This window comes from Bombina bombina, chromosome 3, assembly GCF_027579735.1.
Source record: "Bombina bombina isolate aBomBom1 chromosome 3, aBomBom1.pri, whole genome shotgun sequence".
In the NCBI taxonomy this organism is placed as follows: Eukaryota; Metazoa; Chordata; class Amphibia; order Anura; family Bombinatoridae; genus Bombina; species Bombina bombina.
Window position 1 is genome coordinate 254,269,769 of NC_069501.1, and position 144,179 is coordinate 254,413,947.

The following is a 144,179-nucleotide window of genomic DNA, read 5'->3' on the forward strand; positions in this document are numbered from 1 at the left end:
TACTAAATCAATAGATAGATATATACTGTAGATATAGATAAAATATAAATATTAATATAAAAATAAAAACTTAAGATTATAATATTAATATAAAAATATTATATTATAATATTAATATAAAAGTTGCGAAATCGTATTTCACAATGTCACAATTGCGCATTCCCAATATAATGTAAATATGAATATTGGGAATGCGCAATTACAATTTTAAAATAAGTAAAAATACACGCATAAGGAAACAATAGAAGATTAGTACAATCATGATTACAGTTAAAATACATATTGTAACTTTATACTATACAATACAGGGCTCCATGTACTAAGCTGTCTGCGAGGTCTTCGTCACTATTTCCGTCTAAATTTCTGCGTGCGGATCAATAACCGTATGTCAATCCATTGAAAACCTTATATTAACAAACGTCGAGCGAACTTGCCCGCAAATCTTGAATTCTCGTCTTTTTTGTAGCTAGAAAATACTCGCTCGACATAAATCTCGCACAAAACAGTAATTACTAAATTATCTATTTATACGCTCGTGAATTTATCCGCACCTACCTCGTTAAAAATCCCTCGCCAGCTAATAGGTGGCGAGCACCATAATAAACAATAGGGTCTATCAGATCAGATCAACGCCTACAACTGATTTAAAAGAGGTGTACAATTGAATGGTTACTCACTTTTGATCCTGTTAGCCATTATGGAGACACTTCTTCAACTTTATATTATTCGTCTGATGCAAATGAGGGGTAGAAGGCAAATTCGTCAACCTGATGCCCCAAATCCGGGGCGATTACGAGTACAGCGGGTATTCCTTCCTCGGGTTCCTTTAGATGCCCTTTCCGATTGAGAGGTTATTCAAAGGTTCCGTCTGGATCGACATTCAATATTGTCTTTATATGCTCAAATAGCACATTTTCTAGAGCCTGTGACGGCTCGTTCAAGGGCCATTCCCGGAATACTCAAGTTTCTTGCTGCCTTGCACTTTTTTGCCACCGGATCATTTCAGGCAGTGTCCAGCGTCATCATTGGTTTCAGTCAGTCTGCCTATTCTCGTCATCTTTCCAAAGTTATCGATGCACTCATGCATATATTCCCCGAATATGTTTGTCTACCATCTACCACAGAAGAGTGGCAATCGATAAAGTCGCAATTCTACAGTGTGGCTGGAATGCCAAATGTTCTTGGGGCAATAGACTGTACCCATATTGCAGTTCGACTGCCACGGTTACGGGAGGAGATTTACCGCAACCGAAAGTCCTGCCATTCCTTGAATGTACAGATGGTTTGTGACCCCAAAATGAGAATAATCAGCGTGAGATCAAATTACCCTGGCTCCTGCCATGACGCTTATATCCTGCGGCAGACTGGACTGTACCAAAAATTCGAGAATGGAGAAATGCCAGAGGGATGGTTATTAGGTAAGCTTGAATTGAACTAAAAAAAAAATGTTTAAGGATTTTTTAAAGAGCATGTAATTTTAAACGACTTTCAAATTGACTTTTTATTCTTTTTATATCACTTGCTGAAAATCATATCTAGATATATGCTCAATAGCTGCTGATTGGTTGCTGCACCTAGAGGCCTTGTGTGATTGGCACACACATGTGCATTGCTATTTTTTCAACAAAGGATATATAAATAAATTTAAAAAAAAACACATTATATAATTAAATTTTTAATTTGTTACTATAAATTTATACTAATTTGACGCTAGCCTCAATAACTAATAAAAATTATTTTGTCTTTTTGGAATGACTTACATCAATATTTTTTTTTTTTTAATTACAGGGGATGCCGGTTACCCTTGCTATGAATGGCTTCTGACACCCTATAATAACCCCCAACTCCGGAAACATATTCGTTTTAATGAAGCACACAAGAGCACAAGGGGTGTCATTGAAAGGACTTATGGATTGTTGAAAATGAGGTTCCGATGTCTGGACAGATCTGGCGGTGCAATGCAGTATTCTACAGAAAAAGTAGCAAGAATCATCTTAGTTTGCTGTGTCTTGCATAATATTGCCACCAAAAGAGGATGCCCCATTGATGACGATATTGCCATGCCTTTTAATGACTTTCCAGAAGAAATTTTCAGAGAAAACACAAATAGACGTGGCATGGCCACAAGGGATATGGTTTCTAACCAATATTTTGACGATTGATCTTTCTCGACCAATTTTTTCCTCTTGTATGTAAATTGTGTTCTGCAGTTATGTGTTATTTTTTTTTCAAATAAAATTTGTGTGCAACATCATCATATTGTTATTTCTTTGTAGCCCTTTTTCTAAACAAACCTTATTTGCATTGGTCACACCCAAAAAATACATGAAACAGAATTTTTTTTTTAATGAAAATAATATAACAATTTATTTTAAGTTCAAAAGGCAACAAGAATAAGAATTATAACTATTTCTATCCTAATACAACTAATATATTTACATAACTAAAAAAGTACAACATTTATCTATTCAAAAGGTTACATATTAGACTTACTATTCTACATTTAACCAGTGATTTTGTTACATAGTAATTGTATCAAATATAAATGAATCACAAAATTTGAGAATATATATATTAGTAGTGTTATCTGTGGTCAATAACCTAGGATATAGTGATGTACTAAAAAACCAATTATCCATGACGATATATTTATATCGTCATTGTTCATTCCTCATGCAAAATGTATCGTTCCAACAGAAATTTAATATAATTCTTGTTATTAATGGTTAGTCGGATCAACAATATTATTCATGTTACATTGTATTAGAAAAATAAAGATTCAGGGGGCGGAGCCAACTGCCAAAGGAGAAAGACGTTCCATAGCAGTGCTCCTGGAGCTTAACCGATAAAACTTTAATATATGGAACTCTAGGAACCTATATCTTTGTCATACTTTGCATGTGAGATGGAAAACTCTACTAAGTACCTTTACTCTCTGCTGTCAGGCTTGCTGGACAGAGCTGATAGCCATTTTAACAGCTTGCGGTCCACTATCACAGAGCTGCGCAGCCAAGATGGCGTTTCGCGCCTACCCAATTGTGATATGTACATGGCGGACCGGGCGGAAGATTCACTATCCCCTCACCCTTGCCCTGCACAACTACAGGAGGAGCAACCCGGAGTAGACCAGACCTGCATATTATTTGGTCCCATACAGGACAACCCGGCGCAATTAAACATAGATGCAACTCTCAACAAAAAAGCTGTCATGCCGGGATTGACAGGACTCCCCCAGATTAAGGCTATACTACACCCGATGCCTGTCATATTGCCTAACCGAGATCCGCAATTATACCTGAGCCCTAACACTCTTATCACATCAAGCGGCGTAGCAGATCCCTCTGTACACTTCACGAAGCAACTGCACAGGCCGCTTATAACTCTCACTGCGGTAAATACTGTTGGGGCAGGAAGGAAAATGCACGGACACGTACATGCAGGGAATTTAACTTCAAACAAAGGGGACCTGATTAATCAGACTGCCCAGCACCATGATCCTCAGTTGCGAAAGTATCTGGATGCATCCCGACTTAAGTCTCACCTCCAGCGCTCAAGCCCCCCTGCATGGAGATCATACTACCTCTCTTACTCCTCTCCTGGCCAGGCTAGACTCTTGGTGCGGCTCTGGTATCGGGCAGATGTCCATCTCATCTACCCATGGTACCGGGTATTGGGGAGCGGATCCTTTCTTGGTGCCCGGCTGGGCATTGGCTGATTTGCTGTTCTTAGCTTTAGTTGGGCATGAGACCAGACTTACATAGGATATGCTCCTGCCCAAGCTCCTTTGCCGATAAACTTTGGACACAGTCTCTTATCCATCCTAGATTTATCACTGAGGTGGGACAAACACAAAATTACAGTTGGAGCCATGTCATTTACTCCGGACTACATTTCCTCCTCTTCCCGGTCCTGGACTGGTTCATGAACTCTAACTATCCCAGGGGTTTCACCCACGCACTTAAATAGCATTAAGATCTGCTGCAATTTCTGGACTGTTCCTTCCAAAATGTAACCACACTACATGAACAAAGATCGTTAATATCTTTGATTGTTTTGTTCCTAGTCCACAAAAGTTTTAATGAGTTATATATTCACTTAGGATACCTATGTAATTCTCCAGTAACTACTAGCTCTTCTTTTAGCTACCCATTTGTTTGGCCATCTATGGCGCTATTCAATTAATATGCTCTGGGTCTCACATCCCTAATTGTCCTCTTTGTGTATGGAAGATGTACAATGCCAAGATAGGGTCAGTTCGCTCTCAACATGGCCTAGAATTAACCCTAACTAATGCTGTACTGTAATGCCCCACTAAGGTTAGGGGTTAACACTTTGTGTTACCTTGACTAACTGCTAGAGTTACCGTCTTTATGAGGTTTGGTAGTATTCTTGTCATTACTAATACTAATGTATGCAGATGCATCAGGGAATATCTCTCTTATAATTCCACCCACTAAATAATTTAATAACAGATATGTTACATAGTTTTACCCTTTTTCCTACAGGAGCAGAGAGGGGCCCTTTATGTTTTATACCTTTTACCTACCTCTATATTTAATACCTCAATCTTCATAAGGTCCTAGAGAGGGTTATATATTGAAGAATAGGGAACTTATTTTTACAAACTTTAACTACTTCATCCCATTTTGTTAGCTTATCCGTAATATGCATACTACTTGCCCTTATAGGCTTATATGGGTTTAAAAGTGACCATTTATTTTAGTGAGGATCCTTATTAGTCTCCTACTTTATTTTGAAGGTATAAGAAAGACTCGAACCATATCAAGAGGTGTTGCGTTAATGTAAACTCTAGCTTAATATCTACCTATGATGGCTTATATTATTGGTTTGTTAATACAACTGTGTGTTTGTTTGTCTGCAATTAGCCTAGACATGTTGAGTATGATAGTTATCTAGAACCCCAACCTATTTAATGCTCATGGGAATTCAATGCAAATTATAACGACAAAATACTAACTGTAATTTTTATGCTCCTAGGCCTTTGTATGTTTCTACTGTTTCTAAGATCCCTTAACAATCGCAGGCCCTAATATTTTACGTATAGAAGTACTTACTTATGGCGTAGGCCTCAGAGGGATACATGTTCACTACCTCAAGCACCATAATTATGAGGGTATCACAGTTGCTAACTTGCAATATAATCTGTTTCTGATATCTCTTCTGCTCCTAAGCCTAATCACCATGTTTGATGATATGGGGTGGTTAGATATAATGTTTGCATGTTGGTGTATGTTTATATTAGTGTAGTAATGTTGCAATTTATTCTTGAAACAGCGATTTTCACTTACACTGATGTGGACTTTACTGAAGTGCAGGATGCTGAGAATTGATTAGATATATGGAAACTATTTTTTCTTGTACTGTCTTGCCCTCCCCATGCCATATTCATAGGTATTGTTACTTTCCTCTACAAGTGCTAGGATAATAGCGAGGGTAACATGTAGGCCCCAACACCTTTTTTGACTTTTTTCTATTTATTTATCTCCTTTTTCTCTACTTCAGCCTGTTTCATGTTCTTGCTCCTAGCCAGAGATTGAGCTCTGCAACCAACCATATAAGCTCAGCAAGCTAGCTTTCACTCTCATGCTAGTGGAGTATACCTCTCTGACTCAATTTAGCAGCCCTCACGTAAAACATAAATTACAACGGCCCTACAAGTTTACGTTTATAAATCCATAAGTATACAACATATCTTATATTCCCTACTTTATCCCAGTATCACTCCCTTAACTGTACTGTGCTTTGGAAATCAACTAGTCATCCTATCCCTCTGCGTAGCACAACACTATATAATCCTTATGTTCCTGACATGCCCACAAAGATTACCGTGCCATTCCAAGTGTCTCATCACCTAACTCAACTGAGGGCTAACCCTGCTACGGGTAAAGATTTTCCTTTATACCTAAAAGACTATACTCTATGTTTGATCTGCTCCATGTAGGTTTGTTATAATATAACCTACCTAGAAGGTTCTCTCGATTGCATATACCAACACTAGCAAATTTAACATTTTCTGCAACTTTAACATACTTAATAGCCATCCCTAAAGGCTCCGCCCCCCCTTATTATTATCCCCTTCCTTATATCGAGCGGCTCTTGCCCGCTGAATCTCCCCATATACACACTGGCCCAAGAAAGGTAAAACAAAAGCTAACTCCCTACACCATATCATTATTAGTTTATTGAGTACTCTTTCCTCCAGGGTAGGGATCAGTAGATATATTATATAAAAAACTGAGGTTTTCTCGTTATGTGTTCCAGACACCCTTGTTTACCATAACCCATCTAGTATTTTTTTTTGCTCTTGGATTCAGGATTACTCTTCTAACTCATGTAAGTAGCTATTATGTGTTTATTGAACCTGATGTATCATTTAATAATGGCTCTCATCTATATACATCTGGCACTGCTCATGTTTGAGTATAGTGACATTAATGAGTGTAATACTAGCACCTTAATGCCTTAGTTTCATTTTAACTCCTATATGTGAAATGTTTGACTACTATCCATGTTTATGATTCGTGCCTGGACACATTTTCTGTTTTGTGATTACTTTTTATTACCTCAATAAAAAATATTTAAAAAAAAATAAATAAAAAAAAATAAAGATTCAACAAAAAATAATGCTACATTGTAAAAATAGTCATGCGTCAATTTGATTGACAAGTATAGTTGTGACGTCAGATACTAACATGTCGCTAACGGAGCCTTTCAGAGCTGGAGAAATAGTCATTCTGGTATATGCAATGGAACGATATTTTCCTCATTGTATGGGAGGAGTTCGATTGGTAAAGCAGGACAGTCGTGATCATATTATATACGAAATGATAAGAAGGATGTATAGAGTATCAAAGATAAAAAGGACAAGATGTCAATGCCTAAGAAAGTACAGCGATTTGAGGTGTAGGGAAACTAAGTATTACAATTCAATTAAACGACTAATAAGAAACTGTAAGTATAAATGTTTAGTGTTACTGATAGTAAGTTTCAATTGTAAACGTTATTGATAGTAAGTCCAATAACTGCATCATCTTTTACCTTTCACCATTGATTTATTTGCAATAATAGTAGGAACAAGGGACAACACATTTGACTTTCAGTATTCTGTTAAAACTTTTCCATCTGAACATTGAAAGACAAAAATTATGTTCATTGTTCCTTTAGCTTTAATAGACTGTTATTTAATTTTTCGCACCTTGTTTATAGTATCTTATTTTTTTTCTAAAGGTATTCAACTTTAAGTAAGCTATATACTTGTTGATTAAACTAGAATGTACTGTCTAATAAGCATTAAATTAATAATATTGACATCAAGATATCTCAAAATCCAATTTTACATTGATAATAGCATTCGATAATCGATTTAATCATATATTTTTAGTATTATTAATCAAGAAAATGTTTGTTTTTAGTATACCTTCAACTTGCATATATGAAATGAAAATTAACATCTATTAATCATTACAACTATAAAAATAAAGTCAATTTTTACAAACAGATATGAAAAAATCAAAATCAAAAACTAAAAAAATTCCACGTTATTTACGAGAAATAAGGATTGAAACGCCAAATACTGGGATCACTTCACCACCCCTTCCTTTGACACTTATGGACATACCAATGACTCCCAAAAATAACAGAGCAGTGAAAAAAATGGCTGTCAACACTCAAAAAGGTACATAACGATAGAACAGGGTTAACAAGGTTTTATAAATTGTAAATAAAATAACTAATAATTAAAAAAAAATTATGTTTAATAATCTAATGCACATTTAGATATCCCTGGATGTGCTTATGAAGAAATTCCATCCGTTGAAAAAGAACATAATTATTATTTTGATCTTGAGGTCGATGAGCCATGCCCAAAAGATGATGATACTAATCTTGGAAGAGGTATTAGAATCTTTGTTTTTTAGGGAAGTGAAATATTGAAAAAAGAATGTAATATTAAATTTCATTTTTTATATATTTATAAAAAGGTCAATCTTTGGACAAAGCGGTACAAGTGGAAATAGAATTGGATGGCATGGTATACCCAACAAGTAATGATATTGGACAAAACATGGTTCCTCCTAAAAAAAATCTGATAGACAAAGGTATTTTATTTAGTTACCTTTGGCAAAAATCGAATAATTGTAAAAACAATAAATTAAAAAGTTAAAATTTTATTTATTTATTTTACTTTAGCCTCTGGTTCAAGCGATATTTACACATTAGAGGAAAAAATTGTGCAGACAGAAAATGATATGGATATCATACCTCCCAAAGAAAATGAAGGTATATACAGATATCAATATATTATTTCTATTTTGTTATGTGATTAATATGTAAATTTAATTTATTTTTATTTATTTTAAGGTATAGAAGTTTTTGAAGAAAAAATCGATGAAAGCACACAAACTTTTTTGGATTACTTCAAAATTAAATTGGCAAAAATTAGGTCTACAATGGGAATGTTGATGGAGCAAGTTGATTTTTTGTACAAGAAATATGGCATTTAGTTTTTTTTTTTAAATAAATCTTTTAAAGCACTTTCTATATTTTGTTTTGAAATTTTTTTTTACACATTTTGAAACATCCAAAAAATAAGGGATGATGATTGTTTGGTATAAAAATCGAATTTTTTTTTGTTTTTTTACCATTTCATATAAAAAAAAAATATTGTAAGCAATAAAAAAAATTTTCAATGAAAAAAAAATTTGATTCATTCTTTTTATTTAAATTTTAATAAAACACCAAAAATTATTTGTAAAAATATTAGTGGAACTCGAAAATAGAAATATATTTTGAACAAAAATATAAAATAAATTAAAAAGTGCAACATCAAAAACAGTATAAACTTAAGTTATTAATACAATTAATAAAGATGTCTATCACTACTGTCCTGGCCTATTGGGTTCAGAAGGACCCTGTCTTTCTCGAATAATGGACAGGAGAGAATTCATTGTTTGTTCTGCGAGGCGTAATGAACGGTTTATCTGTTCGTTGTGCTCCTCGTCCATTCGCCTCTGCCAATCAAACCTCTCTCTGTCTAACTGCAATTGTCTTTCTGCTAATGATGCACTTCGGTCCAGGTGTGCGATTATAACATTCTGTAACTCTCTATGATCCTCCCTATATTGTCTAGCAAGAGAGATCATTTCATTGAGACAGACATCATCCACTTCTTCAATTTCATTGTTGCCAGGTACCACTGGTCTTTCATTAGATTGTGGTTCTGCTGGCTGTACATTTCCTTGAATTGTTGGTTCTTGTACTTCGGATTCATCAGGGACAGGTTGATGGATCTCCATTGGTTGTGCATCCATGATATCATCCAAAAATTCTGGGGTCTCACTTCCATGATCCCTGGATTGAAGTTCCTCCTCCTCAGGTCTTTCTGGTTGTACAGCAACCAGGTTTAAGATTACCTCCCTCGATGACTCTTCTGTATCTGTGATAATTAAAAACAAAAAAATAAATATATATGAATATATTAAGATATTAATATATATATAAATATAATGTATATATATATAAATATATATTAAAAAAAAAATAACCAAAAAAATATATATATTTATATATATATATATATATATATATATATATATATATATATATATATATATCAATAAACAATATTTTAAATTTCTTTTTTAACGATTTTTGTTCATAAAAAACTAAACTACTAAATAAATATTTAGTAGCAGCTGTCAGGATGTACTATGGAAAAAAAGGCAGCACTCACTGGTCATTTGTAACTAAAATTCAGCTGTTCATAACACAAAATTAAATAATCTTTCATGTTTTTTTTTTTAGAAAATTAAATGAAGCTTTTGTATTATTAAATGCTCATTTTAATTTCAAATGACGAGTGATTGATGCCTTTTTATGATCTAAAATTGTAAATATATCTATCTATATATATAAATGTGTATATATATATATATACATATATATATATATATATATATAGATAGATAGCGATATATATATTTTAATTTATATAAATATATATCTTTATATCTCAAAAAATTAAAATATATTTGAAGATGTTGCTATCTTGATATTTATGTATAAGAAGAAAAAAAAAAAAAAAGTAATGTATTAATAGTACAGATTCTCACCATCAAACAACCGTGGAGAACTTCCCGTCATGGTCCGAAAAAGATGTCCAAGGTCAGCTATGATAAAAAAATATATATATATATATATTAACATAAAATTTCTTTAGTGAAAAATCCAAAATAAAAAAATAAAAATAAATCAATGTTATCTATATGGCCTAAGTGAGCAAACACTACCACGCTTTTAAAAGAAAACAAAAAAAAATGGAATTCAAGTAATTAGATTTTTTGAGAGAAAGCGAATTTCGGTTAGCTTTGACCAGTATGACCAGTGGAGAATGGAAAAAATGAAAATATATTGTTTACCTGTACCTCTACCAACACTTGTTTCAGGGGTGCTGGTCCTGATATCTGGAAGTGTATCAGCTGATAAAAAGGTATGGCTAGCAGATGATGTGCTTCGTATCGATTGTCCAGTAAGGACACCACCACTTGTCATCGACGTCCCAGAGGAGGTTGATGGAATGGCTGAAGCAGGGTCATCACCACCCCTAGCTATCACGGATTGTGGTCGAGCTGTTAAGAGATAAATAAAATTAATCGTTATTCATGTTTAGATCCATAGAAGATTAATAAACAACTGATATTTTAAATTTTAAATAGTGGTTATTGAAAGGGACAGTGTAGCACACATAATAGTATCCAGGTTGAACAATTTGAATGTAAAAATTAAAAAAGTAAATATCTACAGACTAACCAATGTTTAATATTAAACAAACATTAATTCAAATTTGATTCAAGGACATTAAAAATTTTTGTAGACACTCAAGGTTGCTTGTATTGAAACGGTTTTGTAAAGCTTGTTTCTATTATTTAAAAATTGTTGAGTACTTTGTTTGACATAAAACAATAGTCCTGTGTTTATGTAATCTTTCATTCTATTCATTATTCATTCTATTCTATTCATTAATTCTATTCATTCATTGTATTATGTATCAACAAGCTGTTATAACTGTTATTTGAACTTGTCATTTAATTACCTTGTTAACAATTAACTGTAAACGAAAAAGAGTCGTCTGCTCATTTGCTAATTAAATGACAAGTTCAAAGACTACTTATAACAGCTTGTTGATACATAATAAAATAGTTGAATGAATGAATAGAATGAATAGAATGAAAGAATAATGAATAGAATGAAAGATTACATAAACACAGGACTATTGTTTTATGTGAAACCAACTATTCAAGATTTTTAAAATAATAGCATTTAAACACTCATTAATCCGCTGAAAAAACAATATCTTGATAATATTGTTATCTATGTACGACCCACAGAAAAAGTGGGTGTGTATATTCATTTATAAGTGTATTTTAGAAGTCAGTGTTTCTACATGTATAATTTTAAGCTAATAATTGTGAGTATCTGCATGTATAACAGTGTATCTTCATTTATTGAGAACATCGGCATGTATACAGGGAGTGCAGAATTATTAGGCAAGTTGTATTTTTGAGGATTAATTTTATTATTGAACAACAACCATGTTCTCAATGAACCCAAAAAACTCATTAATATCAAAGCTGAATAGTTTTGGAAGTAGTTTTTAGTTTGTTTTTAGTTATAGCTATTTTAGGGGGATATATGTGTGTGCAGGTGACTATTACTGTGCATAATTATTAGGCAACTTAACAAAAAACAAATATATACCCATTTCAATTATTTATTTTTACCAGTGAAACCAATATAACATCTCAACATTCACAAATATACATTTCTGACATTCAAAAACAAAACAAAAACAAATCACTGACCAATATAGCCACCTTTCTTTGCAAGGACACTCAAAAGCCTGCCATCCATGGATTCTGTCAGTGTTTTGATCTGTTCACCATCAACATTGCGTGCAGCAGCAACCACAGCCTCCCAGACACTGTTCAGAGAGGTGTACTGTTTTCCCTCCTTGTAAATCTCACATTTGATGATGGACCACAGGTTCTCAATGGGGTTCAGATCAGGTGAACAAGGAGGCCATGTCATTAGATTTTCTTCTTTTATACCCTTTCTTGCCAGCCACGCTGTGGAGTACTTGGACGCGTGTGATGGAGCATTGTCCTGCATGAAAATCATGTTTTTCTTGAAGGATGCAGACTTCTTCCTGTACCACTGCTTGAAGAAGGTGTCTTCCAGAAACTGGCAGTAGGACTTGGAGTTGAGCTTGACTCCATCCTCAACCCGAAAAGGCCCCACAAGCTCATCTTTGATGATACCAGCCCAAACCAGTACTCCACCTCCACCTTGCTGGCGTCTGAGTCGGACTGGAGCTCTCTGCCCTTTACCAATCCAGCCACGGGCCCATCCATCTGGCCCATCAAGACTCACTCTCATTTCATCAGTCCATAAAACCTTAGAAAAATCAGTCTTGAGATATTTCTTGGCCCAGTCTTGACGTTTCAGCTTGTGTGTCTTGTTCAGTGGTGGTCGTCTTTCAGCCTTTCTTACCTTGGCCATGTCTCTGAGTATTGCACACCTTGTGCTTTTGGGCACTCCAGTGATGTTGCAGCTCTGAAATATGGCCAAACTGGTGGCAAGTGGCATCTTGGCAGTTGCACGCTTGACTTTTCTCAGTTCATGGGCAGTTATTTTGCGCCTTGGTTTTTCCACACGCTTCTTGCGACCCTGTTGACTATTTTGAATGAAACGCTTGATTGTTCGATGATCACGCTTCAGAAGCTTTGCAATTTTAAGAGTGCTGCATCCCTCTGCAAGATATCTCACTATTTTTTACTTTTCTGAGCCTGTCAAGTCCTTCTTTTGACCCATTTTGCCAAAGGAAAGGAAGTTGCCTAATAATTATGCACACCTGATATAGGGTGTTGATGTCATTAGACCACACCCCTTCTCATTACAGAGATGCACATCACCTAATATGCTTAATTGGTAGTAGGCTTTCAAGCCTATACAGCTTGGAGTAAGACAACATGCATAAAGAGGATGATGTGGTCAAAATACTCATTTGCCTAATAATTCTGCACACAGTGTAGTGTGTGTGTGTATATGCATGAAATAAATATACACTAATGTTGGTAGTGTGTATCTGCATGTGTAAGTGTATAATATTAGTGTGTGTGTGTATCTGCATGTATAAGTGTATATGTTTTTGTCTGTATACATGCTTGTCTAATGTATACTGTAACGTTTGTTTTTGGGAATTTGTAGGTTTATACTATGCAGGTGTATATGCATTTTATTATCATTTAAAAAAATATATTATTAAAACTAAAATTTGTCTACAAAAATATAGCACTGTATTTGCAAACGATCGTTGAATACAGAGCTCAAATAGCAATAACATTGTTTGGCGCAGCTTTTGATTTGATGAATAGGGACATTAAACCACAAAAGATTTGTTCATCAGTCAGAAAGAAAATAAGATTTTAAAATAGATCGAAATTTACTTCCATTAAAGGCGTCTATTTTCAATTAGCTAGTAAGCAGTTCTAAATATGCTTTTCATCAAAGGATATCAAGATAATGAAGTAAATGAAATAAGAATTGTTATTTTTAAAGCGATACAAAAATAAAGCAGTAATAGGACTATATTCTGCATAATCAAAATTGGCGCCAATAAATATTGATTTTCCAAAATATAATTAAATGTTAAATATTTTTATAAACCGACTCCACTGGAAAATTACAATATGATCATCAGTCAATTTAAAAAATAGTAATTATATTAATGTTTTACATCTTCGGTCGCTATCACAATCATCTGTGATCATGAATATTACATTACATACGTTATTGGTTAAGCTATACAAAAATCTAGCAGTAATCTGCATTGATTTAACGTAATCAAAATTGACGCACCAAAAAATTGATTTGAAAAAATATCTTTACAAGATAGATATTTGGATAAACCAACTCTAATGGATAATTACAATATGATCATCATTCAATTTAAATAATAGTAATTCGATAAATGATTTACATCTTCGGTCGCTATCACAATCATCTGTGATCATGAATATTACATTACATACGTTATTGGTTAAGCTATACAAAAATCTAGCAGTAATCTGCATTGATTTAACGTAATCAAAATTGACGCACCAAAAAATTGATTTGACAAAATATCTTTACAAGATAGATATTTGTATAAACCAACTCTAATGGATAATTACAATATGATCAACATTCAATTTAAATAATAGTAATTCGATAAATGTTTTACCTCTTAGGTCGCTATCACAATCATCTGTGATCCCGACGATTACTTCTGGGCCTAGACGCTGCACCAGTCTCTGCTCGTAATCATTAAGATCAGCGACATAAGCTGTTCCACCTCCGGTAGCACGAGTTGAATTTTTTTATTTTGCCAATTTGGCTTTTGCAAATCGTTTGATGTCGTTGTACCGTTTTTTTATTTGGTCAACGTCCTTTTTCCCAGGTCCCTGAGCACTGACAGCATCACTTATCCGGGTCCATATACTTTTTTTACGGATACTAGAAGTTTGCTTCGCACGACAACCAAATAAATAGTCATACGAGTCTAGCACCATATCGACAAGAACCAGGTTCTGCTGATGTGAAAAGTGGGGATTCTTCGATTTGGACTGTGAATCAGATCGAGAAGTAGCCATACTTAATTTATCGATAAGAATAACAGTCAGTAAAGCTTCAAGTTCTTGAAATATGCAGTCTGAAAAACTTTATCGAGTTTATATAGTGCTGCAATATGTTCCCGCGACAAAGCTGACATTTCTGACACCTTGCAGTCACGTGGGACAAACATGACTGACAGGTTGTAAGCGATTAATAGTACATTCGCAAATAGCGAGGCGTCATATGTATGAATCATTCGCCAGTGCTCGATGCGGATTAGACGCGCCTTTTTTTTGGATAGTTTTTAGTACATATGGCGGGCGGGCAACATCTCGCTAGCTGCAAGTTAGAGCGAGTCGAGAAGACACGTTGTCGGCGAAAAAATTGATGCTTTAGTACATGGAGCCCATGTACATTAAACAATGCATACACATATATCATATACCCACAATCCAGCTATATTATTGATATGTTTAATTCACTATTTTATTGCATCAACAGGAGCTGATTTTCTGTTGACACATGTAAATTGTATTGTCATACATTACTTTATAAGTGGATTGTTTACATTACACCTTCAATATGGGTGGGGATGCTGCTTTGAATATATCTCCAGTATCAGGGAAGCATTGCCACCCACTGCTACATCATTTATTTCTTGTCATTGGCTCACCAGATTTTCCAGCTAGCTCCTAGTAGTGCATTCCTCTTCTGGAGCTGACCTCTTTGGAGGGGTCAAAAACACAGTTATATGAAAGTAATAAGGCAATAATAAAAATGCTCTAACATATAAGAGCATTTTCTTTTTGCACTTTTATATCACATTAAGGGCTAGATTACCAGTGGAGCACTAATTTATTGGTGGCCTGCAAACGGGCAAATTTGCCCATTTACGGGAGTGCAATAAATAACCAGCCATTACAAGTAGCGCTAAAAAAAACCTCTGGTTAAGTTGGCAAGTGTTACAAAAAACGCACTGAAAAGTGCCTTTACATTGTGGTCTATTGTGTTCCCTGTAGATATATATGTATATGCTTATATACATATATTTATCTATATTTATGTGTTAATATGTGAATATACACATATTAACACATAAAGAAATATGTATATATTCATATACATATATATTTGAATTCGCTGCCCATTGCGGTGCGACTTGCCCCCCCTTCCCTGTGCTAGGTTCTCATGCCGTGTCTGATGCATGAGAACGAGGCTCCCATTGGAGTCTATGGAAGTGCACTCTTGTGAGCACAATGCTTCCGTGCAATGTGGTTGCGAGGTTGCATTCGCATTGCACTTAACTTGTATTACAAAGTGGAGCGCAAAAAATCGGCCTTGCGAAAGCGATATTTTGCACTCCACTTATAATCTGGCCCTTAAAAGGACACAAAACCCAAATTTTTTCTTTCATGATTCAGATAGAGCGTGCAATTTGAACACCTTTCTAATTTACTTCTATTATCAATTTGTTTACTCTCTTGGTATCTCTATTTTAAAATCAAGAATGTAAGCTTAGGAACCGGACCATTTTTGGTTCAGCACTAAATGTAGCCACCAATCAGCAAGCGCTACCCAAGAACCAAAAATGGCCTCGCTTCTAATTCCTGCTTTTTTATTTAAGATAGCAAGAGAATGTAAAAAATTGCATGTTCTATCTAAATCATGAAAGAAAAAAATAGGTTTTGTGTCCCTTTAATGAAAATCTTTATTTTCAGTTTCTGTTTAAAGCTGCCTTTTGAGATTTTATGAGTTCTTTAGAGAGAACATTTCCATTTGTTCCCTTGATGATCTAATCTTTTGTGAGTACAAGGAAACAGCTCATTTAAATGTTGTTTTGACATAATCAGGTCATGCTGCAGTTTCTTTGAAAGTCAGTATACATATTTGTTTTCATTTCAGTATTGTATTCATAGACTTTGTACATTTCAAATTACACAAATAACTAATTGTAATTTATACCTCAACAATGTAAAGAAGGAAGTTTTTAGCTTTGTAAAATAGGTGGTAAAGGTCCTATTGATTCAGTTTTACTTTCCAGTAAATTGACAACAAAATCTGATCCATAATAGCACTGTGTGCATTTTTGAAAACTTCCTTGTGCTATTAGCTTTGCTAAACAAGGAAGTTATTTATTTCAATAGACTTACAAATGTAACCAGTAACAGGGTATTTTACCCCAGAAAAATGAAACAATATATCACAGTTAAAGGAACATCAGTGTCATACATTAACTTGACTGTATCATCTATTAAGAGGTTAGAGTGATGCAGGCTATATTAACTTCGAGTACTACCAGGAAAAGCTTCTTGATTAATAAATACAAAGTTTTTTGGTCTGATACCTTAAATTCAATAAAGTAAAAATTAAACTTTCGTGATTGAGATAGAACATGACATTTTAATGCAGTTTTAAATTCCCTCCTTTTATCAAATTTACTTTGTTCTCTTATTATTTTGTGTTTGAAAGAATATGTACATATACTCAGCAGCAATGCAGTACTGCGAGCTAGCTGGTGATTGGTAGTTACACATATTTGTCTCATGTCATCAGGGCTGTTTCTAGAGAATTTGGCTCCCAGGTCAAAAATCCAAAATGTGTCCCTGGCCCCTGAAATTCTAAAGTGCAACTTCTCTGCCCTGATTCTAAAAATCTCCCTGGGCTGTTGAGATTCTATAAGAATGCTCCCCAGTCCTTCTATTTCCCTGGTGGAATTCTATAAAGCTACTTTTTTGTCTCACTAAGGGGCGTATGCTACATTTTCGTATGGGGAGGAGATGCGTACATTACAAAAGTGCACAAAATAAATCCTATTTTAAAAATACAATACAAATTATTGAACCATTCACACAAAAATACGCAGGAACAAATTGTATTGTTAAGATGCATCAAAAATCGTAACCAAATTGTTCACTAAAAATCGTATTTTATAAAAAAAAACAAAAAACATTTGTATGTAAATTACACAGGAATAAATTATATTAAATATTCACAGTGTAAATTGTAATTTAAGTACACTGGGTGTGTTAAAGCGTAATTGTTGTTTTTTTTCGTAAAATGGGCTGAACATGAGCGTTCCATTGGCATATATGAAATTTTCTATCAAATCCCAGCGTAATTCTATTGACATTTTTGCATTACAGTTCTCACTATTTTTTCTCATCAATTAAAAAGTGTTGAATTTTCACCAAAATAATTATTCTGAAAGGAAAACCTATGCATACGAAAATAACAGCGAATTTAAGGTACAGTACACTGAAAACAGCGTAATTTGATTTGCAGTAAGTGTATTATTACACTTCACTCTCCATTACAACTTTTACATAGCAGAGCGCTCTCATTATTTCTATGGGAAGCATCTTGCCACTTGCACGGACGCATACTTTTTATAGAATTCCATGAGGGCTACCCCTGTGAGTGTTGGCCTGGAAAACCACGTCTTGACCGGCACATTTTTTAGAATCCGGGCCTAAGTGGAGGATGAGAAACGTAATATTTAAAGATGCGAACAACACATTTCAAAATTATCCTTTGTCAGTCGGACTTCAACATTAATTAGTGGGCTCAAACACCAGTGTGAGAGATGTGCATGGTAAATATTTTCATTTAGTCTGAAATTTTCTTTTCGGTAAATTTACATTTGTTTTAGTTGATCTACATTTATGGCTGTACTCATTTCAAACTAATTTTGTTTGAAATTTTAATTTTGAAGTAAAATATTAGTTTTGAGCTAAAGTGCAGATTCTTGCAATTTTTCTTTATCTGTAATCAGCTATATTAGCTTTACTTTTGTAATTCTTAAACTAATTCTTTCATTTATACATCTAATATTTGTGCACTGCATTTCTGGTAAAACTAAAAAGTTTACTTAAAGGTACAGTAACTATACTAACTATAGTAAGTATATTCTTAAAGGGACATGAAAGACATTTTTTTCATTCTTGACTCAGATAGAGCATGCACTTTACATTTTACTTATTGTATCTAATTTGCTTCTTTTTTCTTGGTATCATTTGTTGAAAAGCATACCTACAGGTAGGCTGAGGTTCAGAAGCAGGAAGGAAGCTAGCTGATGAATGGTGGCTGCACAAACAGCATATGCTTTGTTTCATTGGCTTTTAACAATGTGGTCAGCTAGCTCCCTCCAAGTAGTGCATTGCTGCACCTTCAACAAAGGATACAAACATAATGAAGCAAAATTGATAATAGAATTAAAATGAAAAGTTGCTTACAAATGTATGTTCTGGCTGCATTTCTCATGGCCTTCTCCGCTTGGATGGTTATGTTTTGTTAAAGGGACATGAAAAATGCTTTTTTCATGATTCAGAAAGAGCAGCATGTAATTTTAAACAATTTTCCAAATTACTTATATTATTTAATTTGCTTAGTTCTCTTGGTATCTGTTGTCGAAAAGCATATCTAAATATGCTCAGGAGCAGGGATCTAGCTGCTGATTGGTGGCTGCACATACGTGCCTCTTTTCAATGGATTATCAGGGTGTTCAGGTAGCTCTGAGCAGTTAATTGCTGCACCTTCAATAAAGGATACCAAAAGAATGAAGCAAAGTTGATCATTTAAGTACATTTGAAAGTGGTTTAAACATGTATGTTCTATCTGAATCATGAAAGAAAAAGTAGATGTTCCATGTCCCTTTAATAATTACTTTCTATGTAGGTTACACATGATTAAAACAAAGAACAAATACAACACGGTACACAGTCACATACATACATATTACACACATTACACACTAATTTTCCATACCACACATACTTGTCGGTTGAATTATTGCAGTGTCAGTAACACCATGTTATTGCGTCAAGTATTTTACTGTGTTTACAAAATCCAATTGCACATATACTTGTCATCAGTTGAATTAGCGCAATAGTTTTACACTTGAAGTGTCAGTAACACTATGGTATTGGGTCAACCAACAACCATTTTTACTCACCGCACACACACTCTCACATGCCCACTTTAATTTTAAAAATTAATTAACCCTTTTATTGCATAACTAAGTGGCTGCTGGCTTTGCATTATAATATGTTTTATTTTGTATTGTACTTCTAGTTGTTTACTGAGTCTGTTTGCTCTGAAGCTGCACTCAGTGTTTGTAGTTAGTTAGTAAAGTTAGTAAAGGGTCTATGATCAGTAGTACACTACAGTATGCAGTTTGAATACATGTACCCAGAGATAAGTTCTCCACTGCTCACTTTACATTTTTCTTTTATTGTTTCATCACAGAATTCTAAGTCTGCCAAACATAACATAACAAAGAGTCTAATACCCAATTACTCAGTGTAATGAAATAGGTGTTTACAGAGTCTGTGAAAAATGGTATCAGTCCAGGCCCAGACTGCTCACTGTAGTAGGGTAAGGTTAATTTCCCAAAGACAGCAATCTGTAAGTGACAAGCAGAAACAGGGGCAACACATGGCCAAGAACAGTATGATCAGATTTGGTAGATAATATAAAATCAGTGAATGCACTCACATGTTCAGTTACACTGAGTAAACGGTGCAAATCAGGCAGGCTGGAATCACACAGTCACCCAGCGGACTGGTCTCCCGCAGCACACCAACAGCGTAATCTGCAATCCTACAACAAACTTGGATATGTGGGGGTCGATCCGATAAAAATCGTCTCCCCCAATCAGCCAATCGGATTGAACTTGAATCTGATTGGCTGATTCAATCAGCCAATCAGATTTTTCTACCTTAATTCTGATTGGCTGATAGAATCCTATCAGCCAATCGGAATTCGACGGACGCCATCTTGGATGACGTCATTTAAAGGAACCTCATTCGTCGGGAAGTCGTCGTGCCGGATGGATGCTCCGCGGCGGAGGAGCGAAGAAAGAAGATTGAAGATGCCGATTTGCTTGAAGACATCGCCGATGGAAGAAGACTCTCTGCCGCTTGCTGGAACACATCGCCCGGATGGAAGAAGACTTCACTGCTGCTTGCTGGAACACATCGCCCGGATCGGATGAGGAGTTCGGCCCGGCGTGGTGAAGATAAGGTAGGGAGATCTTCAGGGGGGTAGTGTTAGGTTTATTTAAGGGGGGTTTGGGTTAGATTAGGGGTATGTGGGTGGTGGGTTGTAATGTTGGGGGGTGGTATTGTGGTTTTTTTTGCAGGCAAAAGAGCAGTTTTCTTTGGGGCATGCCCCACAAAAGGCCCTTTTAAGGGCTGGTAAGGTAAAAGAGCTTTGAACTTTTTTTAATTTAGAATAGGGCACGGAATTTTTTTATTTTGGGGGGCTTTATTATTTTATTAGGGGGCTTAGAATAGGTGTAATTAGCTTAAAAATCTTGTAATCTTTTTTTTATTTTTTCTAATTTAGTGTTTGTTTTTTTTTGTAATTTAGTTTAGTTTATTTAATTGTATTTTTAGATAGATATTTGTAGTTTCTTTAATTTATTTGTAACTTAGGTTAGGATTTATTTTACAGGTAATTGGGTAATTATTTTAACTAGGTAGCTATTAAATAGTTAATAACTATTTAATAGCTATTATACCTTGTTAAAATAATTAACAATTTACCTGTAAAATAAATATAAACCCTAACATAGCTATAATGTAATTATTAATTATATTGTAGCTATCTTAGGGTTTATTTTATAGGTAAGTATTTAGATTTAAATAGGAATATTTTAGTTTATAATATGAATTAGATTTATTTAATAAGAATTTAGTTAGGGGTGTTAGGGTTAGATAGAGTTAATATAGTTAATATAAATACTATAGTAACTATATTAACTATATTAACCCTAATATAATTATGGTTAATATAGTTAATATATATAATGTAATAACTATATTAACTATATTAACCCTAATATAATTAGGGTTAATATAGTTAATATAGCTGGCGGCGGTATAGGGGATTAGATTAGGGGTTAATAATTTTACAATAGATAGCGGCGGGGTAGGGGCTCACTTTAGGGGGTAGGTAAGGTAGATGGCGGCGGTGTTAGGGGCTCACTTTAGGGGGGTTATAGATTTAATATAGCTGGCGGCGGTTTAGGGGTTAATAATTTTATTAGGTTGCGGCGGGCTCCGGGAGCGGCGGTTTAGGGGTTAATACATATTTTATTGTTAGGATAGTGAGGGGGGATAGCGGATAGAGGGTTATACGTGTCGGGCTATGTTAGGGAGGCGTGTTAGACAGTGCGGGTGATTTAGACTTTAGTCAGGTTTTGTAGGCGCCGGCAGTTTCTAACGTGCTGTAAGTCACTGGCGACGCCAGAAATTTGTACTTGCACAGATTTCTGGACATCGCTGGTTTATCTGACTTACGGCACTTTAGCATCTGACGGCGCAGTATATGGGATAGCTCGAGTTGCGAGCTAAAATTGCGGGCGACGCGGGTTCCCTTGCTTGCGCCGCAAACTACGATCTATATCGGATCGCGCCCGTGATGAGGGAAAACAATGAGCATATAGCAGGTCTTAAAATCGAACTTAAATTTATTGAAAACAATAAGGTAAATACAAGTAGCACGTTTCTCACCGTGATTTATCTGTAAGATTAGGATCAGGAGTTATTTTATGTACGTTTCAAGTGCATTTCTATTTAGTGTTGAATCTAAGTGTTTGTTTTTCTAGAATAAAATGAGTACATCCGTAAGCTATTTTTATTAATTTAATTGTTAGAGAATGATGAGACATCCTTTCAATGTTTCATAAATAATGATACTTTAGACAGGGAATGAAATCCATTAGATATTATATATTACTAAAGATAAATATATATATATACATATATATATCTTTGGGGATTTCCATAATGATGTTTTCTTTTTAGGATAGGTCAGCAAGGTCTTACTGAGTAAATTATTAATTCAGCATCTGAGACAGTCAATCTTGGTATTTATTTCCTTTATAGAACTGTTATTTTTCCCTTTGTTTTTTTTTTTATCCTCATAAATAAATCCAGTTCCCCAAACCAATAAAACAAGTGTTTTACTATTATAACTTTTAGATTTAGAACATTACTCATAAGTGTAGAGCATTACCCCTCCCACAGTAAAATAAACAAAGGAACAAAACAAAGGTAAAGATCAAGTGTAAGTCACTATTGACCTTATCAGAGCCTTGGCACAGTAAAAGAGTAAAAGAGTTAGCTTTATTATTAACAGGGACATATCCGTAATCAAACTCCTGGTACCAATTAATTTAACACCACCCAACTAAAATAATAAGCATAAGCTATTCATTTCAATTGGTGCCACTGAGCATCCTATGAATCCTTTAAATAATACACAATCTCTACTAAATCTGTCGCTATTACATTTAAAAAAACGTTATTTAAATTTTATAAATGCAACAGCTAAAGGACACCTTATTAAATAATAGTTCTCTCTCTCTCTCTCTCTCTCTCTCTCTCTCTCTGTATATATATATATATATATATATATATATATATATATATATATATATATATATATATAATAAATGCTGTTAAAATAAGTAATATTTCAAAATAAATACAAACATATACTTTTTTCTTAAAGTTATATACTAATGTTAATTTATGTTTAAATATTACAATAACAAAATAGCTATATCACATAAAAATGCGGATAAACCCCTAGGGGGCACATTTGTACCGGGAAATAAAATAGAATTATATCCTGAAAACTACTGTCTCTTGTAATATGATTCAATGGACACACAAAAAAAAAAGGAAATGTTCTAAATGTTTTAGATCATTTTATTATAACACTGTTGCTTGAATATTACTATGTACTTAAAGGGACAGTATACTGTAAAATAGTTTTTCCCTTAATGTGTTTACAATTGCTTTTTTAACCAACTGCAGAGTAAAAAATGTATGAAAATTAGCTTTTTAATGTTTATTTCTGTATATTAAAGCTCTGATTTTGTGTTTTGAAGCCACAGCCTAATAAAATAGGTTGAGCTTGTAGGTATAATCAGATCTCATTACTGTATCACATTGTGCACATATACCTGCTTCTTTATCTTATATCTGTCCTTAAAACAATCACCAATGCTTTGAGAGAACAATGGAAAATCAACATTTTATTACCTTATCTCTGCTTTATCACACTAGGAGTGTAATTTCTTCTGCTGGCTGCGTTTACAAAGCTTATCTATAGCTGGTACGCGCGGCCACAAACTTTCAGAATAGGTGGGGATACCACATGCTAAATTAACAATTTCAAATGCCAATATAAGGGTAAAAGAGCTACTTGTAAACAATGTAATACACTCCAGCAGGTAAAGTGGATCATTGGGAACAAATTAAAGGGGAGAACATTTTTGAGTAAACTGTCCCTTTAACTCCTGCAAAGGGGTTAAACACATAGTTAAACTCATCTACAAAGCAGCAATACACTACTGGGAGCTAGCTGAACCAGACTGTGGAACAAATGACAAGAAGCATATTGCCACCAATCACAAGCTAGCATCCAGTAGTACATTGCTACTCCTGAGCCAATCTAGGTTTCATTTCAACAAATGATACAAAAAGAACTATGTAAATTTTACTGTATAAGTAAATTGAAAAGTACAATAAAAATGTATATCTCAGGGCTCTTCAAACCACGGTTCGAGGTCCATTACTGGGTTGCAACACCATGTTTACTGGGTCGCATAGGCATGCTTCTACATATTGCTCAGTTTGCCATTTACTTATTTAGATAGGTGTCTTGTAAAAAAGCAATGAACAGTTTGGGTCTGCCTTCTCCAACCTACAGGGTAAGTATTGTAGCAGTTACAAACGGGTGGCACCAAGACCCTGTATGTATATCACACAGCACAATGCAAATGCCGTCTGTGCTCCATGCTAAAGGCTAGTGTACAGTGTCAGCAAGTGTCAGACATAACAAAAGCTCTCACAACACAAATTAATGCACATAATGCTATTTGTAACAACTTACTATTGCACGTTTGGTAAGAGAAAGATGGAACCTCTGACCCACCTAATAACCAATCAGATAATTTCAGGAGGAAAAGGGCTTAGGGGGTTTGCTAAGAAGAAGACCCAAATGGTAAGCTGCAGTCTCAAACTACTTAAAGTTCCTGGACCTTAGCACAGCTAATTTATTTATTTATTTTTTCTCATAGCTGGCTGCACAATCAAGTCTGGAATCACTTCTCTGCACAGAGAAGAACAGCACATGCATAACTCATTATTATTGGCAGCCCCCTCCCTCTCTCTCTCTTAGTTCCTTTTTAACCAGACAGTGTATTCACTGGCACTAGTTATATTAGATCTCTGTATAAACTGCTGTGTTGGAGATGAGTTAATATTACTAACGATTCACTGTATATATAATTTTTTGCTTTTGTATGGTGTACCGATTGGATCATGTATGTCCGCGATCATAAGTGCTGTCTATTGTGCGGCATTAATGTAATGACATTGTGTTATCCTGTTGGCATGACGATGGTCACTGATGATGACATCATCATCTTGGGACATAGGCACACGGAGCTCAGATTGAGAGTGTGCATTTGCTGTTTGTCATGCTGAGACGCGTTTTAATGGCGACGGACACACAATTAGGACATATATGTACCTTGGTGAGACACAGCTGTTTGTTATGGAACATTGCATTTGTGGGCTCATGAGACAAAGCAGGTAATATTTAGGGGTATTTTTTAAGACTCACTGGGGGTATGTTGTACATATGTTTTTTGCTTCCATGTGAACAAGGCCTCTGTGTGGGGCTGAAACGTTATGGAGTCATAGCATTTGGGTATGCAATAAAAGTTGTTGGATCCTTTCTCTGAGTGCCTACTTTTATTTGAGAATCCATAGGGATTTACACCAGATCCGAATTTTCAGATGCCATACATATTATATACAGTATATAATATTATTATTATCATTTATTTGTATAGCGCCACCAAATTCTGTAGCGCTGGGTACAATGATAAGGGTATACAATTACAAAGATTTGTGATACAATACAAAACATTACAAGACTAAACAAATCTAGCACAGGAGGAAGAGGGCCCTGCTCCGGAGAGCTCACAGTCGATAGGTTTAGGGTGCAGAGACATAAGGTTGGGGTAGCTTATTACATCGGTTGTATTTGCAGCAGTGAGTCAGGCAGTTTATGTACATGTATTAGCTTGGTTCGGATGCGGGATGGAGGAGAGATGGTAAGCCTCTCTGAATAGGTGGGTTTTCAAGGATCTTCTGAAGCTATACAAGGTTGGAGACAGTCTGATGGATTGGGGTAGAGAGTTCCAGAGCACAGGAGCAGCACGTGCAAAGTCTTGGAGGGGGGAGTGGGATGTAGAGATAACAGGAGTGTAGAGACGTAGGTCAGAGGTTGATCGAAGAGGACGGGATGGGGAGTATTTCACGATGAGAGAGGAAATATAGTTGGGAGTTAGACTGTTGAGTGCTTTGTAGGTTAGGGCTAATACTTTAAATTGTATTCTGGAGTGTATGGGGAGCCAGTGTAGAGACTGGCAGAGCGGAGCAGCTGATGTAGATCGTCGACTTAGGTGGATGAGTCTAGCAGAAGCATTCATAATAGATTGGAGGGAGGAGAGGTGGTGTTTTGGAAGGCCATTTAAGAGTAGATTGCAATAATCAATGCGTGACAGGATGAGGGAATGAATAAGTATTTTTGTAGTATTTTGAGTAAGGAAGGGACGAATTCTGGAAATGTTGCGTAGGTGTGAACGGCAGGATTTGGTAAGCGTTTGTATATGTGGGTTGAATGTGAGTTCTGAGTCTAGTGTGACCCCAAGGCAGCGGACCTGGGGTGAGGTGTTGAGAATATAGTCTCCAACCATCAGAGAAATGTCAGGTGTCGGATGTCTCAAAGAGGGTGGAATAAGAAGCAGCTCAGTTTTGGACAGATTGAGTTGGAGGTAGTGTGAAGACATCCAAGAGAAAATTGCAGAGAGGCAGTCAGAAATCTGGTTGAGTAAAGAGGGAGAGCTATCAGGAAAGGAAAGATAGATTTGGGTATCATCAGCATATAGGTGGTACTGGAATCCAAAGGAGGCTATAAGTTTTCCAAGGCAGGATGTATAAAGAGAGAAAAGCAAGGGACCCAAGACAGAGCCTTGCGGTACTCCAACTGAGAGAGGCATAGGATCACAAGATATGTTGTTAAAGGAAATTGAAAACGAGCGGTTTGAAAGATATGATGCAAACCAGGAGAGGGCTGTGTCTCGGATGCCAAATGAATGTAGTATTTTTAGGAGGAGAGGATGGTCAACTGTGTCAAAAGCTGCGGACAGGTCAAGAAGAATTAGTAATGAGTAATGGCCTTTTGCTTTGGCTGATAACAGGTCATTTGTTACTTTAGCAAGAGCGGTTTCTGTTGAGTGTTTAGGGCGGAAACCAGATTGTAGCGGATCAAGTAAGGAGTTAGTTGCGAGAAATTGAGTTAGCCGATTATAGACTAGTCGTTCCAATAATTTTGAAGCAAAGAGAAGTAAGGAGACCGGTCGATAATTAGAAGGCGTGGAGAGGTCAAGCAAGAGCTTTTTTAGGATTGGTATGATTGACGCATGCTTGAAAGTGTCAGGAAATGTGCCAGCAGTGAGGGATTGGTTAAAGAGATGAGTTAGGGTAGGGGTTAGTGAAGCAGAGAGAGGGGGAATAAGCTGTGAAGGAATAGGGTCAAGTGGGCAGGTTGTGAGATGAGCCGAGGATAGGAGTTCAAAGACTTCTTCCTCTGTTACAGGAGGGAAATAGCATAGATTTTTGTTAATAGAAGGGGTGGGTAGGATCGCTGGGTTTGCGGGGTGCGAGGTGCAGATCTCTTTTCTAATGGTGTCAATTTTATTTTTGAAGTGATCAGCAATAATTTGAGCAGTGAGGTTGGTAGTGGGCGGGGAGGCAGGCGGACGTAGAAGGGAGTTAAAGGTTGAGAACAGTTTTCGGGGGTTGGATGCGTGAGATGACACGAGGGAGGAGAAATAGACTTGTTTTGCCAGGCTGAGCGCAGAGTTGTAGGACTTAAGGGTGAATTTATAATGTTGGAAATCAGCAAAGGTGCGTGATTTCCTCCACTGCCGTTCAGCAGCCCGTGAGCATCGCTGAAGATATCTGGTCTGTTTAGTGTGCCACGGTTGCCGTCGAGTGATTGATGTACGTCGAAGAGTGGAGAGTGCAGTTTTGTCAAGTGTTGATTTTAGTACCGAATTATACTGTAGAGTCACGAGGGTTGGACAAGAGAGGGATAAAATGTCAGAGAGCAGAGGACTCAGTTGAGTGGAAAAGTCTGTGAGATCCAAGTAATTTAAATTCTTGTGAGGTAGCAGTTTTTTGGGGGCTTGCAAAGATGTAGCAGGTAGAGTGAGAGAGAACGTTAATAGATGGTGGTCAGAGAGAGGAAAGGGGAAGTTAAGGGAGTTGGAAACAGCATAGAGATTTGTGAAGACCAGGTCTATGGAGTTGCCTTCACAGTGTGTTGGAGATGTTGTCCACTGGGACAGGCCTAAAGAGGTGGTAAGGGATAGAAGTTTAGAGGCAGCAGGCGTGTTAGGCTTATCAAGGGGTATGTTGAAGCCCCCTAAGATGAGAGAAGGGACATTAGAAGAGAGAAAAAGTGGAAGTCAGGCTTCAAAGTGATCCAGAAATTGTGATGCTGGGCCAGGGGGCCGATAGATAACTGCAAAACAAAGAGCTAGAGGGGAGAAGAGACGGATAGCGTGAACTTCAAAAGATGAGAAGGAAAGAGAGGGGGGTGAAGGAATGCAGTGAAAGGTACTGTGTGGAGACAGGAGAATTCCTCCTCCTCCTCCTTGTTTGTCTCCAGGCCTGGGAGTGTGACTGAAGTGCAGGCCGCCATAGGACAGAGAGGCTACAGCAGTTGTGTTAGAGGAAGAGAGCCAAGTTTCAGTGAGGGCTAACAGGTTAAGTGAACGTGAAATAAATAGGTTGTGAATAGATGTAAGCTTATTGCATACCGAGCGTGCATTCCAAAGGGCACACGAGAATTGGGTTGTACTAATAGAGGTGCAGTTAATGAGGTTTAGAGGGTTACGTGTGCAAGGTGTATGAGGTGTCATTTGGGGTAGTGATCTGAGGGAAGCAGAGAGTGGACCTGGGTTTTGGGAGACATCCCCAGCTGCAAGAAGAAGAAAGATGGTGAGTGAAAGGAGATGAGAATGTGTCTTATGTGAGTGTTTAAGTTTAGGATCAGTAAAGCATGGCTGGCTGAGGGATGTGAGATAGGAATAAAGTTCATGTGTGTTGTAGAGGGGGGAAGGTAGAAGGGAAGGAGAAATATGAATGTTCTGAGTGCTGTTTGAGAATGGAAGAGCTGTGACTTTAAAGAGAAGGGAGGAAAAGGTTAAAGCAGACATTAGAAAGTGTAGCATGCTTGCATTTAATTGTTGGAATTTGAAAGTACTTGTTTCTGTTGTCCACTCATTTGTCTAACTCCGTTGCTATAACTCTCTCTACACTTATGAACTAGCACACTTAGGGAACTACACACAGTGCTGCTATGATCTAACAAGCTAAGCTTGATGTAACAAGCTGGGGATATTCAATTTAAAGGTAATAACAGCCACATGATCCTAATTAGCATAGGTCATAAATTAGAGCAGGATCAAACAAGGCCTAAACAAACATTGCAAATGGCACCTTTCTTATCAAAATGGAAGACACAGAAAAGAAAGCTTTTTTTTAAGGTAATACAGACATACCAGAGAGATATAAAGTTTGGTGGGGGAAATATGCAGTTCTAATATGTGTTGCAAGGTTAAAATGGAGTCCTTAAGCACATACCAGAGAGACATAAAGTTTGGTGGGGGAAATATGCAGTTCTAATATGTGTTGCAGGGTTAAAATGGAGTCCTTAATCACATACCTGATGAGAGAGGAGAGACAGCAGTGTAAGCAGGATTAAAAGTTCCAATTATGTTCCAATTAAATACCAGTCGCTGTTCTATATTGTTAATATCCATATATAATATATATAATAACTCCGTTGTTATAACTCTCTCTACACTTATGAACTAGCACACTTAGGGAACACAATGCTGCTATGATCTATATATATATATATGAGAGAGATATGTGAGATATATAAATTTATGTGAGATATATAAATATATGTTATATATACAGTATATATATATATATATATATATATATATATATATATATATATACATATATATGTATATATGTATATACAGTATCTCACAAATGTGAGTACACTCCTCACATTTTTTGTAAAACCTTGTATTATATCTTTTCATGTGACAACACTGAAGAAATTACACTTTGCTACAAGTAGTGAGTGTACATTTGCTGTCCCCCCCAAAATAACAACACACAGCCATTAATGTCTAAACCGTTGGCAACAAAAGTGAGTACATCCCTAAGTGAAAATGTCCAAATTTGGCCCAAAGTGTCAATATTTTGTGAGGCCACCATTATTTTCCAGCACTGTCTTAACATTCTTGGACATGGAGTTCACCAGAGCTTCACAGGTTGCCACTGGAGTCCTCTTCCACTCCTCCATGACGACATCACAGAGCTGGTGAATGTTAGAGACCTTGCACTCCCCCACCTTCTGTTTGAGGATGCCCCACAGATGCTCAATAGGGTTTAGGTCTAGAGACATGCTTGGCCAGTCCATCACCTTTATCCTCAGCTTCTTTAGCAAGGCAGTGGTCGTCTTGGAGGTGTGTTTGGGGTCTTTATCATGTTGGAATACTGCCCTGCGGCCCAGTATCCGAAGGGAAGGGATCATGCTCTGCTTCAGTATGTCACAGTACATGTTGGTATTCATGGTTCCCTCAATGAACTCTAGCTCTCCAGTGCTGGCAGCACTCATGCAGGCCCAGACCATGATACTCCCACCACCATGCTTGACTGTAGGCAAGACACACTTGTCTTTGTACTCCTTACCTGGTTGCCGCCACACATGCTTGACACCATCTGAACCAAATAAGTCGATCTTGGTCTCATCGGACCACAGGACTCATAGCTGGCTGCACAATCAAGTCTGGGATCACTTTTCTGTACAGAGAAGAACAGCACATGCATAACTCATTGTTACTGGCAGTCCTACCCCCCCCCCCCCCCACTCTCTCTCTCTTTGTTCCTTGTTAACCAGACAGCCTGAAATGACAAATCCACCTCACTGACTTCTACCCCCTGATTTTAATAGTAGAAAATAAACACCAGTAACTCTCACAGGCTTTAAATTTCCTTAACCCCTTCATTAGCTAAACTTCATTGCAACTTTCCTATGCTTTTCTTAGAAGATCTTTCTCAGATGTTGTGACACACACACACAGAAGCACTAATATATATATATATATATATATATATATATATATATATATATATATATATATATATATATATATATATATATATTTATGAGAGATATGTGAGATAAATAAGTATATATAATGTACAGTATATATATATATATGTATATGTATATATATATATATATATATATATATGTAAAAGGGTCGCAAAGATATGTGGTATCATTGTACTGGGTCTTAGGAAAAAAAGTTTGAAGAACCCTGCTTTATTTGAACCATGCAATATTTATTTTTACTTAGTCCCCCTTTAAAGTGATAGGAAGTTCAAAAATAAAATGTGCATAGGTGCATTTCAATTTGAAATAGAAGCCTTTTTGCAATATACTTCAATTAGTAAAATGCTTCTCATAAAACTATTACTATTTTTCTGCGCCAAATCTTGTGAGGTCATGTTCAAACACCAAACCTTCTCAGAAGGTCAGCATTAGCTTGTATGACACAAATGACATATTCAGAAGTAATACACACAGGTCATGCTATTTCTTCTATGAGGACTATATTGATTGATCATATCCAGAGGTAAAGACGTGGTGATGACAGAGCCAGAGCCTCATTATATATATATATATATATATATATATATATATATATATATATATATATATATGAGAGAGATATGTGAGATATATAAATATATGTGAGATATATATATATATATATATGTGTGAGATATATATATATAATAGGCTGAAATGTATGTCTTGGGTTTTGCCGTTTCTCTCGTTCAGAGAAGGATTGCCTGGTATTTCTGGGCTGGACTGTACTGTTAAGTCAGGATCAGACTGATATGCTACAGGAAAGTTCTTCTCTGTGAAAGGCACATGTTGAGAAAAAGAGGCTGTTTCTTGGGTGGTAACTAGCCATAGAACAAGCTATTATGCTATTGTTCGTTCCCAGGTTGAGCGCTTCTCTCTTTTTATTTATGCAAATTATGACACTTAGGGAAGTCTCCCTAAGTGTGATGTGGGAATCCAGACATGGACCCATTGCTCACTGTGTCTAGAGGTATATGGTTGCACCTCACTGACAAGGCTCATACTAGGCCAACACGTACATCTGGAGTTTTGCTGTTTCTCGCGTTCACAGAGGGATTGCCTGGTATTTCGGGGCTGGACTGTACTGTTAAGTCAGGATCAGACTGATATGCTACAGGAAAGTTATTCTCTGTGAAAGGCACATGTTAAGCAAAAGAGGCTGTTTCTTGGGTGGTAACTAGTCATAGAACAAGCTATTATGCTATTGTTCGTTCCCAGGTTGAGCACTTCTCTCTTTTTATTTATTACAGTTATGTCCTTTGCAGCATTTATAAAATTGCCTCGACGGCCTCAGCTTAAAAAGGTTACGACACAAGTTTGCAATCCTGGAGCCCGTATTGACTGTGCCGGGAAATTTCTTGCTAGCAGTGAGTACAAGCAGAAAAATTTCACTATGTGGGTACATGTAATCAGAGGGCAATGTGTTAATAACCTTTTGATTCGGAAGGCAGCCTGTAGCCTTGGCCTTGTTGCGAGAGTGAATGAGATCACGGAAGACAGGCCTGCTGAACTGTGAGCCAGTTTGAATATCACTTAAAGTTGATGCAGTCCCATACATTATCACCACTTCTCATAGAATTCCATTCCCACTTAGGTCACAGGTGGAAGCGGAATTTCTGAGGATGAAGAGTATGCGGGTTATTAAAGAAATCGTGGAGGCAACCAACTGCTGTGCCGGTTGCCAAGAAAAATGTGAAGGTACGGATGGATGATGAAAAGAAATGCAAGACACCGGCCACAGTAATAGGGTGCTCCCTAGAGCCAAGGTCATATGTAATCTTTACAGAAGGGCGGACTGTCGCCCACTGAAACAGGAGACACCTACAGACAGTACCTGAGGGGTTAGGAGCTGAAGTTTTGGGACCACAGTCAGTGGGATCCCCAGTCATAAGAGGTATACCCTCTCCACAACAAGATTCTAGTGGGGATACCCCCTTACCCCTAATGGACACTAAATTACCTGCCACAGCATTGGAAGACAACTCTTGCAAAACAAAATCTAGTGGAAGAGTTGTTAAACTTCCAGCTTGCTATCAAGATTAATACTGTAGTTAAAACAGTGACCAGAAGAATGGGTAGAATAATGGTCACTGTGGACTAGGGTAGTCTTCCCCGATGTCCAAGACAGACTTGTATTTTCATTTCACATACTGTATGTGTTTATATATATATATATATCTTTTGTTATCTGTTATATTCTAAAAAAAAATAAAAAACGTACACCTAGATTACAAGTTATGCACGCTATAGGGAAATAATTAACGAACGCAACAAAACTTGCGTTATTTAACCCTCTATAGCGCACCCATTACAAGTTTTCAAACAGCCGGCTTGTGTGTGCGATATGGTGCTTTTAAGCTCCATACCGCACAAAATACAAACACTGTTTTTTTTTTGTTTTTTTTTAAATAATAAAACAGTTTTATTTGTCACAAAGTTCATTGAACATGTTTAAATTTAATATTTTATTGTAATATTTTTTTTTTATATTATAAATCTTTTTATTGAGGGTTATGCATCACAACAAAGATTACATCATAAATGCTCAGTAATTTCACTTGTATACATACAGTATTTTGTTGCATCAGTATAGTGAATATATACATTAGTGGTATCACAAGGCATCTGGAATGAGCATATCGGAAATAAATAAAATATCAACTACATAAACCTCATTTTCTGTTATTGTGAACAAACCTGAATATAGGGACTAGGGTAATACTCCAGTCCCATACATAGGCTCAACTTTCTAGAGACTACAGAAAGTCAGCTCAGAAATGTCTGTCAACACACTTCAACCAGTGATCACAATGTGCATTCCAAGGCGGGGGAGGTCTCCCCTGAGGGGTTAGAGAAGAGGGAGAGATATGGGCTAGGGCAGAGAGTATTTCACATATTATAGGGGGGGAGGGGGGGAAGGGGGGGGAAAGGGTTAGAGAAGGGGGGAGAATGGACATAGTTTGGCAGTAGATTTGAAAAAAAAAAAATCCATGTACAAACGCTGTTTTGACGTGCTCGTGCACACTTTCCTCATAGACATCAATGGGGAGAGAGGGATAAAAAAAAACTAACACCTGCGATCGCGGAATAAAAAGCTCCGTAACGCAACCCCATTGATGTCTATGGGGGGAAAAAAAAGTTAAGTTTAAACCTAACACCCTAACATAAACCCCACGTCTAAACACCCCTAATCTGCTGCCCCCGACATCGCCGCCACCTACATAATGTTATTAACCCCTAATCTGCTGCTCCCGATATCGCCACCACCTAAATAAAACTATTAACCCCTAATCTGCCTCTCCCGATGTCGCCGCCACTATACTAAAGTTATTAACCCCTATTCCCTCGCACCCCAACCTGGCCCACACTATAATAAATCTATTAACCCCTTTTCCGTCGCTCCCCCACATCGCCGCAACTAAATAAATTTATTAACCCCGAAAACCTCTCGCCTCCCACATCACTACCACTAAATAAACCTATTAACTCCTAAACCGCCAGCCCCCCACATTGCAACAACCTAAATTAAACTATATTAACCCCTAAACCTAACCCTAACGTAACTCTAACCCTAACATAACCCTAAACCTAACACCCCCTAACTTTAAAATAATTAAAAAAGAGCTAAATTAAACTTACAATTATTAACTAAATAATACCTATTTAAAACTAAATACATACTTACCTGTGAAAATATAACCTAAGCTTTGTATTTTTTTTAACTAAGAAGACTAGTTAGTAAATAGTTATTAACTATTTACTAACTACCTAGTTAAAATAAATACAAACTTACCTGTGAAATAAAACCTAAGCTGCCTTACACTAAAACCTAACATTACAAAAATAAAAAGCCTACCATTACAAAAAATAAAAAAACACTAAAATAGCAAAAAATAAAAAAAACTACCATTACAAAAAATAACAAACGAAATTATACAAAATAATAAAAATTATTCCTATTCTAATACCCTTTTAAAAAAATAAAAACCCACCCGAAAATAAAAAAGACTAATCTAAAATAAACCACCACGGGCGCTTAAAAGGGCCTTTTGTGGACCCTTAAAAGGACCTTTTGTAGGGCATTGCCCTAAAGTTAACAGCTCTTTTGCTACAAAACAAAACAAACACCCCCTAACAGTATACAAACCCCCACCCCCCAAACCCAGAAAACAAAAATAAAGTAAAACCTAATCTACCCATTGCCCTGAAAAGGGCATTTGTATGGGCATTGCCCTTAAAAGGGCATTTGTATGGGCATTGCCCTTAAAAGGGCATTTAGCTCTTTTTCCTGCCCTTAAAAGGGCATTCAGCTTTTTTGTGAAATGCCCAAGCCCTTATCTAAAAATAAAAACCCACCCCAAAACGAAAAAAAATATATTACACAAAATAACAAATTATCAAAAATAATAAAAATTATTCCTATTCTAATACCCATTTTAAAAAAAACACTACAAAAAATAAAAAACTTAATCTAGAATAAACTACCAGTAGCCCTTAAAAGGGACTTTTGTAGCTCTTTGACCTGGAAAAAAAATACAAACACCCACTAACATTACAAACCCCCACCCCCCCCAAACCCACAAAATAAAAAAAAACTATAAAAAAAACCTAAGCTAACCATTGCCCTTAAAAGGGCATTTAGTTCTTTTGCTTTGCTCTGAAAAGGGCATTTAGCTCTTTCACAGGTAAGTATGTAAATAGGTATTATTTAGTTAATAATTGTAAGTTTAATTAGCTCTATTTTAATTATGTTAAAGTTAGAGGGTGTTAGGGTTAGGGTTATGTTAGGGTTAGGTTTAGGGGTTACTAGTTTAAATTAGTTTATTGAAAAAATCTGACAGCGCTCAACCTGCTTCCTCACAGCTCCTGGATAAAAGGGTATCTAGCTTACCCTGATAAGATTACAGAGAATTAATAAAATAATCCAAGAGCGCCAACTAGAGGCAAAGGAAGATTCTAACAGAAAAGTAAATAGCAGTCAAAATAGCAGTCAAAAGACTAACCTTGAGAAAGGCCTTTTATAGAGGCCGAAACGCGTTGACAGATTTGGTGAGCATTATTTCATATTTTTTCATATGTTTAAACGTTATTGCACTATGTTGTTGTTTTTTTAAATTACAGGGATAACCGAAGTTTACATTGCAAAGACCAAGCAAAGTCATCTAGCACATAAAAGTCTATTATCATCACTCATATGGAGAAATTTAGAAAGAGGATCATTCACTAATAATCACTATTTTTTCTCACTGAGTATCACTTGGATTTTATTTTAGTAATATTTTTTACTTATTTTTTATTTTTAACTTTTTTCATTTTTTCAGACACTTTTACACAATTTTACACATTTTTACACTTATCACCAGTGTTAAGGGGATCCCCCGTTCATATTACACTTTTATATATACACTTGGATTATTTTAATTTAAAAATTGGATTTTATATATACCATTTTCTTTTACTTGATTTTCATCACTGGTTTTTTCCACTGGATTTTTCACTGGATTTCTGGACTTGACAGTTACAACTAGGAATTGCACCACAATTCCTTTGGACACTTTTTTAGAAACTTTTTTCTCCTTAAGAGATCATTTAATGTGACTCTTATTCTGTTTATCCCCGTAATTGGTGATATTAATCTGTCGAATATTGTATTTTTATTGTATTTTCTACTGTACCGATTATGTATTTTTAACTATATGTTTTAACTGTATTTCATTTTAGTATATGTTACATGGATCCATGGTTTTACTATATGTTTAAATAAATGTTTTGACTGCTATTTACTTTTCTGTTAGAATCTTCCTTTGCCTCTAGTTGGCGCTCTTGGATTATTTTATTAATTCTCTTAAATTAGTTTATTGCAATGTGGGGGGCTCTCAGTTTAGGCGTTAATAGGTTTATTTAGTATATTTTGTTGTGGGGGGCTTGCGGTTTAGAGGTTAATAGGTTTATTTAGCTCTATTTTAATTATGTTAAAGTTAGAGGGTGTTAGGGTTAGGGTTATGTTAGGGTTAGGTTTAGGGGTTACTAGTTTAAATTAGTTTATTGCAATGTGGGGGGCTCTCAGTTTAGGCGTTAATAGGTTTATTTAGTATATTTTGTTGTGGGGGCTTGCGGTTTAGAGGTTAATAGGTTTATTTAGTATATTTCATTGTGGGGGGCTTGCGGTTTAGGGGTTAATAGGTTTATTATAGTGACGGCAGAATTAGGGGTTAATAACTTTAGTATAGTGGGGGCGATGTGGTCGGACAGCAGATTAGGGGTTAATAATATTTAAATAGTGTTTGCGATGGGGAGGGCGGCAGTTTAGGGGTTAATAACTTTAGTATAGTGGCGGCAATGTAGGGGTTAATAATTTTTAATAGTGGCTGCGATGTCGGGAGTGTCAGATTAGGGGTGAATAACTTTAAAATAGTGTTTTGCAATGAGGTAGGGCCTTGGTTTAGGGGTTAATAGATAGTTTATGGGTGTTAGTGTACTTTTTGACAGTTTAGTTATGAGTTTTATGTAACAGTGTTGTAGCGTAAAACTCATAACTACTGCTCTCAAATTGCGAAATGGATCTTGTCGGTATAGGCTGGAGCAAGCTTTTTAGCCTCATCGCAAAACTCGTAATGGCAGCGCTATGGAAGTCCCATGAAAAAAATTAATTTTTCCATGTGCGGGACTGACGTTGCATTACAGGCTAAAAGGCTTGCGGTATAGCTATACCGACAAGACTTGTATTGGCCGCGGTGCTGTTTTAACGCTGAAATTGCAATTTTTTCAGAGTAAAAACACGAACGCAAAACTCGTAATCTAGGTGAATGTGTTTAGTTCTTTGATAAGGGGGGAGATGTGAGGAGAGCGTGTGTGACGACGCATGAAGTAGGGGTGTGGCGGTTGTTGTTTCATTATGAATAGTTTTGTTACTATGTGTAAAAAGCAATTAAGTTCCAATTCACCTATGGGAAGCATGTCAAATTGAGCAGAATCTATGCAGCAGACATCAATTGATGGTGCCTGAGGAAGCCCTAAGTGAAGTAGGGTGAAACAAGTGTAGCGGCTTATAGACCCAGGAGCCCTTTGTAACACTCCCTATGTGAGTATAGAATGCTAATTGTGATTACCGATGACCGGTGAGCGGTGCATGTGATGAACACGGGGTGAAATCACTACAGCATTCAACATACAGTTAACACTAAGGAGGTGCTGAGTGAGAAGCACAGTGTGTTTTTTGCCTGTTTGACATGGAGGAGGACACTGTATGCGGAGCGTTAGTGTCATTACCATGCTGGACTATACTTGTTATCCCATTGGTGTACTTACGGCTTGCAGTCTGCTGGAGTGATTGGTTTCCGAAGAAGCTCAAGGTTTAATGATAATCTATCTCTAGGTGGACCGAAGCCCACTTGAATATTAACTGTTTTTCCACATATGGAGCAAGGTTAAAAATCAGGAGTACCCAGCCAGTTTGGCCTTACCTACAAAATTAGCAGCAATTGTCCAGACTTAAGGATTGTATACTTAAGGATCCATAATATTGGGACTACATTGTAGCTATATTTATAGCTTTCTTGTTGTATGTATATACTAAAGGGATCCCTGTATATGTTATTCGGTAATGAATGAATCGCATATGCTTTTTATACCTTAGACCATTAATTGGATGGTTCTTTTTTAGTTAGTTATTATTTTTCTTTTTTGCACATTGCACATATACCCTAATAAATTAATGATAATTATTTCTCATCAAGCATCCATGTTTGAGCGTTCTTGAGATTCTGGTAGCTCTAATTTTTTTATTAAAGAACCAGTAAACACAGTAGATTTGCATAATCAACAAATGCAAGATAAAAAGACAATACCATTTATTTCAGAATTTCAAATGAGTAGTAGATTGTTTAATAACAAATTTCAAAGTTATGTCTATTTCCACTCCCCCTGTACCATGTGATAGCAATCTGCCAATCACAAATGCATATACGTATAGTCTGTGAATTCTTGCACATGCTCAGTAGGAGCTGGTGACTCAAAAGTGTAATTATAAAAGAATGTGCAAATTTTTTTTAATGGAAGTAAATTGGAAAATTGTTTAAAATTACATGCTGTATCTGAATCATGAAAATTTAATTTTACCTGAGTGTCCCTTTAAGGCTTAATATGGGGTTGCTAGATAAGGTTTACTATAACCTAGATTATACGTTTTGCGTTTTGTGTTTTAATGCTGAAAAATGGCCATTTCAGTGTTTCAGTGTTAAAACCGGAATGCAGCCATTACTAGTCTTGTCGGTATAGCTGTGCCACAAGCATTTTAGCCTGTAACGCAACGTCAATCCCGCACTCAAAAAAATTATGTTTTTGCATGGGATTTCCATAGCGCTGCCATTACAAGTTTTGCAGTGAGGCTAAAAAGCTTGCGTTACAGCCTATACAGACACAATCCGTTCCGCAATCTGAGACCAGTAGTTATGAGTTTTGCTCAACAAAACTGTTACACAAAACTCATACCTAAACTGTTACAAAGTACACTAACACCAATAAATTAACTATTAAACCCTATTCCACCGCACTCCTGCATTGCAAACACTATTTTCTTCTTAAATGGGAAGAGTCCACAGCTGCATTCATTACTTTTGGGAATTCAGAACCTTGCCACGAGGTGGAGGAAAAGACACCCCAGCCAAAGGCTTCAAATACCTCCCCCACTTCCCTCATCCCCCAGTCATTCCTTGCCTTTCGTCACAGGAGGTTGGCAGAGAAGTGTCAGAAGATTGAGATAGTCTATTATGGAGATTAGTACTCTTCAAAATGGGACTGGAGTTTTAAGTAATCCTGTCAGCCTCTCAGTGAGAGCATGGATGAAGGTTAGAGTCCGGAGATGCATGGAGAGTCTTTCTGTGAAACCATCCCGACTCATATTAACATCTCCTTGGCAATCAGTGTTGACGAGTTTTGCTGCCTGCCTTTATTCACTCAAGTCCATGTCAGAAGCGAGGCTACTATCTGTCACACTTGAAGGGCCGTGTTCCTGTTCCACGGCGCAGATTCCGGTTAGATCATTTCATTTTATTTCAATATGTAAATGTAATGTTAACGAGAGAAGGTAGGGTTCCAGTGGGACTCCTTTTATCTTAAAATAGGAATCATGGGTTAATATCTCCTAAAGGGGGGTTATTGAACAGGGGGACTTTAATCATTTTTTTTATATGGTTCTATCTGCTAATGTGTACTTATACTTAGGCTCATGGCTTTTTTGAACATAACGGCCTTATCATCAATCGGCGCAGTCTCTTGAGATGTGCGCCCTTTTTGCGACTGGCACGGTGCACCTCGTGACAGGTGTGGTTACGTTGTTTTCCACTTCCGTATGCTGTGTGGCGACAGAGAGAGTCTGCTCCTGGGTTGTCTGGTTCACGGGAGGTGGTGAGTGCACCAGCCATTGGGGGTGTAAAAAGGGTGCCAGTTAGTGTTTGTCATTTTTGTAATCCCAAGATTAAGGAGGATTCTGATTTCTTAGACACGGATGTCTCCGATACGGAGAATGCATCTTGTGATGAATATGAAATGGCCCGGGTTATCCATGCCCATCAGTTATGTTCCGATTGCCATTCTAAAGTACTCTCTTCTCCCGAATCTGGGACCTTAGAGTGCATTGAGCCATCTGCCTCAGAGGATTCCATGTCCCACAAGGCGCGTGCCCCAGAACCTTCCTTTGCTACGTAAGCAGGTGTCCCTATAGCCTTTACTACTTCTCCGGAAGGTGCTTGTTCCCTCCAGAGGTTACGACATGGTTCTGCATGGCCATTTCTATGGCTCTGGCTCATTTATATCTCCCAAGTGAAATATAATATATTAAGATACTGTCCGTGTTCTGTTAACCAGGGCCTGTCGGGCGTGGGATCACCTGATTTAGTTTGGCCTCCTGGGGAAGCGTGGCCTCTGAGGCTTAGGGGCCCCAACCTCGGGCCGGGGTCGTTTATTGATCTGGCAAGGGTTCCAGTTCTGAGCTTGGGTGAATGGGACCTCTGATCGGCTGGTCCCATTGGCGTATCCATTCACCTTGGGCGTTCACCCGAGGGTGCTGCCTTCCTTTTAATTTGATCCAAATAGGATGTGTTTGATTTGTTTCTATTAAGCTCATGTCTGATATAATTCCATTTGGGAACGTTCTTTCTCTGGAACCGATACTTGCGATTTTGTGGTTGCGTGGGCACTTCCCCGGAAGTTGCGCACTTTTGAATAACAGAGTTATGTTTTCTAGTTCATATTATCGAATCTTCGGGTCGATTTTTCTTGGACCTAGGACAGTTCTGGAGTGTCCTTATACCAGGCAGGTACTGGTCGGATGCTTTCTGCTGTTACTTGGGTTCATGTCACCCTCGTGGTGATGATTGAATCCTGTCGTGTTCTGAATGTCACTTGGCCTATTGAGATGGACTCCGGGCTCGGATCCTACTTCAAAGTATGGGGCCTAGTGTGTAGATCTAACGCTTCTATATGGCCTGGAGGCTGGTCATTGCAAATTTTTGTTTCAGGTGGCATGGTGTTCTCTTGGAGAGCTCTTTGTTAGCTGCTGGGGTAGTTATCCTGTTGCTGCTGTCTATGCTTGCTAGCCTGACGGTTTCATCTTCACTTTGATGCTGATTACCTTGGGTAATCTTGGGTAATCTTCGTGACGTGTTTATCCTGAATATGAACTTTCTTTTCTGGTTCTGGTCCTCTAGGGAGTTTGTCTCCCTGGGCGATGGTGCTGTGGCAACCTTGGGTTACTTTGCTTTGAACCCATGTTGGATGGTCCTTTGGATCTCTTATGGGGTTATCTATTCTCCCTCTCGGGGGTAAATAGAGGTTCTTGACCTTTAGGTAGGGGGTACTTTTCGTGGGAGTCGAGAGCTGCAGGGCTGGCTCCTTGGAGACTTTGTGCTCAGCAGACTCTGGGTCTGAGTGGTCTCTAGCACGGCTTTGCAGGTTATTTTGTGCAGTTGCCTGGGCCTCCGTTTTTTCCCCGTGTCATTTGTAATTTTTTATAGGGTGTCAGGTAATTTCAGGCTGTGGTGCCTCCTCCTGGTGTCCAGGTTCTGAATTCCCAAAAGTAATGAATGCAACTGTGGACTATTCCTGTTAGAAGAAAAGAAAATTATCAGGTAAGCAAAATTTATGTTTTTAAAGTTATTAACCCCTAATCTGCCGCTCCCGACATCGCTGCCACTGATAACATTTATTAACCACAATTCCGTCGCTCCCTGACATTGTTACCACTATAATAAAGTGATTAACCCCTATTCCCCCACACCCCAACATTGCCCACACTATAATAAAGATATTAACCCTTATTCTGCCGCTCCCCAACATCTCCACCATTAAAAAAAGTTATTAACCCCTAAACCTCTGGCCTCCCACATCAGTGTCACTAAATAAACCTATTAACCCCTAAACCGACAGCCCCCACATTGCAAAAAACTAAATTAAACTATTAACCCCTAAACCTTACAACCCCCTAACTTTAAATTAAAATGACAAGATCCCTATCTTAAAATAAATAAAAACTTACCTGGGAAATTAAAAAAACCTAAGTTTAAACTATATATTAAACTAACATTACTAATATACTAAAATTAAAATAACTATCAATTAAATAAATTAAATTACACATTAAAAAAACTAACACTACTAAAAAAATTAAATCTACAATTACAAAAAAATAAAAAATACTAAATTACAAAAAATAAAGAAATACTAAATTACAAAAAATAACAAACACTAAATTACAAAAAATAACAAACAAAATTATCCAAAATAAAAACAATTACACCTAATCTAATAGCCCTATAAAAATAAAAAAGACCCCCAAAATAAAAAAAACCTAGTCTACAATAAACTACAAATAGCCCTTAAAAGGGTCTTTTGTAGGGCATTGCCCTAAAGAAATCAGCTCTTTTACCTGAAAAAAAAATACAAAGACCCCCCAACAGTAAAAACCCCCACCCAATCAACCTCCCAAAATAAAAAACCTAACTCTAACAAAAATCTAAGCTACCCATTGCCCTGAAAAGGGCATTTGTTTGGGCATTTCCCTGAAAAGGGCAATTAGCTCTTTTAAGAAAAGCTCAAATCCTAATCTAAAAAAAAACCCACCCAAAAAAAGTTTTAAAAAAACCTAACACTAACCCCGAAGATCCACTTACAGTTTCTGAAGTCCGAAGAGCCAGGCAGCAAAGTCTTCATTCGGGTGGCGAGGTCTTCATCCATCCAGGCGTTATCTTCTATTTTCATCGAGGCGGCATCTTCTATCTTTATCCCAGCGTCGACTTCTATCTTCATCCCGGCGGCACGGAGCGTGTCCATCCTGAAGACATCTGGCATGGAGCATCCTCTTCATTCGGTCGCCGCCGTATACTGAATCTTCAATGCAAGGGAGCCTTTTCAAAATGGCGTCCCTTGCATTCCTATTGACTGATTTGATTTTTGAAATTCAAATTAACCAATAGAATTTCAGTAGCTCTCATCCTATTGACTGATTTGAACAGCCTATAGGATTTCAGTAGCTCTCATCCTATTGAATGATTTGAATTTCAAAAATAATAAAAATTTATAAATTTATTTCGGGGGCGGCAATGTTGGGAGCAGCAGATTAGGGGTTAATAACTTTATGTAGGTGTCGGCAATGTCGGGGGTGGCAGATTAGGGGTGTTTAGACTTGGGGTTTATGTTAGGGTGTTAGGTTTAAATGTAACTTTTTTTCCCCCATAGACATCAATGGGGTTGCGTTACAGAGCTTTTTATTCCTCGATCGCAGGTGTTTTTTCTAACACTCTCTCCCCATTGATGTCTATGGGAAAAGCGTGCACGAGCACGTCAAAGCATAACTTGGATTTTGTGCGGTATGGAGCTCAGAGCCACCATATCGTACACACAGGTTGGCTTTTTAAAAACTAGTAATGGCAGCGCTATGGAGGGTGAAATAACGCAACTTTTGTTGCATTCGTTTCGCACCATCTATATTGCAAAACTTGGAGCAGCTTTCAAGATTAAAAGGTAAGTATTTTAACAAAACGAGTGAAATGTAAAGTTTGATGAATGAAAGTGCCCCTGTTTTTAATAGGATTTTTAAAAACTGGGCACTGCTTCATCAAACTTGACATTCACTTTAAATTTGGTGTTATCGCTCTCACACTCTCTTATACTGGTCACTGGAAGTTTAACATGGCACCTCATGGAAAAAAACTCTCTGAGGATCTGAAAAAAAGAATTGTTGCTCTACGTAAAGATGGTCTAGACTATAAGAAGATTGCCAAGACCCTGACTGAGCTGCAGCATGGTGGGCAAGACCATACCGCGGTTTCACAGGACAGGTTCCACTCAGAACAGGCCTCGCCATGGTCGACCAAAGAAGTTGAGTGCACCTGCTCAGCGTCATATCCAGAGGTTGTCTTTGGGAAATAGACGTATGAGTGGTGCCAGCATTGCTGCAGAGGTTGAAGGGGTGGGGGGTCACCCTGTCAGTGCTCAGACCATACTCTGCACACTGCATCAAATTGGCCTGCATGGCTGTGGTCCCAATAGGAAGCCTCTTCTAAAGATGATGCACAGGAAAGCCAGCAAACAGTTTGCTGAATACAAGCAGACTAAGGACATGAATGGATTACTGGAACCATGTCCTGTGGTCCGATAAGACCAAAATAAATTTATTTGGTTCAGATGGTGTCAAGCATGTGTGGCGGCAACCAAGTGAGGAGTACAAAGAAAAGTGTAAATTGCCTACAGTCAAGCATGGTGGTGGGTATGTCATGGTCTGGGCCTGCATGAGTGCTACTGGCACTGGGGAGCTACAGTTCCTTGAGGGAACCATGAATGCCAACATGTACTGTGACATACTGAAGCAGAGCATGATCCCCTCCCTTCGGAGACTGGGCCACAGGGCAGTATTCCAACATGATAACGACCCCAAACACACCTCCAAGATGACCACTGCCTTGGTAAAAAATCTGAGGGTAAAGGTGATGGACTGGCCAAGCATGTCTCCAGACCTAAACCCTATTGAGCATCTGTGGGGCATCCTCAAACGGAAGGTGGGGGAGAGCAAGGTCTCTAACATCCACCAGCTCTGTGATGTCGTCATGCAGGAGTGGAAGAGGACTCCACTGGCAAACTGTGAAGCAGCTCTGGTGAACTCCATACCCATGAGGGTTAAGGCAGTGTTGGAAAATAATGGTGGCCACACAAAATATTGACACTTTGGGCCCAATTTGGACATTTCCACTTAGGGGCGTACTCACTTTTGTTGCCAATGGTTTAGACATTAATGACTGTGTGTTAAGTTATTTTGAGGGGACAGCAAATATACACTGTTATACAGGCGGTACTCTCACTACTTTACATTGTAGCAAAGTGTCATTTCTTCAGTGTTGTCACATGAAAAGATATAATAAAATATTTACAAAAATGGGAGGAGTGTACTCACTTTTGTGAGATACTATAGGTATAAATATATATTTGTTTAAAAATATAACAAATATATATATATATATATATATATATATATATATAAATATTTATTTATGAATAAACATATTCCATTATGAAAAGAACATTCGAATAGGAGATATTCATATTTTCATGTCAGGTTAGCGCTAATGAGATTATGTGATGGTGTTTTTTTTTTCCACCTTTGTTTTCTACATTGACTTCTATGGGGTATAGGTGAATGTGCACGCAATATTCTAAATTCAGATTATTGCGCTAGTTGGGTTACCGCTAGAGCAAAAAAAGTTTATTTTTAACTTGTAGTACTAGCGCAAAAGTGCAAAATACCAATCTACTTGTAATCTAGCCCTTATTGTTTAAAAATATAGATAATCCCTTTATTACCCAATCCATTCCCCAGTTCTGCATAACCAACACTGTTATATTAATACACTTTTGACTTCCGTCTTTACCTTATATTTAAGCCTCTGCAGGCTACCCCATTTTATCAGTTCTTTTGACAAACATACATTTTAGCCAATCAGTACTGACTCATAAATAACTCCAATGAATTCAGCATGATGTAATCTATATGGCATGAATACACTAGCACTGTATAACTGTGAAAAACTGTTAAAATGCACTAAAATGAGATGAGGTGGCCTTCAAGGGCTTAGAATTTAGAATATAAGCCTAGCTAGATTTAGCTTTTAACAAAGAATATCAAGAGAACAAAGCAAATTTGATGATACAAGTAAATTGTAAAGTTGTTTAAAATTAAATACTCTGGGCGGAGTCTGGCCACACAGGAAGATGGCCGCACACTAGAAGGGCTCCTGATACTCAGACTGACACCTAAGTTTTCAAACGGCACTAAAGCACTTTTTATAATTGCGGATGGGCAGGCAAACAGTGTAGGAGAACAGTGACTTCATTTTCGGACCATGTCCTCCCTGCCTGGAGAAAGGGATCCGTCTTCGTTATGCCCTAACAGCGGTTATGTGGGTCAGTAACCGGCCTATATGAAAACCACGTGGAGGCTTCCAAATCTTCTGCTGATCAAGAGGCACACAAGACTCCGGAGGTGAGGGGTAACTTGATGCTGAGTGGGGACTCCTCTGACACTTCCACTTAAGAACCCAGGGCCGAACGGAGGTTGGTGGGTATCCAGAAGCGAGCCCGACCAAGCCGCATCACCATCTTGAGGTGTGAATAACTTGACATGAAGAATCCTTCAGCCACAGGTGTGTTATAAAGGGGCCTAATATACATCACAGTTTATAATCTGCCATAGACCCTCCAGCACAAAGGAGATTTATATGATTGAGGGATAACATAAATATCTATATAAAGGCAGACCTTTTCCTTCTACCCAGAGGTGTATAGCTTCTAAGACAAAAGGACCTTAAACAATGATAAACACACATCATACTGGCAATAGTGATGTCGCGAACCTAAAAATTTAGGTTCTCGAACGGCGGACTCGAACTTCCGCAAATGTTCGCGAGCCGGCGAACCAGACTTCAATAGGCAGGCGAACTTTAAAACCCACAAGGACTCTTTCTGGCCAAAATAATGATGGAAAAGTTGTTTCAAGGGGACTAACACCTGGACTGTGGCATGCCGGAGGGGGATCCATGGCAAGACTCCCACAGAACATTACATAGTTGATGCAGAGTCTGGTTTTAACCCATAAAGGGCCTAAATCACCTAACATTCCTAAATTGTTTGGAATAATGTGCTTTAAAACATCAGGTATGATGTTGTATCGATCAGGTAGTGTAAGGGTTATGCCCGCTTCACAGTGACAGACCAAACTCCCCGTGTAACGCACCGCAAACAACCGCAAACAACCGCAAACAGTCCATTTGCACAACCACGAGATAGATAGATTTGATAGATAGATAGATAGATAGATAGATAGATAGATAGATAGATAGATAGATACATTGAAGGCAACTTCAATAAGATTACACTAGCAGACTGATGTTTCACAGTCAAAAAATATTTTTTAAAAATATTTACACTACTGTTATAACAAATATGATTGGTGGCACTAGTTGGCAAGTTGGCCTGGCACACACGCTGGGAGGAAGGCAACTGCAATTAGATTACACTAGATGACTGATGTTTCTCAGTCAAAAAAGATTTTATTTTAAATATTTACAATACTGTTATAACAAATATGATTGGTGGCACTAGTTGGCAAGTGGGCTTGGCACACACGCTGGCAGGCAGGCAACTGCAATTCAATTGCACTAGCAGACTGATGATTCACAGTCAAAAAAGTTTTTATTTAAAATATTTACACTACTGTTATAACAAATATGATTCGTGGCACTAGTTGAAAAGTGGGCCTGGCACACACGCTGGCAGACAGGCAACTGCAATTAAATAACAATAGCAGACTGATGTAAAAGTTTTTTTTTTAAGTTACACTAATGTTACAACAGATAGGAGTGATGGCACTCAGGATAGAAGTAGGCACAGTATGTGCTGGCAGCCTGACACACAGGCTGGCACTAGTGGCAGGCTGGCCAGGCAACTAAAATTAAATAACACTAGAAGACTGATGTAAAAGTTTTTTTTTTTTACAAAATTTAAACTAATGTTACACCAGATAGGAGTGGTGGACTGGCACTGAGGATGGAAGTAGGCACAGTATATGCTGGCAGCCTGACACACAGGCTGGCACTAATGGCAGCCAGGCTGGCCTGGCAACTAAAATTAAATAACACTAGAAGAGGACTGATGTAAAAAAAAAAAAATTAAAAAAATTTACACTAATGTTACACCAGATATAAGTGGTGGAAAAAAGAGCTATTAATCAAACTATATGATGTGGGCCTGACACACAGGCCTGATGGAAAATGAAATTAGATTACACTAGCAAAATGATTTAAAAGTTTTTTTTTTAAAATTTACAATAATGTTAAGCAGATATGAGTGGTGGCTGGCACAGCAATTAACCACAGTATATTCTGTGTAAGCCTGACACACAGGCCTGATAGAAAATGAAATTAGATTACACTAGCAAAATGATTTAAAAGTTTTTTTTTTTTAAATTTACAATAATGTTAAGCAGATATGAGTGGTGGCTGGCACAGCAATTAACCACAGTATATACTGTGTAAGCCTGACACACAGGCCTGATAGAAAATGAAATTAGATTACACTAGCAAAATGATTTAAAAGTTTTGTTGTTTAAATTTACACTAATGTTAAGCAGATATGAGTGGTGGCTGGCACAGAGCAATTAACCACAGTATATGCTGTGTGAGCCTGAGACACAGGCCTGATAGAAAATCAAATTAGATTACAGTAGCAAAATGATTTAAAAGTTTTGTTGTTTAAATTTACACTAATGTTAAGCAGATATCAGTGGTGGCACTAATCACAGTATATGCTGTGAGCCTCACACACGGGCTGAAAGCCAGGCAAATGCAAATAAAATTACAAATAATAATAAAAAAAAACGACTGAAGTTCTAGCCCTAAAAAGGGCTTTTTGGGGTGCTGTCCTTACAGCAGAGATTAGATGAGTCCTTCAGGACTGTAGTGGACACTAAATACACTAGACTAGCTATTTATTTCCCTATAATGTCAGCAGCAGCAACACTAAACCTCCTCTCACTAAGAAAGCAGGATCGTAATGAATCTAAAATGGCTGCTGCCCAGGAGCTGGGAGGGTCTGTGAGGGAGTGTCTGCTGCTGATTGGCTCAAATGTGTCTGAAGGCTGTGAGATACAGGGTCAAAGTTTCCTCAATGATGATGAATAGGGGGCGGATCAAACATTGCATATGTTCGCCCACAGCGGCGAACGCGAACAAGCTATGTTCGCCAGGAACTGTTCTCCGGCGAACTGTTCGCAACATCACTAACTGGCACTAACAGTTAATCAAGGAGCCCAAAATAGAGAATTATACTTGGAGACCCCGGAGAGAGAAAAGAAAGGCTAATTATATACACATTAGTGATGACGGTAACTGAGGCACATTTCTCTGCCTTCTCATAAATTGTTACACAGGTGCAGGAGAAAAAGAGTGAAAAGAGCACAGCAATCTTCACGCTGTTATGTGACACAGCTGCCTGATACTGAAGTTCAGTTGCCCTCTTATTCAGATCATAAGCTAGGCCCTTTGCTACAGCAAGAACACTATCTCATTACAATCATTACATATTATACCATAGTGTAATGCCTAATAAAAGGCAGAGTAAAGCAGAAAAATCCACAATCTCTAAACCAATGAGCCAATACCTAAAACCTATGGACACAGCAAGGGATATAAATAGCAGAGAAATTGCTCATAAACAAGGCTCCACCACCCCTGCTACACCAATCTGTGACACATCCCAAACACTGTATGTTACAAAAGATGAAATTCAGCATTTATCCTCTAAGGAGGATATCAGGGGAGTACTACAATAAATGAGAAGCCTGTTTGGGGATCTCAGAAAGGATCTGGCTGTACCAGACTCTAGGGTAACTAAGGTGGAAACAAACTTAACTAACACATCTACTTCAATACATTAAAATACTACAGAACTACAGAACCACGCCGACAATCTACAATATCTTAATGATAAAATCGAAGACCTCGACAATAGATGATGCAGAAATAATCTGCAAATACAAGGAGTCTCAGATACAGTATCCCCCCAGAGCATTAATGGATATCTACAGGCCCTTTTCAGGATCATAAAGGGGAGCCCTTCATATCAGGATATTCCTATAGAAAGGGCGCACAGGGCCCTAAGGCCCAAACCTCCATCCCTTGAAAGCACCGCCAAGGGATATGATTATCAAATTTTTAAGTTACAAAGATAAGGAAGAAATTCCACAAGGGGCCAGGAGCAGGCATCCAATCTTTCATGCAGGCGAAGAAATCCAACTTTTTACAGACCTCTCCCCTGTAACTTTACAAAAGAGAAGAGAGCTAACTCATATCACCTCTATTTTAAGACGTCACAAGATACAATACAGGTGGGGATTTCAGTCTCCATCATAGCCAACAACAACAACAAAACCGCTGTCTACAGGCCTGGAACGGATGAAAAAATCTTCTATGAAAATCTATACTGGACTCTACTCCACAGGGGGCAAGCACCGCAGAAGCGGCATCCTCACAATCACACAGTGACCGAGTATCTAGAGAGGACATTGGGTAATGTACTGTACTTTAAAGCTGATTGAGGTCAACTAAATTGAACTTACCTGCTTATCAGACCCACTCAACAGTGGATGTGTGCCAATGTTTGACTTTTGTATTTATGTTTTAATCTGCCTCATTATAGCTTAAGGTAGTTACCTCATTTGAACTTCCGGGCATACAGCCCTTAAACGTATAATTTGATTTAAAGAGTGTATATTGTTTCTTCTAGGGTACAGGTTTTATATGGGTATCTATCCTATGTCAAAACTTGTGTTTCACGAGGTAGACAAGACAAACTGGTGCAATATGCTATGGTTAGCCATTCTAATTTTCATATTTTGATGTTGCTAGGTTTCAGGTTTTCTATGGGTTATCAAGGTTGTTACTTAAGCATCATGAAGCGGGCAGGACAAGATAGAACAGAGGGTTCAGAGATAAGCATACTTCTTTCAGTGTAATGTTAATGATACCTCTGTCAGATATAATATACTGTAGGTGTATATACCAAACACACTCAATTATAATTCTCAATGCTTGAATGGGATGTTTTATTATGTCCCTCATCTCTTGCAAGCAGAATAGCAGTTATGTGGACTCATTTTTAGTGAATGTTAACAGTATTTCTCACAAATTCCTCAAAACTTAGCAAATTAGATAACTCTTTTATAAGACAAATAAATGTCCTCTCCTGGTCAAGCCTTGCCTGCCCTATGAGATAAGACACAAATATCACACCTACACAAGTTTTTAGAGGACTTCAATGTGTTATTGCTGCCTTAATGACCAACTTACATCCTCAAGTCTCAATACTAGAATGACAAACTTACTTAACCTCTCTCCCAAACATTAAAGCCTAGTAAAGTTACTGATTAACCTTGCCTACCCTGCATGCTTTCCTTCCCTGCAATGTGCCAAAATCATATCAAACCCTGCTGTTACAGTATGGGTAATCTCATATTTCCTATATGTTGAGCATTTGAATTGTAATCCTAAAACTTTGTAGGTTGTTTTTCTTTTTCCTGGTATTATTGTTTTTAATCTTTTTTTTTTTTTTTTTCTAATATATTTGTTACATTGAGATTTGAATACTTATTTTCTCTTCCTCCTTCTTCTACTCCTTTCCCCCTACTACTATCCCCTCCCGCTCCCTCTTTTTTTCCCCTTCCAAAGATTTCCACACTGTCTAAAGCCAGTAAATTCAAAGATCATTCCATGAACCTCACAACAATTAATGCAAAAGGCCTTAACAACCCTTGTAAGCACTCCTTTGCATTAGACATGTGCACGGCTAAAAAATTTGGTTCGTTTTCGGTTCGGATCGATTCGGACTTTTCGAATTTCGTTTCGGATCGAATCGGATTCGTCAAAATTTGAATAAATTTGTTTCGGATTTATTCGGATCCGAATAAATTCGTTTCGGATTTATTCGGATTCGGCTGAATTCGGTTCTATTCGGTTCCGAAATTCGGTATGTTTTAGTACACTAAGTCACTAACACCCATAAACTACCTATGAACCACTAAACCGAGCCCCCCCCACATCGCAAACCCTATAATAACATTATTTAACCCCTAATCTGCCGATCGGATATCGCCGCAACCTACATTATAGCTATTAACCTCTAATCTGCTGTCCCTAACACCGCCGACCGCTACATTATAGTTATTAACCCCTAATCTGCCCCCCCAACGTCGCCGCAATCTAACTACAAGTATTAACCCCTAATCTGCCGACCCGATATCGCTGCCGCCTACATTATAGCTATTAACCCCTAATCTGCTGTCCCTAACACCGCCGACCCCTACATTATAGTTATTAACCCCTAATCTGCCCCCCCCAACGTCGCCGCAATCTAACTACAAGTATTAACCCCTAATCTGCTGACCCGATATCGCCGCCGCCTACATTATAGCTATTAACCCCTAATCTGGTGTCCCTAACACCGCCGACCCCTACATTATAGTTATTAACCCCTAATCTGCCCCCCCCCAACGTCGCCGCAATCTAACTACAAGTATTAACCCCTAATCTGCCGACCCGATATCGCCGCCGCCTACATTATAGCTATTAACCCCTAATCTGGTGTCCCTAACACCGCCGACCCCTACATTATAGTTATTAACCCCTAATCTTCCCCCCCCCAACGTCGACGCAATCTAACTACAAGTATTAACCCCTAACCTGCCGACCGCAAATCGCCGCCACTATAATAAATGTATTAACCCCTAAACCGCCGCACTCCCGCCTCGCAAACACTATAATACATTTTATTAACCCCTAATCTGCCCTCCCTAACATCGCCGCCACCTACCTACAATTATTAACCCCTAATCTCCCGCCCCCAACGTCGCTGCTACTATAATAAGGTTATTAACCCCTAAACCTAAGTCTAACCCTAACACTAACACCCCCTAACTTAAATATAATTTAAATAAAACGAATTAAGTTTACTATAGTTAAATAAATGAATCCTATTTAAAACTAAAGACTTACCTGTAAAATAAACCCTAAGATAGCTGCATTATAACTAATAGTTACATTGTAGCTATTTTAGGATTTATTTTTATTTTACAGGCAACTTTGTATTTATTTTAACTAGGTACAATAGCTATTAAATAGTTATTGACTAATTAATAGCTACCTAGTTAAAATAATTACAAAATTACCTGTAAAATAAATCCTAACCTAAGTTACAATTAAACCTAACACTACACTATCATTAAATTAATTAAATAAATGAATCATATTTAAAACTAAATACTTACCTGTAAAATAAAACCTAATATAGCTGCAATATAACTAATAGTTACATTGTAGCTATTTTAGCATTTATATTTATTTTACAGGCAACTTTGTATTTATTTTAACTAGGTACAATAGCTATTAAATAGTTATTGACTAATTAATAGCTACCTAGTTAAAATAATTACAAAATTACCTGTAAAATAAATCCTAACCTAAGTTACAATTAAACCTAACACTACACTATCATTAAATAAATTAACTACAAGTACCTACAATTATCTACAATTAAATAAACTAAAGTACAAACCCCCCCCCCACTAAATTACAAAAAAAAACCAAACACTAAATTACAAAAAATAAAAAAATATTACAAGAATTTTAAACTAATTACACCTAATCTAAGCCCCCTAATAAAATAACAAAGCCCCCCAAAATAAAAAAAAATGCCCTACCCTATTACAAAAGTTAACAGCTCTATTACCTTACCAGCCCTGAACAGGGCCCTTTGCGGGGCATGCCCCAAAGAAAACAGCTCTTTTGCCTGTAAAAAAAAAACACAATCCCCCCCCCCACATTACAACCCACCACCCACATACCCCTACTCTAACCCAAACCCCCCTTAAATAAACCTAACACTACCCCCTGAAGATCTCCCTACCTTGAGTCGTGTTCACCCAGCCGGGCCGAAGTCTTCATCCGATGGGGCAGAAGAGGACATCCAGACCGGCAGAAGTCTTCATCCAAGCGGGGCAAGAAGAGGTCTTCCATCCATCATACAAGTACCAAAATACAAACAAACACTAAATTACCAAAAATAATAAAATATTACAATAATTTTAAACTAACTACACCTAATCTAAGCCCCCTATTAGCTATTAATATAGCTACAATATAACTAATAGTTACATTGTAGCTATTTTAGGATTTATATTTATTTTACAGGCAACTTTGTATTTATTTTAACTAGGTACAATAGCTATTAAATAGTTAAGAACTATTTAATAACTACCTAGCTAAAATAAATACAAATTTACCTGTAAAATAAATCCTAACCTAAGTTACAATTACACCTAACACTACACTGTCATTAAATTAACTAAATAAATGAATCCTATATAAAACTAAAGACTTACCTGTAAAATAAACCCTAATATAGCTACAATATAACTAATAGTTACATTGTAGCTATTTTAGCATTTATATTTATTTTACAGGCAACTTTGTATTTATTTTAACTAGGTACAATAGCTATTAAATAGATATTTACTGTTTAATAGCTACCTAGTTAAAATAATTACAAAATTACCTGTAAAATAAATCCTAACCTTAGTTACAATTAAACCTAACACTACACTATCATTAAATAAATTAACTACAAGTACCTACAATTAAATACAATGAAATAAACTAAACTAAAGTACAAAAAAACAAACACTAAATTACAAAAAAAAAAAAAATTACAAGAATTTTAAACTAATTACACCTAATCTAAGCCCCCTAATAAAATAACAAAGCCCCCCAAAATAAAAAAATGCCCTACCCTATACTAAATTACAAAAGTAATCAGCTCTATTACCTTACCAGCCCTTAAAAGGGCCTTTTGCGGGGGCATGCCCCATAGAAAACAGCTCTTTTGCCTGTAAAAAAAAACACAATACCCCCCCCCCACATTACAACCCACCACCCACATACCCCTACTCTAACCCAAACCCCCCTTAAATAAACCTAACACTACCCCCCTGAAGATCTCCCTACCGTGTCTTCACCCAGCGGGCCGAAGTCTTCATCCGATCGGGCAGAAGAGGACATCCAGACCGGCAGAAGTCTTCATCCAAGCGGGGCAAGAAGAGGTCTTCCATCCATCAGAAGTCTTGATCCAGGTGGCATCTTCTCTGTTCATCCATCCGGAGCGGAGCGGCAGCATCCTGAAGACATCCCACGCAGAGCATCCTCTTCTTTCTTGATCCGACGACTAAGTGACTGTACCTTTAAGTGACGTCATCCAAGATGGCGTCCCTTGAATTCCGATTGGCTGATAGGATTCTATCAGCCAATCGGAATTAAGGTAGGAAAAATCTGATTGGCTGATTCAATCAGCCAATCAGATTCAAGTTCAATCCGATTGGCTGATCCAATCAGCCAATCAGATTGACCTCGCATTCTATTGGCTGATCGGCCAATAGAATGTGAGGTCAATCTGATTGGCTGATTGGATCAGCCAATCGGATTGAACTTGAATCTGATTGGCTGATTGAATCAACCAATCAGATTTTTCCTACCTTAATTCCGATTGGCTGATAGAATCCTATCAGCCAATCGGAATTCAAGGGACGCCATCTTGGATGATGTCACTTAAAGGTACAGTCACTTAGTCGTCGGATCAAGAAAGAAGAGGATGCTCTGCGTGGGATGTCTTGAGGATGCTGCCGCTCCGCTCCGGATGGATGAACAGAGAAGATGCCGCCTGGATCAAGACTTCTGATGGATGGAAGACCTCTTTTTGCCCCGCTTGGATGAAGACTTCTGCCGGTCTGGATGTCCTCTTCTGCCCCATCGGATGAAGACTTCGGCCCGGCTTGGTGAACACGACTCAAGGTAGGGAGATCTTCAGGGGGGTAGTGTTAGGTTTATTTAAGGGCAGTTTGGGTTAGAGTAGGGGTATGTGGGTGTTGGGTTGTAATGTGGGGGGGGGATTGTGTTTTTTTTTACAGGCAAAAGAGCTGTTTTCTTTGGGGCATGCCCCCGCAAAAGGCCCTTTTAAGAGCTGGTAAGGTAATAGAGCTGATTACTTTTGTAATTTAGTATAGGGTAGGGCATTTTTTTTTTTTTTTTTTTTTTATATTAAATAGTTTTTTATTGAGGTTGAATAACACATTGGCAACAGTCTCATCAACAGAATACATTGTACAACTTATATTATACTGGCATGACATTACACAGTGGGCACCTCATTTTTTAAATCTTATAGGTTTTGCGAGTTCCTCAGACAAGCAGGTCCAGTCGTGGGACCAAAAGTTAAACAAAACAATTGAGGACATGTCAACGTAGATAACAGTAAAGTTTGCAATTTCAGCTTATGTGGGATAAATACAGATTGTGAAGTGCATATACAATATCAATATAGTAAAGCATAATAAAGGCATCAGGGTAACTCTGTAGAGATCATCATTTGGGAAAACATAGAGTATAGCCTCTCTCAGTTGTTATTGTAATCCAATAGCCATTAGTACTGAGCCTCTATTAGAACATAGGCAATCTCAAAACTGTTATCTTGAGTAAACTTCAGGAAACAGGAAATCACTATAAAATCAATGATCCTGTGATGAGCCCCCGTGAGCCATTCTACCATGGTGCAGGGAAAGAAAAACTAAGTCGTGGCTCTACAGGTAGGGCAGAGACTACTAAACTCTGCCAAAAGGGTGTGCAGAGAGAAAGGGAATCAACCCCAACCGCACAGAAGTAATGAGGGGGAGAGGGGGGAAGGGGAGGGGGAGGAGGAGGGAAGGGGAGGAGGGAGGGGGAGGAGGAGGGAGGGGGAGGAGGAGGGGGGGGGAGGAGGAGGGGGGGGAGGAGGAGGGGGGGGAGGAGAAGGGGGGGGGCGGAGGAACAGCCGAAAATAACAGATCCTACTATTGTTAACTTACACTCCTAACATAGAGCCCAGAGATATTGATAGAGCAACTTAACATTATGACTATCTGAATAAGGACAACTAAGCATGTGGGCAGCCCAGAATAGAGTATACATTTCAGACAAAAGCTTTAGGTTAATCATACATGGCAATATAATGATAGAATATGTAGGCTATCATCCTGTCTATCCATAAAACATTGATACTAAACATTTATACCTGTATGGGCCCTAGTTATCATGCAAGAAGTGACAAGAAATATAATATATATAAGAACTCGTTCCACACATGTGTATAACATCTAACATAGGTCTCCCAATTGCTACCTATAACTATAGACAACTATGCGGTGTCAGCAAAGTGCTATAACACTCAGGAGCCTTAGCCTGGAATTATTCAGTATAGGGGCTCCTTAAACTTTAAAAAGGAGATAGAAAATATAGGGTTGTTAGTTTACAGGCTTAATGGCAGACTTCAACAAAGCTGGAGTGCAGATATGATAACAGGCCGCTAACTAATGAGAAGGCCAACGCTCCTAGGCGAATGTTTCCTAAATAGTAAACAAATGTAGCACAGGTCAGCTGTTAGTGCTCAGTTCATATGTAGGAGCTGCCAGACTTTAGATCCTCATTGTTACTCTGGAACTCAGATACAGTAAATCTGGGGAGACCCAGAGGGACATAAATATTTATTACAATGGCTGCTTAAGACTAGCGCTGTTAATAACATGTAATCTCATGTATAGTCTAAAGTCTGCCCTGTCACCTCTAGCAGAATAATGACAAGCTAGTAGCAATAGGCGAGGGCTAAGTGATGAACAGTTGTATGTGTTATATCCACAGCAGACAAATATGGCGGGCAATATGGAGGAGCAGGAGGTAATCCTCTGGTGGGGATCCGACTATGTGTCATCATGGGCCGATTACTAATCGCAAGAGAGAGGGAGCCTCCAACCGACCGAAGCACTAAGTTTCTTATATACCCTGCAGCTGCTCCGGCGGTCATACCTGCCTCCCGTAGGACCCGCTCACCCTGTTTGCATACAGTCAAACCCTCCCACGATCAGATGGGAGCAGCCAGCCTGGGGGGCCGAGGGAAAGCAATGACACCAGGTCCAGGATAGTAGAGCACCATGAAAGTGACCCCAGTCGGGCCGTCGTAGCGTGACCACATGGCTCTTTCCAAGGGGGGGCGCGGATAACAGAGCGCGACCCTTGCTCCGGTCTACAGGGCCCATGCCCGCCTGCAAGTGTTCGTGCTGAGCTGCTCCCCCTGTGGTCATGTCCATCATGGCGACAGAGGACGGGCAGGGCTCCTTATCGGTATCTGCACTCACCAGTGCCTGCAGCGGGAGGCCCTCCCTTAGATCCACATACACTGTGTCCCGCTGTGACTCCGGTGCCGCCTCCCGCTCCTCAGTAGCGGCGATGTGGCGTGAATGTGCCTCTTGGATTTTTTCAGTGAGAGCGTCTAGTCTCTCGCACATTCGCTGTCCATATTCCTCCAGTAACTGCCTGATGTCCGAATACAGCGCAGGGATCTTCATGTCAGATAGTAGCATCTCCTCAATCAAAATGGCGCTTCAGCGCGAGCTCTGGATCAATTTTACAGCTAAGTAGTAATTATACAGGCACTAATTTGCTATTCACATGGCCAAGGCTTCTTTACTTGTCGCCGTCCTTCCAATACCAGTCATTTAGTCTGGTTTTATCAAGGGTGGTTCATGTTTTCTAAAGCTGAGATCAGGAGCTCTTAATCAATGCGTCTTCTAGCAATGGCGGTTGGCTCCGCCCCCCGGTAGGGCATTTTTTTATTTTGGGGGGCTTTGTTATTTTATTAGGGGGCTTAGATTAGGTGTAATTAGTTTAAAATTCTTGTAATTTTTTTTTATTTTTTGTAATTTAGTGTTTGTTTTTTTGTACTTTAGTTTAGTTTATTTCATTGTATTTAATTGTAGGTACTTGTAGTTAATTTATTTAATGATAGTGTAGTGTTAGGTTTAATTGTAACTTAGGTTAGGATTTATTTTACAAGTAATTTTTTAATTATTTTAACTAGGTAGCTATTAAATAGTCAATATCTATTTAATAGCTATTGAACCTAGTTAAAATAAATACAAAGTTGCCTGTACAATAAATATAAATGCTAAAATAGCTACAATGTAACTATTAGTTATATTGCAGCTATATTAGGGTTTATTTTACAGGTAAGTCTTTAGTTTTATATAGGATTCATTTAATAATTAATTTAATGATAGTGTAGTGTTAGGTGTAATTGTAACTTAGGTTATGATTTATTTTACAGGTAAATTTGTATTTATTTTAGCTAGGTAGTTATTAAATAGTTATTAACTATTTAATAACTATTGTACCTAGTTAAAATAAATACAAAGTTGCCTGTAAAATAAATATAAATCCTAAAATAGCTACAATGTAACTATTAGTTATATTGTAGCTATATTAATAGCTAGTAGGGGGCTTAGATTAGGTGTAATTAGTTTAAAATTATTGTAATATTTTATTATTTTTGGTAATTTAGTGTTTGTTTGTATTTTGGTACTTGTATGATGGATGGAAGACCTCTTCTTGCCCCGCTTGGATGAAGACTTCTGCCGGTCTGGATGTCCTCTTCTGCCCCATCGGATGAAGACTTCGGCCCGGCTGGGTGAACACGACTCAAGGTAGGGAGATCTTCAGGGGGGTAGTGTTAGGTTTATTTAAGGGGGGTTTGGGTTAGAGTAGGGGTATGTGGGTGGTGGGTTGTAATGTTGGGGGGGGGATTGTGTTTTTTTTTTTACAGGCAAAAGAGCTGTTTTCTTTGAGGCATGCCCCGCAAAGGGCCCTGTTCAGGGCTGGTAAGGTAATAGAGCTGTTAACTTTTGTAATTTAGTATAGGGTAGGGCATTTTTTTTTATTTTGGGGGGCTTTGTTATTTTATTAGGGGGCTTAGATTAGGTGTAATTAGTTTAAAATTCTTGTAATATTTTTTTATTTTTTGTAATTTAGTGTTTGGTTTTTTTTGTAATTTAGTGGGGGATTTTTGTACTTTAGTTTATTTAATTGTAGATAATTGTAGGTACCTGGGGGTCGATCCGATAAAAATCGTCGCCCGCAAAAGCCGGCGACGCCAATATTTGCGCGGGTTTGGTATCACATATACGGCGTAACCTAGAAGTTACGCCCGTATATTTCTGCCGTTGCCCGTAGTTTTTTGGGCTATAGGCAGGTATACCAAACCCGCGCAGTTTGGTATCCAATATGCAGCGTAAGGACTTACGTGGCGAAAATGGAGAAAACTTACTCCATTTTCACCTCGCCACAAAAAGCAGCCGTAAGAAGCCTTACGCTGACTATTGGAGACCCGTAACTTCCTAAACTGGCTGCTAAAATAAACCTAACACCTAACGCATGCGCAATGACTATCTCCCTGTCAACCGCGATCTTCTAAAATAAACCTAACACCTAACGCATGCGCAATGTCTATCTCCCTGTCAACCACGATCTGCTAAAATAAACCTAACACCTAACGCATGCGCAATGTCTATCTACCTATCAACCGCGATCCCCCCCCCCGAAATCCCTAATAAAGTTATTAACCCCTAAACCGCCGCTCCCGGACCCCGCCGCCATCTACATAAACTAACCCCCTACTGTGAGCCCCTAAAACCGCCGCCATCTACCTTATCTATCCCCTAATCTGACCCCTTACACCGCCGCCACCTATATAAAAATTATTAACCCCTAATCTAATCCCCCTATACCGCCGCCAGCTATATTAATATTATTAACCCCTAATGTAAGCCCCTTACACCCCCGCCATCTCTATTAAAATGATTAACCCCTAATTTAATCTACCTAATCTACCTAAGTATATTATAGTTAATATAGGTATTACATTATATATATTAACTATATTAACCCTAATTATATTAGGGTTAATATAGTTAATATAGTTACTATAGTATTTATATTAACTATATTAACTCTATCTAACCCTAACACCCCTAACTAAATTTATATTAAATTAATCTAATTCATTTATAAACTAAAATATTCCTATTTAAATCTAAATACTTACCTATAAAATAAACCCTAAGATAGCTACAATATAATTAATAATTACATTGTAGCTATGTTAGGGTTAATATTTATTTTACAGGTAAATTGTTAATTATTTTAACTAGGTATAATAGATATTAAATAGTTATTAACTATTTAATATCTACCTAGTTAAAATAATTACCCAATTACCTGTAAAATAAATCCTAACCTAAGTTACAAATACACCTACACTATCAATAAATTTAATAAACTACAAACATCTATCTAAAAATACAATTAAATTAACTAAACTAAATTACAAAAAAAAACAAACACTAAATTACAAAAAATAAAAAAAAGATTACAAGATTTTTAAGCTAATTACACCTATTCTAAGCCCCCTAATAAAATAATAAACCCCCAAAATAAAAAAATTCCCTGCCCTATTCTAAATTAAACAAATTTCAAAGCTCTTTACCTTACCAGCCCTTAAAAGGGCCTTTTGTGGGGCATGCCCCAAAGAATTCAGCTCTTTTGCATACAAATACAATCCCCCCCCCCATTACAACCCACCACCCACATACCCCTATTCTAAAACCACCCAAACCCCCCTTAAAAAAGCCTAACACTACCCCCCTGAAGATCTCCCTACCTTGTCTTCACCACACCGGGCCGAACTCCTGATCCGATCCGGGCGATGTCTTCCTCCAAGCGGCAAAGAAGAATTCTTCCTCCGGCGATGTCTTCCTCCAAGCGGCAGCAAAGTCTTCATTCTTCCGGCGGCATCTTCAATCTTCTTTCTTCGCTCCGCCGCCGCGGAGCATCCATCCCGGCCGACTGCTGTACTACGAATGAGGTACCTTTAAATGACATCATCCAAGATGGCGTCCGCCGAATTAAATTAGAAAAATCTGATTGGCTGATTGAATCAGCCAATCAGATTCAAGTTCAATCCGATTGGCTGATCCGAACAGCCAATCAGATTGAGCTCGCATTCTATTGGCTGATCGGAACAGCCAATAGAATGCGAGCTCAATCTGATTGGCTGATTGGATCAGCCAATCGGATTGAACTTGAATCTGATTGGCTGATTCAATCAGCCAATCAGATTTTTCTAACTTAATTCCGATTGGCTGATAGAATCCTATCAGCCAATCGGAATTCGGCGGACGCCATCTTGGATGACGTCATTTAAAGGTACCTCATTCGTAGTACAGCAGTCGGCCGGGATGGATGCTCTGCGGCGGCGGAGCGAAGAAAGAAGATTGAAGATGCCGCCGGAAGAATGAATACTTTGCTGCCGCTTGGAGGAAGACGTCGCCGGAGGAAGAATTCTTCTTTGCCGCTTGGAGGAAGACATCGCCGGAGGAAGAATTCTTCTTTGCCGCTTGGAGGAAGACATCGCCCGGATCGGATCAGGAGTTCGGCCCGGTGTGGTGAAGACAAGGTAGGGAGATCTTTAGGGGGGTAGTGTTAGGCTTTTTTAAGGGGGGTTTGGGTGGTTTTAGAATAGGGGTATGTGGGTGGTGGGTTGTAATGGGGGGGGGGGGATTGTATTTGTATGCAAAAGAGCTGAATTCTTTGGGGCATGCCCCACAAAAGGCCCTTTTAAGGGCTGGTAAGGTAAAGAGCTTTGAAATTTGTTTAATTTAGAATAGGGCAGGGACTTTTTTTTATTTTGGGGGTTTATTATTTTATTAGGGGGCTTAGAATAGGTGTAATTAGCTTAAAAATCTTGTAATCTTTTTTTTATTTTTTGTAATTTAGTGTTTTTTTTTTTGTAATTTAGTTTAGTTAATTTAATTGTATTTTTAGATAGATGTTTGTAGTTTATTAAATTTATTGATAGTGTAGGTGTATTTGTAACTTAGGTTAGGATTTATTTTACAGGTAATTGGGTAATTATTTTAACTAGGTAGATATTAAATAGTTAATAACTATTTAATATCTATTATACCTAGTTAAAATAATTAACAATTTACCTGTAAAATAAATATTAACCCTAACATAGCTACAATGTAATTATTAATTATATTGTAGCTATCTTAGGGTTTATTTTATAGGTAAGTATTTAGATTTAAATAGGAATATTTTAGTTTATAAATGAATTAGATTAATTTAATATAAATTTAGTTAGGGGTGTTAGGGTTAGATAGAGTTAATATAGTTAATATAAATACTATAGTAACTATATTAACTATATTAACCCTAATATAATTAGGGTTAATATAGTTAATATATATAATGTAATACCTATATTAACTATAATATACTTAGGGTTAATATAGATAATATAGCTGGCGGCGGGGTAGGTAGATTAAATTAGGGGTTAATCATTTTAATAGAGATGGCGGCGGTGTAAGGGGCTTACATTAGGGGTTAATAATTTTAATATAGATGGCGGCGGTGTTAGGGGCTCACTTTAGGGGGTTATAGATATAATATAGCTGGCGGCGGGGTACGGGAGCGGCGGTTTAGGGGTTAATAACTTTATTATGTTGCGGCGAGGTACGGGAGCGGCGGTTTAGGGGTTAATAGCTTTTTTATTGTTAGGATAGTGAGGGTGGATAGCGCATAGATGGTTAGACAGTGCGGGCTATGTTAGGGAGGCGTGTTAGACAGTGCGGGCTATGTTAGGGAGGCGTGTTAGACAGTGCGGGTGTTTTAGACTTTAGTCAGGTTTTATAGGCGCCGGCAGTTTCTAACGTGGCGCAAGTAACTGGCGACGCCAGAAATTTGTACTTGCGCAGATTTCTGGACATCGCTGGTTTGTCAGACTTACGGCACGTTATCATCTGACGGCGACTTATATGGGATAGCTCGAGTTGCGAGCTGAAACTGCGGGCGACGCCGGTTCCCTCGCTTGCGCCGCAAACTGCGATCTATATCGGATCGTGCCCCTGTAGTTAATTTATTTAATGATAGTGTAGTGTTAGGTTTAATTGTAACTTAGGTTAGGATTTATTTTACAGGTAATTTTGTAATTATTTTAACTAGGTAGCTATTAATTAGTCAATAACTATTTAATAGCTATTGTACCTAGTTAAAATAAATACAAAGTTGCCTGTAAAATAAATATAAATGCTAAAATAGCTACAATGTAACTATTAGTTATATTGCAGCTATATTAGGGTTTATTTTAGAGGTAAGTATTTAGTTTTAAATATGATTCATTTATTTAATTAATTAAATGATAGTGTAGTGTTAGGTGTAATTGTAACTTAGGTTAGGATTTATTTTACAGGTAAATTTGTATTTATTTTAGCTAGGTAGTTATTAAATAGTTATTAACTATTTAATAACTATTGTACCTAGTTAAAATAAATACAAAGTTGCCTGTAAAATAAAAATAAATCCTAAAATAGCTACAATGTAACTATTAGTTATATTGCAGCTATCTTAGGGTTTATTTTACAGGTAAGTCTTTAGTTTTAAATAGGATTCATTTATTTAACTATAGTAAACTTATTTCGTTTTATTTAAATTATATTTAAGTTAGGGGGTGTTAGTGTTAGGGTTAGACTTAGGTTTAGGGGTTAATAACCTTATTATAGTAGCGGCGACGTTGGGGGCGGGAGATTAGGGGTTAATAATTGTAGGTAGGTGGCGGCGATGTTAGGGAGGGCAGATTAGGGGTTAATAAAATGTATTATAGTGTTTGCGAGGCGGGAGTGCGGCGGTTTAGGGGTTAATACATTTATTATAGTGGCGGCGATTTGCGGTCGGCAGATTAGGGGTTAATGCTTGTAGTTAGATTGCGGAGACGTTGGGGGGGCAGATTAGGGGTTAATAACTATAATGTAGGGGTCGGCGATGTTAGGTACAGCAGATTAGGGGTTAATAGCTATAATGTAGGCGGCGGCGATATCGGGTCGGCAGATTAGGGGTTAATACTTGTAGTTAGATTGCGGCGACGTTGGGGGGGGCAGATTAGGGGTTAATAACTATAATGTAGGGGTCGGCGGTGTTAGGGACACCAGATTAGGGGTTAATAGCTATAATGTAGGCGGCGGCGATATCGGGTCGGCAGATTAGGGGTTAATACTTGTAGTTAGATTGCGGCGACATTGAGGGGGGGCAGATTAGGGGTTAATAACTATAATGTAGGGGTCGGCGATGTTAGGTACAGCAGATTAGGGGTTAATAGCTATAATGTAGGCGGCGGCGATATCGGGTCGGCAGATTAGGGGTTAATACTTGTAGTTAGATTGCGGCGACGTTCGGGGGGGCAGATTAGGGGTTAATAACTATAATGTAGGGGTCGGCGGTGTTAGGGACAGCAGATTAGGGGTTAATAGCTATAATGTAGGCGGCGATATCGGGTCGGCAGATTAGGGGTTAATACTTGTAGTTAGATTTCGGCGACGTTGGGGGGGGCAGATTAGGGGTTAATAACTATAATGTAGGGTTCGGCGGTGTTAGGGACAGCAGATTAGGGGTTAATAGCTATAATGTAGGTGGCGGCGATATTCGGTCGGCAGATTAGGGGTTAATAAAATAATGCAGATGTCAGCGATAGCGGGGGCGGCAGATTAGGGGTTAATAAGTGTCAGATTAGGGGTGTTTAGAGACTCGGGGTACATGTTAGGGTGTTAGGTGCAGACTTAGTGTTTCCCCATAGGAAACAATGGGGCTGCGGTGTTAGTTTTTTTTCAGCCGAAACTCCCATTGTTTCCTATGGGGAAATTTCCGAATTTTACCGAGCTAATTCGGATTTATTCAGAGATACGGCAGCTATTTCGGATTCATTCGGTAGATTCGGAAGTATTTTAATTCGGAAATCCGAATCGATCCGAATCTCCGAATTTACCGAATTTTCCGAATTTCCGAATAAATCCGAAACGAACCGCACATGTCTACTTTGCATTTAGGGAACTAAGTAAATTACACAGCCACATCATATTAGTACAGGAAACTCATTTCTACAAGGGGAACCTAAATAGTTTAATCCCCAGTACCCTACAGCTTACTTCACCTCCGGGCAGAATAAAAGAGGCGGTGTTGGCATAATATTTCATAAATCAATTCCATTCCAACTGACACATGTGGAAAAGGATCCAGAGGGACGTTACCTATTATTAGTAGGAACTCTATTTGGCCATTACATCACCCAAGCCACAGTATACTCACCCAGCCATTCTCAAAACACTTTTCTAAAAAAAATCACAAACTTACTACTGGAACACTCTAAAGGAATCACAAATCTAGCTGGAGATTTTAATCTTATTGCAAACCCTTCCTTGGATTCCTCAAAGGGAGTTACAAGCATTCCTACTTCCACGATCAAACAGGTTAACTCTACTCTCAAAGACATAGGCTTACAAGACACATGAAGATCACTTCACCCGAACTCCAGGGATTATTAATTCTACTCTATCCTGCATAACAGCTTCTCCAGGTTTGATAATTTTTACATCGATTATTGCGGACTCACAATTACACATAAGAGGGAAATAGGACACATTACGTGGTCAGATTATGCCCCGGTTACATGTTCAATCCTTTGGCCGGATATACCGGTCTCAATTAAATTATGGAGACTTGACGACTCAATATTAGATAACCCCTTAATCCTAGAGGATCTCCGTAAAACTTTGAATGAGTATTTTGAGATAAATAAACCTCCATCTGCGTTGGTCATGACCGTGTGGGAAGCACATAAAAGCGTGATACGCGGAGCCCTGATTAAGCATAAAGCATTACTCAATAAACAATACCACTTAAAACATAACAAATTATTAAACAAGTTGAGCTCCCTAGAGGCTAAACATAAATCGGACCCTTCTTGCGTCACCACTAAAATCTCACTTAACGACACAAAAACAGAATTTAAAAAGCATTTGGCCGGATGACATGAAAAAAAGCCCTGTATTTAAAGGAGTACTATTATGAGGGAGGTAAAAAAACGGGTAAAATACTAGCTAGATCACTCCAAAAAAGACAACTCCAATTCTATATCCACTCTATTAACTCTAAAGATGGGCATAGTCTGAGAAGCAGTGCACACATAGCCTCTGTTTTCCATACATATTATCACTCACTATACAATATAAAGGGTAGACCATCCCCAGTTAATCAGCAAGTACCAACAACTCCTAGAAATACTTACTTTGCCTTTTATCTACAGGGACTTGACTTACCAACTTTAACTAAGGAAGCTTCTCACTTTTTAGACTCCACAATAACAACGGACGAGATGTATCAAGCTATAAAAGGCTCTCCGGCTGGCAAAAGCCCAGGACCGGATGGCTTTACCTCGACCTATTATAAAAAATTTAAGGATATACTATCGCAACCTCTACTGGACCTATTGAACAACCCGAGAGACAACCCCCAACTGTCCAATATTCTCTTAGAAGCCCACATCACCATTATCCCCAAACCTGGTAAGGTAGCAGACACCCCAGATTTCCGACCCACATCCCTTATAAATACAGACATGAAATTACTAGCAAAAATGTTAGAGACCTGATTAAATAAATATCTACCAGACTTAGGCCTAGATTTGGAGTTCGGCGGTAGCCGTGAAAACCAGCGTTAGAGGCTCCTAACGCGGGTTTCTTACGCACTCCGGTATTTAGAGTTTATTTACCGCCACTCAAAATACACCTAACGCTCACCTTTCTACCGCCACCTCAGACCCAGTAGTAAACATATACCGACAAAAAAAACATCCACGAATCACAAAACAAATATTACACAAAGTACACTTACACTCATACAAACACTACACTATCTTTATTTTTCATATTTATTTTGTTTTCGGTAAAATACAAAGGATTAAAGTTGCGAGATCTCGGGTGTTTGAAAAAAATCCACACAAATCCATTTTCCCATTGACTTACATGGACATACGGGAAAAGACCCTCATATACCTACATCTAACTAATAACATTATCACAAACATACACTCATCGATGCATACAAACAATATACACCACATGACATACAAAAAATATTTATTTATCACAAAAAGAACACGATTTAGTTACTTTTTCACACAAGCTCATGACGTCACTCCCTTTACGAGGAAAACCAGTCTTAGAAAAAAAAATTTACAAATCTTTAGAGCCTCCATTGACTTCTATTGGGAAGACGTGCTCGTGCACGCGAAACCCTCATTTTCCTAACGCACGCAAATAGCGTAGAATGAAAAACTCCAAATACCAGCCCTAGAAAAGACATGATTTCATGCGTTAGACCCAGCTATGATAAATAGATTAAGAAATGACTATTTCCCTATGGTGGACTTATGGTTTTTAATTATTAAATATTCACAACACCATAAATTTGTTTCACACTTTTAGATTACATAAACTACAAATCCACATCACTAGTAACACATTATTATTTCAATAAAATTACATTTAAAATTAAAATAAAATTCAATACACATTTCTGGATTCACAAACACTACACAATGGGAAACATCTCTCATTTACCTTTATTATTGCATTTCAGTTATTCAACTCATATGCTTGCAGCAACTGCATATTTACATAGGCTTAACACATGATCACTCATGGATGCGCATATATTACTTTTAACATTCACTCATACATGTGCATTCAAATGATGGTGGACAAACACATTACATTCTCTACAGGAATCACAAAACACAACATATGGATTTGACGGTACTTGTAACATCATGATTCCATCACAATAAACCATTAGGAATTACCTACAACAAGAACATCATTACACCAGATTACAGATGTCACTTTATGGGAAGGAACAACAATGCCAGACCGCTATATAGAAGTCAGCATATGTGGGACACAATCACAATAAATACGTAGATGTACATAACACGCATCACCCATCACGCAACCACAAAGCACACATTTAGATTTAATTCAGCACACAATAACAATGTAGCACAATACAACAACACAATGAGGATTTCAGAACTACATAGGCAGGGTAATAATATCATGACGTCATTAGAAGATTCAACCATACACATCACAGATTCACCACTGTACCGCCCCTTTAGGAACTTGAACACTCAATACTACAATACAACATATACGTAAACCACACTTTTGAACAGCATTATTATGGAGATTTCAATGGGACAATTAAGAAATATTGTCAGATCGCAAATCAATTATATATACAATACTACAGATGGCAGCCGGAAGTTATTCAGTATTCGTGCTATTTTTATGGGACGCATACAATATTGTCAGATATAAAATCACTTATATACACAATACTACAGATGACAGCCGGAAGTTATTCAGTATTAGTGCCATTTTTATGGCACGCATACAATATTGTCAGATCTAAAATCACTTATATATACAATACTACAGATGGCAGACGGGAAGTTCTGAATTATTATTGCCATTTGAAAGGGACGCATACAATATTGACAGCTCAGCAATCACTTATATACACAATACTACAGATGGCAGACGGGAAGTTCTGAATTCTTATTGCGATTTGAAAGGGACGCATACAATATTGACAGCTCGGCAATCACTTATATATACAATACTACAGATGACAGCCGGAAGTTCTTCAGTATTAGTGCGATTTGAAAGGGACGCATACAATATTGACAGCTCGGCAATCACTTATATATACAATACTAGAGATGACAGCCGGAAGTTATTCAGTATTATTGAGATTTGAATGGGACGCATACAATATTGACAGCTCGGCAATCACTTATATATACAATACTACAGATGACAGCCGGAAGTTATTCAGTATTATTGAGATTTGAATGGGACGCATACAATATTGACAGCTCGGCAATCACTTATATATACAATACTACAGATGACAGCCGGAAGTTATTCAGTATTATTGAGATTTGAATGGGACGCATACAATATTGACAGCTCGGCAATCACTTATATATACAATACTACAGATGACAGCCGGAAGTTCTTCAGTATTAGTGCGATTTGAAAGGGACGCATACAATATTGACAGCTCGGCAATCACTTATATATACAATACTACAGATGGCAGACGGGAAGTTCGGAATTATTATTGCGATTTTAAAGGGACGCATACAATATTGACAGCTCGGCAATCACTTATATATACAATACTACAGATGGCAGACGGGAAGTTCTGAATTATTATTGCGATTTTAAAGGGACGCGTACAATATTGACATCTCGGCAATCACTTATATATACAATACTACAGATGGCAGATGTTACTTTATCGTTTACAAACAATATTGCAGCAACATTGATCGATCACATTCGATGCACATTATACACAAGTATGCACTTTAATTCATGTTAGCGTGGACGTGTGCTTGTTACTATAACATCGCGTTTAAGAAATATTGATTACGCATATGATCAAACATTACAAACATGCACTGTATGTGTGATATTTGACACTTTCACATTGAGATTTATTGGCGGAAAACAACATTTCATCCAAAAAAATACAACGCCCACTGTGAAAGCATTCGCGCCGCTCACATACAAACAGGTGAATACAATCAGCAATCATTACAAACTCACTACCATTGGACTAATCGTACTATAAATCCCCCAAACAACATGGCCAATGCATCACTTGTGATCCACATCAGATCAAGTGCTTACCTTGTTACGCTGTTTTGAAAGATGGATGACGATGACATGGTAGACGCTGCTGGTGCTGCTATTGGCGAACTAGCTGTTGGTCGAATCAGGCAGCCTCGGCGGCTCAGACCGAGACGAAGGGGTCGTCTGGTTCGAGGTCCTCGTGTCTACAGGGTGAGACCCACCTTGGAAAACATGAGCGACTTTGAGGTTTTTGATAAGTATCGGCTCGATCGCGAACAGCTCATTGGCCTTTACGAGCTTCTTAAACCTCATTTGGAGCCACGTATACAAATAAGGACTGCTGTTCCCCCATGAGTAAGATGCTAAGCTGTCTATACGTCCTGGCCTCCGGGAGTTTTCAATCAGGAGAACTGTACATGCATGGCCTGGCTCAAGGTACATTCTCTGTGGTGTTTGATAACTTTCTGGACGCCATGGTACGTATCAGTAAGCAATACATAGGATTCCCACAGAATGATGGTGATTGGAGGCGCCTGAAGCGGGAATTCTTTGATATTGCTCAATTGCCCAATGTCTTGGGAGCCATAGATTGTACCCACATTGCGCTGCGTGCTCCAATTGATGACTTGCCCTTCAGAAATCGCAAACATTTTCATAGCCTCAACGTGCAGTATGTTTGTGACGCACGGATGAGGATTATGCATGTGTATGCGAATTTTGGAGGGGCTTGTCATGATGCCCGCATCCTCTCTCTGTCGTCCCTGTGGAGCCAGTTTGAGGAAAGACAAATGCCCCCTGGTTATCTCTTTGGTGAGTATTTGTGCTCAACATGGTTAATTATTTTGACAATTGCCCCTGTATTTTTTAACTGTTAGCGTCATGTTCAGCTATAGGATTAAATTTAACCATTTGTTATTTACCGACGCTAATGTCTAGTTTTATTGAAATGCAGATATGTAGCATGTCTTACCTTAAGTGTTCAGATAGAGAATGCAATGTAACCATGTAGTTAGCATTTTACACAAGGTTTGTTTTCAGAACAATACGCATATGTAGCATGTCTTAGCTGAAATGGGAAGATATTATCTCATGCAATTTAACCCTGTCATTGTCTTTTTCCGCTAATGTCTAGTTTTATTGAAATGCAGATATGTAGCATGTCTTACCTTAAGTGTTCAGATAGAGAATGCAATGTAACCATGTAGTTAGCATTTTACACAAGGTTTGGTTTAGGAGAAATACGCATATGTAGCATGTCTTAGCTGAAATGGCAAGATATTATCTCATGCAATTTAACCCTGTCATTGTCTTTTTCCGCTAATGTCTAGTTTTATTGAAATGCAGATATGTAGCATGTCTTACCTTAAGTGTTCAGATAGAGAATGCAATGTAACCATGTAGTTAGCATTTTACACAAGGTTTGTTTTCAGAACAATACGCATATGTAGCATGTCTTAGCTGAAATGGGAAGATATTATCTCATGCAATTTAACCCTGTCATTGTCTTTTTCCGCTAATGTCTAGTTTTATTGAAATGCAGATATGTAGCATGTCTTACCTTAAGTGTTCAGATAGAGAATGCAATGTAACCATGTAGTTAGCATTTTACACAAGGTTTGGTTTAGGAGAAATACGCATATGTAGCATGTCTTTGCTGAAATGGCAAGATATTATCTCATGCAATTTAACCCTGTCATTGTCTTTTTCCGCTAATGTCTAGTTTTATTGAAATGCAGATATGTAGCATGTCTTACCTTAAGTGTTCAGATAGAGAATGCAATGTAACCATGTAGTTAGCATTTTACACAAGGTTTGTTTTCAGAACAATACGCATATGTAGCATGTCTTAGCTGAAATGGGAAGATATTATCTCATGCAATTTAACCCTGTCATTGTCTTTTTCCGCTAATGTCTAGTTTTATTGAAATGCAGATATGTAGCATGTCTTACCTTAAGTGTTCAGATAGAGAATGCAATGTAACCATGTAGTTAGCATTTTACACAAGGTTTGGTTTAGGAGAAATACGCATATGTAGCATGTCTTAGCTGAAATGGGAAGATATTATCTCATGCAATTTAACCCTGTCATTGTCTTTTTCCGCTAATGTCTAGTTTTATTGAAATGCAGATATGTAGCATGTCTTACCTTAAGTGTTCAGATAGAGAATGCAATGTAACCATGTAGTTAGCATTTTACACAAGGTTTGTTTTCAGAACAATACGCATATGTAGCATGTCTTAGCTGAAATGGGAAGATATTATCTCATACAATTTAACCCTGTCATTGTCTTTTTCCGCTAATGTCTAGTTTTATTGAAATGCAGATATGTAGCATGTCTTACCTTAAGTGTTCAGATAGAGAATGCAATGTAACCATGTAGTTAGCATTTTACACAAGGTTTGGTTTAGGAGAAATACGCATATGTAGCATGTCTTAGCTGAAATGGGAAGATACAGAATAATATATAAATTTATTTTTTTTATGTTTCTGACAACTTTTAATATGGATTATCGTTTTTAAAAATAAAAATTTATACAACAATATACTAGTTTAAGTATTCTGTTTGAATTATGTTCTGTTCTAAATTTATAGGTGATTCTGGGTACATGAGCCGGCCTTGGCTCATTACCCCCTTGCGTAGCCCGACTGATGTGTCTGAGGAGCGCTACAATAGGGCTCATAAGAGAACCAGGGCGGTGGTTGAAAGGATGTTCGGGCTCCTGAAGATGAGATTCAGGTGCCTGGACCGTTCTGGAGGAGCACTCCAGTACAACCCAAAGAAGGTGGCTAAGATCGTTGTAGCCTGTAGCGTCCTGCATAATATTGCACAGCGGGCTGGGATGCTGCAGGCCGTCCCGGTGGACAGAGACCTCCTCAGAGATGAGGAGGATGATCCTGTTCTAGAGGGGGAATTCCAGGACGAGGGACTTGATGTCAGAGCAGACGTCATCAACCGCCACTTTAGACGGTAAAGAATAGAAGTTACACTGGAGTATTTTCAATAGATGTGAACTCTATGGAAATGACAAGTAGAGAATTGTGCAAACATGTTAGTATTGATCAAATGTTAGAATAATCTTTAATTTTCATAATATAGGTGATGCTCTGGGCATTGGGTCCTATAGCGAGTCTTTGCCACCTGGTTTTTAAAGAGGACATCAGATGGTAAGTAGAAATGTATGGACTGTTGCTGGCATGATTTGTACACAAATACATCATATGGCATACATTTTCAAAAATATAATTTTGTTTACACATTACTTAAAATGTACATAATCAGAAAGGGATACTCTAGAATGACTATGGTTCAATGTCACACAGAGGTTTGTTCTGCTCAATATGACTCATCTTCACACTTGATAGAAAATAACACAGGTTCATACACAGGCTTAGTAAGCTAGTGACAGATATTTATTATGAAATGGGGGGTGGGAGAGGGGTACAGAACTGATTCACACACTTGTATGAATTTTTTTTATATAATTTCTTACATTAGGGAGATGACTTAATCTAAAGACTGAAAGGGAACAATTTGAAGCCTGACAGTGAAGATTTCCCAGACTGACAGTGGGGAAAAAGCCAAGATTGAAATTGAAGTATACCAATGGGATCATGTCTGGCATTATCTTTCAATTCTGCTGACCTTGAAAACCATACAAAGACATGTTCACATGGTAAGTGCAAACTATTTGATAGAATAAGGCTGTGGAGACATCCTATTGGAGACACTTAGATGATTTTCTATTTTGTAGATGGTATTTCCCAGTCCTCTATTTAATGAACTGATGAATAAGACACCTATTGAAGATCAACTGTTTACCCCTGAATTGACTTTCAAAGACCATGCATTGTCCAGGTTGGTGTACCAATGCATGCTAGTGAAGACTGTAGAATATTAGTAGCTTACATACATTAGTCATATTTAGTTGTTAATTAGATATTTATGGATCACAATCAGACACTTAGATGATTGTACTTTTTTAGATGGTATTTCCCAGTCCTCTATTTAATGAACTGATGAATAAGACACCTATTGAAGATCAACTGTTTACCCCTGAATTGACTTTCAAAGACCATGCATTGTCCAGGTTGGTGTACCAATGCATGCTAGTGAAGACTGTAGAATATTAGTAGCTTACATACATTAGTCATATTTAGTTGTTAATTAGATATTTAGGGATCACAATCAGACACTTAGATGATTGTACTTTTTTAGATGGTATTTCCCAGTCCTCTATTTAATGAACTGATGAATAAGACACCTATTGAAGATCAACTGTTTACTCCTGAATTGACTTTCAAAGACCATGCATTGTCCAGGTTGGTGTACCAATGCATGCTAGTGAAGACTGTAGAATATTAGTAGCTTACATACATTAGTCATATTTAGTTGTTAATTAGATATTTATGGATCACAATCAGACACTTAGATGATTGTACTTTTTTAGATGGTATTTCCCAGTCCTCTATTTAATGAACTGATGAATAAGACACCTATTGAAGATCAACTGTTTACCCCTGAATTGACTTTCAAAGACCATGCATTGTCCAGGTTGGTGTACCAATGCATGCTAGTGAAGACTGTAGAATATTAGTAGCTTACATACATTAGTCATATTTAGTTGTTAATTAGATATTTAGGGATCACAATCAGAAAAAGGAATACATATTATAGTTGATATAGAGGTATTTGAATGGACATGAAATATTACATTTATGTTCAGCATACATATATTGTTTAAATGTGATATACATTATTATGTATAATTTGAATTTTGGATATTTAAATAGAATTTTTAATCAACAATATAATGGTGTCTGTATTTCATTAATTTTAAATCAATTTAATGATTATCTTTAAAAAATGTTGATCAAAGTTAGAGCATAGACATTATATGATTTTAAATGTATTTTATGAATATTTGACAACGTGTGTATTAACTTTGTTCCATTTTTATTATTTGTCATTTCAGATTGGCATCTGATGACTTCCAGGAATATTTATTTTTTTTCTATTAAATATATGTTTACATGTTAATACTAAACATTTTATTATTAAATACATTATTTTGAACAGATTCTACTAAATATTAATATAATCTGTAAATAAATAAAACTTGGACTCCCATGACTGGTAGTTGGCTATTTGACAAGCACATGCATAAGATAAAATAATGCATTAATAGTAGAAAATAAAATGCTTCCGAGAATATTAAAATATATATTTTAACATTAATTGGGGAGTCAGATTCTTCAATGCTTTTATATTGAAAAAGTATATATTAAAAATATTTAGGATATGTAGTAAAATTTTGATTGTTTTAACATTTAATAAGGTGAAGTGGTTCAATTACATGAAAGTGACAGTGTTGTTGAATGTAAAAATAATTGTATAAGATCATGTATCTTCCTTAGGTATCTCAAAACATTATTAGAAAATATTTTAAAATTATTACATTTATAAATGGTAGGTCATTTAACTTGATATTTTTCAAAAATTAGTTATTGGATGCCAGGTTAATCTATGTAATTTTCTAGTGGAGTCATTTAACTATACTTAGTAATATTATGTATTTATTACAATCTTACCTCTTGGGTTAGACATCAAATATCTATATAGAATGTAATTTCCCCTTTTGTTTATTTTGTCAATGTTAAATCAAAAGACAAAATGTTTGGGTCCTTAAAGGGACATTCAAAAAGTATATTTTGTATAGATTTTTACAAATATCATACAAGAATTTAAACATATTTAGAAAGTACTATAGAATTACATTCAGTCTTTAAATATACTTGTTAAAATAAAAAAAAAATGCACATATCTTAGTCAATGATATAAGGCATCTATATGCAAACAACAATCAGCATCAAAATAGCCTATGTAGAGATGTATTTAATCCACAAATATATATAATTACAATATAATGATTGAATAACAAAACATATTAAGTTGTTCAAATATAAGAATATTATACAAAATGCATACATAACATATAGCTTAATGTCCCTCTAAGCTGAAGGCTCAAAAAGACCTCCTTTAATAAATATATTTCAGTCAGTGTGTAAAACAATCTAGAAGTTAATCTAAATTTGCTTTACTCATATGTTAGACTCATTTAGCAAAAGGAAGGTGCCTAGGTTTATGATATATTAAGCATTATTGTGAAATGTTTATTTAAAGGGACATGAACTCAAAATATACTTAAAGGGAGACAGTTAAAAAATCAATGATTTATACATTCTGAATGAGTATTCTATTTTAATCAACTTTAAAACTTGTCTCATATTATGAATGCTCATTGTGATGTTGCTATCATTACTTTAAAAATAAGGCAGTAAATAGCTAATTTATTTGCTTCAGTACTCTGGACAGAACTTGATTGTTTGGAATAATTGATGCAACAATCGTCAAGGACAACCCAGGTTTTTATTAAACAATTGTCCGTAATATAAAATATCATTATTGATTTGCAAAGAAACATAACAAGATAACTGTTAACATTTGATAATCGTATTAAATAATAAAGTTGATTAACATTTCATGCTCAATCACCAATGGTAAATTTGTTTGGACAGTGTCCCTTTAAGAGATTTAAAGAGTGTATTTACTTCTCTTCCTATCTTGACATACTTTGCTTGAAAAGCATATCGAGATCGGCTCAGTAGATGAAGATTGGTGGATGCACAGAGATGCCTTATGTGATTGTCTCAACCATGTGCATTTAAATTTCTTCTGTTGAGGATATATAAATACTAAGAGAAAATGATTTACATTTTAAAGTCTAAACAATCTTCTATCTCTACAGATCATTTGATACAATTGTTTGTTTGTAATGTCTCTTTAAAACTAAAGACGCCATTGCACAATAACATATATGAGCACTTCAGACAAATACAAGCTCGAGGTTTATTTGCGAATAACAAAGCTGTAGTTTAATATTTATAAACAGATTATCCAAGTTACTGACATTCTAACCTGAATTTTAACATTAATAAATATTGCGTGGGAAACGCATCTTCAAACACCAGATTAGCATATTTAAACATTAGTGTAATGTCACGCAATAGCACACAATCAATGTGCATTATAAAGACATTTAATAGAGCAATGTCAATACTTCACAATAAATGTATTTAAAGAACAATAAAGACATACAATATGAAATGTGTATTTGTATTAAAGAAACAGACCGTTATTAAACCGAGAAATGTCTACAACATTAATAATGTGACAGTATTAGATTTTAAAGAGTATTTAATCATTAATATTTAACGGATCACGGATATTAAATCTGCGTCACACATATCCGCATGACAGGCCCATGAGTTACAAATAAGTCTACATGAAAAATGAAGTTACAGCACCACCAAGCGGTATGTGTAAGGAAGTTACTAAGATATGAAACATTAAGGAACGGCCAATCAGAGTTCATCACACAAACACAACTTGAGTCAGGATGGTCTCACAGACATTATAACAATATTTCTAACTTTTATCCAATCAGATGTACAGATAAATTGTCCCATGGTGCATCTCATGTTTACTTCACCATATAAAAGTCCATTACACGTTGCCATCTTTGTCAGTTCTCTAATGCCTGCAGGCAGTATATATATTTATATATTTATATATTATATTAGCAAACCGAGCAGGCATGTCAGTTCCCAGGTTCACCAAGGAGGAGAGCGCTGCACTGGTCCACGCCATCAAGGACTTTTATCCCCAGCTGTTTGGGAACAAGAGGAGCTCGACAGATGCGCCTGTTAAGAAGGCCCTCTGGGAGTCTATCACCAATGCGGTTAGATTGGTGTGTGACGTCCAGAGGACCCAGGATCAGATCATGAGGAGATTCGGAGATATGAGGTTGCGTTTATCGAAAAAAGTAAACCTCATAAGGGACTGGGTACAAGCCCGTAAAAGAGGGGGCCAAAGAAAGGCCCCGCGGAAACTGTACCTACTCCCTTATGAGGTGACTTTATGCGAGCTCCTCAATCTCCGGGTCCCCAAAAGATTTAGATCCTCGCCATCCTCGGCCTCCTCTTCTTCCCTCCCAGCTGCGGGATCTGAAAGTCCTGACGCAGGGGACAGGGCAGATGCTTCTCCGTCCGGTGGCCTGGGAGGAGATGATAGAGAATCTGAACCAGGTAATTATCCAACTTCATATAATATTCTTTTTTTTTTTATAATCAAAAAATGTGTATATAGTCAGATACTAAACCTATACAGATCTCACAACATACACTACATATGATGTTTAGATATCTGATTTTAGATTATTGACACATGAAATAGGAATGATGTTTCTTGCGCTCTACAGAATATGCGTCACAGAGCGGAAATGTAATTTCTCATCCACGTTAACATGGGTTTGCGGAAAGTGGCATTGCTTTATACATGTTGTTCAAATGACGGATGCGTAATTCCGCTTGGAATCATTGCGCAATGATCGCGAAAATGGCATTTCTCATCCACGTTAACATGGGTTTGCGGAAAGTGGCATTGCTTTATACATGTTGTTCAAATGACGGATGCGTAATTCCGCTTTGAATCATTGCGCAATGATCGCGAAAATGGCATTTCTCATCCACGTTAACATGGGTTTGCGGAAAGTGGCATTGCTTTATACATGTTGTTCAAATGACGGATGCGTAATTCCGCTTGGAATCATTGCGCAATGATCGCGAAAATGGCATTTCTCATCCACGTTAACATGGGTTTGCGGAAAGTGGCATTGCTTTATACATGTTGTTAAAAATTAAATGGAAATTCTTAGATTAGTGAAGAATACAGTATTCTTTTTTTTTTTTAAATAATTTTTATTGAAGTCATAAACAGAGACAAGATATGGAGTATGTCCCAAAACGATTACAGATCAATGTATATACAACATAAGTGGCAAAGTAATGCATTTCTGTAACTCAAACGTTGCTATGAAATGTGGGTTATATCATAAAGAGACTTCAGTTTTGTTATAGAGTATTATAAATGTAATATACACAAGAATGGTCCTCTCCTAGCTATATAAGAAAAAGAGCGAGGTATCTATTTAGATAGGGGTAAGGCTAGGGAGGAGGTAACTCTATGGTTTTATGGGGAAGGGGAATACAGCGGGCGAGAGCCGCTCAAGATATAAGAGGGGGGAATGGGGGGGCGGAGCCAGTTAGTATGTCAAAGTCAAAACTATTCTGAGAGCACATATCCTTAGTGTACACTACGTAATACAATTATCCTCTAAACACATCGTGGATAGATTTAGGCTGGGGTATGTAAAAATAAGTAAAGTTTCCTAAGAAGGATACAAACAGGAGGGGATAACTAAGTATATAAAAAAAAAACAGAGGTAGAAAAGAATAAATAAAAGGTAAAGCACCTACCCAATCAGACATCTCCAACACATGTATAATGTAAGTTACTACATGTATATCCAAACTGAGGTCATTAATTTATCTAATAAGCTGAGCCGTGCTTTCCCAGTTAACACAGCCCAGTCGTGACCTTTATAATATGTGTTGAGAGTCCCCAGTAGAGCCAATGCAGGCTCTCGAACTGAAAAGTATTGTTTGGGGATATTTAAGTAGTGCGCTTTTCAAACAAGTATAAACATACCCAACATGAGAGATAGGTTTAAATATTTGGGGTAGCCCCAGGGTATATACTATAAGGGAACTGATTTATGTCTGCCAGCCAGTTATATTGGAACTACCTTAAGGTATGCGTTATGGATCAATCCAGGACATTAAACCAGACACTAACAATATGGGAGAGATAGGGAAACAAATTTAAAGGTGGCTATATTACAGATATTGAGGAATAGATGCAGATACTGGTTGTAAGTCTCTTACATAGATAAAAGGGGGAGGTTTTAGTGCTCGAATCTCTACTATGGACTACATGAGGACTCGAAAGGCAAGCTATGTATGGCTAGGGGGTCTAGTATAATGATGAGATAGTAACATGTATTCGTATGATGGTATTAAAATACATTTAACTAAAGTCCTAGTCTAGCGCAAAGGGAATATAACTCTGCGTGTTCAGGAGGGAATATACTGGAAGACAACAGTAGGATTATACCCTATGCGTATAAGTGCAGCGCTCACAAGGTCGGTTGTGTAGATATGAGGAGCATATAACTATTTCGCCTAGGCCTAGCTTAACTTGAGACCTATGGGTAGTTTTGTTCGCAGGAAGCAAATATGTAATCTTCAAGTGTTATTTTAAAGGGCACTGCAATATTAGGGATCAAAAGGGTGATATTGATCTAAGAAGTAAGGAAGAGCAGGATAAGATCTACTTGTAGGGTTACCCCTCTGGAGAGAGCTTAATTATGCAAAGTTAGGAGATAAACAAAGTAAGCTGGATCAGCTAGCCTGCAAGACAAATAGGTCTGAATTAGTTATGGCCGTGTGTTGTGGGAAGCAGTGTGTCTGCAACGTATGGTTCCATGTTACAAATAGTGTTATTTACTATCTACCCCCAGCATAAATGATATGTAGAAAAATGTGCTCTTTCCCTCTGTACTAAGCTGTAGGCTAAAGATAGGTTTGAAGTGAGATCACAAACATCGCCATCATCAGACAGATAAATATAATCTAGTGTTGTTTGATAGTTTTATGTGTGACCTAAGACAGTTTATTGTGTGGTGGCTGAGAGTTCACTGTCCTCAAATATCGCTATTCCTCCCATAATAACGATAATATTCTGGAGGACTAAGACAGTATAACAGAGCAATGGTACTATTACAAAACCCATCATAGGATGCTGCTTTTTGTATTTAAACTAAACCTGCAGTAAATTATAAACAAGTAAAGGACCTATTCCAGCTATAACATAAACACATCAGTGTGGAGTAATATATTATTAACTGCACTCCCCAAAAGATCATATACAGTTTACCATAAGAGCATGGACCACATATTAGCGTGACATAGGGTTCTAAATTATAGCGGTTGTGGGCAAAATATATCTTCTAGGTAGAGCCCCCTTTTAGGTGCAAAAAGTTGATTAGTATTGAACAGTTAATATAACATAGAAACATAAAATTTTACACTGCAGCCAGCTGTGGACTCCTTAGGGCTAGCGCTAGAGGAGAGAGAAAGTATATAAATTAAATAATGTCATATCAGGAGACTATTTAAACAAAGAGCATAGCTGCTGTGTGCTAGCGAGACAGTGACAAAAGATTCAATTCCACCGAGATATAACTCACTCAGGACATAACTAATAATATAGGGGGCTATTAGGAGTGGTAGTCGCAACATCATACAAAATCATAGAGTAACACAGGTAGTAACTAGAAGAGAACAAAGTCACTTAACATGTTAAACTTTAGGTGTTAAGCAGATAACCAGGAGTTACTATAAGGGCTTCTGAAAGGTCCAACAGAACTGATGAACTGACGGTAACATCAGTATTCAGGGAAGGAGAGTGAAAAATAGCGTCCCACCATGAAGTAAACTTTTGAGGGATGAGATGGCATTGATAGCATTACCCAACACCAATTCTATAGTCTCGAGTGGTCCGGGAGACTCCAGGAGCTCCTGTTCCTAGGGCCCATGATTGTTCTCTACTGCTGGTATCCGGGTGGATTTCCATGTGCCGTGGAGTGGTCAGGAGGCTCCATAAATCAGCCGATGGTAGTAAGTGCTGGGCGCTACTGTCACCCTCCATAAGCAGGAGCCTGATTTTCAACTGAAGGGACAACACAGTGCAGCGAGTATCTAAAAGGTGCTGGGCTGGACTCCAATTCGCTGTGGTACCGTGAGCTTGTGAGTGGATATCGGGATCCCATGTGTCAGGGGCAGAGGTGTGAGCTGAAAGGAGGTAAACCGGGTAGGTATCACCTGTTTGCTGTAGCTCAGAGATAGGTGCGATCATATCCAGATACTGGGGTCTCCAAACTGCCGGTGACGGGTGGATCTCGCTCGTACGTCTCCGCTGTCCTATGCACAAGTAAGCCATAGCCTCATCCTCCTGCACACCCGCCTCCGCAGAAACATGACTTTCAGACTCTTCCCGAGGGAGAGCCTCTAGCTGTGAGAACCAGCCTGGATCAGTATCACTTAATACCGCGGGCTCAGGAGGCAAAACAGCAGAGGCCAAGTCGCCATCTTGGAGACTGCAAGTGCGATGACATTCAGAGAAGCAGCGTGAAAGCTGCATATAATGATAATCCAGTTTGTCACATAAGCTTTTTATAGATAGGTGTAGTGCGGCCTCCATTTCTCCTGTATATGGGCTCACAGTAATTGGTAGTGATAAAGTCTTTCAGAGCATTTGTATGAGCTGCGTTACTTGTGTGCTATAGATCCATGCGGTTCAGCTCCTAGTTGCAGGGAGTGTAGGCCTTGAATAAGGATGTTGGTTTCAGATGTGCTTACAGCCGCTCAATTCATTCTGATCTCTGTGGATATATTTGAAAGGCTTTATTATCGCCAGAGGAGACTTTAGAGTATCCTATATAACATTTTTGTTGTTTTTCTTAAATTTCTATTGCAGAGCTCCAGAGTTGTGCTGCCATACTCTTCGACGGTTGGCTCCGCCCCCCAAGAATACAGTATTCTTAATTTAAATATTATAGCTAATAAAAAACGAATAATACAAATAAATTATAACATATGGCCATCAATTGATGATTATGTAATAACAAGCAGATATTCTTAAAGATACAGTAAACAACACAACTGATTGAAAATAAGAGTCCAGGATATATTTATAATTAATTTAATTGAGGAAACAATTAACTCATGGGACTACCAAAGGATTAATATTTTTCAATTGATTTGTTATTAATGTAAATATTTTAAACATGGCATGATTAGTATTAATGATATGCAATCCTCATTTAATATATTACAGATATGGATGTGGCTGCTGGATCCTCAAGCCAGGGCTTGTCACAGTATGGTATGTCTCTTTTTAATTGACATTTGTCTTAGAAACATGGACTGAACATTACATACTAAATACACATTGTTCAATATTTATATGTAATGTCTATTTAATAGATGAAAATTAAATAATTATTCGGATATCCTTAAATAACATATTAGATTTTAATTGCATGCTCAATACCATTCATGACATCAACATATGGAGTAGATAATTCATTAACAACAACATTGTGGAATCAATTTAATTTTAGATTAAAGGGATACTGAGCTACAATTATTAATATTGTCATTCAGATACAGTATGCAATATTAATAAACATAAAAATATAATACTATCATCATATGTGACATATTCTATTGCTAAATGTATTTTAAAATAAAGAAAGTACGTTTATGTGCATCTAAATTTTGGTTGACCAACCTGGGTTTTTATTGATGATTGGTGGATACCTTCAACAAACAATATTTATTGAATCCAATATTCCTTATCTGCCTTTAAGATTAATATCGAGCAACATTCTAATTATAATAGGAGTCAATGTTAAATCATTTTTAACAGTTTGAACATAGAAATCAATTATTTAAATTAATCATGTCAGTGTCCCTTTAAGACAAAATAGATTCATTCATCTTTACATTCTTTTTATTAAAAACTATTGATATATAAATCAAATTCTCTGTTGGAGTTACTTTATAGATATCTGCATACTCTAACAGCACCATGATTACATATTTGTAATAATCAATTTTGTTATGTATTGTGATAAATATGTGTTGTGTCCTAAACAAGATTACTGTACATTGCAAAAATGGGTCGATGTGACACATGTTTGTTTAGATTTGTCAACAGATGCTCCTCAATATGTGGTTTGTGTGTATTCTTGTAACTTCTTAAGGACATATGACGGAATTATTCCGTCATAAAACAATTGAGCTAAGTGAAAGCTGTGTCCTTAAAGGGTTAAGAACATTGATCATTGGGTATATTTAGATATGCAATAGCAGCATCTGAGATGAATTTGATGTCTAATGTAGTCTGACATTAAACATATGTTCAATACAGATATTTTTACAGAATCCCCTTGATTCAATCAAGCATTTTCTGGTGTAATGACTGCTCTATTCTTCACATTTTAAAGTTGATTAATGTTAAAATTCTAGACAGATGTGATTTAGTGATATCCCAAATGTGTTTAATAATATATATCTATATCATTCATAGAGAGAGTTGGTGTGGTGAGCCCACAGGAATCCAGCAGTGACATAGAGCCGCCTTTGCGGTCTCCTGGTAAGTCCATTGACTCATTTATATGTAATTGAAGGTGTATTGCTAATCAATATTATGATCATGATTCTGATGAAGCATAACATTATAAAAAATCAAAATATTTATCTTCTGATTATATATTATTTTTTTTTTATATTGAACGATTAATAATTTCAACTTTATTAGTCTACACATTTGTTATTCATAAGATGTATAACATATGTTTGTTTCCATTTGATTTTTTGACAACAGTCATCAAGTGATACACACATGAGAAATCTTAAATGTTCTATGTACTATGCTTTTATGAATTTAACATTAATACAAACAATACATTAAAATTCTGATTCATTGACAATAACAAATCTATTGTCATTTGTATGCTCCATCAAAATGATGTAAATCATAACTTTGTGTGTGTATATCTTTAATGCAACATTGATGTGCGTATTTGAGCAACAGTAACATATGTTATAATATCTGATCTTAAGGTGTACACAACATGTTATGTTTTACAGAGATTGATGTCACATGTGGGACGGAGGAGGAAGAGGCTGCCTTGGAGTCTGATGGTATGTGAAATATATCTATCATGTTTCCAACATGTTTCTTTTTTGGAAATCATTTTATTGAAGACATTCAAAGTCTACAGCTTTTTCCCTTTAAAAAGGAATATTATTTGTCTGTTCAAATACACTACTGCCCCCTTTCTATATCAGGCAGCATGAAAATCTGCTTGTATATTTATTTTTAAAAATTTATAATTCATGCCATCATTATGTCACATGCATATTCCATGCCAAAACACAATAATAAGGTTCAAATTGTACAGACAGTCATTGAGATTCATCTGAGTGCCTATATAGATACCATATCCTCATTTCAGAATTGTTTACAAATTCAAACACACTTCGAAGTATATTGAAAACATAATCAATTTGAAATGCGTTGATTTGATGTCAGGATGTATGAGATGTTAATATATTTTCTTTACATTTTCAGATGGATCCACCACTTCTGGTCATCTGGTTTCCGCCCCTGCCCAGTCACAGACCCCTCCCCATGCACACACCCCTGACCATGGCCACACCCCTGCACAGACCCAGAGCCCTTCCCATGACCAAACTCATGACCATGCCCCGACCACTGCCAGCCCTTCCCATATTTCATATCCTGTCCCTCCCAAAAAATGCCCATACACCCCCCTTCGCCGCTCTCCCCGTATTCTGGCCCGTACAGCTGCCCAGACCCAAACTCCCCACTCCCCAGCTGTACAGCCTACCCCGGAGCGGCAGCTCACCACTCCCCAAGCCATTCCCATCCCTCCCCAAGCCAATCCCATCCCTCCCCCCTGTCTCAACCTTCATTGTCCTGGGTGTCAGATTGTCCTTCCCAGGCACAGCTGTAAGTATCATTCTAAATACACTTTATAAGATACTTAAAGGAACAGTGAAGTTAAATTGGTTAAATTGTGATTCAAATCCAGCATGCAATGTTAATCCAATGTATAATTTAATACTCTTATGAATTATTCGTCATTCTCTTGATATATTTTTTGAAAAAAAGTTATTCCTATAATTAGTTTAAACAATAAAATAAATCTGGCCATCATTTCTTTATTGTTGGATGAATGTATCCATCAACCAGCATGCACAAACAAAGTTCATAAACAAATATTGGCTTCCATAAAAAGCAACATTCTTGCATTCAAAATATAGCTTGAGAATTAAAACATATAATGAATATGTGTAATTTCTAAAGATTTGTCATGTCATGCTCTATCTGAATCAGTCCATTAAATATTTAGGTTCAGTGTCCCTTTAATTGGATATCACTACATATACCAAACACCACTACTTGGATCCAAAATTTTATGTACAAATGTGGATACATTATCTCTTGTCTAACCCAGTGGGAATGTAATTTCTTCTGGTTGCTATGTTTACACAGCTTGTCCTCAATGCAAAAATGTTTAAGGATAGGTGTGCCTACCACAGTCTAAATTTAATTTTTAAATTGCTGATGTAAGTACAATGTAAATCCTTTAACAAGATTTGATACACTCAAGCTGTATAAGTGGATCATCTAAAACCAATTAAAGGGGACAACATGTTTGAGTAACATGTCCCTTTAATGATTTCTGTCTGTCTGAATAACCTAATTCATGTGTAAAGAATAAATGTAAACTAATTTATGTAAAGAATTATTTGTCTTTATGATGACAATGTATGTATTAAAAATTTTTATTCTGTTGTGTAATTATCCTTAATATTTAATTTTATTTTATTTTAGGCTGTGACTCAGCATGGCTCATGCTAGAAGGGATAGCAAGAGTAGAGCAGGCCGTGTTGAGGAACGCAGCTGTCCTGAGAGGGATGAACGACACCATGCAGGCCCAGCTCCGGGTTCAGGACTTGACTCTGCGTGAAATTATGCAATTACGTTCAAGGCCTGAATCTGGAGCTGGACATGCACAGGACAATGAAGAGGATGACCAGTAAGTGGAGGATCTGGATATGCTCCATGGTGGCAGATAAGAATCCTCCGTCCACATGTTGAATTTGTATTTTTATTGTTGCCATTTGGCCTTTTTTTCAGTTTATTGTTGTGCCTGTTGCACTCTTTTACCTTGTCATATGTCTCCAATGGGGCTATGCTGGCCCTTGGCAACTCTCTTCATGGACTGTGATGCACTGTGTTACCTTGCCATGTGTCTCCAATGGGGCTATGCTGGCCCTTGGCAACTCTCTTCATGGACTGTGATGCACTGTGTTACCTTGTCATATGTCTCCAATGGGGCTATGCTGGCCCTTGGCAACCCTCTTCATGGACTGTGATGCACTGTGTTACCTTGCCATGTGTCTCCAATGGGGCTATGCTGGCCCTTGGCAACTCTCTTCATGGACTGTGATGCACTGTGTTACCTTGTCATATGTCTCCAATGGGGCTATGCTGGCCCTTGGCAACTCTCTTCATGGACTGTGATGCACTGTGTTACCTTGTCATATGTCTCCAATGGGGCTATGCTGGCCCTTGGCAACTCTCTTCATGGACTGTGATGCACTGTGTTACCTTGCCATGTGTCTCCAATGGGGCTATGCTGGCCCTTGGCAACTCTCTTCATGGACTGTGATGCACTGTGTTACCTTGTCATATGTCTCCAATGGGGCTATGCTGGCCCTTGGCAACTCTCTTCATGGACTGTGATGCACTGTGTTACCTTGCCATGTGTCTCCAATGGGGCTATGCTGGCCCTTGGCAACTCTCTTCATGGACTGTGATGCACTGTGTTACCTTGTCATATGTCTCCAATGGGGCTATGCTGGCCCTTGGCAACTCTCTTTATGGACTGTGATGCACTGTGTTACCTTGTCATATGTCTCCAATGGGGCTATGCTGGCCCTTGGCAACTCTCTTCATGGACTGTGATGCACTGTGTTACCTTGCCATGTGTCTCCAATGGGGCTATGCTGGCCCTTGGCAACTCTCTTCATGGACTGTGATGCACTGTGTTACCTTGTCATATGTCTCCAATGGGGCTATGCTGGCCCTTGGCAACTCTCTTCATGGACTGTGATGCACTGTGTTACCTTGCCATGTGTCTCCAATGGGGCTATGCTGGCCCTTGGCAACTCTCTTCATGGACTGTGATGCACTGTGTTACCTTGCCATGTGTCTCCAATGGGGCTATGCTGGCCCTTGGCAACTCTCTTCATGGACTGTGATGCACTGTGTTACCTTGTCATATGTCTCCAATGGGGCTATGCTGGCCCTTGGCAACTCTCTTCATGGACTGTGATGCACTGTGTTACCTTGTCATATGTCTCCAATGGGGCTATGCTGGCCCTTGGCAACTCTCTTCATGGACTGTGATGCACTGTGTTACCTTGCCATGTGTCTCCAATGGGGCTATGCTGGCCCTTGGCAACTCTCTTCATGGACTGTGATGCACTGTGTTACCTTGTCATATGGCTCATATATTCCTTATTTTTACAAGATTATTTATAAACGTTGTGTATGTTTTCTTACATACTAATAAAATACATTTTATTTCACAAATCTTTGTCCTCATTCTTCCTGTTATTTTTTGAAAGCTCTAGTTTATGTTGTTGATCCTTAAAGGGACCTACCAAATATATTTGTTATAATGAAATCATATATGTAAGACAATAGTAAATGACTTTAAGATTAACATCTCCAATGTAATCTTATTATTTGTCTTTATATTATTTTCTCTTAGCTCTATCATTGCCTGATTATGATTAGCAGAGTAATTTCTTTATATATGTATATATAGATTTGTATTTGTGTATATATGTATATTTAAATGTTCAGATCCATGTGTGTATTTAGAAACTCTGCATGAATTGATGCACCTTTACCAAATGATCTGAGTATTGATACAATGATATAATCCCTGTAAAGTGTTCATTTTATTGAAATAGTATTGACTATGTGTATGCTCTTTTTAAAAACAAAATAATGTCCCTTTAAGTGATGTTGATCACAATTGTTAATGAATGTATTTCCATTTGTAAAGCGTTTTTGTCCTTTTTACAAGAACAAGGACATATAATTTTATTAATAAACAATCTTATTGTAATGTTGACAGCACCTGTATTTCATTTTCAAATCTATATTATTGTAAAAGTGTAACCAAATAAATCTCTGTGTGTAATGCAAATAATTTAGATGATGAATATTAGTTAACTAATATGTTAACAAAATACATCTCCTCCCATATATGGCTATAGGTAGGCTGACAATAATTAAACTTGAATAAATGACACGTTTAATCAATACATGTATAACTATTGTTATTCAACAACAATCCAAACATATCTTAAAACATCAATGGCATATGTATTTCTCATGTGTATCTTTTAAATGTTAAAGATATACACCATAGCTATAGTTCAAGGGACAGTCAAGTCCGAAAAGATGATTCAGGATTTGTTGTCATTCCTAGATAGCAATCTACACACATACTAGTTCCTAAAATATAAATACGTTTCTTAGTGATATGCCAAGATGTCACTGAGTCCTTGTATTGTCTGCGGTTTTTCAGCGATCTCGGATGCGCCATGTTGCTTAAGACGTCACCTGCCAGGCTGTCCAATGATTCCTTGTATTGACTGACGTTCTTACGTGATCAGGAATATGCCTTTTATTGGATTGCGTTTTGACGCGATCAAGGATGCGCCTTTTTTTTTGGGCGTTCTTACGTGATCAATAATGTGCCTTTCATTGGATGGCGTTCTTACGTGATCAAGGAAGCGCCATGTTAAGACGGCACATGTAAAGGTAAAAAAACGTCTGATTGGATTACGTAGTCCCGCAATATTTGTGCACGTTAAAAACGTTTGTGACTGCATCCAATTTTAAAAAGCTTGCGAATATGTATTATTTGCATCATGTTACATTGTTGACCCGTAGCTGATAAAGACCACCACATTCTCTTTTGCTGGATGTCTGGTTGAATAAACGAACGAAAGAAAAATGTTTTCATGCATAGGATATTTATAGGCAAGTGCAAATCTCTACAGTCCATGTTTAATATGTTTGTCAACAATATGTTCCTTTTTCTGAAAAATTAATGTTGTGTTTAATGTTGAATATATCTAATTAATAAATATGCGCTATTGTGTTTGAATAAAGTAATCAATATGCATTTATCATATGCTAAATATATGATGCCGACTTCTTCTAAATGTAATTTCGTTGTATATTTTATTAAAGGTTCATTAGACACTCACATTATAAATCAAAAGCTTGGATTTTGTCTCTAGTTAGATAGTCCATTGTTTAACCAATAGGTTTATTTTTTCTTCTGTTCTAAGAAAATGTAAGTAATTTTCTTACTCCTCGCAAAGCCTCTGAGTTTCATGTGAGTACCATCTCCAGCTTTGTCCAGTTTGTGTAAAGGGTCTTTTCATATGTTAATGATGGGGTATTGTGTTGTTTTACGGTTGTAATGGTGGTTCATCTATATTTTCAATATAGCTAACCCTATTTTATTTTCAAGTGTTTGAAGCTTTTTAATATTGATATCAGTATATGTTAATCTTGTTGTTTGTAGTAGTGTCTATTACATACAGTTATGTTAAAAATATAGGATACTGTCCCTTGAATGCAAATGTTGTTTTTTGTATCATGTATGAGATCCACATAGTTTAATCTTCAAATATATTATTGTTAGCATATTTTCACCCCCCCCCCACTCCTAAAAGGACTTTAAACCATATTCATTGTTAAAAAAAAATGTCTTTACAATAAAATATTAACACAATAATGTCTCTTAAAGAAAATAGACTTTATTTAACACGTCAATATAAATGTGATTTCAATATTTATTTTTTGACAAAGTACATGTAGATATACCAACAAGCTTAAAATATGTGTTAGCATATGTAATGTTGTTAAAGGGACAGTTTAGAAAATTTTTTATTTTTTTCATTATTCTAAAAGTCAATTATGTAATATCAAGGATATCAAATGTTTCTCAACAATTGAACATTTGTCTGGGTTTATTTAAATTTGCTATCTAAACCTATGAGGTTGGTGTGCTCATTTCTTCAATCTTGAAGAGTGCTTGTAATCATTATACAATTTGAGCACTAGAGGGCATTTGGATAGCATTTGTATATGTAAAACCTTGTGCTCATACAGCATATTATTGACCATGTATTGATCATTGATATCTAAAATGTTGTTATGTATGAACAACAAATAAGTGGTCATTTTTCATAGTCATAGATACAAGGGTAAGCACATAAGTCACACATGTATTTCTCCATGTTTTGTTGTTTCAAACTTTATAATGCGTAATACAGTGTTTTCTTTGTAATCAATAATTTTCTGACTGTCCCTTTAAGCTGTGTTATTGGCATTCAAACAGTAATATGCCATCATGGATAATTGTTATGGTAATTTAGTTAGCGATTCGGGAAACAGTTTGGACATCACATCACAGAAACCAATCAATATCATGAACAAGGATAGGTATGTGATGATGTGGTTTTCACACACTTATAACCCACACTCTGCAAAGAATCTTCCTCCATGGACCCGGTCCCATAGAAGTCGATTATATACAGAGTGTGGTCCACAAGTGTATGAAAACCACATCATCACATACCTATCCATTACACATTAAATTAAAAAAACAAGTGAAGATGGAAAAAAATACTTACTTCCTCTTCCTTCCCCTCTTCCCACGGGGCTGAGGCTCTGGGAGAGGCAACTGCCGACTCTGAAGAGTCCTCCTTGGAGCTGTTGTGGGAGGAGTGGAAGGAAGAGTACTGGGATGACCAAGGTGAGGAGTAGATGGCTGAGGAGGAGAAGATGGATGAGGAGGAGAAGATGGCTGAGGAGGATGAGTAGATGGCTGAGGAGGAGGAGGAGGAGTAGATGGCTGAGGAGGATGAGATGGGCCGGCAGGAGGAGATGGCCCAGCAGCAAGAGGCCCAGCAACAAGAGGCACAGCAACAGGAGGTAGACCAGCATGCGCCTCCCGGAAAAAAGTGAACATTTCTTGATGAAGCTGAAACATTCTGGTTTGTCCTTCTTCTATTCGATTCAGTATGTTGATGATTTCATTTTGTCCTTGAATAATTTGATTTTGGCCATCAAGTATTCTGTGTCGTCCTTCTATATTTTCTATCCGGGAGGTACGCATCTGGTCTATGTACTCCAGTAGAACCCGCACCTCCGCTATTTCCTCTTGTTGTGCTTGTTGAACCCGTGCACGGCGGGGTGCCCGTGCACGGCGGAGTGCGGGTCTTTGAGGGACCTCGGGTTCCGCGGGTTCAGCGGGATCCTCCTGTGCTTCCGGGGCCTCTTCATCAGCTCCTGTGCGCTGTTCGTCACGGGGGGCCTCTTCCCTCCGAAGTGGGAATTCCTCACCACCACTCTCATCCCGGGGAGATGCAGGAGGCTGTGCTGCCTCGTCCCCAGACTCTGTCTATAAAAAAAAAAAAAAAAAAAAAAAATGTATATATTAGCATATTTGCTAATAAAGGTTTAAATGACTTAGCTTACGATACAATTACAAATGCAGAATCATTAATCCACTTTGAAATCTAACAAACAATCAATACTATTTCCGCTTTTTCTAAACCGTGTTTGTGATATCTGTGGTCAATGTGAATGTTTTTGCGTTTGTTTTCAGTCTGTTTAAATGCACACCTAACCTATAGCCTAGATACTGATGTAACCGCAAAGTAATAGAATGCGTGTAAACAACGTTATAGCATTAATCGGATCCTTAACACATGAAACCCAATGTTTATCTTTCATGATTTAGAAGCATACATTTAGTATCAACTTTCGAATGTACTTTTCTTATCTAATTCGCTTAATTCTCTGGATATTCTTTGCTGAAAAGCATATCTAAATATGCTTATAAGATGCTGATTGTTAGCTGAATATAGCTGCCTCCTGTGATTGTTTCACCGTGTGCATGGCTATTTCTTCATTAAAATATATCTCAAGAATGAATAAAATTAGGTAATATAAGTACATTTTAATGTTTTGTCAAATTGTATTCGCTACCTCAATCATGAAAGTAAATGTTTGCGTATAGTGTCCCTTGAAATACATTTGTATGTGAAATTATTGTTCAATGAGCTTACCGTCAGATGAGAGTGGCAGGTTCCCGGTATCGATTCCTCCGATACCGATTACTTCCACCTCGGAGATGCTGGGCTGCAACATTTCCTCCCATCGGCAGTACTCCATTTCAATGGCAGGTCCGCCACCGGTCCCTGCGGCATGTCGGGCCTCCAGACTTAACTTTTTTTTCAGTTCAAGTTTACAGTCCCGGTAGCGATGTTTGATAGAATCCATATCCCGGTTCCGGCCACCCACTGCATTGACTGCATTCCTGATCTCGTTCCAGAGCCTCCTCTTCTCAGTCGGGGTGGTCTTTTGGTGCTGCAGCATCCTATGCCTGGCCATATAGGCCTCTACGAGGGCCTCCTTCTCCTCCATCGTAAACCTCGCCTCCCTAGTCGCCTTGGCCTTCCCCTGTGACGATGCCCTCTGTTTCCCGGACTGTGAAGCCCTACTCTGACCGCCACTGGGCCCAGCCACTTGGTCATCTTGAACCAAGTGGCTGGGTCCACCCACCGCTTCCACCCCCGCTTCCTGCCCCCCTTCCTGCCCCCCTTCCTGCCCTGTTCCTCTCCCCCTCCCTCTACTCCCCCCTCTACCTGTCCCCTGCCTGGCCTCCATCTCTTCCCTAAACTAAACCCCAAATAATCAAACAAAAAGTGAGTGTGATGAAATTAAAGGGGGTCAAAATAAAGAACTAAAAAGACAAAAAAGGTGCTTAAAGTGTGAGAGGGATGTAAAAAAACAAAGAGGGTAAGGAGTATTTAAATAAACCAAAAGAAGAAGAAGACTAAAAGGAGGATATGTAAACTAAATGTAACTAGGGGATGGGTATGGGATGGGTATGGGGTATGGGATAAGAGTAAATGGGATGAAAGGGAATGGGACTACAAGGAATGGGGTATGGAGTGTAGTATGAGGGGGTAGGGGGTATGGAGTGTATGTAGTGTTATTGATAAGTGTATGTATGTATTGAATGTGTTTGCGTGTAAATGTGTTAAGTGTACAGAAAAATCACTCGCTCGCTAACTCACACTACTTCTAATTGTCACTAACAAACACTCCCACTAACGCTCACTAACTACCACTAACTGACGCTCCCACTAACAACTCTCACTAATAACTCCCACTAACTCACTCACGCTCCCACTAACAGACTCTCTCCCACTCCCACTAACTCCCACTAACTCACTCACTCTCTCACGCTAACACTACCAACTGACTCTCTCACGCTAACACTAACTCACTCTCAAAAATTCTCAAACTCTCTATTCTTAAACCTCCAATCTCCAAAGACCCAACAGCAACACAGTCAAAGAAGCCCTGCTTGTGTGGTGCTTATATACCCTGTGTAAATGTTTAATGATGTCCCAATTTCCGTTGTAAATAGTGTTCAGGTGTGCTTTATTAGCAATTAATATTATTGCAATGTGTATTAAGTGTGTGAATTTGCGCATGCTCATTTAGAGTTGGTATTTGTGGAATGTGTAGAATGCGATGATGTCATAGTGTTCGTTTTAGCTTTCATTGTCCAAAAGTATTCTTTTTAAATGTGATTTTGCGATGGTGTGTTCTTCGTGAAGTGTTGTATATGTATGTTTGTCATAATATATAGTGATATTGAATGCGATTTTGTTTCGAGTGTATGTATATCTTTTTTAATCCTTGTTGTTATTTTGCGATTTTCCGCATCTTAAAGTATATGCGTATTCCCCGTATAAAATTGTATTAAAACTTCCCCCGCTTGTGAATGTGTAACGCTTGTGTGCTTTGTTGATTGATTGTTGTTGTGACATTTGCGGCGTGTTATTGTTGTGCATGATGTGGTATGCGTCATATGACCGAGCTGTACGTATTCTCGCGAGATCGAGTGTTAGGTGAAAAAAGCAATTTTGTGCCTTTCCCATTGATCTCTATGGGAGACTGTCTAACGCGGGCAGTATTACGCGTGTGACATACACGCGTTAGGAGCATCGTTAGATGGTCTTATATTAACTCTAAATACCGGAGTCAAACAATGACGTGCGTTAGACATAAACACGCGTGGCGTTAACAACCCATCTACCGCCGAACTCCAAATCTAGGCCTTAATATCTAATGATCAGGTGGGTTTTGTCCCAGGGAGGGAAGCCAGGGATAACACCATCAAAGAAGTACAACTGATCTCACACACTAGGGCATTAAAAGGTGCTATTTTCAACTGACACAGAGAAGGCCTTCGACAGGGTTGACTGGCTTTTTCTGCGAAGAGTCATGGAAACAATGGGTTTTAAAGAGGCTTTCCTAAACACAGAATTTGTTCTCTATTCGAACCCTAATGCTAAGATAAGAGTACATGGTACCTTATCTGAATCTTTCACTATTAGCAATGGCACAAGACAGGGGTGTCCCCTGTCTCCTTTGCTGTTTGCATTGTCAATAGAAGCTTTGGCCCATAAAATTAGTAAATATAGCAACATCAAGGGCATTACAATTGAGCACACAGAATACAAACAGGCCCTATATGCCGATGATTTTCTTTACACCATAACAAAAGCGGACACATCAGTTCCTGAACTATTAAACAAATGACATGCCTAGGGAAAAGCCTCAAACTTTCTTCTCAATTTACATAAATCAGAACTCCTGAACATAAATACCCACCCCAAAACTGTACAATTACTACAGAAAAAACATCATATAAAAATAGCTAAAAACAAATTAAAATACTTAGGGATACATCTAGCTTCTAACCCCTCAGATCTTTATAAATGTAACTACCTAACTCTTAAAAATAACATTGCCTCAGATCTCTCCTCCTGGAGAAACAAACCCTTATCCTGGTTAGGAAGAGTGGGTGTTATAAAAATGAATATATTGCCACGAATATTATATATTCTCCAAACTGCCCCCATTGTACTTCCGGCAGGGTATCTCACACAGCTACAAAAACTGATTGAGCAATACATATGGGTCAATGTTAAACCCAGGATCCCAAAACAAACCATGTATCTACCAAGGGATAGAGGAGATTTGGGTCTCCCAGACCTCAACTCATATAAAAACGCTATTACATTTTAGAGAATCGTAGAATGATCTCATAACACTGACCAAAAAGTGTGGATCCAGTTAGACAGAAAAATCTTTAAATGAAATAATTTAGGCACTTTAGCTTGGATACCACCTCAGGAAAGACCAAAATATATCAATAATTACCACATGACAGTGGAGATTCTACACGAATGGGATAGGATAATAGCTACTAGTACACACATTTACACAAAACAATCTCCCCTTACTCCAATCCTTGAAAACCCTGATCTTCCCTTTCATTATCTAGGCTCTCGAAAGCTTAAACCTTACAAACTTAGAGAGGGCTCCCTCCAAGGGATGATAGAAAATGGGAAAATCCTACCTCAAAGCTAAACAAAAAAGAAAAGAAACGATGGCACTACAAGTTTTGCGTCCCTCTTGTTCAATTAGATTATACCCTTGTATATAAAACAGGGGTTTATAGGTAATGGTGATCGGGGATCAGGGTGCTGTACATAAACAGAGACAAAGACTGAAGGGGTTTCTAATGCATAGCAGAAGAAAAGTATGTACATAAATAGCACTCCACAACATGTTAAATACTAAACAGGGAGGTTCCCAAGAAACATTCGAAATCATCCGGTATATGGGGTAAAACTTAGCTTTTATTATTTATTGAAATTAAAATGACTGTGTATGTTAAAAGCTCAGAGAAGTAACGAGGATGCTTCTATACTGTAAATGAATTCTCAGAGGTGCATGAGTCGCTAATCAAAGCTAATAATACTACAGCTGGTTATTAATAACAAATAGTTATTTAAATATGAGGAGATATTCAACACAGGTAAGGCAAGGGTGCATAATATACCTAGTCCCCCCGTAATTGCACTGGTAGCTGGTTAATAAACCAGAGGTAAAATAAATAGTATAGAGCTCCAAATAGAGAGTATTAACTGCTAATTGGGGGTATTAATGATTGTACTTAGTAGTATATTATATGTAGAGATATAGCAATAAGGCGCAATATAAGTAAGTGTAATTTATAGGTATATCATTTCTTTATACCACTAACGTTGCACTTGAGCTTAACTTATGCTCTTAGGCTATCTAAATAGATTATTATAGCAGATTGCTAATATCTCCAGGTAGCATAATTACTTAAGTAAATGAGTGTTTTTTGCCCCAAATGTAATGGTATTTACTGCCAGTTGGTAGTATTAATAATTATACATAATAATGTATATAGTGATATGGCATTATAGCGCAATATAAGTAAGTATAAATTATAGGCATATCATTCCTTTACACCGCTAGCATTGCACTTTTCACTTAACTAGTGTTCTTAGGCTATCTAAATAGAATATTATAACTGGTATCTCTAAGAAGCTTACGGCTAGATTTAGAGTTTTGTCTGTAACGACCCGCGTAGCTAACGCTTGCTTTTTTCTGGCCGCACCTTTAAAATAACTCAGGTATTGAGAGTCCACAGAATGGCTGCGTTAGGCTCCAAAAAAGGAGCGTACAGCATATTTAACGCCACTGCAACTCTCGATACCAAAGTTGCTTAGGGACGCGGCCAGCCTCAAAAACGTGCTCGTGCACGATTCCCCCATAGAAAACAATGGGGCTGTTTGAGCTGAAAAAAAAACTAACACCTGCAAAAAAGCCACGTTCAGCTCCTAACGCAGCCCCATTGTTGTCTATGGGGAAACACTTCCTACGTCTGCACCTAACACCCTAACATGTACCCCGAGTCTAAACACCCCTAACCTTACACTTATTAACCCCTAATCTGCCGCCCCCGCTATCGCTGACCCCTGTATATTATTTTTAACCCCTAATCTGCCGCTCCGTAAACCGCCGCTACTTACATTATCCCTATGTACCCCTAATCTGCTGCCCCTAACACGGCCGTCCCCTATATTATATTTATTAACCCCTAATCTGCCCCCCACAACGTCGCCTCCACCTGCCTACACTTATTAACCCCTAATCTGCCGAGCGGACCGCACCGCTATTATTATAAAGTTATTAACCCCTAATCCACCTCACTAACCCTATAATAAATAGTATTAACCCCTAATCTGCCCTCCCTAACATCGCCGACACCTAACTTCAAACATTAACCCCTAATCTGCCGACTGGAGCTCACCGCTATTCTAATAAATGTATTAACCCCTAAAGCTAAGTCTAACCCTAACACTAACACCCCCCTAAGTTAAATATAATTTACATCTAACGAAATTAATTAACTCTTATTAAATAAATTATTCCTATTTAAAGCTAAATACTTACCTGTAAAATAAATCCTAATATAGCTACAATATAAATTATATTTATATTATAGCTATTTTAGGATTTATATTTATTTTACAGGTAACTTTGTATTTATTTTAACCAGGTACAATAGCTATTAAATAGTTAAGAACTATTTAATAGCTAAAATAGTTAAAATAATTACAAAATTACCTGTAAAATAATTCCTAACCTAAGTTACAATTAAACCTAACACTACACTATCAATAAATTAATTAATTAAATAAAATACCTACAATTACCTACAATTAAACCTAACACTACACTATCAATACATTAATTAAATACAATATCTACAAATAAATACAATGAAATAAACTAACTAAAGTACAAAAAATAAAAAAGAACTAAGTTACAAAAAATAAAAAAATATTTACAAACATCAGAAAAATATTACAACAATTTTAAACTAATTACACCTACTCTAAGCCCCCTAATAAAATAACAAAGACCCCCAAAATAAAAAAATTCCCTACCCTATTCTAAATTACTAAAGTTCAAAGCTCTTTTACCTTACCAGCCCTGAACAGGGCCCTTTGCGGGGCATGCCTCAAAGTATTCAGCTCTTTTGCCTGTAAAAAAAACACATACAATACCCCCCCCAACATTACAACCCACCACCCACATACCACTAATCTAACCCAAACCCCCCTTAAATAAACCTAACACTAAGCCCCTGAAGATCTTCCTACCTTATCTTCACCATACCAGGTTCACCGATCGATCCAGAAGAGCTCCTCCGATGTCCTGATCCAAGCCCAAGCGGGGGGCTGAAGAGGTCCATGATCCGGCTGAAGTCATCATCCAAGCGGGAGCTGAAGAGGTCCATGATCCGGGTGAAGTCTTCATCCAAGCGGGAGCTGAAGAGGTCCATGATCCGGCTGAAGTCTTCTATCAATGGCATCTTCAATCTTCTTTCTTCGGGAGCCATCATCTTCCATCCGACGCGGAACATCCTCTTCTACCGACGCCTACTCGCCGAATGACGGTTCCTTTAAATGACGTCATCCAAGATGGCGTCTCTCGAATTCCGATTGGCTGATAGGATTCTATCAGACAATCGGAATTAAGGTAGGAATATTCTGATTGGCTGATGGAATCAGCCAATCAGAATCAAGTTCAATCCGATTGGCTGAATAGCGGTGAGCTCCAGTCGGCAGATTAGGGGTTAATGTTTGAAGTTAGGTGTTGGCGATGTTAGGGAGGGCAGATTAGGGGTTAATACTATTTATTATAGGGTTAGTGAGGCGGATTAGGGGTTAATAACTTTATTATAATAGCGGTGCGGTCCGGTCGGCAGATTAGGGGTTAATAAGTGTAGGCAGGTGGAGGCGACGTTGTGGGGGGCAGATTTGGGGTTAATAAATATAATATAGGGGTCGGCGGTGTTAGGGGCAGCAGATTAGGGGTACATAAGGATAACGTAAGTAGCGGCGCTTTGCGATCAGCAGATTAGGGGTTAATTATTGTAGGTAGCTGGCGGCGACGTTGTGGGGGGCAGGTTAGGGGTTAATAAATATAATATAGGGGTCAGCGGTGTTAGGGGCAGCAGATTAGGGGTACATAAGTATAATGTAGGTGGCGGTCGGCAGATTAGGGGTTAAAAAAATTTAATCGAGTGGCGGCGATGTGGGGGGACCTTGGTTTAGGGGTACATAGGTAGTTTATGGGTGTTAGTGTACTTTAGAGCACAGTAGTTAAGAGCTTTATGAACCGGCGTTAGCCCAGAAAGCTCTTAACTACTGACTTTTTTCTGCGGCTGGAGTTTTGTCGTTAGATTTCTAACGCTCACTTCAGCCACGACTCTAAATACCGGAGTTAGAAAGATCCCATTGAAAAGATAGGATATGCAATTGACGTAAGGGGATCTGCGGTATGGAAAAGTCACGGATGAAAAGTGAGCGTTAGACCCTTTTTTGAATGACTCCAAATACCGGCGGTAGCCTAAAACCAGCGTTAGGAGCCTCTAACGCTGGTTTTCACGGCTACCACCAAACTCCAAATCTAGGCCTTAATTAGTTAGGTAAATAAGTGCTCTGCTATATTGTCCCACTGTGGGTCAGCTGGACTAATAGTATATTGACCGGGTGCTAAAATGTACAAACTGTTTAAAATAAGTAGTTTATTTTGCACCCTCTCCCACTGAAGTGGTAGTATGATTGCGGTATTGATAATAAATTGCCTTTAGTGCATAGAGATGGCATTATGTAGAAGTGTGTCCACTCAAGTTAGTAACTTGAATTGTTCTTGCTTCTCTAAGAAAACCACTTGCCCAATTGGTGCTAATCACAGAAATAATGGTTGGTTTGGGTAAATATATATATATATATATCTCTCTCATTCCACTGTGAAACTAGCGTTCCGCCTGTAGCCACAATCGTAACACTCCCCACTGAGAAAACCACTTATCCCAGTTTATGCTACCCACAAGAATAATTAATTAGTTTTAAGTAGTTATAAATATCATTATGTGGCGAAACTAATACTCCTCCAAAGATTACTACTTATATTGTAAACGGATAGCATTATTATTATGTATAGATAACACTCTCGCACACTCTGCTGTTTAAAAATGGAGACAACACGTCCCCAAATGCCCTGACATGTTTCACCTTTCAATACCTCTAAGCTGTCTGCAAGAAAGACAAGTAGATTTTTTTTTTTTTTGCCACGAATATTATATATTCTCCAAACTGCCCCTATTGCATTTCCGGCAGGGTATCTCACACAGCTACAAAAACTGATTGAGCATTACATATGGGCCAATGTTAAACCCAGGATCCCAAAACAAACCATGTATCTACCTAGGGATAGAGGAGGTTTGGGTCTCCCAGACCTCAACTCGTATAAAAACGCTATTACATTGCAGAGAATCGTAGAATGGTCTCATAACACTGACCAAAAAGTGTGGATCCAGTTAGACAGAATTTTTTTTTAAAATTAAATAATTTAGGCACTTTAGCTTGGATACCACCTCAGGAAAGACCAAAAGATATCAATAATTACCACATGACAGCGGAGATTCTACACGAATGGGATAGGATAATAGCTACTAGTACACACATTTACACAAAACAATCTCCACTTACTCCAATCCTTGAAAACCCTGATCTTCCCTTTCATTATCTAGGCTCCCGAAAGATTAAACCTTACAAACTTAGAAAGGGTTCTCTCCAAGGGATGGTAGAAAATGGGAAAATCCTACCTCAAAGCTGTCTGCAAGAAAGACAAGTAGATATTTTTTTCCTCGTGGTTGCACTATAATCAACTGATTCACTACATTTCTAGACACAAACATAGATTAGATCTAGGGAGAGTGCCCACCTCATTTGAAGAGCTCTGCATTATGGGTAGAGTCCCAAAACACTTGCTCCCCTATTTAACAAAGTCTGGTGGACCTGATCCGACAGTGCGGATCAGGTCCACCAGACCTCGCTGAATACAGAGAGCAATACACTCTCCATATTCAGCATTGCACCAGCAGCTCACAAGAGCTGCTGATGCAACGCCGCCCCCTGCAGACTCGCGGCCAATTGGCCACCAGCAGGGGGGTGTCAATCAACCCGATCGTACTTGATCGGTTTGAATTGCAGCGATGTCTGTCCGCCTGCTCAGAGCAGGAGGACAGGTTATGGAGCAGCGGTCTTTTTAACCACTGCTTCAAAACTGCTGTTTCTGGCGAGCCTGCAGGCTCACCAGAAACACGGGGCATCAAGCTCCATTCAGATCTTGATAGATAGGCCCCTTAGTATCAACATTATACAAGATTATAGTTATACAGGAGGCAGAAACATTACCAACATGCACAGTTCAATGGAAAAGGGACTTTGACATCGATATTGAATGCAATTCATGGTTAAAAGCTTTTAGACTAGTAAAAAGATCCTCTTTTTCAGCTAATATCCAAGAGACCTACATCAAACTATTTAGCAGATGGTATCTCACACCATCAAGATTGCATAAAACATATCCATCACTTAGCCCTTCATGTTGGAGAAGTTGTGGAGAAGAGGGATCCATTCTACCTATATGGTGGCACTGCCCAAAACTGAAAAACTTTTGGTCGGGAGTTCTAGAAATAATTTCAGAGATCCTAAACACTCCAATCCCAAACAATCGGGAAATTTTACTATTCCTTTCCTTACCTAAAATACTAAATGAGGCACATCTGGCCCTACTACTAATAGAGCTAAAAAAATAATTCCTAAAAAATGGAAAATGCAGAATCTCCCTACAATTGATGAATGGCGCTCCAAGGTTAATGAAATCCTCCTTATGGAAAGATATCATTATTTGAAAACTCACAAATTAGAGGTTTATGAAACCTTATTAGCCATATGGAATAACACCATGTAACTCAAAGTTTTGATCCTTACTTCCGACTTATATACATCAATGCAACTCTTCTGCTACGGGTTAAATAACACACATATTTCATGAAATTGGCCCCCTTCTTTTTTTTCTCTTTCCCCCTCTCCCTTTCTCTCCTCCTACTATCCCCCCTCCTATACTTTTACTAATAAACTTTATAAATTTCTCTCTCTGTACTTAGTTAATAATTCATGCTCATTACAAGGGTATTAAAAGAAAAAATGAAAAAGCTTTCATATCATAGCTCACAACTTCAGAATGTGTTATTATTGGACTCTGACTTATTAATGGCGATAAAATCTGGTGGTTGGGAATCTATTCCTATGATGTGAATAATGTCTCAGTTCTTTTTGTTAAACTACTTACATCACAAGAAAAACCAGAATGTTTGTAAATGATTCTATGCAAAATTTAAATGCTCTATCTGAATCATGATAGTTTAATTTTGACTAGACTGTTCCTTTAAGTCCTTTGGAAGAGGAATCAGGACTTGGTGCGGATTTGGACTTCAATAGTGGTGAGGTGATATGTGATATTTATACTGATAGGTTGTAAAGGCGCCCTGTAATTTTCTGTTTAACAGAATTGCTTTTATAGTTTTGTCCACAATAACTAAATATATTTATGCCTTAGGATGTCTTGGAGAGGTAGAGGGGGGAGAATGGACAAGCCTTACCTCACCTCTTGGAATAACTGGACTTACCACTTCGAACAGGAGAACAACTTTTCTCCTACTGTTTATGCTGTTATGCTAAGAAAAACAATTTGTTTTATCTCCTAGATTAATCATCATTGCCTTGTATGAATATTAATAATATGTTAAAAAATAGGGCTGAGGCAAGAATACTTGTATTAAATTGGAAATTACTCTTTTTGCTCATTGAAACCACAACCTATTGTGCTCTAGAACATGCCTATTCAAAATGATTGAACACACAGGTCAGCTATACATGCTTATTTAATCTCTCTCTATACACACAGGTCAATACTTAGGGGCCGATTTATCATCGGTCTGTCCGACATGATCTGCTCAGCGGATCATGTCCAACAGACATCAATGAATGCCGATAGCATACGGCATTTATCATTGCACAAGCAGTTCTTGTAAACTGCTTGTGCAATGCCTCCCCTGCAAATTTGCACTAGCAGGGGGTGTCAATCAGCCCGATCATATGAGATTGGGCGGATTGATGGGCGCAGCCTCAGAGCAGGCGGACCAGTTAAGGAACATCAGTCTTAAGAACGCCGCTTCATAACTGCTGTTTCCGGCGAGCCTGAAGGTTCGCACGGAAACAGGGGCATCAGGGGCCATTTGGCCCTTTATATATTGGCCCCTTAGAGAGAGCAGTTGAAAATGTTAGTACTTATCTTTCCCACCTCATCAATACTGGGAGGTTGATTAATGTTGCTGTCTCTTGTTTTCATAGCATTCCTGTAAAGAATATTTCAGCAAAAGTAGTTATTTTTAACAACACAATAAAGACAAAGGATATATTTTTTAACTTATTTTAATACACTCCGGGCTAGATTACAAGGTATATTATTATACTTTATTTATAAAGCGCCAACAGCAGCGCAGTGCTGTCCATGGGTACAAAAGATAAAAGTACAATGATGATACAATGGGGCATATTTATCAAAGCGTCAATCTCAGTGCATTCACTGGTGTGAATATGCTCGCCAGACATCGCTGACGCAGATCCACATACTGTCAGCCATTTAGGAATCAGTCCGGGGTGCAACCCAACTGCTAGCGTGAATAGTAAAACACACGCTAGCACACTGAGAAATAACCAAGACGTGACCCACTCAGGAAACAAACAAGAAAGGTTACAAAAAATAATAATTGTTCCAATACGCTGGAAAGCCACAAAAGTGAAAACGTCCCTTTAAGCAGGTTTGAAATATATAAAGATAATGCTCTTATTTGCAGCTTGTAAACGTAAATGTCCCTTTAAGCAGACTTGTAACAAACAAAAAGACAAAGTTCGCTTTTGCAGCTTGTAAAAGTAAATGTCCCTTTAAGCAGGCTTGTAACAAACAAAAAGACAAAGTTCTCTTTTGCAGCTTGTAAAAGTAAATGTCCCTTTAAGCAGGCTTGTAACAAACAAAAAGATAAAGTTCTCTTTTGCAGCTTGTAAAAGTAAATGTCTCTTTAAGCAGGCTTGTAACAAACAAAAAGACAAAGTTCTCCTTTGCAGCTTGTAAAAGTAAATGTCCCTTAAAGCAGGCAGAAAATTAGGAAATTAAATCCAAGAGTTAGATTGAGGGATAAGGCAAAAGCTAGGTCAGGCAGGCAGTAGTCGGTATCCAGAAATCAGTAGCAAGGATAAGACAAAAGCTAGGTCAGGCAGGCAGTAGTCGGTATCCAAACATCAGTAGCAGGGATAAGGCAAAAGCTAGGTCAGGCAGGCAGTAGTCGGTACACAAGTATAGAAACAGATTCAGGTAAAGTACTCACAAACGCCAGGGAAATCAAACAAACGGGCCCCGAGTAAGATCTCCCGCCGTGGTTTAAAGGCAGGAGCGGCGACGTCATCAGAGGGGTGTGTCAGAGGATGCGTCACGTTGCTAAGCAACGTGACGTCATTCACACAGAGAAGATCCGGGAGCCGCGGTGACACGGCGATGAACGGAAAAATCATGACAGCACCCCCCTCCTCAAGGACCCCTCCGGGGGACAGGACCAGGCCTAGCAGGATGAGACTTGTGGAAGGCCTTTATTAAAGTAGGAGCATTTACTTGATGAGCCGGCTCCCAGGATCGTTCCGTGACTGGATAACCTTTCCAATGAATGAGATAATACAATTTCTTGCCACGGAGTTTGGAATCCAGAATATGGCTGATCTCAAACTCAGGGTGTCCATGGACAAAAAGAGGTGGAGGCTTAGAAAGAGGTTTAGAATACCTGTTAGACAGCATAGGTTTTAGAAGAGAAACGTGGAATACCGGATGGACTTTGAGAGTCTTGGGTAAAGCCACCCGGTAAGCAGTGGAACACACTTGACCCAGTATTCGGAAAGGACCCACGTATCGTGGTCCCAGTTTGGTAGAAGGTTGTTTCAGGCGAAGAAAACGAGAAGAAATCCAAACTTTATCACCAGGACGATACTTGGGAGCCTTCTTCCGTCGAAGATCTGAAAAGAACTTGTAACGTTTAGAAGTTACAGAAAGGATACAATGTATTCTCTGCCAATGTCGAGTTAATCTTCGGGCAGAAAGATCAGAAGCAGGATTCTCTGTGGAAGAAGTATGCAAAGGAAATGTTCTGGGCTGATATCCGTAAGCCGCATGAAAAGGAGAGGTCTGAAGGGAGGAATTATACCGGGCGTTATGAGCCAATTCAGCTAATGGAAGGTAAGAAGTCCAGTTAGAGTGAAAATGATCCACATAATGTCTAAGATATGTTTCAAGACACTGGTTTACCCTTTCAGTCTGGCCGTTAGATTGTGGATGATGAGAAGTAGACAGAGATATTGTAGTTCCAAAGTGTTTACAAAGTGATCTCCAAAATCGGGAAACAAACTGTACCCCTCTATCTGAAACAATATCCAGAGGAAATCCATGGATTCTTACAATATGCAAAATAAAAAGTTCAGAAAGTCTTTTGGCAGACGGTAATCCTGGTAAGGGAACAAAATGAGCAGTCTTAGTGAACCTGTCGACCACCACCCAAATAGTGTTGTTTCCAGCTGACAAAGGAAGGTCGGTAATAAAGTCCATGGATACATGAGTCCAAGGCTGATGAGGTATGGGCAACGGTTGGAGCAACCCTGAAGGAAGTTGGCGAGGAGTCTTGTTTATGGCACATTGTGTGCATACTGAGACGTAATCTTTAACATCTTGAGAGAGAGTAGGCCACCAGACATGCTGTTTGAGATTTCGAGCGGTGATACTGATGCCAGGATGTCCAGAAAGGGGACTATCATGAGCCCAAAATAGAATCTTGGAACAAAGGCGTTCAGGAACAAAGAGTAAACCATCAGGAGGTCTACAGGACAAAGGAAGATTCCTTTGAGCAGACTGTAAATCTTGTAACCAGGAAGTTGTTAGCTGGGCTATGACTTCATGAGGTTGGAGAATGGTACCAGACTCAGGAATTGGGGTATCTTGAAATTGTCTGGAAAGGGCGTCTGCTTTAATATTTTTTGACCCAGGTATATAAGACAAATTATAGTGAAACCGGGAGAAGAATAACGACCAGCGTGCTTGCCTGGAATTCAATCGTTTGGCCGTTTGGAGATAAAGAAGATTTTTATGATCAGTGAGTATGGTAAACGGCAAAGAAGTACCCTCCAGCCAATGCCTCCATTTGTCCAAGGCCATTTTAATGGCAAGCAGCTCTTTATTGCCTACGTCATAGTTAAATTCAGAAGGAGTGAATTTTTTAGAGAAAAATCCAACAGGATGAATCTTTCCAGTCTCCGGTATTCGTTGAGAAAGAACAGCTCCAGCAGCAACAGAGGAAGCATCAACTTCCAGGATGAACTGAAAATCTGGATTTGGGTGACGGAGAATAGGTGCAGAAGAAAAAGCTTCTTTGATAGACTCAAAAGCCTCAATAGCCTCAGGAGGCCATTTTTTACAATTTTGCCCCTTTCTAGTGAGAGAAGTAAGGGGAGAAGTAATAGTAGCAAAATCCTTGATGAACTTCCTGTAATAGTTGGCGAAGCCCAGAAAACGTTGCAAAGCCTTCAGAGAATCAGGTCTAGGCCAATCCAAAATGGCAGAAAGTTTAGTAGGATCCATTTCAAATCCAGATGCCGATATTACATAACCCAGAAAGGGTATGGATTTTTGATGGAAAGAACATTTCTCCAGTTTAGCAAACAGATGGTAATCTCTTAAACGTTGAAGTACTTTCCTGACGTGGTGCACATGATCTTGGTGGTTTTGAGAAAAAATCAAGATATCGTCAAGGTATATGATGACAAAGATATTCAAAAAATCACGAAAGATCTCGTTTACAAAATGTTGAAAAACCGCCGGAGCATTGCATAGCCCAAAAGGCATGACCAGATATTCGTAATGCCCAAATCGAGTGTTAAAAGCAGTCTTCCATTCATCTCCTTTGCGTATACGGATAAGATTGTATGCACCACGTAGAAAAAGTTTAGTAAATATGGTGGCTCCCTGAAGATAAGTAAAAAGTTCAGGAATAAGGGGTAGAGGATAACTGTTCTTGATGGTAATCTGATTTAGTCCTCTGTAATCAATACAGGGTCGTAATCCACCATCCTTCTTTCCTACAAAAAAGAAACCAGCCCCTACAGGGGAAGAGGAGGGTCGGATAAATCCTCTAGCCAGATTGTCTTTAATATATTCTTCCAAAGCCACGTTTTCAGGTTTAGAAAGTGGATATGTCTTGCCTCGAGGATAGGTAGCCCCAGGAAGGAGATCAATGGGGCAATCGAAAGGACGGTGAGGAGGAAGACGTTCAGCTTCCTTTTTGGAGAAAACATCCACAAAGTCATGATAAGGCATAGGTAGAGAGTCCGGAGTTTCGATTGTGAGAGCAATAGTGAGTGGTAACTTGGTGATCTTTTGAAGACATTTAGTCTGGCATGTAGATCCCCAGGAGGTGAGTTCGCCAAAAGTCCAAGAAAAAGTAGGATTATGTAGCCAGGGAAGTCCCAAGATAATGGGAAATTGAGGAGTGGGAATGACATCAAAACAAATTGTCTCGGAATGAAGTATTCCAACAGTGAGAAGTAAAGGTTTAGTAGCAAACTGAATGTATCCAGAACCCAAAGGATCTCCACTGACCGTAGAGACAGAAATTGAATACTCTTTCTTTAGTAAGGGTATAGAGTGCGTAGAGACGAATGTGGAGTCAATGAACACTCCTCCAGCACCAGAGTCGATAAGAGCTTGGGTATGAATCTTACTATGTCCAATTTGAAGGGTTACTGGAACAAAGAGTTTCTTGTATAGGGAATGACTACTTTTTTGGCTTAACTCAGTTCCCTGGACTAGAGTTAAGCCCTGGCTTTTACTGGTCTGGTAGGACAATCCCTTAATAAATGCCCTTTAAGGCCACAGTACAAACACAAGCCAAGAGAACGTCTTCTCAAGCGTTCAGTCTCTGTTAATTTTATACTTCCCACTTCCATGGGTTCAGCCTGATCAGGAGTAGGAGAGGCAGGAGTGACTGGATTAGAAAAACGAGGAGCCAAACGAAAAGGAGTTCGAGTTGATGACCTCTGTGTTCTATCCCTTTCTTGTTGGCGTTCACGAAATCTGGCGTCGAGACTGATACAAAGATTTATTAAGGCTTCCAAGGATTCTGGAAGTTCCCGATACACCAATTCATCCTTGAGACGCTCAGAAAGTCCTTTACGAAAAGCGGCTCTAAGTGCTCCCTGATTCCAAGTAGTTTCAGAGGCAAGGGTGCGGAACTCAATAGCGTATTGAGAAACTGGTTGACTACCTTGTCGTAAATCCAAGAGAGTAGCTTCAGCAGCGGATGACCTTCCAGGTTTATCAAATACATTTGAAAACACAGAGAGAAATGTATCTACATCCAAAAGTATAGGGTCATTCTTTTCTAGCAAAGGTGATACCCAAGCCAAAGCTTTTCCTTTCATTAAGGAAATAAGAAATGTGATTCTAGAAGAGGGAGTAGCAAAAAGAGTAGGGCTATTTCGGAAATGGAGACGGCACTGATTCAGAAAACCCCTACAATCTTCAGGATTCCCCTCATATTTATCCGGAAGAGGTATCCTGGGACTCAGTTGTACTTGAGACTGGTTGTTTGGAATCGAAGGAGGTAATGCCTCATTAGGATTAGGATTGAGATTGGGATTGGGAGGTGTAGTAGCAACCAAATTTTGTAATAAAGCAGTTATTTGATCAAGTTTAGTGTCCAGGGATTGCAAGTGGGTAGCATGAGATCCCAGTAGCTGTCCCTGGTGAGCCACGGCCATGGATAATTCAGTGGGGTCCATTTATGGCCTGTTTGTAATGTCAGCCGTTTAGGAATCAGTCCGGGGTGCAACCCAACTGCTAGCTTGAATAGTAAAACACACGCTAGCACACTGAGAAATAACCAGGACGTGACCCACTCAGGAAACAAACAAGAAAGGTTACAAAAAATAATAATTGTTCCAATACGCTGGAAAGCCACAAAAGTGAAAACGTCCCTTTAAGCAGGTTTGAAATATATAAAGATAATGCTCTTATTTGCAGCTTGTAAACGTAAATGTCCCTTTAAGCAGACTTGTAACAAACAAAAAGACAAAGTTCACTTTTGCAGCTTGTAAAAGTAAATGTCCCTTTAAGCAGGCTTGTAACAAACAAAAAGACAAAGTTCTCTTTTGCAGCTTGTAAAAGTAAATGTCCCTTTAAGCAGGCTTGTAACAAACAAAAAGATAAAGTTCTCTTTTGCAGCTTGTAAAAGTAAATGTCCCTTTAAGCAGGCTTGTAACAAACAAAAAGACAAAGTTCTCCTTTGCAGCTTGTAAAAGTAAATGTCCCTTAAAGCAGGCAGAAAATTAGGAAATTAAATCCAAGAGTTAGATTGAGGGATAAGGCAAAAGCTAGGTCAGGCAGGCAGTAGTCGGTATCCAGAAATCAGTAGCAAGGATAAGACAAAAGCTAGGTCAGGCAGGCAGTAGTCGGTATCCAAACATCAGTAGCAGGGATAAGGCAAAAGCTAGGTCAGGCAGGCAGTAGTCGGTACACAAGTATAGAAACAGATTCAGGTAAAGTACTCACAAACGCCAGGGAAATCAAACAAACGGGCCCCGAGTAAGATCTCCCGCCGTGGTTTAAAGGCAGGAGCGGCGACGTCATCAGAGGGGTGTGTCAGAGGATGCGTCACGTTGCTAAGCAACGTGACGTCATTCACACAGAGAAGATCCAGGAGCCGCGGTGACACGGCGATGAACAGAAAAATCATGACACATACAATCCCCTTATTTATTAAAAAAACGTCAGAAACACGTGCATGAAGTACGACGTGATGAGCATCGGACTGTTGTCAACTAACAGTCATCGATGACGAGGTTATTCTGGTTTTTCCCATCTTTATTTATACCATTTCATTACTGTCCATGAAAAAGCACATTTCTCTAAAGCTAATCTTTTATTTTTCATCTGTTAATGTCCAAGGAATAGATAGATTTATACCTCAACAAACAATATCTCATAGAAAGTTATTTTTATATTTATTCGTTATACAAAAAAAATCTGTTATATGATACTTTCACATAAATTAATGTGTATTTGTATTTCTAGAAGTCATGGAGGCCTATTTAACAAAGGTCTGTCAGCATTGCAACGCCGCCCCCTGCAGATTCATGGCCAAGCAGGGGGGTGTCAATCATCCCGATTGTACTCAATCGGGTTGAATCGCGGCGATGTCTGTCCACCTGCTCAGAGCAGGCGGACAGGTTATGGAGCAGCGGTCTGTAGACCACTGCTTCATAACTGGTGTTTCTGGCGAGCCTGCAGGCTCGCCAGAAACACGGGCCCTCAAGCTCCATCCAGAGCTTGATAAATGACCCCCAATTTATGCTTTTATCTCATGTTTTTTTTTTTATAAATGATTATTAATGCTAGAAGTTGCACATATATACAGTATATGTTTGTGTGTGTTATGTCAGAAATCTTTTGCAAACATATTTACATGTCCCTAAGTTCCTTTTTTTTGTTCTAAACAATGTTGTCTGTCATATCTCTGTGTTTATTTATACCACTATATGTATTTAGTGTATATTGAATATTATTCTGAGCAGGAATAATTGTGAATATAGCATGTCATCAGAGTATCATATGTATTTATTTGCAATCAATGGATTTTTTAAGAGCTCTCTGTACCTGTGTAACCCTCCTGATTGCAATCTAGTTTTAAAAACCACCCCTACACAGGTGTTATAAAATGGGCTGGCATATAAGATGACATTTCTTACTGAAAAAGAAATTCAAGAGAAGGAAGATATACGCTGAAAATAGCATGACAGTAAAGAGGTGATTTTAATTTCTGCTGTATCTGAACCATGACAGTTTAATGTTATTTTTGGCTATCCCTTTGAACTATCAGCTTAAGATTATATTGAATCAAACATCAATTCAAATTTTAAAATCATTGTCTAAAATATTACACTGTGTGTACTAATGTCAGCATCAATGTTTATCTTAAATACTAATTTCACATATACATACTTTTAATATATAATACACACTGTAACAAATGGCACTTGCAAGTTCTAATAAGTGATCAATGACACAAGTATCAAGCAATTTGATTTGTTAGTGATAGTTTAAAATGTATATTTGAATCAGATTGGCTGATGTCATAAATCATGTGATTATGCATATTCCAATCAAAAGTGGTTGAAAAATTCACTAGTGTGTGGGTTGTTCCGGAGTTTTTTTTGTCATAATTGGTGCGAAAAGTGTTGCGTCAAAATTGGTGCAAATTGGAGAGTGTAACTTGTATTACATGGCTTAAACATGGTGCACATAGATTTTTCACAAAAAAATAAAAAGGAAGTTAGTTATATTATGTTGTGTATTTAATTCATTTTATCTCTATATCTATTAGTGCAACGAGTTTGGGGCAAACCTTCTCAACAAATTTGGAGAAATAATATTGTCCCCTTGCTTTGTAATGAGAGACAAATTTGTAACATAATCCATAAGTAGTAATGTATTTTTCATTTTAATCCCTATATCCTACTGCCCCAAATGTGGAGCAATAATATTGTTTGATTTAGAAAGGGTATACAATTTTAATAGAGTTTCTAATTTACTTTTATTATGTAATATACTTCATTCGCTTGCAACATTGAACATAAGCTTTCTGTGTTTTCAGACTTCCATTGATTTCTATGGCATCTACGGCCTCAAGGTAGCAGATTGAAAACTAGGTACGCTGCGTCTGAATAGACGAAAGCGTACCTGTTAAATGTTTGATAAATTTGAAAAAAGTCAAATAGAGTTGAATCTGAATTTGGATCATCTGTAATGATGGAAGCATCGATCTGAGTCGGATTGAGATCGCAGGAGCATATATTACGTCACAAATTTCAACATTTGCCGATCTTGACGCTTTGATAACTACGGCGGATCAATCTCGCGACAATTACAATGCGGGATTCAAGCGTATTTTCAGTTGACGCTTTGATAAATATGCCCCAATATTTTTAAGAAACAGGACAACATATTTCAAACAAATACAGCACGAATTGAGGGCCCTTTTCCCGTATGAAATTACAATATAGAAGGTGTTTCACTGCAAAGGGCTATATTGTATATATACATACATGACTAAATATGTGTGTGCGTATATATGCCTACAGTGCCTCATGGGAAATACGGCCATGTACCTGTATATCTATTCCTATAGATACATAGGTATACATATCTATTTTACAATAACATTATCAGATATAAATAGAAATATATATTTAATAGTAAAAGTTAAAAAAAATTGTATGTAAAAAACATAGGAATGTAAAATATGTGTTACGAATGGAGCACTATTTATCGATCCTGCTTGTGCGTTAAATTTGCTATAAGTAAGCTTTTTTGAGCGTGTCGGGTAGAGCATGTATTAAAAGTTGAAAGTAAAAAGACTTTGTACGAGTGCTTACCCGGCGCTCACAAAAAGCTAAACTTCAATTATCGCAGCTTCATTAACGTATTCCCCCATAGATTTGAAAACCTGTACTCTCATGCAAACCTGATCATGTTTACTCAAGTGCGCTAACCAAACATGGAATATGAATATTTCACAATGCAATATTCTACAATATTCTACACATAGAAGAATATCTTCTATTTATTCATAAATACATATTTACTTATATAGTCTATATATGTATACATAAGTATTTATGTGTTTATATGTGTATATATGTCTTTAAATACATATACACATATTAATGTACCAATACATATGTACACACATATAAGATATATATATATATATATATATATATATATATATATATATATATATATATACATACATATCTATATATAGATATTTAGAGATGTACAGTATATGTATGTATCCCTATGTTAAAGCCTTTTGCAGTTTTTTTTCCTTTAAACCTTTATAACTTTTTATGCAATTTTTTAAAAATAATTTTTATCAGACAAAGTTATTATGAGTGTAACTATACTTTTAAATGCATTTTTTATGTGTTTTGTGCAACTTTTTTGACTTATGGAACAGTTAACCAAAGCCCTGAAGCTCCACTATCTTGACGCACGTTAAATTCAATTGTGCACAAGCAAACGCTTTTACTTTCAACTTGTAAGACCCACAATATACCCCTTATTGCTCGCACGCAACAGATAACGCACCACTCATAATCTAGCCCTAAATGGTATAGCAAGTTATGGTAGAAACTAAGACCCTTTAATAATTGTTATGAAATCTTATGACATTCCCACATTTCATATATAATTAAAATGTAGTGCAGTTAACACAAATATCCTTGTACAAATCTCTAACTTTACATTATCTTCCTTTATGTCTCTGAGGTATGGTATTATTAGTGTATATGTATTTTTTTTTTTTTTTAAATGTTTAAGCATGATTTTATTTTTTGTCCAACCACAGCAAGAATCTGCAGCTAAAAAGAATATTATAATTAACATACAGCTATATTACAAGATATGCGCGCTATAGGGAAATTAACGAACACAAGAAAAGTTGTGTTATTTAACCCCCTATAGTGTAGCCATTACAAGTTTTTCAAAACACGGCTTGTGCGTGCAATATGGTGCTTTTAAGCTCCAAACAGCACCAAAAACAAGCACAGGTCAGAAAAAAGTCAGGCAGCCCCCATTGATGTCATTGGGAAAAAAAAACTAACGTTTAAACCTAACACCCTAACATAAACCCCACGTCTAAACACCCCTAATCTGCCAACCACTGATATCGCCGGCATCTACATAATGATATTAACCCCTAATCTGCCGCCCCGATATCGCCGCCACATAAATAAAACTATTAACCTCTAATCTGCCGCCCCCGATATCACCGCCAGCTAAATAAAACTATTAACCCCTAATCTGTCGCTCCCTATATCGCTGCCACTATACTAAAGTTATTAACCCCTATTCCTCTGCACCCCAACATCGCCCACATTATAATAAATCTATATAACCCCTATTCCGCCACTCCCCAACATCGCCGCAACTAAATAAAGTTATTAACCCCTAAACCTCTGGCCTCCCACATCACTACCACTAAATAAATCTAATAGCCCATAAACCACTAGCCCCCAACATCGTAAAAATCTAAATTAAACTATTAACCCCAACACCTACCCCTAAAACTAACCCTAACACCCCCTAACTTTAACATAATTACAATAGAGCTAAACTAAAGTTACAATTATTAACTAAATAATACCTAGTTAAAACTAAATACTTACCTGTAAAATACAACCTAAGATAGCTACAATATAACTAATAGTTATATTGTAGCTAGCTTAGGTTTTATTTTTATTTCACAGGTAAGTTTGTATTTATTTTAACTAGGTAGACTAGTTAGTAAATAGTTATTAACTATTTACTAACTACCTAGTTAAAATAAATACAAAATTACTAAACTACCTTACACTAAAACCTTAAATTACAAAAAATAAAAAAACCTACCATTACAAAAAAAAAATTATCCAAAAAAATAAAAAATATTCCTATTCTAATACCCTTTAAAAAAAAAAAAAAAACACCCCACAATAAAATAGCCTTTTGTAGGGCATTACCCTAAAGTTAACAGCTCTTTTGCTACAAAACAAAACAAACACTCCCTAACAGTATACGAACCCCCACCCCCCAAACTACCAAGGGCCCTTAAAAGGGCCTTTTGGGGGCCCTTAAAAGGACCTTTTGCAGGGCATTGCCCTAAAGTTAACAGCTCTTTTGCTACAAACCCCACCCCCGAAACCCACAAAATAAAAAGAAAGTAAAACCTACCTAATCTACCCATTGCCCTGAAAAGGGCATTTGTATCGGCATTGCCCTTTATAGGGCAATTAGCTCTTTTGCTGCCCAAGTCCTAATCTAAAAATAAAAACACACCCCAAATCGAAAAAAAAATACATTACACAAAATAACAAACAAATTATCAAAAATAATAAAAATTATTTCTATTCTAATACCCATTTAAAAAAACAAAAAACAAAATAAAAAACCTAATCTAGAATAAACTACCAATGGCCCCAAAGATATCGGCTCTTTTTCTGAATAAAAAAATTAAAAAAAACCCACTAACATTACAAACCCCCCCAACCCACAAAATAAAAAAAACTATCTAAAAAATCTAAGCTACCCATTGCCCTGAAAAGGGCATTTAGATGGGCATAGCCCTTAAAAGGGCATTTAGCTCTTTTACATGGGTAAACCCTAATCTAAAATAAAATCCCACATAAAAAACCCTTAAAAAAAGCCTAACACTAACCCTGACGATCCACTTACAGTTTTTGAAGTCCCGCTTGAACAATCTTCATCCAGGCGACGAGAGCTGCTTAAATCCTATTGGCTGATTTGAACAGCCAATAGGATTTTAGCAGCTCTAATTCCTATTGGATGATTCAAATTTTTCAGCCAATAGGAATGCAAGGGACGCCATCTTGCATCACGTACCTTGCATTGAAGATTCAGTGTACGGCGGTGACTGTATGAAGAGGATGCTCCACGCCGGATGTCTTCAGGATGGACCCACTCAGCGCTGCCAGGATAAAGCTAGAAGATGCCGCCTGGATGAAGATTAAAGAGGCCGTCTGGATGAAGACTTCTCACCGCTTGGATGAGGACTTCGTCTGGGGTTGAAGATTGAAGAGGCCTCCTGGATGAAGATTGTTCAAGCGGGACTTCAAAAACTGTAAATGGATCGTTGGGGATTAGTGTTAGGCTTTTTTTTAAAGGTTTTTTTGGGTGGGATTTTATTTTAGATTAGGGTTTGGGCATGTAAAAGAGCTAAAAGCCCTTTTAATGGCAATGCCCATACAATGCCCTTTTTTAGGGCAATGGGTAGCTTAGGTTTTTTTTAGAGTTATGTTTTTTATTTTGAGGAATTGGTTGGGTGGTGGGTTTTACTGTTGGGGGGTCTTTGTATTTTTTTTTACAGGTAAAAGAGCTGTTTAATTTAGGGCAATGACCTACAAAAGGCACTTTTAAGTGCTATTGGTAGTTTATTGTAGGCTAGGGTTTTATTTTATTTATTGTAATTTTAATCTAACGTTTGGGGGGCGTTAGGTTTAGGGGTCACTAGTTTAATTTAGTTTATTGCAATGTGGGAGGCTTTCGGTTTAGGGGTTAAAAGTTTATTTTAATATATTTCATTATGGGAGGCTTTAGGGGTTAATAGGTTTTATTATCGTGGAGGCGGTGTAGGGCTTAACAACTTAAAGGGACATGAAACCCACATTTTTTCTTTCATGATTTAGAAAGAGCATTTAATTTTAGACAACTTTCTAATTTACTTCTATTATCGTATTTGCTTCATTCTCTTGATATCCTTTGCTGGAAAGCATATCTAGATAGTAGCCTCTGATTGGTGGCTGCACATAGATGCCTTGTGTGATTGGCTGACCCATAAGCATTGCTATTTCTTTAACAAAGGATACCTAAAGAATGAAGCAAACTAGATACTAGAAGTAAATTAGGACGTTGTTTAAAATTGTATTCTCTATCTGAATCATGAAAGAAACATTTTGGGTTTCATTTTGCAGACAGCAGATTAGGGGTTATAAATATTTAAATAGTGTTTGCTATGCGGGAGGGCGGCGATTTATGGGTTAATAACTTTATGATAGTGGTGACAATGTCAGGGAGCGGCGGAATAGGGGTTAATATTTTTTTTTTAGTGGCGGTGATGTCGGGAGCGGCAGATTAGGGGTTAATAACTTTAATATAGTGTTTACGATGTGGGAGGGCCTCGGTTTAGGGGTTAATAGGTAGTTTATGGGTGTTTAGTGTACTTTGTAGCAGTTTAGTTATGAGTTTTATGTTACAGATTTGTAGTGTAAAACTCATAACTACTGCTTTTAGATGGCATTACGGATCTTGTCGTTTTAGGCTGTAACGCCATTTTTTTAGCCAGAACGCAAAACTCGTTATACCAGCGCTATAGTAATGCCATTAAAAAACGTAATTTTTAAGAGTGCGGTACTGACAGGCTAAAAGGCTTGCGGTACAGCTATACCGACAAGACTCGTAATGGCTGTGTTGCTGTTTTAACGCTGAAAATACCATATTTTCAGCGTTAAAAGACGAACGCACAGACTTGTAATCTAGCTGATAAACAATAATTAGTAACTTTGCTGTCTAGTTCTGACAGTTATCATTTAGCTAAATTTTGTAGGCAGCAATTTTATTGACCCAGTATTTGTGCTATACAAGGTTGTATTTAGCCAGACATCAGCTATGATTAAATACAAGCAATAAAAACGTTATTGCTGAAGATATAATTTGAGCACAAAGTATAAAATACAAAAAAATATGCATATTCACTGTTAGCAAAAAAATACATTAAAAGGACAATGTTTTATAGATGATCCATTTATATAGCCCACCCATTTATATAGCCCATCTGGGAGTGTTTTTGTAAAAATATATAGTTTTGCTTATTTTTAAATAACATTGTGCTGATTTACAGACTCTTAACCAAGCCCCAAAGTTTTAGATGTATACTGATGTATACAGATCCTGCTTGCTCATGTTTGTCTAATGGGTCTTTCCATATGCAGGGATGGGGGGTGTCTGCTCTTCCTGCTTTCTCAGCCCATTTCAGTGGGTGACCCAGCCTAACTTCATCAACAATGCTAAATTGGGAACTTCTAAATAAGTTTTTAATAAGTTTTTGTACAGGATTTTTATATCAGTATCTGTGCATATTCTTCTTTATAGTAGTGTCCGTTACATACAGTTATATGAAAATTGGTGTATATTTTCCCTTTAAATATATATGTTTAAGTCTGCATTTAAAGGGACAGTCTACACCAGAATTTATTGCTTTAAAAGATAGATAATCCCTTTATTACCCATCCCCTAGTTTTGCATAACCAACACAGTTATATAAATACACTTTTTACCTCTGTGATTATCTTGAATCTAAGCCTCTGCAAACTGCCCCCTTATTTTAGTTCTTTTGACAGACATGCAATTTAGCCAATCAGTGCTGGCTCCTAGGAACTCCACGTTTGTGAGCACAGTGTTATCTATATGACACACATGAACTAACACCCTCTAGTGGTGAAAAACAGACAAAATAACCTGAGAGAAGAGGCGTCCTTCAATGGCTTAGAAATTGCATGCCCCATCTGATTCATGAAAGCTTATTTTGGACTAGACTGTCCCTTTAAAGATTGAGATATTTCCAGTTTTGTCCACTGGTGCCAGAGAGTGTATATCTCTCTTTAGATGGGGACTGCATTACCAGCCATTTTTGCATAGTGAGCCTCTTGGGGCGCGATCCGATATAGATCGCAGTTTGCGGCGCAAGCGAGGAGACCGGCGTCGCCCGCAGTTTCAGCTCGCAACTCGAGCCATCCCATATAAGTCGCCGTCAGATGCTAACGTGCCGTAAGTCTCACAAACCAGCGATGTCCAGAAATCTGCGTAAGTACAAATTTCTGGCGTCGCCAGTGACTTGCGGCACGTTAGAATCTGCCGGCGCCTATAAAACCTGACTAAAGTCTAAAACACCCGCACTGTCTAACACGCCTCCCTAACATAGCCCGCACTGTCTAACACGCCTCCCTAACATAGCCCGCACTGTCTAACCCTCTATCCGCTATCCCCCCCTCACTAGCCTAACAATAAAAAAGCTATTAACCCCTAAACCGCCGCTCCTTTACCCCGCCGCAACCTAATAAAGTTATTAACCCCTAAACCGCCGCTCCCGTACCCCGCCGCCAGCTATATTATATCTATAACCCCCTAAAGTGAGCCCCTAACACCGCCGCCATCTATATTAAAATTATTAACCCCTAATGTAAGCCCCTTACACCGCCGCCATCTCTATTAAAATGATTAACCCCTAATTTAATCTACCTACCCCGCCGCCAGCTATATTATCTATATTAACCCTAAGTATATTATAGTTAATATAGTTATTACATTATATATATTAACTATATTAACCCTAATTATATTAGGGTTAATATAGTTAATATAGTTACTATAGTATTTATATTAACTATATTAACTCTATCTAACCCTAACACCCCTAACTAAATTTATATTAAATTAATCTAATTAATTTATAAACTAAAATATTCCTATTTAAATCTAAATACTTACCTATAAAATAAACCCTAAGATAGCTACAATATAATTAATAATTACATTATAGCTATGTTAGGGTTAATATTTATTTTACAGGTAAATAGTTAATTATTTTAACTAGGTATAATAGATATTAAATAGTTATTAACTATTTAATATCTACCTAGTTAAAATAATTACCCAATTACCTGTAAAATAAATCCTAACCTAAGTTACAAATACACCTACACTATCAATAAATTTAATAAACTACAAACATCTATCTAAAAATACAATTAAATTAACTAAACTAAATAAAAAAAACAAACAAACACTAAATTACAAAAAATAAAAAAAAGATTACAAGATTTTTAAGCTAATTACACCTATTCTAAGCCCCCTAATAAAATAATAAACCCCCAAAATAACAAAAATTCCCTGCCCTATTCTAAATTAAACAAATTTCAAAGCTCTTTACCTTACCAGCCCTTAAAAGGGCCTTTTGTGGGGCATGCCCCAAAGAATTCAGCTCTTTTGCATTCAACAAATACAATCCCCCCCCCCCATTACAACCCACCACCCACATACCCCTATTCTAAACCCACCCAAACCCGCCTTAAAAAATCCTAACACTACCCCCCTGAAGATCTCCCTACCTTGTCTTTACCACACCGGGCCGAACTCCTGATCCGATCCGGGCGATGTCGTCCTCCAAGCGGCAAAGAAGAAATCTTCCTCCGGCGATGTCATCCTCCAAGCGGCAAAGAAGAATTCTTCCTCCGGCGACGTCTTCCTCCAAGCGGCAGCAAAGTCTTCATTCTTCCGGCGGCATCTTCAATCTTCTTTCTTCGCTCCGCCGCCGCGGAGCATCCATCCCGGCCGACTGCTAAACTTGGAATGAGGTACCTTTAAATGACGTCATCCAAGATGGCGTCCGCCGAATTCCGATTGGCTGATAGGATTCTATCAGCCAATCGGAATTAAGTTAAAAAAATCTGATTGGCTGATTGAATCAGCCAATCAGATTCAAGTTCAATCCGATTGGCTGATCCAATCAGCCAATCAGATTGAGCTCGCATTCTATTGGCTGTTCCGATCAGCCAATAGAATGCGAGCTCAATCTGATTGGCTGATTGGATCAGCCAATCGGATTGAACTTGAATCTGATTGGCTGATTCAATCAGCCAATCAGATTTTTTTAACTTAATTCCGATTGGCTGATAGAATCCAATCAGCCAATCGGAATTCGGCGGACGCCATCTTGGATGACGTCATTTAAAGGTACCTCATTCCAAGTTTAGCAGTCGGCCGGGATGGATGCTCCGCGGCGGCGGAGCGAAGAAAGAAGATTGAAGATGCCGCCGGAAGAATGAAGACTTTGCTGCCGCTTGGAGGAAGACGTCGCCGGAGGAAGAATTCTTCTTTGCCGCTTGGAGGATGACATCGCCGGAGGAAGATTTCTTCTTTGCCGCTTGGAGGACGACATCGCCCGGATCGGATCAGGAGTTCGGCCCGGTGTGGTGAAGACAAGGTAGGGAGATCTTCAGGGGGGTAGTGTTAGGATTTTTTAAGGGGGGTTTGGGTGGGTTTAGAATAGGGGTATGTGGGTGGTGGGTTGTAATGGGGGGGGGGATTGTATTTGTTGAATGCAAAAGAGCTGAATTCTTTGGGGCATGCCCCACAAAAGGCCCTTTTAAGGGCTGGTAAGGTAAAGAGCTTTGAAATTTGTTTAATTTAGAATAGGGCAGGGAATTTTTGTTATTTTGGGGGTTTATTATTTTATTAGGGGGCTTAGAATAGGTGTAATTAGCTTAAAAATCTTGTAATCTTTTTTTTATTTTTTGTAATTTAGTGTTTGTTCTTTTTTGTAATTTAGTTTAGTTAATTTAATTGTATTTTTAGATAGATGTTTGTAGTTTATTAAATTTATTGATAGTGTAGGTGTATTTGTAACTTAGGTTAGGATTTATTTTACAGGTAATTGGGTAATTATTTTAACTAGGTAGATATTAAATAGTTAATAACTATTTAATATCTATTATACCTAGTTAAAATAATTAACTATTTACCTGTAAAATAAATATTAACCCTAACATAGCTATAATGTAATTATTAATTATATTGTAGCTATCTTAGGGTTTATTTTATAGGTAAGTATTTAGATTTAAATAGGAATATTTTAGTTTATAAATTAATTAGATTAATTTAATATAAATTTAGTTAGGGGTGTTAGGGTTAGATAGAGTTAATATAGTTAATATAAATACTATAGTAACTATATTAACTATATAATTAGGGTTAATATAGTTAATATATATAATGTAATAACTATATTAACTATAATATACTTAGGGTTAATATAGATAACATAGCTGGCGGCGGGGTAGGTAGATTAAATTAGGGGTTAATAATTTTTATATAGGTGGCGGCGGTGTAAGGGGTCAGATTACGGGATAGATAAGGTAGATGGCGGCGGTTTTAGGGGCTCACAGTAGGGGGTTAGTTTATGTAGATGGCGGCGGGGTCCGGGAGCGGCGTTTTAGGGGGTAATAACTTTATTAGGGATTTCGGGGGGGGGGGGGGGGGATCGCGGTTGACAGGGAGATAGACATTGCGCATGCGTTAGGTGTTAGGTTTATTTTAGCAGATCGCGGTTGACAGGGAGATAGACATTGCGCATGCGTTAGGTGTTAGGTTTATTTTAGAAGATCGCGGTTGACAGGGAGATAGACATTGCGCATGCGTTAGGTGTTAGGTTTATTTTAGCAGCTAGTTTAGGGAGTTACGGGGCTCCAATAGTAAGCGTAAGGCTTCTTACGGCTGCTTTTTGTGGCGAGGTGAAAATGGAGTAAGTTTTCTCCATTTTCGCCACGTAAGTCCTTACGCTGCATATTGGATACCAAACTGCGCGGGTTTGGTATACCTGCCTATGGCCCAAAAAACTGCGGGCGACGGCAGAAATATACGTAACTTCTAGCTTACGCCGTATATAGGATACCAAATCCGCGCAATTATTGGCGTCGCCGGCTTTTGCGGGCGACGCTTTATATCGGATCGACCCCTTGATGTTAATACATGCTGGAGATCTGGGGTAAAAGCAGTATTTGGAAACAAGGTCTTTATGAGCACATCTTCAGAAGCACATTGTCAAGTCTGTGCCAGAGTCACTAGTTAGTCAAATAAAGATCAACTTTTCTTTTACTCACAATATTTTATGCTGTTATGTTTTTTCTCTACTAGAATAAAGAGATTGTGCAGTCAGAAAACAAAGTGCAATATTTGAATAAAGGATGACTTAATTAGCAGTTTTGCAATATATATGAATTGCAAATCATGCAGCTAAAGTTGTTAAAAATGAAAGTAAACAAATGTCATTTCCTGTTAACCAGTGATGTCTGGCTGCTGGGTGGAGAGCTCTGCTGGCTAGGGAGCGTAGGAAGGTAGTGATCCGTGTGGGGAAGGAACAATACAATAGTATTACACAGTTTATAACAGGATATGAAAACAGACAAGTTCACTCTTAGTTTTAACAACTTTAGTGGAACATTTCGTCAGATAAAATAGGCTACACTTTTAATACCCAGTATTTGTTCTATACTAGGTTGCATTTAGCCAGATATCATATATCAGATAGATATATATATATATATATATATATATATATATATATATATAGCTGCATGGCTATATTTGAAATGTTTAATAAACAAATTTTTCCAGACAGTTTATATAACAATAAAATCCTAAAGAGGACTGATGCATACCTAATACATTGTCCTATGAAGTATATCATAGATAGGAGTCCATACTTTTAATTGTTAAGAAATGTGCAATGATTAAATGAAGTATATACTGTATATTAAATAGTCAATAATTATAATGCTCATATATATATATCTGTCATGATTTAATTGCTACAGAATTCTTTTGCAGGTATGTATGGAATAAAGAGATGTACTCAAAATGCAATATATACCAGAATATTAAATGCTATGAGCCTATTAAGATAAAATAATTAATAGTATAACTATTTGGTAATACAATACTGAACATATTAAGTTATACCCCTTATCTTCAATAAGAAATACGACTATATATATATATATATATATATATATATATATATATATATATATATATATATATATATATATATATTATATATATATATATATATATATATATATATATATATACTTATATATGATAGATATAGAATACCCCGTGTTTGATCTTAAAAATACACGCTCAGTTATATTAGATGGGCCATATACTGAACAAATAGTTTATTAAGGCTAGGAAATTATGAGTGATTAAATAGACATTTTATAAAAATATATCCCTGTAATTGAGAAACAGAATATTTTAAAAATGGAATGTCTCCTTCCTATTCCTGTTGTCTCCCAGTGCCAGGGTGCCAGGAATCAGACTAAGACGAGAAGTGCAAAAATAATCACACCTTTATTAATAGCAAAAAATAATAAAAAGTCCACAAGTCAAATAACAAGCCAGGAGTCAAAACCAGAGCTGGTAGTCAGACGAGCCGGGTCAGGAGCCAAAGCGAATAGTCAGATAAGCCGGAATCAGGAACAAGGAGAACAGCAGAGTCAGGAACAAGCCAGGGATCAGGAATCAGGAAGGATGTCAGGCAGCCAGGTAATACACAGGAACTCTCACAAACAGGTCTGAGACAACGCAAAGTCAAAGCATACTGAACAGAGGCCCTTTAAATAATAAGTGATGACATCACAATTCTGAGACTGCATCCTGTCTCACATGGATGATGCACACCAGTCTGGCCATAAAAGGAAGTGTAGGAAATGAGCAGCATCCCCCACAATGCACCATAGTCAGGAAGAGAGGTGAGTAAAATGGCTGCCAGCAGCACATGGCAAACAACAAGGAAAAAACCCTGACAGTACCCTCCCCTCAACGACCCCTCCCCCGCGGGAGGACAAAAGGGTTATTGGGGAAACAGGCATGGAAAGCACGGAGGAGGGCGGGAGCATGAGCATCAGGGGAGGGAACCCAAGAACGCTCCTCCGGACCGTAGCCCCTCCAGTGAACCGAATACTGTACACAGCCCCTGGACATAAGAGAGTCAATAATGCTGCTGACCTCATACTCCTCATGGTTGTCAACAAAGATAGAACAGGGACGAGGCAACACAATGTTAAACCGATTACAAACCAATGGTTTCAAGAGGGAGACATTAAAAACATTGGAGATGCGCATAGCAGGAGGAAGGTCAAGAGCGTAGGCCACAGGATTAACCCGTCGGAGTATTCGAAAAGGACCAACATAACAGGGAGCCAATTTATTAGAAGGCACACAAAGTTTCAAGTTGCGGGAGGTAAGCCAAACTCTCTCACCAACCTGGTAGGAAGGCGCTGGCAGACGCCTACGATCAGCCTCGAACTTTTGGCGCTGCATAGAACGATGAAGGCAATCCTGAATCTGCACCCACGTGGAACGGAGTTGCCGGAGATGCTCTTCCAAAGCCGGAATACCCTGAGACATGAATGAATCGGGCAACAAGTATGGTTGAAACCCATAATTTGCCATGAACGGGGATAACTTGGAGGAAGCATTAAAAGCACTATTACGAGCAAACTCTGCCCAAAGTAACAGTTCAGACCAATTATTGTGGTGATCTGAGACATAGCAACGGAGGAACTGTTCCAGTGCTTGATTAGATGGTTCCGCAGCCCCACTGGATTGAGGGTGATATGCCGAGGAGAAGGAAAGCTGGATCCCCATTTGAGCACTAAAGGAACGCCAAAATCTGGAGACAAACTGGCTACCCCGGTCCGACACAATCTCCTTGGGTAACCCATGTAAACGGAAGACCTCCCGGGCAAAAATCGAAGCAAGCTCCTGAGCGGTAGGCAGCTTCATCAAGGGAAGAACTATAAAACAGAAGACAACAGAGGGGCGCCTCATGTGTAGAATTATCTCGGTGGTAACAGAAATATAATAGAATAGCCAAATGGGTACTCACACACTTCAAAAGCACACCTATGTGCTGGTAGGGACAGGCTGTAGATTTATATAGGTGTAACAGCTCACCCGTTCTGGGATACTTCCAATATTGTAATGCTGCAGCAAATATAATAAAGCAGACAGAGAGCACTATATGTGCAGACCATTAAAAATAAAACATAGGTGTGTACTTAGTGGTATAGAGTGGGTACTCACATACTCCCATAGCACACCAATGTGCTAGTAGATGCAGGCTGCAGATTCAAACAGGTGTGGCAGCTCACCCAAACAGATAATCCTTCTGGTGTTGAAAATGAGAGGAAATGCAGGTTTGGTACTCCACAGTGGCTGTATCCTTTTCAGTAGAAATGAGCAGATGGTAGGAAATGAAATCCACTCCCAAGATAGAAGTTAAAATTTCTTGTTGGTGTTAATTCCCTCCTTGTTCTAATTCTTGTATAATTATTTTGCCAAATTCTTATTGCCTCATTTATAAAATGCACACTTAAGAAATGCAAACAGATAAAAAGCTACTGCTAACATCCATTGCAATGCTAACCCCTATCTGTTGTAATTGCAATTGCCCCTAGGGGCCAGTGTTGTTCACTACTCTATATTATATATAACCTTGTGCGCCCCCTCCACTGTGATTGCATCACACATTAGCTTCATCAAGGGAATGCAATGTGACATTTAAAAAAAAACGGTCAACCACCATAAGGATAACAGTATTGCCATTGGAAACAGGGAGCTCGACAATGAAGTCCATAGAAAGATGTGTCCAAGGACACTCACCATTAGAAATAGGTTGAAGAAGACCCACAGGAAGACGTCGAGGAGTCTTATTCTGTGCACAAACTGAGCAGGAGGCAACATATGCAGCAATATCAGAACGAAGACCTGGCCACCAGAATTGTCGAGTGACAGACCAAATCAATTGGTTCTTGCCTGGGGGACCTGCGGCTTTAGGATAGTGGTAAGTGTGCAAAAGTTTAGTTAGAAGATTCTCAGGAACTAAACACTTACCACTAGGTTTCTCAGGAGGTGCATTGGTTTGTGCAGCCAGGATCTCCTCCCCCAAGGGAGAAGTCAAATGAGTACGTATGGTAGCCAAAATATGGTCAGGAGGTATAACAGGAGTAGGTACAGACTCCTCCTTGGACAGAGGCGAAAATTGTCGAGAGAGGGCATCAGTCCTAACATTCTTACTAGCAGGCAGGTAGGAGACCACATTATTAAACCGAGACAAAAATAGCGCCCATCTGGCCTGTCGGGGCGACAAACGTTTTGCTTCAGATAGATAAGTTAAATTCTTGTGGTCAGTAAGAATGAGCACTGGCACGCTAGTACCCTCGAGAAGATGTCTCCATTCCTTGAGTGCCAAAATTATGGCCAGTAATTCCCTGTCGCCAATTTCATAATTGCACTCCGCTGGAGACAATTTCTTAGAGAAGAAACCACATGGATGCAAGGAACCGTCAGGCGAAGGGCATTGAGACAAGAGGGCACCTACTCCAGTCTCAGACGCATCGACCTCAAGAACGAAAGGCAGGACAGGGTTAGGATGAGCCAGAACTGGAGCGGCAGCAAAGGCAGTCTTAAGACTATCAAAGGCCTTAATGGTAGTAGGTGACCAATAGAGTGGAGCATTCTCTGTACGGGTCATGTCTGTGATAGGTTTGACCAAGGAAGAAAAGTTTTTTTTTTAATATTCATTTTTATTAGATTTTCAACATGTTAACACATAAATTTGTTTCTTTTACATTGTCTCATTTAACCTCACCAAATACATTGTCATAGTATAGCCAAAGGCACAAGGGGAGAGGAAAAAAACAAAAAAATAAAAAATAAAAAACAAACAAAACATCATAAAGAACCACTTTATCTTTAAGTCTTTACCCATTTTGAACCCTTCTTAGCTTATAATATTTTATAAGACTTTTACCTTATAATTACATACTATAACCAGCAAAACACAAGAAAAATTTTGATTCCTAAATAAAGGGTAAGGACTCAACTTAACCTTTCATCCCAATTCTGCCAATGTGAAAACAACATTATTTGTTGGAAAAAAAAACAAAACAAAAAAAAAACATTCTTTTTTTCCTTAGATATAAAATACATTATCTTATCTCAGAGAGGGGGGGGGGGAAAGGGAGGTAAAAAGAACGAGAAAAAAAAACAAACAAACAAAAAAAAAAAAAACAACTAAGTAAATTAAATAGCTCCATTTGTATGTTATATCATTTTTTACCATACTCCCAAAATAACTAGTTCTGAGTGTCTGAATGGGTAAATTAAATGATCAATTTCTTTTTTTGGCAAAGTTTTTATGAATGCAAACCATTTTTGTAAAAAGCTACACACACTACTTGTGTCATAAAGTTTTGTATTATATTGCTCTAGAATGCATTGTTTTTTTATAGAGTTAATAATTTCTGGGATAGACGGAGCAGACACCTTCCATTTTTTTTAAAATCATATACCTAGTTGCTAATATGGCCAAATTAATAATTTTTTTTTCATCTGATAGAGTTCTTGGATCTAACCTAAGAAATATTATCTTTATAAATGATAGGTCCAGATGGGAGACTCCAACCCTTTTGTTTAACCAATATTCCAGCTTCTTCCACATCGATTTTAATTTTGGACAATCCCATATCATATGTTTTAAATTAGCCGCCTTTAATAAGCATTTCGGACATTTATTAAATTGAGGGTTCCCCCATCTATGTCCCTTTTCAGGGGTAAAATAAGTCATATATAGGAGTTTTATATGGGATTCTCGCCAGGTTGCAGAGAGGGTTGTTCGTCTGACTTCTGATAATGATGTCTGGATATAGTCTGCCTCAGTCTGCCCCTGAGCTAAGTTCGGCGCCTATTTAGATTCGATTCTTGATATATTATTTCTCCCTTTTTCTGAATTCAGAATTTGATAACAGTACGTAATTGTTAACCGTCCCTTTTTAACCTGATTCAGCCAGTTCTCCAATGGTCCTAGGGACCAATCCCATCCTGAATGATTTATCAATTTCCAAGTATAATGTCTTGCCTGTTAATAAACGTAAAATTCCTTATGGGAGATATCAAACTCCGTTCTCAGGTCAGCAAATGTTTTAATAAACCTCCCTGGAATATCCACTAGTTGTATTACTTTGTCTAAACCCGCCACTTGCCATCTTTGCAATGGGATTGATTGTAGGCCCATTATTAGATGGGGATTCCCTTTCAATGGTAAATGCTTGGAAGTTTTTTTGTCTATTTTCAGGAGATTACATATCTTTGACCAATCTTTAATTGGGGTAATAATAGCTTTAAGATTCTTAATTGCCCTTGGCAGCTCATCTAATTCGATATGTATTAATGCTGTTGGGAGATATGGAGAAGTTATATTTCTTTCTAGATCATTGTCCGTTACATAATCTTTAAGGGAAATCCAATCAACTCTCGCCAAACCCGCCAGGTTATATAGATAGAGATCCGGTAAAGCAAGGCCTCCTATTTTTTGAGGTAAACTACGTTTGTCTAACGCAATTCTAGGCTTTTTGCCTTGCCAGATAAATTTTCTGAGGGCCATATTTAAAACCTTGACATCTTTAACCTTCAAAAGGACTGGAACATTTTGAATAATATATAAAATTTTTGGAAATAGAATCATTTTATACAAGGCAATACGTCCTGAAAGTGAAATGGGAAGATTCTGCCAATTTTTCATTATGCTGACTACTCTCTTTAAAATTGGTGGAATATTAAGGCTATACCACTTCTCAGGTGTAAGTGATACTATGATACCTAAGTATCTGAATGATTCTTTAACAATTTTAAATGGTATGTTTTTCTCCAATTGCTCAGGTCTTTTTAACCAAAATAATTCGGATTTTGATGCATTCATTTTGTAGCCTGAAAACATACTAAACTGATTTATAATTGACAATAACTTAGGTAAATTTGTCTGAGTGTCCCTTATGTAAATTAAAATATCATCGGCATAGAGTGCAATTTTGAGTTCTCTATTGCCTATTTCTATTCCTTCAATTTCCTGCCTGGTCAAAATCGCAAGGGGTTCAATTGCTACGTTAAAAAGCAAAGGAGAAAGAGGACATCCCTGCCTTGTGCCCCTTGCTAAACATATATCTAATGATTGTCTGGCATTCACTATTAACCTTGTAGATGCATTGATTTTTTTTTTTTTTTGATGCAGATACTGATTTTTAATAAAATTAGAAAATTGGCCCTTAAAACCAAACTGACCTAGCGTTTGAAGGAGATGGTCGTGATGAACTGAATCAAATGCCTTCTCAGCATCGATTTTGATCACTGCCTTGTCATGGCTAATCTGATCTCCTTCTTGGCTCTTGTTTAAGTCTGAAAAATAGTCAATAGTAAGAAACAGCTCTCGAATTTTAGCTGAGGAGTTTCTATTCATCATAAAACCCGCTTGATCTTTATGAATTATAGCTGGTAAAAGGGTTTGCATTCTTCGGGCGAGGATGGAAGTCATAAGTTTATAGTCCGCATTTAACAAAGCTATTGGCCTGTATGATTCTTTCTGAGTTAGATATTTCTCTGGTTTTGGTAATAATGTTGTATAAGAGGCTGCAAAACTAGCAGAGGGCAGTTGGCCCTCGATGTACATGCTATTAAATAGCTTTGTCAAATGTGGAACTATCAATGGCGATATTATTTTATAAAATTCACTTGGCAGCCCGTCAGGGCCTGAGGCTTTATTAATGGGCATATCCTCAATACTCTTCCTGACCTCTGCCTCAGTGATAGGGGAGTTCATTTTTTCATTTAAGTCCTCTGTTATTTTTGGATAAGAGATCTTTTCCCAAAAATTCACACGTTCCATCTTATTTGATGCCCTTAATGAGTAAAGATCCTTATAATATTCTGCCATAATATTTAAAATTTCATCTGGCTTTGTAATCAATTTATCTCCTTTCTTAATAGCTTCAATTGGGGCAGTTCCTTTATCTTGTTTAACTAAGTTGGCAAGGAGCTTGCCAGCTTTGTTTCCATATTTAAATAGCTGCGCTTGTAGTTTTAGTTCTCTTTGTGTAGTTTTATGTAGGAGGAAGGTATCTCTTTCCTTTTTAGCTAACGTATAGCTATTCCATGCCTCAGGGGTTTTATTCAATAAATAATTATTATAAGTGTTTAATAGTGTTTTTGAAATGTCCTCTTCCTTCTTTTTATATTTTTTTGTTCTATTAATGTTGTACGCTAAAATTTCCCCTCTTAAGACTGCCTTTGCAGCTTCCCAAAATATTATTGGTCGATTAACATACTCACTATTTAATTCGGAGTATTCTTGAAATTTCAGACTCAGCATTGTTTTAAACTCCGGGTCTGTGGCTAAATACTTTGGGAAATGAAATTGTGAATATTTGTTTCTAGGATCCTGTATGCCCACTTCGAAAGTTATTGGGGCATGATCCGACACTGTAACCGGAAGAATTTTAGCTTCTGTGTTTAAGTTTAAGAATTTCTCGTCTACCAAAAATAAATCAATCCTTGAAAGCGTCTTATGCGCCTTCGAGAGACATTTATAACTTTTAATATCTGGATTATAGAATCTCCAAATATCCTTAACTTTTAAATTTGTGAACAATTTAGAAAAAAAATTAATTTCCAAGTTATCTTTCTTTGTTCTTAGAATTCGAGCATCTTGCCTTAGTCTATCTAATGCATACTGTGGGGTCATGTTGAAATCTCCTCCGATTATCAACAAGCCCTCCTTTTTTGCAAGTATTATATTTTGCAAAGAATCCCTGAATTTATTATCAATGATATTTTGTGTGTATATGTTACAAAGTGTGTAAGTGCTTTTTGCGATCTTAACCTTTAACATTAAGAATCTCCCACCTGGATCTACTTCAAGGACTGTAGTTTCCACCTTAATTTTTTTGCCAACTAAAATTGCTACTCCCCCTCTTCTTCCCAGGGCTGGGGCCGCAATAACTTCCTGAACCCATGACTTTTTAAGTTTAGTTATTTCTTCTATTTTCATGTGTGTTTCCTGGAGGATGGCAACATCTGTGTTTAACTTTCTTAAATGAGAAATAATTGTCTTTCTTTTGATAGAAGATGTTAAGCCTCCTATATTCCAGGAAACCATTTTAAAACTAACATCTGTGGCCATTATTTATTGGGATAAGGAGAACAAAACAAAACCAAGCAGAGCCACACAAGACAAAACAAAACAAAGCAAAACCAAACAAGGCAAGAAAAAAAAAGAAAAAAAAAACACACAAAAGGAACCCCTCTCCCCCCCCCACCTCCCCCCCGAATGTACTATCCTGAATGTCCTATTTTCCCCTACTACCTCGAATATCAGGACTTCCCTGACCAAGGCGTCAACCCTTTTTATGGCCTGACCATGTATAAAAAGCAAAAAGATAAAAATTCTTGTTATATTTAACACTATTGTGGTGGACCTTTCCCTGGACCCACTTGATCGCATTATTTCCCTATCCTTGCTTCCTTCCCATGAGCTTGTCTCTTTTCCTTATCTTAGAGGTGGTAATTGGGCTATATATTTTTCAGCTTCTTTGGCTGTTTCAAAAACTTGAGTCTTGTTCTCTATTGTTATTTTCAGTTTAGCTGGATATATTATGGAGGCTTGATACCCTTGATTAATCAATTTGGTACAAATTGGTGACAATTCCCTTCTCTTGGCTGATGTCTCAGCCGAGAAGTCCTGAAACAACAATATTTTAGCGTTTCCTAAAAATATAGGTTGATGTTTCCTAAAATGTTGCAGCAGGGTAAGTTTATCCTGATAGTTTAACATTTTAACAATAATTGGTCTTGGTCTAGTATTCCCTTTTTCAGTGTTATACCAACCTAGCCTATGAGCCCTTTCAATTATCATTCGTGGTTGTGTTTGTGGTATTTGTAATAACTTTGGTATTGTTAAAGAAAAATATTTCTCAAGATCCTCATATTGTTTATCCTCAGGTACTCCTATTATTCTTAAATTGTTTCTTCTCGCACGGTTTTCTAAATCAACCAGCTTTAGCTCAGTTTTTATTAGTTTAGCGTTTAACTCCCTTAAATCAGTACTATATTTTACTGTAGTATCTTCTAGCTCAGATATTCTCTGTTCTGCCTCTGCAATTCTATTAGCAAATTGACAAATTTCTGTGGAAAGAGAGTTCATGTCATGTTTAATTTCTTTCCTCAGATCATCAAATTTAGGGGATAAAGCTTCAGTTATTTTTACCACCAAAGCGTGTATATCAATTGGTTCGTTCAATTGCGAGACATTACTGCTAGACTGTGTTTCTGCTGATAGCTCTTGTGTATTCTTATTTCTTTTCTCTCTTTGTTTTGCTGCCATGACCGATGGAGAAGTTCTGACAGGTGGAGTGAAATATTTATCCATAAATGTGCGTGTTAGTTGTGTAATTTAAGGGATGTGAGGGTGAAGGAATCCTGGTAATAGTGTTAAGAGGGGAAAAAAAAAAGGAAAAAAAAAAAGGGGTGTTGTCCCCCTGCGTGTGCTACGTGAAAATAAGTGCTTATTGGTGAAGGTGTGAAAGAAAAAAAAAAAGGGTGTTGTCCCCCTGCGTGTACTACGTGAAAATAAGTGCTTATTGGTGAAGGGTGTGAGAGAAAGAGAAAAAAAAAAAAAGTGATCTGTGGTAGAAATTACTCCCCGGTCATGGGAATCTCAAAAACTTTCAGGAATTTTATAATCCCATGTCAAGTAATTCAATATGTCTTTTCAGAACAACTATGTGCGAGGATAATTCTTATATGCAATGTTTATATGCAATATGATAGAGTCTTTTCTGTAAGTTATAAACTAATAGGGAGATTTTACCTTATTACCTCACCTGTCCGCTTGCTCCCTCCTAGGCTTTCTTGACCTAGCCCACTGTATGTACTTAGCTAAGTATATTTAGTTCAACAGCATTTACAAACACTATTTTCTAGGGTATACTGTTACATAGAAAAAAGGGTGAGAACAAGTTTATAACAGTTTGGCATGCATTCAGCAATAAAAATGAGATTTTTAAATTAAAGTTTTACATTTCCATCTCAGTTTTCTGCCTAGCCTTAAAAGCCCTTATGAGAGAATAATTATAAATTACTTAACCTTTCAAACAGGGTAGGCAATCTTTTAGAAAATTAGTTATATACATGCCATACATATTTTTTTCCCTTATCCTTTTTGTCCTTTCTAACCCTTCTGACCCCTTTCGATTAAGTAAATATTATCCAACTTTCTATACAAACTAAATAATATAAGGCAAGGATTTAATATTTATGCAGTACAAGTTGGATATATAATCCCTTAGTCAAAAGGGAAGAACCTTAGTTTACTGTGAAAACATATTTTACATTCATCAGGATTATTGTTACATTGTATCACAGAAACAGACACTGAATCTGGGAGGCAAGAGAAAAATAAAGAAAAAGAAGCTCCCAAACTAACTGAAGCTTTCCTTAAAGTCCACTAGAGCAATTATATATAGTGTGTTAATATAGTACACAGTCTTGAGCTTTTCAACCTCAAGTAATAATTATGATCCTGACAAGAAAGCCGTTTCATATGAGAGTCTGCATCCAATTCCCACTTAGTCCCCCAGTGTCCCCTCCTCCATCAACCAAGGGCCAAGGCAGGGAAAAAACTCAATGGGAGCTGAAGAACCAGACCAGTCCGGCCGATGAAAAAGATAGAGCTTACCCAGGGGACTTCGGCTTCAATTCGACACCTGGCTCAGTTCACAAGCCCTCTTGAACTCTTGAGGCCGACTTTGCTAGAGGATGGCTTCTGCTTTATATCCAGTGCTCCCCCACGCAGCACCGGTGGGGGGGAGCAAGACAAGGACCAAGCCTTTTCCTATCCCGGCACCACGCCAAGTCTACACAGCGCAGAGCCCCTTTGCAATGAACGGCCTATGGCGTCTCCCGGGCTCACTTGAATCCTCCGTCCAGACTGGGAAGGACCGCCCCTACTCAGTCATGTGTGGCTCCAATCCTCAGAGCCAGCGACAGCAAGATTCCTCCATGCTGCAACCATGGCAACCCCCGTCTGGTCAGCGCTGTGACAAGGAACCACCACCACAAGGTAAAGCCAGCTCACGGAGGTTCCTCTCCCCCTGCTTGCCGCAATACCATGTATTTTAGACCATAGTTGCTCTCCCCCTCGCGCAACACCGGTGGGAGGGGGGAGTGAGTAAAATTGTGAGTTTTTTTCTTACTAGTGTCTGCACTGTTACAGGGGGGGAGATCCAATAGAGTTTTTAAGTCAGTCCATAGTATTGCTGCTAGTAGCAGCTCAGTGAGATGGAAAATCACTGCTGGGGTGCTGGAAGTGTATGGTATACTACTTAGAAGAGCCACCCAAGGACCAGGGTTTAAAGCACGGATTTTTCCTGCCAGTAGCCCTTACAGGGAAACAGAGAACAAGCGTTTGCGCGCCCTTGTGCTTGTGCTCCTCCCACCAGCTTCCTCTCTCTCTAGAACATGCAAGGAAGAAAAGTTTTTAATAAACTTTATATAGTAATTGGCGAACCCCAAAAAACGTTGAATAGACCGAAGACTTGTCAGGATCCATGGAGAACCCTGCAACAGAGATAACATAACCTAGGAAGGTTACTTGAGTCTGATGGAACTCACATTTCTTGAGGTTACAAAACAGGCCGTTCTCACATAGTCTCTGAAGAACCTGTGTAACATCAGAACGATGAGCCTCAAGTGTGGGTGAGTGTATGAGGATGTCGTCTAAGTACACCACAACACACTTTTGCAACATATCTCGTAGGACATCATTAATAAATTCTTGAAAAACAGCAGGAGCATTACATAGGCCAAAGGGCATTACAAGATACTCATAATGCCCTCTCCTGGTGTTAAATGCTGTTTTCCATTTGTGACCCTGCTTAATCCTAACGAGATTGTACGCTCCTCTCAAATCAAGTTTAGTAAAGACCGTAGCTCCCTTGAGGCGGTCAAAGAGTTCCGTAATGAGCGGAATAGGGTAAGCATTCTTAATGTTAAGACGATTAAGACCCCTATAATCGATACATGGTCTTAACTCGCCACCCTTTTTCTTCACAAAGAAGAAGCCAGCCCCTGCAGGAGAGCAGGATTTGCGGATGATTCCCCGCGACAGAGCATCGGCAACATACTCCTCCATAGCACAATTCTCTGCAACAGACAGAGGGTACACCCGGCCCCGAAGAGATAGGGCCTCGGGTTGCAGGTCTATGGCACAATCGTGAGACCGGTGAGGAGGCAACGTACCAGCACGCACCTTGTCAAACACGTCTAGGAACTCTCAGTACTCCTCTGGCAATGGAGATACCGAAGAAGTGCCCAAGACTTTAACTGGTTTCCGAAGACAAGTGGAAATACATTGCGGGGAACATGACAAAATTTCGGACCTGCGCCAGTCGAGACTGGGATTGTGCTTTTGGAGCCAGGGATAACCCAGAACAACCGGAAAATGCGGAGAGTTTATCACCTGGAACTGGAGGGTTTAAAAATGGAGAGCCCCAACAGCCATGGACAATGGAGCAGTTTCGTGAGTAACGAGTGCGGGCTGAATGGGCCTGCCATCAATGGCCTCAATAGTAAGCGGAATGGACCAAGACAAAACAGGAAAGGAGTGCTTTGATACAAAAGCACTGTCAATGAAATAGCCTGCAGCACCGGAGTCAACAAGAGCCTGAGTGACTATGGAGGAGTCCACCCAGGAAAGGACAACCGTGACAAAAGGTTTCTCCTTAAGCGGTTCCGGGGACGAGGATAAACCACCCAAGGTCTGCCCCCGACAGGACCTTAGGTGTGAGCGTTTCCCGGCAATGTAGGACAAGACTTCAAAAGGTGGCCCTGTAACCCACAATAGAGGCAGAGCCCCTCCCTCCTCCTAAAGGCCCTCTCCGCTGCGGAGAGATGCGTGAATCCCAACTGCATTGGCTCAGCAGTACCTGGTGACTCAGGACCAGGAGGCATGGGAGGAGAGGGAGGCATGGGTGGGAACGAACACGTAGGAGACAACGGAACATGAGGCTTCTGCAAGCGCTCCTTGAAAGAGGGCCTCTCTCTGAGTCTGATGTCAATTAGGATCAAAAAAGAAATCAATGCCTCGAGATCCTCTGGTAAATCTCTGGCAGCAACTTCATCTTTAATCGCATCGGAGAGCCCATGAAAGAAGGCGGCAACAAGGGCTTCATTGTTCCAACCTACCTCTTTTTTTTTGTTTTTTTCAGAAATTTTGTACTTTTACTAATGTTTAATTGTATATTTAAATAATTTAAATAGGGTTAGGTTTCTTTAATATGTAATTTAGTTTATTTAATTGGTATTTTAATTTAATTGTAGTATAATAGTTAGCGTAGGTTAATTAATAGTTTAAAATAGTTTATTTTAATTCTACAGGTAAGTTTTAATTTATATTAAGATAGGGATGTTGTAATTTTAATTTAAAGTTAGGGGCTTGTTAGGTTTAGGCGTTAATAGCTTAATTTAGTTTTTGGTGATGTGGGGGGGCTGACGGTTTAGGGGTTAATAGGTTTAGTTAGTGGTGGTGATGTGGGAGGCCAGAGGTTTAGGGATTAATACATTGATTTAGTTGCGGCGGTGTCGGGGAGCAGCGGAATAGGGGTTAATACATTTTATTTAGGTTGCGGCGATGTCGGGGAGGCAGATTAGGGGTGTTTAGACTCAGGGTTTATGTTAGGTTGTTAGGTGTAAACGTTACTTGTTTTCTACCATAGAAATCAATGGGTTATATTTCTTTGTCTTGCAGCATCAAACATAAGCTTTCACTGCTTTTAGACTCCCATTGATTTCTATGGCATCCGCGGCCTCTAGGGTGGCAGATTGAAAACCAGGTATGCTGGGTCGGAAAAGATGCGAGCGTACCTGTTAAAAGTTTGATAACTGAGAAAAAGTGTCAGATAGAGCCGAATGTGTATTCGGAACATCTGTAATGACGTAAGCATTGATCTGCATCGGATTGAGATCGCCGGTTCGTATGTTACGTCAAGAATTTAAACATTTGCCAGTCTGTAGGCTTTGATAACTAGGTTGGATCAATCTTACAACAATTACGATGCAGAATTCAGGTGTATTTGCGGTTGACACTTTGATATATAGGCCTCATGGAGTATTGGTGCAGACCCTAGAAATATTTTTTTTAACCTGATTATAGCAAGAGTTGGAAAAGGGTAAACTGTCCCTTATTTTTCCAAAGCAAGGGAATTCAGCACTCTTTAAATTTTAACAATGACTTCATTTATTATCATCATATTTAAAGTCAACTACTTGATACAAAGAAACACCTATGTGAAAGTTACATCTAATTCATCATAGCTGTAACCATTTTAACCAACTATGGAAAAACCTACATTTCCATGCCCCTGTAGGTATCAATATGCAAATACATTAGCAACAGACGATTGCATTATATAGTATATAGATACTTAATAGCCAGTGCATATAGCTTTCAAATATTCTCTTTACTTGCTAGCGTTTCGTGTTTATCCTCCAATTTTTCAAACAAAATAAGGGAAAGAGGTGCACCTTGCTTTGCTAGAATACTGCAGGGAACTGAATACTTAAAAGTCACTGTGTTTATGCTGCCTGCTGACCACGGCTTTTGCCACACACATGGTGCATAGGCAATAATCCTCTAAACCACATTAGGGACTTTTGTTCACTTTAAATGGTCAAACAGAGCAGATCTTACTGTTGTTGTTATGCGGTTCTTATTACGACACATACCACCTCCACCGGAAGACCTCTCTCATCTTGCTTAGGCTTGTCACGTTCACCCAGTGATCTCACTGCTCACCACAACCTCGCTGGATATCCACAGTTTGCTTTAGTTGCTCAATTGAGCCGGTCACTGTTACTGCCATTCACTTTAGGGTAAGTTTGCCTTTACTCGAAATTCAGTGGTCGGCCGATGCATGCCAGGTCTGTGATGTCATCTCTTGTAGGTTACCCCTTGTAGATCAAGGAGATCCCGCTGTTGCAAACAGCTGACAGGTAGCTTCTTTCCTGTATATTTTTCTGTTTCAGTTACCTCTGCCTTTGCTCAGTTAGCTATTCCTCAATCAGGTATTTTCATTATGCATAGGACTAGCCTTTATACAAAGACTGCTTTAGCCAACGAGATGTTCATTTCACCCCTGCATACAAACTGAATGGGGCTTCGTCATGGCGTGCCCTAATTTTGTTTGAAAAATTGGAGGATAAACACGAAACGCTAGCCAGTAAAGAGAATATTTGAAAGCTATATAAACTGGCTATTAAGTATCTATTTATTCTATACTTAGTTATAATGCAATAATTTGTTGCTAATGTATTTGCATATTGATACCTACAGGGGCATGGAAACGTAGGTTTTACATAGTTGGTTAAAATGGTTACAGCTATGATGAATTGGATGTAACTTTCACATAGGTGTTTCTTTGTATCAAGTGGTTGACTTTAAATATGATGATAATAAATGAAGTCATTCTGAATTCCCTTGCTTTGGAAAAATAAGGGATAGTTTACCCTTTTCCATTTCTTGCTTTAATCAGGTTAAAAAAAAACCCCATAAATACATATGTATACATATATAGACATTTGTATAAGTGCATTGGAGCACTTTGCAGTCAAGAAGCTGAAAACATGTAAAATCATATTTATGCAATATTCATATTTAATAAAGTGTTTAATTGTGTATTTACTATAAATATTTCCAATTCCAATGTTCTTCACAGGGGAATATTCCTATATATCTGTATCTATGTATACCTATATGCAATCATATATATATATATATATATATATATATATATATATATATATATATATATATATATATATATATATAGGTATAAATATATATTTTACCAAAAAAACCCCCCAGATATAAATAGAAATATAAATGTAAGGGAACAGGAAAAGAAAAGGAGGGGAAGGAGAATGGCACCACTAGAAAGAGATGTCTACTATATAAGTTATTATATAATTACCTATAATAATAATACTAGTGGAATAGGTGCTGTACACTAAAAGAGAACAATGGGAAAGAAGGCCATAGCCTACAAGAGTTGTGTAACTGAAAAAGCACTCTACATCTCTGTAAAAGCCAAAATACAATTGCTTGTTGAGTGGATTCAGTGACAGTAGCTAGACAAATACTACTAATTCCCTTCTAAGGGGGAAAACAAAACAAAAACAAAAAAAGGTTAAAATACCAATTTTTTTTTTCTAGCTACTGTCACTGAATCCACTCAACTAGCAATTGTATTTTGGCTTTTACAGAGATGTAGAGTGCTTTTTCAGTTACACAACTCTTGTAGGCTATGGCCTTCTTTCCCATAAATAGAAATATGTATTTATGAATAAATAGAACATATTCTGCGATGTGAAGGACATTGAAATGTGACATATTCATATTTTATATCAGGTTAGCACACTTGAGAAAATGCATTCGGGATTGCACAAGAGTATGGATGTTTCTTTTCACTTTTCACACTCCATTGACGTCTACGAATACGTTAATGCAGTATCGATATTCCAAGTTCGGCTTTTTCTGCATGTCGGGTTAGCACTCGTGTAAAAACTTCTTACTTTCAACTTGTAATACGCGCACTACCTGATGCGCGCAAAAAGCCTTCATCTAGCGGAGTTAATGCTCGGGAGGGAGTGATAAATAGGGCCCTACTCATAATATAGCCCTATATATGTTGCTAATTTGGCATTATTATGAATTTTCTTATTAAGAGGTCATAATGGATATGAATGTACTGCTTATTTTATATTGGATATATCACTTGAAGGATAAATATATAAAGTTCTACTGTGACTCTGTAAAAGTAAAAGTATGGAACAGTGGACAAAAACAGATGCCTGATGATATTCACATATCTGTCTTTATCCTGTGAGTAGCTGCTCATTGGGGCTAAAATAAAAGTTTATTATTTATTTATACTGCCCTTGATTTGGATCTGTGCTTTTCTTCCCTTTTGTTTTTTAGTTGACAAAAATAATAGAAATGGGCAAGATGGTAATAACTGTGGTACTGATGGACATTCCACACCATTATGCATGTTTCCAAAGTTCCCCCCTCCTCCCATGGATTTGTAACAAAAATCTAATCATTTATCTGGCCTGGCCCACTTCTTCACCAGCATCAGGTGGTATTCTAGAACAAAGCAAGCTGGAATCAACGGTTGAGAGGCTCAACTTACAACAAATCCTTACTGGGACACTGTAAATTAAACACAGAACACAGTAACAAAGGAGGAGCTAGGTATAAGAGAGCAATGAGACCAAACAGTAGCTCAATTATCTCTAATACCTTAATAAGCAACTACAAAGCAAAATAACAAATTAGTAGATATTAACTGTAAATTAATCATTTTAAATACCAAAGGAAAACATACCTTAGTGAATGTTTGGTCTTGCTATCCAGATGAAAACTAAGTTGTGTAGGTAACGTTAATACAGATCTTATAACAGCAGACACATGTGTGGTAATAAACTATAAAACACTGGAGATGTAGGACACAGCAAGGACAATGTAAGCAAATAACCAAATACAAAAGCAAACTACAAAGTTACTCTGCTTAGGTAAGGAGTTAGAAAGTACAGAGTAAGACAATACAGATTTAAACCACACAGGAAAAATAGTACAAAATCAGAATACAAATGCAAGTCCTAAAACAAGCTGAAGTCAAGTAACAAAGTCAGTCCAAACTAAAGTCAGACAAAGTCAAGTCAAACCAGAAAATCTAAAAAGTAAATTGCCAGAATAAGAGATAGCTAACACACTCAAAACACAAGCAACATCATGCTGCAAACAGAGATCTGATAAGGACTACTATTATTAAGGTCTAATTGATCTTCTAGGCCTCTATAAAGGTACAGCGCACCTTACTGCAGCAGGATCAAAAATCACTCTCTTTGAGAGTGCCTGTTACGACAGCATCATTTGCAAAGGAGAGCGCTACCTTCAATTTAAGTTGGGCTTCTGAGAAATACTGCCTTTTCTCATGTTGAAGGAATTTCAAAAGGTCTTTTGGACCTCAGTGTCCTGAAAGCTTGCAATTGAATCCACTTTTAGTTAGCTATTAAAGGTATCACCTTTAAATCACTCTTGTTGTTTTCTTACAGAAGGATTTTATTACAAAGTCTTTCTAAACAGATCTCTGAATTGAGTCTTCAAAGATAACTTCAAACTTGTTATGGAAAAGGTGTGTGGGAAGGTGATGAATATGGGAACTTTACTGTATTTCCATTCACCTATACTACATTCACTCCACTTCTGTACCTTGCTTTGCTCTGCCACACACTTGTTTAGTGCCATGCTAGCTTTTCCATTGCTAATATATGTAAAAAATAATAATAATAATAATATAACAGTACAGAGGAAAGAATGAGAGAATGACAAAAATAGGATGTTATGGAAAGGTTGTATGGATGGGGTGTAAAGGTTTAGAAGGGGGTGAGACAAGGGGCCAACTGGCCCGGAGGGCAATTTTCCCCAGGGCCACAACTGTATTGTGGAATGAGGGCCGGTGCAGGCACAGAGGATTCAGCCCTGTGTATAGCTCAGAGTGGCTGATAAGGCTGCATCTCTGGGTGCGATAACATAAAGCCGTCCATATGCAATCATTTGATAGAGCAAGTGAAGCTAGAAGCCTGCCTGATCTGCTGTGCGGTTCTTCTGCATTTGTAAAAGTATTTCCAGCAACTGGAGCAACCTCGGCAAGTCAGTGGGGGTGGGGCTGACTGTGTCAGCAATACAGGAACTAGCTAAAGCACTTAAAACTCACTGCCATGCTCTTCTATTTCCTCTTAAAGAATGTAAAAAAGGATGAGCTGCGTTTTTTTTGCATTTTACGGAATACTTTCTCCATCTCTTCATGTTGTAGAGGTTGTCCCTCAGCTATAATTGAGGGCTCTTAGCCTTATCACTGTATGGTTTGCAGCAAGGTGCTACTCTATTTCACAGGGTAGGAAACACAGCATCTTATCTTGCAATTGGGGTTACCTTTCAGTGCTTTATCGGCCCTTACAAAAACTAATGTTAGTGGATGTTTTTCACTGCCTATGTTGTGCTTCCCTGTGCAAGCATCTGCTTTTTCCTGCTGCTAAATACCTGATGCGCCAGGCTAATGTGTTTGGTCTTCTAAGACCTGGAGCTATAGTTGCCAAGACTCATTAGGCTGTAGCCATAAGAAAACTGAACCCACCATACAACTATCAGAATAAAAAAAAAATGTTTTTGTTTATTTTTTACTGTTTATATAAATGTATTGTTGTTTTTAACAAACAGACGGCCAGAATACGAGTGTTGCGTTATGAGCGGCTCGGTAATAATTTGCAAGTTATTGTCACCGCTCACCTCCCTATAGCGCTGCTATTACAGGTTTGCAAAAACCCGGCGTTAACAGGCAATATAGCAGTTTGAGCTCCATACCGCACACAAATACCAGTGCTGCTTTGAGCTGGTTTTATGTGCTCGTTCACAATCTTCCCATAGACATCAATGGGGAGAGCCGGCTAAAAAAAAGCCTAACACCTGCAATAAAGGAGCGTAAAGCTCCATAACGCAGCCCCATTGATTCCTATGGGGAAAGAAAAGTTATGTATACACCTAATACCCTAACATAAACCCCGAGTCTAAATACCCCTAATCTTCCTCCCCCGACATCGCCGACACCTACATTACACTTATTAACCCCTAATCTGCTGTCCCTGACATCGCCAACGCCTGCCTACAGTTAATAAGCCAATAGGATTTTTTCACCTTTAATTCCGATTGGCTGATAGAATCCATCTTGGATGAAATCCCTTAAAGGAACCTTCATTCTTCAGTAGCTGTCAACAGAAGAGGATGCTCCGCGCCGGATGTCTTGAAGATGGAGCCACTCCTCGTCGGAAGGATGAAGATAGAAGATGCCGTCTGGATGAAGACTTCTGCC